Source organism: Daphnia pulex, chromosome 2 (genome assembly GCF_021134715.1).
Source record: "Daphnia pulex isolate KAP4 chromosome 2, ASM2113471v1".
NCBI lineage: Eukaryota > Metazoa > Arthropoda > Branchiopoda > Diplostraca > Daphniidae > Daphnia > Daphnia pulex.
In genome coordinates this window covers 7,657,783-7,798,491 of record NC_060018.1, presented here as the reverse complement: position 1 = coordinate 7,798,491, position 140,709 = coordinate 7,657,783, and the positions used below count along the sequence as shown (strand labels likewise).

The 140,709-nt window shown below is 38.7% G+C and overlaps 12 protein-coding genes and 3 long non-coding RNA genes across 29 annotated transcripts; 8 read left to right on the top strand and 7 right to left on the bottom strand.

Moving 5' to 3' along the window:
* Nucleotides 1-37,544: 37,544 nt before the first annotated feature.
* LOC124189015 lies at nt 37,545-38,279 on the top strand. The gene has a single exon (XM_046581968.1). The coding sequence runs from the start codon at nt 37,545-37,547 to the stop codon at nt 38,277-38,279; it is 735 nt and encodes a 244-aa protein (XP_046437924.1).
* A 3,205-nt stretch (nt 38,280-41,484) lies between these two features.
* On the top strand, nt 41,485-45,888 carry LOC124205827 (DEP domain-containing protein 1B-like). Of its 4 annotated transcripts, none has more exons than XM_046603376.1 (11): nt 41,485-41,757; nt 41,837-42,105; nt 42,178-42,512; nt 42,592-42,687; nt 42,759-43,110; nt 43,281-44,038; nt 44,244-44,413; nt 44,478-44,545; nt 44,619-44,727; nt 45,274-45,399; nt 45,465-45,888. In XM_046603376.1, the coding sequence occupies exons 1-11, from the start codon at nt 41,710-41,712 to the stop codon at nt 45,612-45,614; spliced, it is 2,481 nt and encodes an 826-aa protein (XP_046459332.1). In that variant the 5' UTR covers nt 41,485-41,709; the 3' UTR covers nt 45,615-45,888. The 4 variants fall into 4 exon arrangements, with proteins under 4 accessions (XP_046459332.1, XP_046459324.1, XP_046459307.1 ...); XM_046603368.1 differs by having other exon boundaries at nt 43,281-44,077; XM_046603351.1 differs by having other exon boundaries at nt 43,281-44,077; nt 45,226-45,399.
* Nucleotides 45,864-54,157, bottom strand: LOC124205854 (epidermal growth factor receptor kinase substrate 8-like). Of its 8 annotated transcripts, none has more exons than XM_046603431.1 (15): nt 53,246-54,157; nt 51,938-51,995; nt 50,911-51,413; nt 50,665-50,837; nt 50,220-50,340; nt 49,889-50,124; nt 49,710-49,818; nt 49,559-49,617; nt 49,266-49,485; nt 49,026-49,173; nt 47,020-47,211; nt 46,778-46,946; nt 46,555-46,690; nt 46,246-46,474; nt 45,864-46,154 (listed from the first exon to the last, which is right to left on the bottom strand). In XM_046603431.1, the coding sequence occupies exons 2-15, from the start codon at nt 51,987-51,989 to the stop codon at nt 46,051-46,053; spliced, it is 2,451 nt and encodes an 816-aa protein (XP_046459387.1). In that variant the 5' UTR covers nt 51,990-51,995; nt 53,246-54,157; the 3' UTR covers nt 45,864-46,050. The 8 variants fall into 8 exon arrangements, with proteins under 8 accessions (XP_046459387.1, XP_046459377.1, XP_046459360.1 ...); XM_046603421.1 differs by having other exon boundaries at nt 51,938-52,031; nt 53,246-54,156; XM_046603404.1 differs by having other exon boundaries at nt 50,665-50,840; nt 51,938-52,028; nt 53,246-54,016.
* Nucleotides 54,158-55,031: 874 nt separating this feature from the next.
* On the top strand, nt 55,032-56,721 carry LOC124205769 (aminomethyltransferase, mitochondrial-like). The gene is made up of 3 exons (XM_046603281.1): nt 55,032-55,562; nt 55,626-56,293; nt 56,361-56,721. Exons 1-3 carry the CDS (start codon nt 55,303-55,305, stop codon nt 56,642-56,644), a joined length of 1,212 nt encoding a protein of 403 aa, XP_046459237.1. The 5' UTR covers nt 55,032-55,302; the 3' UTR covers nt 56,645-56,721.
* Nucleotides 56,722-56,972: 251 nt separating this feature from the next.
* Nucleotides 56,973-58,203, bottom strand: LOC124205796. Its single transcript, XM_046603306.1, has 4 exons — nt 57,900-58,203; nt 57,667-57,839; nt 57,366-57,599; nt 56,973-57,282 (listed from the first exon to the last, which is right to left on the bottom strand). The coding sequence occupies exons 1-4, from the start codon at nt 58,028-58,030 to the stop codon at nt 57,017-57,019; spliced, it is 804 nt and encodes a 267-aa protein (XP_046459262.1). The 5' UTR covers nt 58,031-58,203; the 3' UTR covers nt 56,973-57,016.
* A 182-nt stretch (nt 58,204-58,385) lies between these two features.
* On the top strand, nt 58,386-65,354 carry LOC124205747 (ATP-dependent helicase brm-like). The gene is made up of 14 exons (XM_046603240.1): nt 58,386-58,541; nt 58,865-59,542; nt 59,607-60,147; nt 60,213-60,473; nt 60,537-60,914; nt 60,978-61,373; nt 61,442-61,706; nt 61,781-62,199; nt 62,275-62,955; nt 63,056-63,345; nt 63,408-63,510; nt 63,579-64,316; nt 64,404-64,805; nt 64,944-65,354. The coding sequence occupies exons 2-14, from the start codon at nt 58,875-58,877 to the stop codon at nt 65,019-65,021; spliced, it is 5,220 nt and encodes a 1,739-aa protein (XP_046459196.1). The 5' UTR covers nt 58,386-58,541; nt 58,865-58,874; the 3' UTR covers nt 65,022-65,354.
* A 300-nt stretch (nt 65,355-65,654) lies between these two features.
* On the top strand, nt 65,655-73,429 carry LOC124205752. Of its 2 annotated transcripts, XM_046603261.1 has the most exons (14): nt 65,655-66,035; nt 66,213-66,506; nt 67,769-67,877; nt 67,979-68,067; nt 68,299-68,487; nt 68,571-68,640; nt 68,735-68,901; nt 69,422-69,613; nt 69,701-69,895; nt 70,019-70,135; nt 70,253-70,287; nt 70,373-70,482; nt 70,930-71,235; nt 72,385-73,429. In XM_046603261.1, the coding sequence occupies exons 2-14, from the start codon at nt 66,311-66,313 to the stop codon at nt 73,250-73,252; spliced, it is 2,643 nt and encodes an 880-aa protein (XP_046459217.1). In that variant the 5' UTR covers nt 65,655-66,035; nt 66,213-66,310; the 3' UTR covers nt 73,253-73,429. The 2 variants fall into 2 exon arrangements, with proteins under 2 accessions (XP_046459217.1, XP_046459207.1); XM_046603251.1 differs by having other exon boundaries at nt 65,655-66,506.
* LOC124205806 (dnaJ homolog subfamily C member 5-like) lies at nt 73,324-75,713 on the bottom strand. Of its 3 annotated transcripts, none has more exons than XM_046603324.1 (8): nt 75,433-75,705; nt 75,251-75,362; nt 75,142-75,184; nt 74,949-75,082; nt 74,750-74,881; nt 74,495-74,566; nt 74,170-74,311; nt 73,324-73,822 (listed from the first exon to the last, which is right to left on the bottom strand). In XM_046603324.1, the coding sequence occupies exons 1-8, from the start codon at nt 75,450-75,452 to the stop codon at nt 73,743-73,745; spliced, it is 735 nt and encodes a 244-aa protein (XP_046459280.1). In that variant the 5' UTR covers nt 75,453-75,705; the 3' UTR covers nt 73,324-73,742. The 3 variants fall into 3 exon arrangements, with proteins under 3 accessions (XP_046459280.1, XP_046459271.1, XP_046459288.1); XM_046603315.1 differs by having other exon boundaries at nt 74,495-74,587; nt 75,433-75,697; XM_046603332.1 differs by lacking the exon at nt 74,495-74,566 and having other exon boundaries at nt 75,433-75,713.
* Nucleotides 75,714-76,646: 933 nt separating this feature from the next.
* On the bottom strand, nt 76,647-81,985 carry LOC124205760 (adenosine 3'-phospho 5'-phosphosulfate transporter 2-like). The gene is made up of 8 exons (XM_046603272.1): nt 81,658-81,985; nt 81,451-81,572; nt 81,283-81,379; nt 81,010-81,175; nt 80,758-80,948; nt 80,325-80,435; nt 80,153-80,223; nt 76,647-76,937 (listed from the first exon to the last, which is right to left on the bottom strand). The coding sequence occupies exons 1-8, from the start codon at nt 81,862-81,864 to the stop codon at nt 76,763-76,765; spliced, it is 1,140 nt and encodes a 379-aa protein (XP_046459228.1). The 5' UTR covers nt 81,865-81,985; the 3' UTR covers nt 76,647-76,762.
* On the top strand, nt 76,972-78,847 carry LOC124205822. The gene is made up of 4 exons (XR_006879485.1): nt 76,972-77,759; nt 77,825-78,075; nt 78,140-78,506; nt 78,571-78,847. It is a non-coding gene; the product is annotated as an uncharacterized LOC124205822 (long non-coding RNA).
* Nucleotides 81,986-83,470: 1,485 nt separating the features above from the next.
* Nucleotides 83,471-85,552, bottom strand: LOC124205779 (D-aspartate oxidase-like). Of its 2 annotated transcripts, none has more exons than XM_046603296.1 (7): nt 85,292-85,552; nt 84,860-85,063; nt 84,658-84,781; nt 84,437-84,582; nt 84,167-84,320; nt 83,795-84,076; nt 83,471-83,726 (listed from the first exon to the last, which is right to left on the bottom strand). In XM_046603296.1, the coding sequence occupies exons 2-7, from the start codon at nt 85,057-85,059 to the stop codon at nt 83,601-83,603; spliced, it is 1,032 nt and encodes a 343-aa protein (XP_046459252.1). In that variant the 5' UTR covers nt 85,060-85,063; nt 85,292-85,552; the 3' UTR covers nt 83,471-83,600. The 2 variants fall into 2 exon arrangements, with proteins under 2 accessions (XP_046459252.1, XP_046459247.1); XM_046603291.1 differs by having other exon boundaries at nt 85,199-85,540.
* Nucleotides 85,553-89,563: 4,011 nt separating this feature from the next.
* Nucleotides 89,564-92,691, top strand: LOC124209609. Its single transcript, XR_006880999.1, has 4 exons — nt 89,564-89,610; nt 89,670-91,777; nt 91,843-92,513; nt 92,576-92,691. It is a non-coding gene; the product is annotated as an uncharacterized LOC124209609 (long non-coding RNA).
* A 221-nt stretch (nt 92,692-92,912) lies between these two features.
* LOC124209604 (protein ALP1-like) lies at nt 92,913-94,382 on the bottom strand. Its single transcript, XM_046607662.1, has 5 exons — nt 94,081-94,382; nt 93,859-94,012; nt 93,659-93,787; nt 93,283-93,587; nt 92,913-93,221 (listed from the first exon to the last, which is right to left on the bottom strand). Exons 1-5 carry the CDS (start codon nt 94,324-94,326, stop codon nt 92,913-92,915), a joined length of 1,143 nt encoding a protein of 380 aa, XP_046463618.1. The 5' UTR covers nt 94,327-94,382.
* Nucleotides 94,383-104,056: 9,674 nt separating this feature from the next.
* Nucleotides 104,057-104,918, top strand: LOC124203057. Its single transcript, XR_006878419.1, has 3 exons — nt 104,057-104,220; nt 104,291-104,606; nt 104,668-104,918. It is a non-coding gene; the product is annotated as an uncharacterized LOC124203057 (long non-coding RNA).
* Nucleotides 104,919-119,254: 14,336 nt separating this feature from the next.
* LOC124189013 (feline leukemia virus subgroup C receptor-related protein 2-like) lies at nt 119,255-120,881 on the bottom strand. Its single transcript, XM_046581963.1, has 8 exons — nt 120,835-120,881; nt 120,653-120,772; nt 120,462-120,591; nt 120,060-120,294; nt 119,798-120,000; nt 119,561-119,664; nt 119,382-119,492; nt 119,255-119,312 (listed from the first exon to the last, which is right to left on the bottom strand). Exons 1-8 carry the CDS (start codon nt 120,879-120,881, stop codon nt 119,255-119,257), a joined length of 1,008 nt encoding a protein of 335 aa, XP_046437919.1.
* Nucleotides 120,882-140,709: the final 19,828 nt, after the last annotated feature.

Sequence of the window (140,709 nt, the reverse complement as noted above, 5' to 3'; positions counted from 1 at the left end):
GGACACCGTCAGTCTCAACGATTGCCTTGAGACCACTTCAGAATGACAGAGCGACATACTGGAGATCTATGAAAAAAAACCTTCCTGGTTTTTCTGATATAGAAAGATTTTTTTGTTGGCGTTCCGGAGAAAACTATAGTCGTGGTAACATTTTAATCTAAATGTATTTATTTAAATTACTATATAATTTTTATAGTGAAGGCGCTTCGTTTGGTAAACATCATCTCAACGTTAGCAAAGACCAATGATAAATTAAACGTGATCTAAAAATCAATTAAGCCAGTAAGTAACGGCGAAGCTGGGGAAATTCCTGATGACATCGATTCTCTTCAGCAATTACATTCTTTTGAAGAAGTATTAAAAGCAGATAAGAACATTCTGAAGAAGCTTGTAAGAGTAATAAGATTACTAAAAAATTAATACATTTTATCAAATGTCGAAGCTTAATTTTTTAACAACTCAGTTATCCCGCATTCGTCTTTTGGGTAAGAAGAATTCCAAAAACAAGCGAGACTGACTACGTCAGAAGAGCCTGGAACATTTTTGTGTGCTGATTCACTGTCAAAGCTGGTAAATAGGTGTGGTAGACGAGATAAAAGAGTCAACAATGGATCAGGAAAAATAGTAATTCGTCTGTGCACTATCAAGAAGGCAGTTTATGGTAAAATTTATAGCATTTAAGAATTTGAACTTGTAATCCTTTAAAATACTTAGATGGCTATGATAGTTTCTACATTTTTGCCATTAGAGTGTGCTGATTACTGAATCCAAGAAAACAGCGTGTCGAAACAAAACCAGTTGTCACCGCTGTGTTTATTTTGAAATTTTGATTAACATCAGCTTTACCACAATGGCAAACTTTTCTCGCACTTTAAGAGCTGCCCAAGGAAAAAAATTGAAGTTCTTTAATGATCTTTGTGACACATTTGGATTTGGGATACCAATTTTTACTTACTTTGAGAAAACACCGTACAGCACACCTTTTCAGATCGGTGTAGCTGTCGAAGAATTGGGTATTTCTGGTAACACAAAGTTTTCAATTCAATTTGTTTAGTCAATTTTACAAACTTTTTTGTATTACAATCATCGTTAACAATAATTTGAAATAATTGAATTCTTTGTTACACCAGTTAAAGGTTTTGACCAATTAAGAAAGTAAGCGAAGAACAATGCTTTACTTCAAATGATGTTTCAGATCAAGAAAACTGCCCGTGAAGGTGGATCACTGAACGGTGTAACAACTGATAAACTTGTGGACTGCTGTGCATGGTTTGTACAATTCTCACTATTTTTAACTGATAAATTTAATTGATTTTTATTTCAACAGGATGGAACGTTACAGCACCATTCTGATTGAAGACATGATGGTGATTGATCCCCAGCCACGAGAAAACGTAGGATATAATTATTGTGAGGTCCTTTATCGCTTGCTTCGGAAGAAACATCTTGCCCCAATCTATTACTGCCTACAAGTTGAGGGTACAGGTCCATCTTTGACATTTGCAATGAGCTGTCATCACCCAACAGTTTTCAGTATAGGTAGGGTTTAAAATTCTTTATTAGAACAGTTGTTGGAAAATGTCTTACTTTGTTTAATCAGGTGAGGGAAGAACAATCCAAATGGCAAAGAACGTCGCCACCCAAGAAATGTTGATAAAGTTACAAGTGCAACAAGAGCAAGAATAATCCAAAATGGCGTGGTTATCTCACGAGTCACGAGCTGTCGTTCGCCGACAATGCAGAGTTTAAATGTTTAATCTTGCAATACTGTACTTTTCTTTTCTCCCGCGTCCCGCCCTTTTCACACTTCCCCAAGCACAACTTATGTAAAGAGGTTGACAACCTTGATTAATATGAAACACTTGATTGAGAGAAGCCAATACATCTGGCCCCTCGTCAAATTCCTTGATTTTAGCATGTATTCACTATTCACCCTGGAGAACTAATGTCATCGTTTTACAGACGTTTAATCCTCACTTTTGTTAAGTGATACATTTTATTAATTAAATTTTGACAGGAAGGAACAGAACAGCAGACATCTGATTGAAGGCATGATGTCAATTGATCCCCAGCCAGCAGAACACATAGGATATAATTATTGTAAGGTCTTTGATCGCTTTCTTCGGAAGAAAGGTCTGGTCCCTATATATTAGTGCCTACAAGCTGAGGGTACAGGCCCATCCTTGTCATTGGCAATGAGCTGGCATCACCCTAAATTTTTTAGTAGCTATAGGTAGGGTTCATAATTATTTATTAGAAGAGTTGTTGGATAATGGCTTACTTTTTTTTGGTGAGGGAGTGAGGGAGCATTAAAAAAATTTATAGAATGGAATACGAATCCTTTGTTAAATAAACAAAAGAGCATATACGCAATGAAAAGTCTCATTTCTGTACTGCATTATTAAATGTCTCAGCTGTCAATAACAAAGTCAAAAACATAGCGTGGTATTAGTGAATAACAGATAGAAGGACAGCTAAAGTTTAAAGCGTTTATAGTGAGACAATGAGACACTCGTTTTAGCTTCAATCAAGAAAAGACAATGTAATTTGTTAATATTGTAACACTGCCGAGCCTTAATTATCAGTTAAGTGAGTTGTTATACATATTTATTCACAACACCACATTGAAACCCATATGTGAGAGCACAACTGTTATAAAAATACCTTTTTAAGGGGATGTTTGATGTTTCTATAGATATAGAGGCACCTGTGTCTTAGTATCATCAGATGAAAAACAGTTGGGAAATATCTCCTTGATAGATTAGCCACAGAGAACCACTATGGAATGTGGTAGATGTTTGACAAGCTTTAGTTAATTATCGACAGAGATTGGGACTGTGGTGAATGCGGTGGCAGCAATTTTGAATGGCGTACTCGCTTTTTTCATTGTCCTGCCAATCGCCAGAACAGTCGTCTAAACCAATCGCCAAATTTGGGTATGGAACCCATGGACTGGCAGGATAGTTTCTCCCGTACGATCAAATTTTAATTTTATTTATATTTTTAAGTTTTTAACTCAAAAAATCTTTTCAGACACCATAACTTGTTATGCCTGCGGCCGCCCTTTCGAACATTCTGAAGTTGCGTTGTGCCCAATAATCAGGCTTCTTCAGGAAATTGGACTAAAACGCTACATCGGTAAAACAGTTTTTTTTCATTGCATTATCCCATTCACTAACCCATTCCCTAATTTTCAGAACTCTTTCGTTTTAATGATGTCGACATAGCTGTCTTCAAAACCCTGACAAACGAAAATCTACTCGAAATTGGAGTGCGTTCATTTGGCGCGAGGAAGAAATTGTTGGACGCTATCCAAGGTACATCAATTTTACCTTCATCAGTTAATAAACTAATTTATTTTTTTATTATTATTAGAAATATGCAGCTAATCGCTGGCTTTTTTTTCGACGTCGATGCCCTTGATGGGTCTTACCAACAAATGTCGCAATCTGTTCGGTCGGCAAGCGGATTCGACCGGGCAGGTTGAATTAATTACTCTCATGAACCAATAAATAACTAACAAATTAACTGAGGTTCTTACGGGAAATATATTGGCGCAGACATAGTCACACAATACACGCGGAGGAGCCAGGTATTCACCAAAGCCCTCCTTTAAATCAGCTTACGAACGTAAGACTTGCCACGCGAGACACGCTCGTCTCGACCGCCAACAGAGAAGTGCCCGCCGTCTTCATACGCCGGCCGGCTTACAGACAGTCACGCCCTCTACGGGGGCATCATAACACAGTACCAAGAAGGGCACACACAGATGGGGTAAGGATATAGACACAAACTGGGGGGACACAGACTGTCTGCAACACAACCAATGCTGCATTTCTTAATCATTGGGATGGATGACGATAAGGTCTGTGTTTTGAACACACACATACACATTTATATTGTCCGTGTGTTTTAGGCCAGCAAGTTTATTTTTTTCTGTCGTCTTTTTTGACAGTCCACCTCTTTTTGTTTTCTTTTTGGGAAAAGTTTCGGTTGGTCTCGGGATGTTTTATTTTTTGTACCGGTATCAAGGGATGACTCCCCTATAAGGCCAGATTGGGCAGGTCTTTTGACTTTATTCCGTTGGAATCGCCTTGCAACTCTGAGCAGAATAGACCTAGTCCGGATTTTTAGATTCCCTTTCCGGATTACGATCCGAAACGACCTCCGGAAAAAAGGGGGCATTTCTATCCGGTTGAGTGGGAGATCGCTGTTACATTGGAACTTTCCCCAACAAAAAGGGAAAAATTGAAAATGGGGAGTTTTTGTTAAAAAAAAGGTAAATTTACTCTAGGCTTTTGGAAGTATTGTCACTTCCCGGTTGATCGTGTTTATTAATTATCTATTTATTTCAAAAAGCTTTGGGGGGTGGCAACAAAGGAAAGTTTCGCTAGACTTTTCTATGGTGCGCCGTTTGTAGCAGCGAAATAGACACTTTTTTCTATCCCTTGTCTGCTACAGTCGTCTGCATAGCAACATTGCCAGATATTCTTTTGTCACGTATCTTTTTTTAATCAATGGCCTTTGCCACATTAAATTTTAAAATAAATCATCTACAATTAATTACAACTATTATTTCGTACATTTTACCTTTTTCAATTAATTATTTAATTGTATTTACCCGGCCCATTCAGCTGACTGTCAGCCACCTGTCGGTTAAGAACCGAATATTCATTTAATTCTTAAGCTTTCTGAGGTGCGATTGAATTTGATTAATTCAATTAATGCACACACAAACTAACTCATTATATTCATGACGAAAAAAAGAAGTTCACGAGAAATGAAAGTTGACACGCATCGGATCATAATCGGATCATTGGCACACATCAGCTCTAATGATCCTAAGTCACTTTACCGCTCTTTTTTGGCATCTAACAGCGGTGAAAGATTTATAGAAATAGTCCTGAAAATGGGAAAAAGGGGGTTTCATAAAGTATTTCATGGGACAAAGGGGAGGATTCTCGAACAAAGGATTTCCTCCCCCTTCGCTACCCTCATATCCTAAGGCCATGCCGTGGGTAGGGACAGGCCATGCGACAAATTTTTAGGGTGATCCAATATCTTAAAACGATACAATAAAATACAAAACCCAAACACTTTTTCGAAATTAAAAATCAGAAAGATGAAGATGAGTAGTCTCTCATCTTTCTGAGGAAAAAAATAAGTTCCTATGTGCAATTTAAGTCTACTAAAAAAATTTCCGCGCGAGACACCGTTAGGCCTATCTCGCGCGGGTTAAAACGCAAATTTTGGACCAGGGTGATCCAATACCTGGCGTGGGTACTGTAATTCAAAACCATATCTAATTCATGCCTTTTCTTCAATCACCTCTTCCAGGGAAGCTTTTTCTGCGATAATCCAGTCTCGCTCGAACTCTACTTGGATGAGTCTGTTTTGAAGCCACAATATATCCAATAAATCTTCTTTTCTCTCTTGGTTCCGGCCATCTGTTAAGGCTTGGCGGATTTTTATCATCGGGATTGGTTTGCTCATTCTCAATCCTTGGGTAGATACTGCAAACAATTCTGTCACGTTAGTGTTGCGAATGTTGTATTTTCTGGTCAGTCTGGCAACGTTGCCCCACCTCCTCCGTGAGAAAAACGCAGTCTGGTTACGGCGAAGCTCGAGTGCGAGCGTCGATTCGATTTGTTCTCAATACAAACGCGGTTTAGAGTCAATTCGTGGTCCGAATTCGTCGATTTATTTAGCAGAAACGTTCGTTCACGTCAGCCGAATTTCGCAAACCCAACATTAGGGTTCTACGGACATTCCAAAGCAAGAATCCGCGGTTGCAACGATGGGATTTTGCTTCCAATTTCTTCCTTCGTCTCGGACGGTCTTCGAACAGCAGCCTACTTCCTCATTGCAACCGCTCCAACGGCAGCTAGGGCACCGGCTCCAATGGCCAGGCCAGCTATTTGACCAAATGAATGCTCTCCACTCACAAACACAGTGCTCAACACTACGCTTTTGTGACTCTTCACTTCTCTTCACCTTTCTCTTCACACTTTTCAACTGTTTCAAAACGTAATGCAGGCAAGCTCTCTTTACTGTAACACTCTGGAGTTTGACAACAAACAGCTGGGGAAAATATCTCTGATATGACAATTATAACAGCGGATACCACGCGGTGCTAGGCCGCGCGTGACTGTTTATCCTTGAGAAGGTTCATTATGCAATCCGCTCCGAATCGCTAAACCCTTGCCCGTGCAGTCTGTACACCATCCGGCGGCCCCTTTATTTTTTGCTCGTGGTCACCTTGACTCGGCTCTCCCGCCACTCGATTTCCCGTCTATACCAGGGTGGGGCAGCCCGCTTGTGAGCTAGCAGGCAGTCATTTGGCAATTTACACTCAAGAATTTCCAGACCAGGTTATTATTTTCGTAAAACCTGTTTTGGGGACATGCAGCTTATAGTCACCTGAAGCGCACAGGTTTGGGAAAGAGACTGACCCCATGCCACAGCAATTAGCATTCCTGTGGATTTAGTATAGGATATTACTACTTCCCCAATTATTGTTTGAATCCACCTTGGGCTTACTAAACCTGCCTAAACGTTGATCATATCCCCTAGTGGCTTAGAGATGAGGGATAAATGTTCGCTATTTCCTTGCCAGAGAAGTTATTTGTTTTGAAAATGATGTCTAATATTCTGTAATGCAAATAAAATCAAGATTTTAATATATTAACACTAATTTAATAATCAGCTTAACTGGAAATACATAAAATCATCGAAGGCACAACAAGTCATCACAGCATCAAGTTAGCTGTCAGCTGTCTAGTATAGTCACCTTTCATGGCACGAACACAACATCACATGAAACTATCAAAATGGAGCATGAATGCTATCCCCTTCCAAAACTACATCAAAAATCATTTCACCCGCAATAATTTCACAGCACTTACACAAAAAAATGGTCAACAGCAACACAGAACAATCTAAAACAATGTGACAAACAAAAAAGGCTAGGCATAAAAAGTTAGATATCCAAAACCAGGCTAGGCATGAGTCCGAGTAAATGTTCGAGTAAATGTTATGGCAGACATTCTGCAAGAAGAAATGCCGTAACTGTTTTTCTCCCTCTTCTCTAGGATGACTGTTTTGCAGTCGATGAAATTGGGTATTGACGTGAATCGACAAAAGGAAATCTTAGTACAAGCCGTAGCTGCCATCATGTTGCTTCTTCTGAAACACTTGAAAATTAATCATGTTTAACAGTTCGAGTTCATGTCACAACAATTGGTATTTGCAAACTGCATCCCAGTCGTACTCAAATTTTTCAATTAGAACATTATGACCTACATTGGCGCCAAAACAAGTACGTAGTAGACGATGACTCATCGGTGTGTCGATATTCTTTACTGGCTGCTAAAAAGTTAACGTGATTGTGATTGCAGCCAAAAATAATTAATGAATTTGAATTAATTCGCAAAAAGAAACACCGAAAGAGAGAAAGAGCTGGGTCTGATTGCGCAATATTTTGATATACTGGTACTTTTGATGACTAGACTGTGGTCTTGCGACGCTTTATATCTTGAATGACATACGAAGATAATTCCTCAAAGCAAGAGCTGGCAAATCTTTTTAATTTCGAAGAGGTGTGATTAATAGGATCCATTGTGATGACCGAAATTTTTGTGCTTTCCAGGACAACGTCGAATTCTTCATAACGAATTCGGACATGACTAATCTGAATGACGTTTAAATTATGTAATTAAGATTAGTTAATGCAAATCAAAATAATATTTATATTTACCGGTTTTACACTCTTTATATGCATTTGCAAACAAGATTTCATGCACATTGTGTAATCGACATCTAATGTGCATGATGCTTTTTTCATTTGATGAAATTTAATCAACGAGGAATAAATCTCTATAATCTAAGCCAGATGAACTTTTCTCAATAGCACCTATCTTAAAAATAATTAATATATTTACAAAATAAATTAAAACATATTGTAATAAATAGTAATAATAATATAAACCTTCAAAACCAGTTCAACAATGGATACAAATTTTTCTGGCGTTGTTCTGTTGGTAATTTTGTTGATTTGTTTACAATCCATGCTCGTTGCTGTAGTTTTAAAAGACTGCTGTAACTCTTCTTTTTTGTCGGTATAACCTTTCTTCATTCTTGGATCTTCAATTATCAGTTGATATTTACTAAACAAACAAATATATTGTTAAAAATTGGATGTTATAAATAAGTTATTCTAATTTGTTACGAGGAATTAGTTGGCAAACTCTCTGTGTTGTTCTTCAGGTGAATTGTAGGTGACGTTATTTCAATCAGAGCACCAATATAACACCCAGATATTTTCAAAATGTCCGACCAGTCCAAAACCAGGCAGGAGTGTTACCACCACCAGCACAGGTCCATGCACACAACACTACGACATCTCAGATCTGGCCACAACAGATTAACCTTCATCAACAAGCTTGACATGAACACAGAATCAAACTTTCGACATGTCTGCCAATAACTAGAGAACTTGCATGCACCATCTGTGAAAAGAACGTAATAGTATAATTAGTAAACTCTGAGGAATGGATTCAATGGAATACGATTTTAAAAGATTATGGCAATTTTTTTGGGAGAAGCCTTTTGGAGAAGCGAGAATCCCCTTAGATAGTAGTTGATTGGTTACATTTGATGTTGATTAGGTCTACGTCGTAAAATGTGGTTGGTCGCCGTGTTTGATTTGTGCATGTCACTGTTTGTGTACAATATTTGAATTCTTAAAATGGAAAACGTCTCTCAGCAGTCAATTTTGAACTCGGAAGCATCCGAAACCCAGAACAAAGTGCAAAAAGGGCTAGCTTATAATTCACGGAAACGCCATGCGATTGATCTGAGTCTCTCCAGTTCAAATTCTTCTGTCCAGGTAAAAGTTATAGTTTTCATTGTGTTTTAAACATTGAAAGGTGGTTATTGTCTACATATATGTTAGTATTTTACTCAAAAAGTTTTATTCTCTTTAGACAAGAAGAGTGAAGTTGTGTTCTGATGTGGATGGAAAGTCACCAATAGGATCCACTCCGATCCCATCTGCAAATATTTCAAAAGTTCTTTTTACGTGTGAAGCTACTCAACAAAAGGATGGAGAGAACCCAGAAATCCTTCGAGCTCAACAGCCTCTTGATCTTCTTGTATCCCAAAATAAGAAAAAGCTAGTGGCAGATTCTTCGCAAACTGAATGATTTCAATGTGTCACCTCTATTGGAAGATCATTCTTCTCCAGTGAAATTTGTTTTTTGATTTGGACTGTGTGCTTTCACGGCTTCAGAAGATAGGTCAGTGCATGGCTACGACTTGGTGTCCAAATCGTTAGTGACGAAGATGATTCATCAAAATCCGGTTACGTGGTTGCATGCCACCGTAAAGAACACACAAAAAGGTGCACTTAAGAATGCTAAAACTGGACGACAGTACATGAAGCATTTGAGGCTCATTACGGGTTGTGAAGATACCTACGCAAGGCAATTTTTATTTGAAACTGAAACCGAAATTTCTTTGAATGACAAGGTATTGCAGACAAGCCATGAAAATGTATGAGAGGAAATGCAGCCACGTCTCGACCTGTGTAGCTGCTAATAAAGCTGTCGCAAAACTTTATGTCGGGACCAAAGAAGGAGCCATTTTCACATACAACCCCTCCTTCAATTCTATTCAAAAGACCAAAATTCAGGTAACTTTGTTCTTTAAAATCATGTAAATTTTTGTCTAAAAAAAAAAATTTTATCACAGAGTACGCGGGAAGTTGTGTTTCTCAAAATTTGCCATTTCCGAGAAAAAACTTGTATCGTTGTTGCAGCGAAAAGAATTTTTCATGTTTTTTACGACTGTGAAACGGAGAATGCTCTTTTGGAACTAACTCCTAGGCTTCCGAAAACAACTTATAGTTGAATGACATTCACTTTAAATGTCTTCTATTTTTGCGACGTCGACAAAAATGTCGTCAAGTACGATTTAAATAAGGAAAAGTTCTGGTATTATTCCCGTAAGTACATATCTAACTCTCTGTAAATATTCTGCATTGATGACGATGCTTCTATTCAAACGATGGGCTTTCCGAAGTTACTTGTGGAATCAAAATATGTAATTATCATTTCTGTGTATATAACTAAACAAATTTCTGAGCGCCATGACCAGGGTAGGTTTTCATCAACTATAAACTTAACATCTTTTGAGATATGATAAAGTCAACCCCTAAACTTTCTGCCCGTTGCTTTCCCAATCGCGAGGATGTTTATTATTTGTTTGACATAAAAATTCACCATATTTCGTTTTTTGTTTCTTCTCAACATATAAAGGCAAAGGTAAACTGCAAAGACACCGACAATTAAACAAAATACTTGATACAACTTCGGTAACACGACCAGCATCAGAATTAAGCCAAAGTATAACGTGATGCAAAATATCTTCACCGGCATAGGCTGCAAAGTGCAAACTTAAACCTGTAACCAAAATTTAATTAATTTTCAGCAAAAATTGAAGTGCTGCATGAACAAGAAAAACCAATAATAATAATGATATACCTTATTACATTATTCAAGTTGAGTTATAAATATTCAGAAAAGACAATGGAAGCAAACCTTTGTTGTGATCAACGATATGACTATCTTTTTACAAAAACTGTTATCTAGAAGAAAGATCTGTCACTAATTTTCTACATCAGATCACAGTTCTGATGTAGAGTGACATGAACACAAATTTGCGAAACCACAAGGCTTCACAGGTTATAGCCAATAATCACAACACAATTACCACTTCAAGAAGTCTTCTTGCAGTTACACTTCAGGACTACACCAGTTCAGCAGCTCAACTTGAAATCTTGAATCAATCACCATGGGCATGATATCACAGCGATGAAGCTCACACTTTAAGGTGTTCTCAAATTCTGGCAACGGTTAAGCAAAGGGGTCTCCTCCCTGAATAACAACTAATAAAATCTATTGCCTTATTGCAGGGAAATTAATCAACAAAATTACTTAAATTGCTCTGGGACACGAGACGTACAGTCAGCCTGTACAGGTAACAAATAGACATTTCACCAAATAGACAGCTCACAGCAGTGCAGGTGATAAGATTACTTTGCCAAGTGAAAATTACGAGATACACCTGTAAACTCACACATACATATATGAAATTCAATAAATTAGGAATTGTTTATTTTACCGTCTATTTATCATAAGTAAATAAATTATTTCCGGAAATGGAAATGCCAAAACCGATGACTGGGCCATATCTTGCCACACGCCTTGTAAGTTTTTCTTCTACTTGTGTTTTCCAATTTTCCTTAATGAATTTTTTATATGGAAAAAAATTCCTTGTTTTCAGTGGAATGAAGCTTTACGTATATTCAACAATGGTGTACCTCAAAAGAGACATTGGCGACAGCTAAGGAAGTATGAAAACTGTTTCACATCTGCAGAAGCTACTAATTGGCTACATTCTCAGCACAAAGAAAATCCTCAATTTGGACCTGCTGTTTCCAATGAGCAAATTCAACAGCTTTTGTTCAAATTTTTAAAGGCAGGTGTTTTTGAAGATTTTCGTGACATTGGTACAAAGACAGATAATAGAATAGAAACAAATGGACTGTACAGGTGATTGTCAAGTGATTGTGATTTGAAGCCCACGACCTAGCCCACGAGCCGGCCTTCCTGCTCGTCTTCCTGCTCGTCCTCCTGCTCTTTCTCGCCCTCGCCCTCGTACTCGATCATGTAAAGCAAACTTAAAGCTTCGGAAATAATTACATTTATTTTTAAATGGTACCTATTTGCCATAATCTCTATTTATGTCTACTCGAGCAGCCAGGGTAAGTAACAAATGTCGATTAGGACCCCAGACAGGTGATCTGATGACATCTTCTGCTAAGTTCCAAGAAATATTCGTCCTTTTTCCCTCTTTGAATATGTGTCCGTTGCTGAAATATCTTCTCTTATTAAAGAATGTCCCTCCAAGTCTTCTTACCGTGACCCGATTCCCACCTCCCTTCTTAATAAATTTTCTGATGTTCTTGCTATTACTATCACTTCTATAGTGAATCTCTCGTTGTCGTCTGGCGTCTTTCCTGATGAAATGCAGCTTGCCTTTCTTCCCTCTCTTCTGAAGAAACCAGATCTGTGCGTTGACGACCTGAACAACTATCGTCCCGTGTCTCGTCTCTCCTTCTTATCCACACTAATCGAGGGTGTGGGAGCCAAACAACTTTCAAAGCACCTTTACAGCCTGTTACCTCTACGTTGCAATTCAGTCAGCTTACAGGCCTAATCATTTAACGGAAACGGCACTGCTCAAGGTTGGTAAAGATCTGCTATTGGTGGTTGACAGTGGCGATGCTGTCGTCCTGGCCCTTCTTGATCAAAGCGCTACTTTTGATACCATCCACCACGTAATCTTACTCAACCTGCTTATGTGCTGCTTTGGCCTGTCGGGCTCTGTCTGCTCCTGGTTTGAATCTTATCTCTCTGGTTGTTGCCAATCTGTTTCTATATATGACATAAACTCCGTTGCTGTCCTCCTTCCTTTTGGTGTGCCGCAGGGATCGGTTCTTGGTCCCATTCTGTTCACTTTGTACAACAGTCCAATCCACTATATAACTGAAAAGCACGCCGTCAGTGACCATTTCTATGCTGATGATGAGCAGATTTACACGTCCTTCCCTCTTCAGCCCGACCATTCTGGTCAACGCACGGCCTTCACCAGGATATCTAATTGTGCGGGTGAGACGAAGGGGTGGATGGCTGACAACAAGATCAAATTTAACGACTCAAAAACTGCTACATTGGACGTCTGCAAAAAAGGCCAGTCTCCGCAATCTAGAGGACCTCCTCCTGGTGATTGGAGACGCCTCAATCTCTCCATCGGCCTCCATCCACAATCTCGGTGTTACCATCGATCGCAACATCACTATGCAGCAGCAAATCAACACGCATGCAGAAATGCCTTTTATTAACTACGGAGGATTTCAAGATTCGAAAATTCTTCTCGCGCTCTGCGTGTATTCAGCTGGTGTCCTTTCTCAGATTGACTATGGGAACTCTCTTCTTGCTGGCCTTGAAGCTGCTCAATTGGAGCCTCTCAAGATACGTTTTTTTTTTAAATTTTATGTATAACCCTTGCAGTAATTTAAATGAAAAAAGCCGCATAAAATTCATGAAAAGCGCGAAACTTTAACATTCTATTGAAGGTGAACTGCTCACTATCCTTTGGCATATGAATTCTTCATGAAACGAAGAATATGCGATAAAAATTTTAAACAAATCAAATTTTTTTTCGCAACGAAAAAATAAAACAAACTCGGTGGAATGACAGGTTCGGTATGCTGCTGCTCGTGTAATCACCGGTGCTCGTCATCGTGATCCCATGACTCATCATCTGCGTGATCTTCACTGGCTACCCATTTCTTACCACATCGATTTCAAGATTGCAGTCCTCACGTACCGCTGTCTCAGCGGTTGTGCTCCATCCTACCTATCTACGACTCATCTCTTCTCGTACATCCAACAGTCAATCTGACCACATCCTAAGATCCTCCGTTTTTCCATCAACTCTTAACGACCTTGTTCCTCCTTCTGCACGTTTCGAAACATACGGCAGGGAAGGGCGTTCACCAACTATGCTCCCCTTGTATGGAATAAGCTCCCGGTGCATGTTCGCTCCTTCTTTTCTCTCTCCAGCTTTCGCACTGCATTTAAAACTCACTATTTTCGTATCGCATATTAATCTGATTTCTCTATGTCAGTCTTTAGCCAAGAAGCGCCTTTGATCACCTGTGCTTTGTAAAAGCGCGCCTTGTACAAACGAAATAGATTATTATTATTATTATCACACTGAAATGGTAAGCACGATATAATAGGAAAGGTACACTTTCGGCTATCCTCAAGACCGGTGGGTGTTAAGTAAAGGGTCCAAAGATCCCCGACAGGTCCACTAGGTTAGTAGGCCCCTCGCCTTTCAGAGGAATAGTAAAAATATGGGTTTTTCGTTCCTAATATATAAAATTATTAATCAATAATGGTATATATTGTAACGTGTGTTGGTCGTTCGACGTTCGCCTCCCAAAAGACCTTTTCTCTTTTCTCCGAACTCTTTCCTCTTAGTCAAGTGTACTCCTTCTCTCTCTCTTTCCCGGAACAGTCCGTCGTCGCATACTTAACACCGATCGACAAGACAACGTCTTCGGCTATTTACTCTGTCTTCCCTTTCTCGTTCTTTTTGGTCTTTCTCTCTACTTCTGTCTACCCGACCGCATCTGTCTTTTGGCCTCTTTCCTTGTGGATTTCAGTAGGACGAAGTCTACGTCTACTTAACTAAGTATACCCTGTTTCCCGTCTTTTCTATTGAATGTGTTTGTATTGTTGTTTTGCCGGAGCTGGAATGCCACAAAGCATGGACAGTGTAAATGTGTGTATTTTGTATAGAGCTGGAATGCCTCAAAACATGGCCAGTGGAATCGTGTACGAACGGTCGTGGTATCGGCCAGGTCGTGTTTTGCCGTGGCCACCGACGTCGGAGGCCGTATTTGCTAATACGGACCAGACCGGAGATTTATGTGTTTAGATTGTGTCAGGAAATAGACCAAGTAATAACACCTAACTCTTACTCCTAGTGATATGTTCTTAACATGGTGTCATAAGTGTGATAGGGCTGCTGAATAGTTGGATTTTGTTTGACCGCCCGAGAAAACCAATTCACCAATTTCTCCAGCTTAAACTGAATATTTTTGTGTGTTTCTTTCTCGAGTCTGTATTGATTGATCGTTTGTTTCTTATTTGACCTAATCATTGACTCGTTTTTCAGCAGAGAATTTCTGAATTCATCTCTTATAGCTTAAACATGGCGGAAGAACATTTTGCGCAACTGATCAAGATTATTCGCGCTCAAAACGAGTTCCAACAACAAATTATTGTGCAGAATCAACTACGAAACCTCAAAAACGGCCAGGCTCTCCCAACTTATAGTGGAAAACAAGAAAAGGATGTGCTCGACTTTGTGGAGACAGTAAATCCTGAGGCGAACGCTAGTGATTGGAACGAAGAACAGAAAATCCACCTGGCCTAAGGTGCGTTACGATAAACTGCTGCAGAATGGCGTTGATTGCATGAGGCTGAGGTCCTGCGGGATTGCGCATGGTGGTCAACCGCACTCTGCGCAGCGTTTCATAAACGTTATACGTTTGCAGAGTGGGAAAACATGGTGACAAGGCGGGTGCAAAGTGATAACGAGACAGGGCCGCAATATGCATTGATGAAAGCGAAACTTTGCCGACACTACCCGTTTCCAATGACAGAGACAGAATTCATCCCGTATCTCATCCAGGTCATTCGACACCGACAGATCCACGCGGTTCTGTTACAGAACCCACCCCTTACCGTCACCACGTTCATTCAAAACTACGGACTCCTGGAACAAAACAGCGACCAAGCTCCCGATCAAGTATTGACCCAGCTTGAAGCCCGCATTGAAAAACAATCGCAAGAACTGGCCGAACTGAAAAAAGAAATGGGAAAGAGCCGACGATTTCAGCCGTATGACCAGCCACGCCCTCAACGTTCGTTAGCTCCACCGAGTCGGCCATTGTTATCGTTGTGATAAAGAGGGCCATCTACAGCGGGATTGTCAACTAGAAAAAAGGGTAACCGGACGGAAAACGACAAGACCGGAACCATGGGCCAGTCCCGGCAGTAAATTCTCTTAAAGTCCCAACGCAACGAGTTATATAAGTTGATGTAAGACATGGGAGGGGCCTGAATTTCGTGTGGAGAGAAATATCCCCCTTTTTTTCTTTCCGCTTCCCATTTCCCTTCCGTCCAAGCAGAGCAACTGACGAATAGCTTCCTTGTTCATGTCGCCTAGCAGAATGATCCCTATAGTCGCTTTTCGATTTCAACCTGCTTAAAGTAACATTTTCCATTGTCAACATTTGTTTTAACAAACTCCACATAGATTGGTTTTGAATATCTAGACAATATTTTTCTTCAACTCCATATGAATGGTAACAATATATAATGTGTCAATCAGCGACTGATTGATTGATTCGACATATACACCTTACTTTTTAGTTTTATTTTTGGAATTCAAACCTTGGGTTGAAGCTTGGTAAAGCTGAGCAGCCCAGCGTTAAACCGTGCTGCTTCAAACAGATATGCCACTATGACTATATAAACTTATAAATTAATGACAAAACCTTGCACGATGAAATTTCCAGACATGCTCAGATGCTCACGTTTCTGAGGAATAAAGCTGTAGAGAAAGTTATATCAATTAGATTTGCTCTTGGATAACGCACAAACAGTCAGCAGTGACTGTGTATATACTGTATGCATAAATAGTATATTGCGGGGTAATGCCAAACTAATAGAACCTAGGAACGCAATATTAGAGAACAACTCGTTTGACGAAGATTATTTAAAGTATTTAGAATTCATTTCGGAAGGTAGTAATTAGAAATGGAAAATGATAGGAACTTATGATCAACTCCAAGTAATACTTACATAAAAAATAAAGGCAATGACAATTTTCTACGCGCAAAAAGGCAATTAAACGAAGCGCTGGCGTCATGACGATAGAGCATAAAAGTGTAATTAAATTTTAATTTTTTGTTCAGTGTGCCTGATAACGTCGAGGGTTTCGAATGCGTATAACGCTGAGCAAGTGAACATAGTCTGGAAACTGGAGCCAATAAATGAACATTCGTAGTGTTTTTCAAACATTCCATGTTTTTTCAATAAAAATCAAACAAAGAAAAGATACGAGAAAAAGTTATCCAGACAAAACAAGACATTTATAAATAGAAGGCGAGCCATACATAGTAAATCATGTCTTAGAACCAGCAGAAGAAATTGAAAAGGTTTCCAGATTATGGGAATTGTGTAGATTACCAAGAGTGCCAGTTTTCCGTGTAGTTGAAGAGTTGAAAAATTCTGTTTCCATGACGATGATCGTGTCGTCTGTTCAACATGTCGTGTTGTTGTGGCCGGCGTAAAAAAACTGTCATTACAACCGACTACAAAACAGAAGTCCCCTGACTGTTACTTTTTAAAAAGTGGCAACATCTTTAAGGTACTAGAGTTTCTTCAAACTGGCAACATTTTAGAAGGGGATGACGCTGGTCATTTTTTTAACACGGCGATATCTCTCCTTCATCTCTTCCTCCGTGTTAATGACCAAGTCATATTCATCCCAGATTCTTCAGAAAATGATGCCACCATTTTCTGATGCTGAAGAGGTGACGGTGGGTGTTGGGTTATCGTGCACTTGTATTCGTGACCGCTAGATGTCGTGCGGGCCACGTAACGACGTCACATCTGGCATCACTGCTCCCAGCCAGACGAGAAAAGGAAACTGGGCCAATTTACTCCACACTGGGCGGGCGGCACCTCCGCAAGCTGAGGGCTTTGATTTTTTAGTCTACCCGGCTTGGTTGAACCTTCAAGACCGACGGCTGCCGGTACAGCCTCAGACCATCACGGAGAGCGGAGGGCGCAGATGCAGTGGGTAAACTTTGAATAGCTGAGGAGGGGAGATCGAAAAAAAGTGAGATTTTGGAAACAAAGTTTCTCAAACCCTGCACGCCGCTTACGAGTGTGGAAGGAGAGAAATATGACTCCAAGCTGCGTTGAGAGCTGCTGCCATTTCTATCTGGCCAAATAAAATAGGGTAAACATGACATCTGAACTGGTTTCGCAAACTTTAACCTTTGCGTCCACTTTCCTGGATGACATTGGAAAAGACGTGTGAATAGGGAAGAAAAAGCGGTTTTAATGATTAATTTACCTGTACTCATTGCAAGGTCCGTGCCTAATGAGGCTTTCAGCTGTAACCATCTTTCCATCATAAAAATACTTCGTGGGCCACTCGCATATAGCTTTTGCCATTCGATATTGCGTCTTTAACACCGTGACACCTTCTTTATTCTCCTCATCTGGTGACATTCTAATTGAACACAGACGATTGAACAGTGACTGTTCAAACAGTTGTTTCTTTGGCAACCTAAAAAAGGGAAAAAGTAAAAAAAGGAGGTTATTCGAGTGTTCAGTGTAAATGTGTGTTAATGTCTTCATGAAAGTTACCTGAGAAAGAAAAGTTGCTGGAAGTTGGTTTGGGTCACCAATCATTACCAGCTTACTAATGCCAAAAACGAGTGTTGGTAGCGACTCCGGCTCGGTACACTAAATATTGTGTCATCAGCTCAACCTCAAACACTTTTTCGTGCGTTTCAATTGCAGGAGAAAAAGTATACACTTGCAGTGAAAACAACAGCGCAGTTGCAGGATAATTCGAAGACAGCCATCAAACCTTTTGCAGTAACAAATGTATAGTGAGCAAAACAAGAATTAAAAGTACAAAAGTGAAAGATCTATATTCATTATTGTTTCAATCTTTCACATGATGGAACGTGTTTTTTTTTCTTTTTACCTAACTTGGAAGATTTCATGTGAAGCCCCACAGGCAATGCATATGACTGCCTGGGCATTGAACGAAAGACCGTAATAGACATGAGCAATCTTTTGCTGACATAATTGTTTGCAAGTGTTTAACCAATTTTCATTGAATGAACTCTATTACTGATGGAAATGTGTCTCTACAAACAGCATCGGTGTGCTGCATACTTGTCTACGTGTAATATTACTGTACGTTTGAATAGTGAACTTGACACCCATCTAGTTGGTAACTCTTTTTTTCTTTTTTAAGGCATTACTTTACATTTCATTTGGTTAAAGTGATGTGGACTAATTCCTGTCAATGTTCTGGATGAGGAAACACTGAACATCAATGTATCTCCAATGACGTGGAGATTCCTTTCTTTCCTTTTACTCAGAACATGGCATTGGAAAAACGCACACTCACCACCGCAATTAAACTGGAGTTGGAACCAGAATATAAATATTAGTACACGTCCTGATAAGAGTGGCTAAAAAATAATTGGTTAAAGCTAAATGCTCCATTACCGCTATGACCCAGGTCCGATTGTAAACTATAACCCGACAGACAACAAATTCTGTTTGTGTGGTTGTCGGTCTGGATGGACGCACGCTTTGATTGGTCGAGTTACCGCCGGAGGCAATCCGTCACCAGCAATTATTTCCTAAAAAATTTACCGTCAGTGGAAAAGGCCGCTGAACCCTGCGAATTTACCGCCAGAGGCCGTTCGATATATCTCCAACATGCAAATTTTACCGCCGGAAGCATATGAACTCTTGCAACAGCTATTTCATCGCAGTAGGTGATGGTGTAGTGGCTATGACTTTGGCTTCGTGAGGCAAACGAAGGGTGGTTAAAGCCCACCTCCCACCACCATCGTTTATTTCAAGTATCGGCGTGACAGAGGATGGGCACGTGTAGCCAAGGATCGGTAGCGACTAAATATCGTAATGTAAAATTTTTCACGCAAGAAAAAACACGACATTGACGCACAACAATAATATTTATTTGAAAAATTGTAAAAAAATTCTATGAAACAGCAATGGTGTAGTGGTTATAGCAAAAGAAATGAATGATTGAAACAAATTCAAAGTTACCAATGTCGCAGAATTCGCCTTTGAAGCCGCGTCCGCAGAGGCATTTGCCGCCGGAACATTTGCGGTGGCCGGAGCAATCCGGCACTTCGCATTCGTCGTGTTTCAAACTACATTCGCGGCCTTTCCAGCCTGGATTGCACTGGCATTGGCCGTTTATGTAGTCGCCCCGTCCGCTGCACAGTACCGGGCACACACCTTGAAAAAAACACAATCAAGTCGATTTTAGATATAAATCAAATTAGCCGAATCCAAAAAGAAAGCAAAAGGACTCACTCTCGCTGCAATCATCTCCGCCGAAACCGGATTTGCACTGGCATCGGCCCAAAATGCATTCGCCGTTGCCGTTGCATCCGCGCGTGGTAGAACTGCATGTTCCAGTAGCTGTACGGCGGTATGACGTTGGAAATCTTTTCGCCCAGCGTCACCTGGGCAAACGTCGTCCCGTCCGGTGGGAAACTTCGAGCCGGAAACGTGTTGCTACCTACAATTGCCACGAAGCCATAGAAAATCACACAGAAAACAAAAAGGAAACAAATTTAAATTACATTTACATTTCGTTTTCTTTTTCGCGCCGTTGGTTTGGTGTTTTTGTTTGTTTTGGACAAGGAGTGCCAAAAGAAGGAGCCCACTCCTCTCCCCCCATCACACACTCACACAATGGAAAAATGAAAAAAACATAAGAGAAAAAAAGAGAAAGCAGCTAACAAGTAAAAATAAATGCAAACAAAAAAGCAAATTTGAAGAATTTGAAAGAATTCAAATGAATTTAGGAAGAAAGATGAGCTTTTAGCTATAAAGTTTGAACTCTAAGATTAAAAGTGAAGAATTAATTAAATAAACAATCGTTAATGTCAATTTCTTCCATGGTCTTCGATCGTCCTCCTTTTGGTGCTGGATATAGCCCTCTATGTGTTCTTGATAAAGATTCTATTTAAAAAAAAATACTAAATGAACCATTAGTTAAAAAATCAAAAGAAAAAATTATAATTACCATTTAACATGGTGGTTAGGTAGCCATGTACTGTTGGCGTTACTTGTTGAATTAATTCTTTCTCCCTAGTTTCTTCTATTGCCATTACAAATTCTTCACCAGTAAAAAATGTATTACATGGTACTGTTGCAATACCAGTAGATTGTAAACCATAACAAAAAAAAACAATGGAATTCCTTGGAATTCCAAATTTTTCAGCATCAAGAATGAAATTAGCCTAAATAATTAATAAAACAATAAAAATAACATTTCTTAATTGCAATAAATAGATTACGTACAAAGTGGAATGGACTAACACAAAAGTTGGCCGGATGTATCAATAAAATTGTTAATCGAGAGCCAGGATAATACTTAGATATCATGACATCTAGTAGGTTGGCAATTGGCTGATTTGGCGATTTATTGCAGCACTTATGCATTTCGGATATAGCACTTCGCGCATCGGCATGGGCATCAAATGTTGTGACAAATTTTTGTCGAAATTCAAAATTGATCAGTTGTTGGTTATCCAAACTAAAGAAAAATCAAATGAAAACGTCGATAATGCGAATTAAATAACCTACTCAGGAAAAACTTGAAAAAACTTACTATTTATAGTAGAACCCCTCAGCTCTGAAGCGATGGAAAGTATCCAATGTTTTCCCGTTCGTGTGTCTTCCAACGACGAATAAGTATTCGTGTGGGATTACACTAATCGGATCCATGTTGCTGAATTTAATTTCCTTCATCGGTTTTCCGAGATGTTTTCGAATTGTTTTACCACCACACTTAGGACATTTCCCAATATAAATATTTGTACAATTGGCAAAACATAAAGAACACGTCATAACCGAAGGTGGATACATCAAATCAAAGTTAGTTTTTGATGCAACTTGTTCAAGTAATTTTTTCTTTGATTGATTTTGTTGCAGAGAATAGTGTTGTTCTATCAAAGAAGTGGCGACCTCACCTTTTGATAACATTTGAGGAATTATTATTGAACTGAAATTGTTGTCCAGCCATGTCACAAAATTAGTAAAACACTCATTGTCATCTAAATTCACCGCCATTTTTAGTTAAATGAAACTACTGACACGTTGCAAAAGTGACGAAACTAGAACACACACTAGTCCTTGGTCAACTGCTCAGTAAAGGCATGGCCTACTCCAGTAACGGCCTAGAGGCTGGCTATCCCTGGATTGCCGAATAGATCCAGCTTAATGTAACTATCACTTATTAAAACCCCCTGGACGTTGCAAACACACACTAAACACACTTGAACCGATGAACGAATAGAGTTTCCAAAATGCGTTTGCTGTAGTGAAACACCCAGCAAATGGCTGCAATGCTGTTAACAGAAACAGAGAAATAGAGGGGGAAAAATAACAGCAATAACTAAGTAAATGAAACCTACTGGCTAACTTGACTCATGGGCGGGCTGGCTGCACGTAGAATGTCTTTCAAACCAAGTGCTGCAACTGTTTTGCTCTCATCCAGTCCTTTGCCACGAGGTTCTTAACGAAACTCTTGCCTGTCAGGGTAGAGATGAGATTTCAAGTGGTGAATTTGGGTCTTCAGCTCCTATAGTGTTATATTTGGGTCAACCTAAAAGAAGAAATACATTTGTTCAATGGTCATTCTAGTGGCAGAGTGCCATACATGTCTGCCACCTAACTAAACTTACCGTTAAAGTTGCAAGCTGTTTTCCCCCTGAAGTACTTAAAATGCCAATCTAAAAGTGAACCCAAAATGAAATGTTATTAGTACATTTTTAGGTTAATTCAAAATACAAAGCTAGTATTGATAACCAAACTAAATCGACGAGTTATATGATACACACCTCCATTTTGATTTTCGTTTAGTCGAATATCTCTTCTCACGATTCAGAACGAAGCCGACAGAAGATATATAGCAAGTTTTACAACTGAAATTAACTCGACACTTGGCTGGCCAACGCCTTATGGGCTTTGGAACTGGTACAAGACGAGGACTACGTCATTGATCAAGATCGAACAACACAAGCCCAGATCTGAACCCCTTTTACATTCCTTTCCTTTCTCCTTTGGTTTCCCATCCTCCTTTCCCCGTTTCCTCCGTTCTTATTGGTCAGACGGCAGCCATTATGGATTCCAGATGTGAAGGGATAGGTAAAGGGTTTCTGCAACCCTTTTAAAATTTGGAATACGCCGGAATAAGCGGATGACTATAGAATAATCACAATGAAATAAGTATTAGTGATTAAGTGAACTACAACTGCGAAAAAATTTATCACATCTAAAAATATGTAGAAAAAGCAAAAAGTTTTGGATGTTGGGAAATTTTTCCCCCAGCCGACGACGACGCGATCCGCGACGGATTCGTTCACCAGTCGCATAGACTGGTGAAATTAAAGTTGTCAAGCGAGTGAAGCCTGTTGGCAATTTCAGCTTTTTTAACTAAAAACATATTTTTAATATTTTAAATCTAAAAACATAATGTTTTTCATTATGTTTTTTAAATTAATGCCGGCTAGAAAAAAAAGCTAGAAATACTAGTCTGTAATATAACAACATTGAGGCTACTGCTGCTGCTGTATCTTATTCAAATGATTAAGAATCAAGAAAAAGTAAAACCGGTTGTTTTAGATGCGAATAGGCTACTGACTTCTCCCCCTTTTTGGATCTTCCCTTTCACCTTTTCCCACTTATTATGGCGTCACGTGTTGCCGAATCCTAAAAGTTTATTCGACGGATCAGTTGGCCTTGGCCACTTCCGTTCAGTCATTCGCCTCCTTTCGCTGCATGAGGGTTCGACTACACCGCCGTAGCCGTTTTCTTGTCTTCCCTCCCCCTCTTTTTTCGGTTTAATGTTTGAGACTTAGAGAAAAATATAAATTTTCCAATATTTGTCACCATCGAGAATAGGAGATCCACTGGTGAGATTTGAACCTAATAGACTCGTGTTAATGAGATTATTTTATTAAAAGTTACTGGCCATCTTTTTGTTTTGAGCCGTTCTGTTTTTTTTTACCGATCAATCAAATTGGAAATGGCTTTCGGGGAAAGATATGATCGTCTTGCTCTGGAATTTACCTCGTGGCAGAGAGAACTGCGCAAGCTACGACGGAACCATAGGCTGGCTGTGGTCAGATACCAATACCAATTGCAACCGCAAACTCTTCTTCATTTGCCAACACCGTAAGATTTTATTCTATCCCAATTATCTCAACTTGTCGTCGTAAATTGGGGGCTATTTAATTGAACCCCAATAATGTGTAGGGGTCGACATTTCTATGACAGACATTCAGATCGATGACATAACCATCGTGACATAACTTTTAAATCTTGATAGGGAAATACATTATTTTCTAACAGGGGAAAACTATACGTGCAGTAGTGTTGTAGATTTGTTTTCAAAATAGCAAATCATATTTGTTATTGTATGAAAATATTGAAAAATTCCTAGACAACACAGAAACTAAACACCGAAGAAACGAACAAAAACGTAATATACGAAACACCCCAGCAAGTAATATGTGTGGTGCGGTTCAAAACCAAAGGTGTTGATAAACGACACCTATTGTCGCCCAAAAAAAGGGCGCCACCCAGAACTAAAATGGCCGCCAAAAAGGCGACCACTCCCACACTACTTCAATTGCCTCTCGCCTTTGTTCACTAGTGTGCTTCGGTCACGCGTCTAGTATACAACGTTATTTCTTCTACGAAAATTTCGCTTATTTCTCGTAAAGAATATAAAATAATAATATAGTGTTTACAGTTAACCACATATTGTTGAATTTCTCCTTCTTGCAATACGGTAAATAAACAACTTCGACCCTTCTTTTCATATTGTTCTCTGTTTGTTTGTTGTTTTCGTTTAAAGAAAAAGACTTTTGGTCCAATAATAGCAACCGGTTTTACTCGCATCTAATGTTGAAATGAATCAATGTCGTGATGCTGTACCTTCGTTTAGTTGTTTCCTGGGATTTTCAGGTGGAATTCTTGTCCGACGTGTTGGATTCTGTCTTGGAAACGTATCACGACATTTTTCAATTTTGTTTTTGTTTTTTTGTGTGGGTGGGATTGCGAATTTTTTATTTGCGCGTCAAACGAAGACACAACACGAACTCAAATTTCCACTTTTAAAATTTTCTATAATTACTTATGTAACTATTTTTATTTTAGCCTTAGATTTTAGTTTTAATCTATGTTATTGTAATTTTGAATTCATCGTACTCTATAGCGGAGGGTATGTTTTAGCGCCAAAATTAAGGGGGGGGGGGGTAGATAAAACAAAGAAAACCATGATGGCCGCCGTTTTTTACTCTTACCCTTCTTTCCTCATTCCGCCAAAATTTATGCAGGCTGAACTTGCTCCTTGAAATCCCTATCCTCTCCCCCCCAATCTGTCTATGCGCAGCTATCGCATGAAAAAAGGAAAAAAGTAGTAGCTAACTAAGTAGTATTCTCGAGTTATTTCGTGAAAAATATTGGTTAGAAAAGCCAATGACCGAGACCGTGGAGCATTTTATGCGCTTCATTAAATGAATCATGACACAGCCTGTTTACTTGTTGTGATTCGGGGAGAAGTGAATTTGATTGAGAATTGAGATGAATTGAATATTCATCTCAATTCATAAATTGAGTAATTGAATCATTGAGTAATTGAGTAATTGAGTAATGAGTATTGAGTAATGATGAGTATTGAGTAATGATTATTGTGTAATTGAGTAATTGAGTAATTGAATCATAATCTCAATTCATAAATTGTGTAATTGAGTAATTAAATTCATCTCAATTCATAAATTGATATTCATCATCATATTATTATCATCCACGGCGAAGCCGTGAATATCATTATGGATCATAAAGGGTGTTATTGTTGATCTGTTACTAACGAGACGTTGTCTTTGTACCACAACCTACTACTATATCACTATCCCTTTCCACATGAAATTACTGATTATGAAAATTAAGCGACTTTTTAATACTTCGATTCCGTCATAGTGATACGCACCCATAAGAAACTAAGAAATATAATTACCAGCCAAATCTTCTCTACATCTGTGTTCATGTAATGGCGAAATTGTTGCCCGGTTTCTCGCTCAAATTTAGACTTCATACATTGAAGAAATACACCAAAAGGGGAAATTCTGGGAATATTAATTCTGTTGATGATATTTTCCGATACTGATTTACTGTTACGCCCTGCCATTTACAATTATTTACTATTTCTCAAATTCAAACAGTCAAACGAGAAGACTAGAGCCTAGAGGAGAGAATCAGGGAGAGAAATGATGAAATACTCAACACAAGACCACATATCAGAAATTCAGAGATAGGCTCAGAGCGGCTCAGGCTTTTCATGTTCAAATTATTAGTGCCATCTATGACCTACGAATTGATAAGCAATTCGTTTAAGAGGACGCCAAGAAAATTCTTCTGCTCAGTTTGTGTTGTTTATTTTTATCCTAGTGTCGGTAGCTGAATCGCTGTAGTTATTTAGTGTAGTGTATGTAGACACTGTAGTGTTTTGTGTGACAAATATTGTTATCTGTGTGAAAATGATGCTGTTGCCCCTGGCAATCACTCTTGTATTTCTATCGTTAGTTCAAGTCAATTTTGCTTGATTGGTTAAATCAAATCATGTTGATTCATTTTGTGATGTCGTGGTGGTGCCTTTCAAAGACACTAGTTGTAGGCTTTATATTATGGCGTTAATATACCAAATAAATATACCAAAAATTAATTCCTTAGTCTTTTTCCGTTCATTTAACATCAAGTAAAAGCATATTTTTTCACTAAAAAAGAAAAACACCTAAATTGAGACATTTACATAAGTTTTCTATTACTTTAATTGCAACAATTTTATTATTACACATACAAAAGGATATATACAAATTTTTAAGATTTATTGCTGTCCTAACTTTTATCTTTAGGAGTATGACGACGTATGACGAAGTATGACGACGCCAAGATTGATCTGATAGTCTATGTTGCCAGATGGCAGATGCTAGTTGCCCACATTGCCTTTAACAAAATTATTTAGAAATGTAAATGTAAATGTAAATGTAAATTTTATATTTGAATTTAATTTAAAAAAAATAAGAAACAAATTTTATTTTGCTTTGAATAAAAAAGTCATTATAAGAGTCACTAAAACAAATAATGAAACAGAACATTTAGGAATGTGTTTAGGGATAGACCATATATCTGGTAGTCCTGTTCAGATTCATTTGTTCATAATTTTTGGAATTGGTTTTTTCGTGAGTCGGTTGATCGTTTAGATTACGTAGTTAGATTAGCGGTGACATTATTTCGTATCATTTTCTCTTCAATTCGTTCATTTTCTTCTTAAAGACTACAAGCAATTAGAACATAAATTGACGATAATTGGAGTGGTTTATGTTGACGAGCTAATTTTAACTCGCAGAGAACGCTGTTAAGCAACGCCAGCGACTGAACTAAGTGATGCTGCATTGGGTAACATTTCATCGTGTACTAATTAATTTTTTGAAATTTTAAGTACGAACGGAATGGAGGCAGATTGCAGGACAACCCAATCATTATTTGGAAAGACTCTGTACCTATGATAACCCTGGTAGAACTTTAACACAAAAACGAGTGAATGTGGAATTCAAAATGTGAGTTAATTATTTTTTCTATTTAATATAATTATTTATTATTTAATCTAATTATAATTTTAATTCATCTGGCTTGGTAAGGTTGGAATCGATGGTTACCCCATTAAGGAATAACTTTTTTTATGGACAAAATAATGTTTTAACCCGTAAAATTTAAAAAAAAAAAAAAAACTTTACGTAACGCGACGGAACGGGCAACATGACAATGCCGGGCATGGTGTTAACTGACAACCAATGAATAGAGAAATCGTTGAAAGTCAACAATAACATTTTCAGCATAGGCGTCGGCGTAACTAAAACGCCGCTTAAAAGGTCTAACAAAAAGAAATCTCCCGTGGGCGAATGATTCACGGGCAAGGCAAATGGAACAGGCAAGGACATTTTTGAAACGTGCCTAATTCAAACACAAGGCACCCTGATGACCGGCCGTGGACGGGCTAAAATGTACTAGTTCTTTGGTCTATAAAGCGCTTTAAAAAAAAGCTGCATGTGGGAACGACTTTGTTTGTCCGTCTGTTTGCCGACTGTTGACCAAGATGAGCAACTGTCACGAAAGTGGCTTTGTCGAAAAAAAATTTTAAAACCACCCCACCCCTTCCTTTTTGGAAAACTTTGTCACAGTGACCGAGGTTAGGGAGCAGGCCAATGATGACTGGAGAGCGACGAACATCTCTGCCCCAACCGAAATTGGCCTCGGTCCCCTAGCCACTTCTGGCAAGCCACTATCGCGTAATGGACTTTTCAGTCGTAATGCACTCAACGTCAACTTCACCACTAACAAATAACCTATTGAAAAAATAAGAATAAATATTTAACAAAAAATGAAACGAGGAAAAAATTGAATGTCACACGGGTGAATGACTCGAGAAAGTTTTGTACATTTGGGTTGGAAACTACTTCTCAATAAAATGAAATCTCTATCTTAGGAAAAAAAGGCCCAATTTTGAAGGACAAGTCAGTTAAAACAAGAATAAAACCATAATTTAATAAAAAAATCATTAATAAAATGAAATTTTTTTTTTCAAAAATCAACTATAAAATATACTTTTTCTGTTACTAGAGGGGGTTTCAAGATGGGGTAAAAAAAAGCCACCAACACTACACAATACACTACATTGTACGACTTTCTCAATTCTCCAATGAGAACTACGACATTTGTTGACGTAACATACGTACATCGCCAGAGAAAAAGAATACAGATATTCAAATCGACAGTGACATCGTAAAGTCTGTGGGATTTACAAGCTTCAGATGACTGTCAAAAATTGGCGCAAAAATCATAACCGCAAAAGAAAAAGCAACCGAAATGTATGAAGAATCCCAATACTTGGATTCTAGTGGATTCGCAAAAGCTTTTGGCCGACTGGCTCTGTATAGTTTAATTTGCTTTTCACACAAAGTTCATTAGTATTCTGTATAATATTCATGCGCCCAATAATAATCAAATCAAAATTAATCATGTCCCGACACCAATCTTTCAACCACCGAGATATTCGCCAAAAAGTCTTTTTTTGGATGGAGAAAATCAAGGAAAACTTAATATTTCACTTATTAACCAACGAAAACTCACTCTTTAATTAGGTAACAACGAAAAATTAATGTTTATTTGGAAATTTGAACGTGTTTTTTTTAAATAAGGAAATACAAAAAAATAACATGGATTGGAAAAACAATAAAAATCATTAAAAAAACAAAAAAATTTTGTCTGCATCCCAAACACTTGGCGAAGGAGTGTAACCCCTCGTGAATCAAACGACAAGAGATGTAACAAATCGATTTACATGTCTTTGGTGGAAGAAAGCCTACATGTCATGAATCTCCCAATGAAAAACAAAAAAAAATTGTTTTTCAAGATTAAAAAAACACTGATCATCAAGAGTGTTCATCTACCTACGACCAAACTTATTGTTTTAATAAAAAAACCAAAAAAAGGAAGCGACCGGGATTTACTGTATCTCCGTGATAAGACTAATAATTACTATTGTATGAGATAGAGAGAATTGATTTGAACCCTGTTGACCAACTGTTTTTTAGCACTGTAAAGGGATGGGTTAGAAAAATATCCCCCATCAGCTCGACATCACGCCCCTCTTTAGACCATTTAAATGAAGAATACAACGGATGGGTTTTATTTCATCCTCAATAGTTTCCACGACCACAAATTCCTCTGCCTCCTCTACCGCATGAAAAGTCATTTGCGTATATGCGAGAAGAGCAAAGATTGAAAACAAGGACATAGCGTTTGAGCTTGACGGATGGAAAACCGTTGGTGAAATTTGACTGGTGGCAGAAAACCTCAAAAAATGTAAATACCAACAGGTTCGTTTGACTGTAACGGGAGGGCGTGAGGAAATTACAGTTAAAATCGGTTCTACTGGTGGGAACTCTCATTTGACTTCAAGTTCATTCAGGTACTTGTTTTGCCGCAAACTGGGCCCAACCCGTTAAATGATGAGTCGGCGAAAATTGTTAAGGCTGGGTCGGCTTCAAAAATGTTCTTGGTAGTCCTTGGTCATCTTTCCTGGTAGATAGACCAATTTATCCATCCACCAGGCAAGGTCCATTTCGGATATCCGTGAGAGGAATCTCTGCTCACAAATCTCCCCAACATAAAATAGAATGCTCGATGAACACGGCTTGGACGGCCCTCTAATGTGCCATAGCTAAAGGAATCGTTGATTCCGCCCAATTAAAGGTGGAAAAAGGTTAAAGGTTAAAGCCCAGTGGAAGCTCTAATTGTTCATTTCATTTTAATGTTTTATGCTTGATGCTTGAGCATGATGCTTGATAGTTGATGCACAATTTGGCACAATGTTGACTTCTGTACAACGTGCCCTTACTGAAGTGTACCCTATTAGTTACCCATTTGGTAATACCCGAAGTAAAAATGTGTTGCAAGACTTCTGTTGCGAAGAAGGTCCATGCACTTCATCCTTGAAGGTAACCAACAGAAGACTAATCTGTTGGACTGAAAACTAATTTCTGATTTGGACCATTTGCATTTAGGTTCTTTTTCTGGGCAGTCTTGACCTGAGTAACACTTTTCAGGTAGCAAGAAATGAAAGGTTCGATGGCATGCAAATCCATCTTACTAACCTAAATTCATCAGTGGTAGCTCGGAACATCACTATTTTGGGAATAATATCAGAGCCTGATTTTAACGCTGAGGATGATGAAGACTTAGCATTCCTATGGGATGTTTGGTATACTCTTGAATGGTCAGAAGTCACCCGAAAGCGATTTCAAGGAAGAACCTGTTGAATTGGTTGGTCCCAGAAAATGTCTCAGTCCCAGAAACTCATCAGTCCAAAATGAAAAAAGTTTGGAGTGCTTGGCTTTCCTTTTTGTCAAAAACTGAACCTGAAGCTAGTTTTTTAATGAAAAAAGTAGGCTCGGAAAGGTAAATTTGTTGTTCAAGCTTATAACTAGATTGATGTGCTAAACCATCTTCTTTCCAGGAAACTGAATGTCTGTAAACACTGGGGTCACATCTTTGAAGGGAAAATAGAAAACGGGAAAAACGTTGATTTTTTGACGATCATTGATGTAAGCAGAGACTCAAGTGTTTGGCGTTCAGCCATCCGACGCCCGTCATCCATTGGCGAATCAACAACAACGAGAGTCTTCTCCACCAGCAGGTTGGTTTTCCTACCCCCCTCCCCACTCCAGTTGTGATATTGTGACGCCGCCCATTACTTGTCCCAAAAAAAAAATTTGACGACGTTGGTGACAGTCAAGGATTTTGTCGACACCGACGATGATGAGACGGGAAAGGGAAAAAGAAAAAGGGAAAAAAGGAAAGTCAATGGACCTTCTTTCTAGTTCGCTGGAGCGAGACGGAATCAAGAGGCGACGGCAGCGACGTGGGCAAAAAAATCTTTTTCTCTCTTCTTCTTCATTTCCTTCATCATCCTCCACGCACACGAAAATAACAAAGGATCCTCCACATTTTTTTCCCCTTTTTTCTTTTAGATTTTGATTATTTCCTTATTTCCGGAAGGAAGAGGGTAATGGGGGTAAAGTTGATGCAGTCTAGAGTAGACGTGCAGGATGTAAGGGTATCTGATCTTCTCCCGATGTATAGACCCAAGAATGGAGACGTATTGATTAGCATTGTGTGTGTTTGCTGTGAGCTGTGTCTGTGTCTGTCGATTCGCTCAAGCCATCAGCTTTATTTCGGGAAAATGACGACGAGTTGGGCTGGCCGTTCGGTTCTGGGCTGCCTAGCTCTTCTCGTTGTTAACTTCTAACTTTGCCTCTCTCTTCCATCCGGAAACCAATTAGAAAGGGAAGCAGCTAGAGAATGCCATGCCCCAAAGGTAGATAACACACACGCACACTTTGAGAGGAAGAAGGAAGGGGGAAAAAATGATTCCGAGCGGAAGAGGAGCAAATGTTCCAAACACGTATTTAACATGGAGCCGTAACGTGTTTTCTACCTTTTTGTTTTCAACTAAATAAATTCAAGATAATTCACAAATGCTTTGTAAAAAAAACAGTCTGACAAATTAGCAAATTTTCGTCTGCTGCCGATTCATCGTAAACTTCGTGTTGCTTATCAGTAATCACGTATATATCTAACCTGTCATAACCAATTCTAGGTTAATGACTAATAATTATGGCAAACCAGAGAGCTCTCTGGAGCCAATTCATCCTCCCCCATTATTGAACTCGATCATGAGTCAAGTTTGTCTGCCGGTACAGATTATGCGGCCCGTTACTATCTTCCTAAGTCCATAAAAGAGTCACCTTGACAACAGAACACTCGTGTCCGTGTGTATGACCTTTGAACAGACTTTTGTCAGCAAAATGGCGTAATAGAGTTTGGAGACGATCACAAACAGTTGGCCGCCTGTCTCTTTATCGTGATACTGGAACATGAATCATATTCGAAAGTCGAGTGCAGCAATCGCACACGAATACCACATCCGTATGGTACAATCAACGACCACTCACGAGACTATATCATTGCTCTTTCGTGAATTTTTAATGAGCATTCCCAATCAAGTGTCTGGAGAATTTCGTTGGAGTATCAAACTCTCGGGTGGTTTAGTGACATAACCAAGTTGCGGAGAAAAGACGTCGTCTACAAATCAACCCCGTCCCCACATCTCAAGATTTTATTCAAAGGCGGAAAAATTTATCAGTATTCGGAGGGAAGTGAGATGTTTGTTGCTTCAAAACCTAACGAAAAGATTTGCCCTGTCAAACTTACCATCAATTATTATCAGTTTTTGGGACCCACATATTCTGGTTGTATGGTCTCTTCTTGTACCCCAAAGAACACATCAAGCCCGAACAAAGCTGTACCATTGAAGCAAAGCGCTTTGCGACATGAAAAAACTGATATCTACGTTGGGATATGACGCAAAACTTTACGTTGAACAATCCAGGAAGAGAGGAGGAGCGGCTACAGCCGCGGCCAACGGAGCAACTGATAAGCAACTAAAATGTCTTGGGGTTGAAAGTTTACCCTGCTAGCAATTTTACGTCGCCAGGACGGACTGTGTGTGTCCTTTCCGGACGATGGGATATCCCATCGGTCCGTCCTGAGTCCGTACGCGGGACATCCAAATGTCGCGCCCAAGGATGTCCCACCGTGGACAGTCAATGGACGTCACCAAAGGACATAGTAGGGAAAGAAAATTTTGGGGATTGAAGAAAAGAAATTGGCGCGGGTGAGTCGGGTCACCCATCCAACTACTTCTTTCACCGATGCTGCTGCATTTTTATTTCTTTGCCACGTCTTCATCTGATGTGGCATATTTCCTTATTTTAATTGTACAATGAATAGAATAATAACCTAGTTCTTATATTTGCACTTAGTAATAAAGTTTTAGATTGAATTATTGCAACAATATTTTAAGGGGGAGAGAATATTAAATATGGAATAAAGCGAAGATTTTATTTCAATTTCATATTTACAAAAATTAATGTATTTTTTATAATTACAAAGAAATCATATCGTAGATTTACAGATAATTAATTTAAAATAATGTTTTATTACACCGCTCATCTCCAATATGATATTTATAGACTTTATCATGTATGGATTATATACGGTGGGAACTGGGAAGGTAGATGGATGTCAACAGGACATTCAATATTTATTGTCCTAAATGCGTCCAACTTTTCCATCCTTCGGACGTAAAAATTTGACGTCTATTTGACGACCAAAAAAAATTATCCTATGGATATCCCTAGTTGTTCCCAAAAGGGCGAGACGTCCCTTGGATGAAGGGACTAACATAGGATATCCTATGGATATCTTGTGCTAGCAGGGTAAGACTATGACCACTAAATATGTCGATCTCTCAATTAACAATCGGATTTCAATGTCACAAATGCTACTTAACTAATACTGCCGATTGAACTCTTGAAATAAGTTCCATAACTGGCCGGGACGTGAACCACCCGATTGGAACCTCCTATTTATCTGACAGAGGAATTTTTACAATGCGTGATTATAAAGAACTTTTAATCACTTTATTACGTTAGTGAACGTAATAGAAAATTATACTTTTCATAAGGTATAACCATTGAAAAGTGAACAGTCTGAAGGGTGCACGATGCTACATTTCCTTCAGAGATGACTTTAGTGGATTTTGAGTCGTCCATTTCATCTAAGAGAAAACCGAAGTGCCAGAAAGCTGCAGAAACTTTATTGCCCTTATGCACACACAGAACTAGTCAATCGTTCGTCTTATTCTGTACAGATGGAGGAACCGAATACCTGCCGCTCGATCCCTGGCTGGATAAATAGGAGATTCGGCACAAAACAACCGTTCGCTTTTCTCCGCAGCAAACGGAAAGGCAGAGCGAGATGATACCACGATAGTCGAAGGTGCACCGTGCACGTATACTTCAAAAGTCAGCAAAAAAATTTCAAATACGTCAAAGTCACCGTAAACGTCAAAAAATGGGAAAAATGACGTAACGTACGACGTAACGTCAAAATTTGACGTAAGTCAGTAAATTACGTTCGCACCACTGGGTGCACGCACGCTTCTCTGGGTGGAGGGGTCATCAACTGTATAGTATATGTTCTTAATCGTCCTCTTTCAACTGTCTTCCAATATAAAACCCCATTCGAAACCTGGTATGGCAGTAAACCGGATATCTCCAATCTTCGAATTTTTGGATACGAATTTTTCGTCTTAATTCCCAAAGAGTTGAGACGTAAACTCGATGCTAAGGGTCGGCTATGTTTCTTCGTCGGCAACAACGATAATCAAAAGGGCGATCGGTACTGGGACCAAAAAAAGCGGAAAGATCAACATCAGTAGAGATGTTTAACCCATCAGGCATCACTACGTGCTTCGTATCCCTCGACCCGATTTACAAAGAGGCATCGATGTATTTCTTCCAAACGACATGCTACCAGAGACTCCTGCTGCAGAGAGACACACGATTCATCCAGCAATTATGGTACCTCAGTCGTTCCGTGAGTCAGACGATGTCACCATGCAACCAGAAAACTTGGAAGATAGCTCTCAATCAGGCCAGCAAAAACTAACTAATCTCACCATAATTTGCCACACTACCAACAACTCGGCTCACCACTTCCACCTAGTCGCGTACTTCTTCGAACATCCGCTTGTATTTAAGAACGTAAAGCTTTAGGAAGTGCACATCCTGCTCTGGATCGCCAACCCGGCCGTTCGAGAAAATGAAAGGAATGTATGACCATGTCTGAATCTCTCCTCTCCGAGAAACTTGAACCAAATCAATAGAGAGATGCAATGGCGTCTAAACAAGCTCCCGAGTAGATGACTACGGCCAACAAGAAATTCGATTCCCTTATAAAAAACGGTAGTTGGGTTCTTGTACCACTTCATTACAATCGCTCTCTCACGATAGTAGGTGGACATTCAAAATCAAGCCCGATGCCAGAATAGAGAAAAAAATCTACAAAGCTCGCTTTGTAGCTAAAGAGTTCTCTTAGACCCCGCTCTTAGAGTAGCGGGCATCGACTACAACGAGACCAAGATCTATGCACCGGTAGAAAAACTTACTCTCTTCCCCATTCACCCTGTCTTAATTTTTACTCCAATCAATTTGATTGAGGGGAAGTTTTAAACTAAGGAATGCTCTTTTTCCCTCAACCGAACAAAAACGTCGGCTTATCTCCTCATGACGTTGAAGTTTTTTTGTTCGTTAGTTTTTTGGAAAAAAGAGTATAATAATTCTCATTGAAATAAATGAATGTAAACCTGATTCCTCGTTTATATCTAACAGGTTATGGGCCCAGCTCACGTTTTATTGAAATTAACGAGATGACCGATCCTTTAGCTCAAGAGGGCATTCGTAATAATGTACGCTCTGTAATATTTGATGGAACCAATTTTGTGAATTGGAATCTAAGCGTTTAGTTTCCCATTCAAAGAAATGAATTGCAAGAGATAGTCCTAGGAGCGGACAGGATTCCAGATAAGGTGAATTTTATTGTTCGTTATATCCATTCTGAGGCAAAGTCTTACAAAAAAATATGGGTTTCCACCAAAATTTTAGGTGACGGTGTTGTGGAGGCCGAGCGGTTGAATGCAACCACAACGAATAAATAAACTTAAATAAATGGGATTTCAGTGACTTACAGTTTGTATTGGGAAACCAAGGAAATTACACTCAGATGAAAGAAGGTTTCTTCGCGAGAGGTAGCCAGTGGGTGAACAGGGCTCTCTCTTAATTGCTGTAACCAGGATCACACGCTCGACTCAAACCGACTGTCCTCCCTGGCTTGGGAGACAGACGAACTTGCCGGTGTCACTCTGACGGTCGATATGCTTGCTCCTTGCGGCCAATCCGCAACAACGGAAGGAACAGCAAATGTACTTACTGCAAATGTTTTAACCAGAATAACTTGGCTTAAAAGAGATAACCTTGCTCGCAGTTTCCTGTATCACTCTTGTGATAAAAGTCAGGAAGAAGCTTTAGTTACATGCAAGACTGCATTTTCTATTTGGACTTCGTTAACTACACGATAAATGCAAAGTACCGAGGAGAGACAACAAAGTGTTCAGACTCTTTATCAGAATTACAAGTTCAAGCCTGAACATGATGTCAAGAATCATATTGAGGCAATAAGCTTCTGGCTCAGCATATGGGAGGATGCTAAAGCTCCTGTTACCGAATCAAATCTGATTATCAGTATAAATATCTCTTCCTCCAAGCTTCCATAACTTTCTCTCAGCTTGGGAATGTGTGCCAGCTGTGGATCGCAAGATTGATTCGCTCACAAGACGTCTTATTCAAGAAGAGTCCAGAACTAAAGAAAGAAATGGTGGTGATAGAAGTAAAGACGACAAAGCGTTATTCGGAATTGTTGACGATCCACCAAATACTCGAGGAGTTTATGCAGGCAACAGATATTCACCATATCCTAGAGGACAAGGTGGTTACGTAAATCGTGGAACTCGAAGTTTGGGAAATCGCAGTCTCCGAGGTAATCGAGGTGGAGGACAGAACAATCAAACTTGACAAGGACAAAGCAATCAAACTGAAATTGACAGACAATATTATATTGATTTCTAAACCGGAGCTTGTTACAACTGTCACAACCCCAGGTCATGTAAGTCGAAACCTATCGTATTGGAAAGATAGAAGCTCAACCTCAAGGAAAAATCACTGAAGGTGCTACTCCTTTCTGACATCAGGCTATTGCCCTTGCAGCTCGAACCAACTTGTACTGGTTTGCCAACTCCAGTGCTACAGTAAACATGTGCAGTCAACGTTGAATGTTCAAACCTTTTGCCCCTATTAAACCCGGATCTCAGTTGATTTGTGAAATTAACGGAGTTAGTGCTTGGAGAAGGAGACTTAGTTTTTGTTACTACACTAAATAGCTCAAAATCATCATTGAACTTTATCCAGCACGTCCTTTTCGCCCCAGATCTGGGAATCAATCTGTTTTCAATAGCTGCTGTTACGAAATATCTAACATAAAGTACTTTAAGGAGAAGCCTCTTAGTTACTGTCTCACTTACTTCACTTAATAACTGACCATTATTTGTACCAACTTCATCTTGATCTTGAGTAAACCGTAAATGACCGTCCAGGATTCCTAGCTGGGTGGAACGGTGGAGCAATCCAAAATCTGCTGCAGCTGGTGGCACTTGGTAACCATTCGGCCAACGACCGATCATCGAAGTAATTATCTCCGGAATAGGAGTGGTAAGGGCGATGGTCGATTCCGGGGCCTCCGTTAGTGTTGTTAAACACTCTGCAGTGAAACCAATAAAAACTCTAATTAAACCAACGACATCAACTCTCAAATTGGTGGACGGGCGCTTCAAAGAGACGATCGGGGAAGTGGACGTGACCGTCGGGTGGAATACGAACAGCGGAAAACTAAAATTATCCGTGTTGGAAGAATTATCGTCGTACCTCATCCTAGGGGTCAACTGGATCAGGTGGGGTCTCCATGTGTCCATCAAAGTCTCAACTGGAGAAAAAACCAATAACGGTTAATCCTCCCCCTTCTTCAAATGTTTATTCAACCGACGGTTCCACTCATGTTCCAGCTAAGTCGCTGGCATTTCTCCCAATGCGCAACCCTACTGTGTCAGGAGACCACTGTCGTTCAAAAAGTTTAATTGTCAGTCGAACTTATTCCGCTGAACCAGGGAATGAATGGGTGATCCCCAATCGTATCATCACAGAAAAGAATGGAAAGTCCTACGTCCCTATTCTTAATCCTTCGGTACAATCTGTTGTTTTTCCAGCAGGAAAGGAAATACCTGGAGTTGAGGCAATCGAGTCGACTGAGTGGGTAACAGTGAGGGAAGAAGTTAAAGGCAACTTCTCATCAGAAACTTCACCCCCAAGGTCAATCCCAGAATTCCTCCGTGAGTCTCTTGAAAAAGTTCCCGCAGAATATCGCCAAGAAATGGAGACTCTTCTCACACGATACCAAGATCTTTTCCACGATACCCCTCTCAAGAGTACGAACGCCGCCGAACACGAAACCGACGCAGGTGATCACCAGCCTATCAGGTCAGCTCCTTATCAAGTCAGTGAACTAGAACGGGAGGCTATCAACACCCAAGTAGAAGCAATGCTTCAGGCCGTAATCGTCAAGCCGTCCTCCGTCCTCCCGTCGTCATGGTACCCAAGAAAAACGGTAAGCTCCGTTTTTGCCCTGATTACCACCGGTTAAATGCCATAACGATTCGTGACTTTTATCCTTTACCACGAATTGATGACTTCCTTGATCATCTGCGAGGGGCAATAGTATTTACCTGTCTAGATTTAAAAAGTGTGTATTGGCAGATTCCAGTGGACAAGTCCAGCAAGTCTAAAAAAGCATTCGTTACTACGGAGGGGCTCTCCGAAAGCACGCGTCTCCCCTTCGGTCTTTTTAATGGGCCCAATTTATTTCAGCGAAAAATGGACCAAGTAATGTCGGGCCTAAAATGGAACATCTGCTTGGTGTACCTGGATGACGTGGTCGTTTGCGGCAAAACGTTTAAAGAACATCAGGAGATAGGTTGGAAAGTGTTTTTTTAGCCCTGAAAAAAGCCCAATTGACTCTGAACGTGAAGAAATGTGCCTTTGCCCAAAGACAAATCCTATGTTTAGGACATCAGGTGACAGTTGACGGAATTTATCCAAATCCGTCTAAAATCTCCATCTTCGACTTTCCTTCCCCCAAAAGCAGTCCAACCGGACTCAGATTGACAAACCTTCGGAGCTTCCTGGGTGTCATCTCCTTTTATCGCCGATTCGGGAACCACTTCGCCTCTTTAGTTATACCTCTGTACGATTTATTTAAAAAGAATACTAATTGGAGATGGGAGAGAGACCAAGAACTCGCCTTTCAGACAATCAAAATGTTATTAGTGAGTGCTCCAATTCTGAAACATCCCACGGCTGAGGGGAAATTTGAAGTTCATGTAGAGCCAGCGGAGTAGGAGTCGGAGCTGTGTTAATATATATACAGTCTGATGAATATCATCCTGTTTCCTACATAAGCCGACGATTGACGTCCGGCAGAATCGAATTATCACTCCAACGAATTAGAGTGTCTAGCTCTTGTATGGGCCCTCACGAAACTCCGCCATTACCTGTACGGTCAGACGTTCCGGGTAAAAACGGACAACAAAGTAGTCGCTGATTGTCCAAGAAAAGGACATTCGGGGAAAGTTAGCCCGCTGGGTGCTTATCCTGCAAGAGTTTGACTTCTCCATAGACCACCTGAAAGAAGCGGAAAACAAAGTCGCCGACGCTTTGTCCCGACAGCCTGTATCTCAGTGCAGCTCGTCTCAACCAGGAGGGTTCATGGAAATTTGCAGTATGCAACGATAATCAAAAACAGACCTGGCAATCTGGCAGCAAGGTGACGAAACCATTCGCAAGATACTTCTACAACTAAGAGAAAAAAAGGAAGCTAGTCACAGCTGTTTGCAATTAAAGACGGGTTACTCTATAAAAAGGGAAAGGATGGTGAACGTGAGTTTAAACTTGTCGTCCCCTCTCTTCTACGACGAGAAATTATCCGAAGCTTACACGATGACCCAGATGCTGGGCACTTCGGTGTGTTCAAAACTAAAGCAAAAATCGACAAAATCTATTGGTGGCCGGGATTGTACATTAGTGTACGGACGTACGTAGCGTCTTGCCCCTTCTGTCAACAAAACAAAATAGCCACTACACCGCACCAGTAGGGTATTTACAGCCCATGGTTCCGCCTGAAAAAGTCTTCTCTCTCATCGGAATTGATCATCTGGGTCCCTTTGCCTGTACCAAAGCAGGTAACAGGTACATACTGGTGGCCATTCACTACCTATCAAAATGGGTAATAGCCCGACCAGTAGCCATCAAAGCGGCTGGGTCTATCTGTGGCTTTATCAAGAATGAAACTAAAGCGCAACACAGTTACCCGCAGCGGATAATCACTGATCATGGTTCGAGTTCCACCTCAAAAATGCTACAACTCAAACTCCAAAAGTGGGGAATTGAACAGTCCCTCACCTTCACAGATCACCACCAGTCGAACGGACAGGTAGAACGAATAAACCAAACGTTGGTCCTGGCCTTTAAGGCCTGTGTAAATTCCAGTCACTCTAATTGGGACACCAAGGTCTCTAATGCTACACTAGCAATTAACACGACTAAACAAGCTAGTACCGAAGTCACGCCTTTCGAAGTAGTGTATGGGAGGCAACCGGAATTTCCGAATGAGCGACAGTTTCCTTGGCCGTCTACCAGAAGTGAAAGTTTCCGACTTCCAAAACCGTGTGTCCAGTTTTCGAAGGGAAGTTCATGGAAAGCTAATTTACAAACAAAAAAACATTAAGAAAAACTACGATCAAAAAAGAAAACGGCCGCCAACCTTCGCAGTCGGTGATTTGGTCCTCGTCGCTCGCGTGTTCGCTCTCCCCATTTAACTCAAAAGTTGCTCCCTTAGTTTTTTGGCCCCTTCCAAATTGCAAAACGGTGCTCACCCCTCACTTTTCTAGTGGAGTCTCTTCCGGTCACCCGTAAAAGAATGTGGCGCCGTTTTCCCGCTCACGTTTCCCAGCTGAAACACTACAAGACATCCCAGGAGTTCAATTGGAAAGCCATGGAACCGAATATTGAATAAATAAAAATAATTGTAATCCATCCAATGCCCCTAAGTTAATCTCTTCTTGTTTGTTTCGGTTTTTTAGAGGAAAAACTCGAGTCAGGAGAGGCCGTGTAACATGTGTCGGTATTTTACGCCTTTTTCTATTTTTCTTTCCTAGGTAAAGGAAGAGAAGAATAGAAAAAAAGAGAAAGGGCGTAAAATACTGGGGGTACGGTAGGCACCGTAGTATCCCTTCCGTCAAATTTAACTTAATGCAGAGAGAGCCATTTGCCTGTTAAAGAAACTTTCACGGATGACTGTATATAAAATTATGAATCAATGGGTCCAGAAATTGATCTAATTTAAGCTATATTTCATTCTCTATCCTTAAATACCTAATTCACCTAGATTAGGCAATTTTTTATATGTTTATTTTGTGATTGAAATTCAAAAAATTTTATAATTTGCGCCAAAAAATCAAATCAAATGTATTTTTTATTACTTATTTTTGTTTATTCTATTTTAATGAATTTTCAAATTCATTTTTAATAGTTTTAAATTCATATTTAATATTTTAAAATAGAATAAACAATTGATTTGTTTGATGAGTTGAGTTGTTTGAGTTGATCATATTCCCATAATAAGGCCGATTTGGAAACTTTAAAAAGCGCCTCTAGTGAGTGTGTCAGCTACTACGCTCAGCTACTACTACACCATGCCCGTGAAGCGACCTCGCAGAATGTCAAAATTCCAAAATTCAGAAATTTAGATTTTTAAATCTGGCAATACCCCTAAGAATGACATGGCAACGCAGTATTTTTCAAGAATTTTGAAATTACGGAACGTCGGTTATGGTGGCTGTGTTGTGTGTTTGGCCTTCTAAAACCACCTCAATGTAATGATGTATAGTGACATTTAAACAGGTGGTGAAAATTTAAGCAGCTTCGAATGTGTTACAATCTGCCTCCTGCAATGAAGTAAATTAGGAGCTACTTGTTTTGCCGTCTATTTATCATAAGTGAATAAATTATATCCGGAAATGGAAACGCCAAAACCGATGACTGGACCATATCGTGCCACACGGCTTGTAAGTTTAACTTATACATTTTGTTTTTCCAATTTTATTTAAATTATTTCATATGAAAAACTAAATTACCTGTTTGCAGTGGAATGAAGCTTTACGTATATTCAACAATGGTGTACCTCAAAAGAGACATTGGAGACAACTAAGGCAGTATGAAAACTGTTTCACATCTGCTGAAGCTACTAATTGGCTACATTCTCAGCTAAAAGAAAATCCTCATTTCGGACCTACTGTTTCCAAAGATCAAATTCAACAGCTTTTGTGCAAATTTTTAAAGGCAGGTGTTTTTGAAGATGTCCGTGGCATTGGCACAAAGACAGATAATAGAATAGAAACAAATGGACTGTACAGGTGGGTAAACAAATGTGTGGAATGTTAAATAACGATTATTTTAAAATGTTTATTGGCTTTAAAAAAATATAGATTGACAAATCGGTCACCATTCAGAAATCCAAGAACTCCAGGGCGTAGAACACCATTGAGTACACTTGCTAATCGTGGGAATTGTACTGAAAATCATAGTTCTCCTAAGCTGGCACCAAATAAAAAGGAAGTGCCAGTGGATGTTGGTATCCCTTCAATAAACAAGCCTCAAACTACAACCTATGCAAAATCTTTGGTACAGTGCCAATTAACAGCCAGACAACTCAGCCAACAAGAGGTGGAAGAATTATGGAAAAACACTACATTAAGGCAGATTTCAAAGCTTCTTAATCTTTTAAATCTTAATGAACTTCTTGATTCTACAGAGATAAAAGGTGAGATGACAGGCAATTATTTGTAACAATATTTAAAATTTACATGACATTCTTTTTTTTGTTGTCTCTGTGATTCTAGGAAAATCGGTTCTTTGGAATGTTACTCACATTGGAGTAAGGGGAGTTGTTCAGCCAATGGAGGAACTTGATTCACCTCCTTCCTGGGTTCTTTATGGTACAAACAGTTAAAATCTAAATTATTTCAAATAAATGAAATTACTACTGCTTCACCTTCTGTATTTACAGGTATGAAATCATTAGTAAATTGGCCATCGAATGAAAAACACAAACTACCTGAATACCACGGTTCAGAAAAGGATGTTTTCAAGGTCATTTGCGATTATTTCACAAACGCTTCGAGTCCACTCTCCACATTCTCTCTATACAATATTTTGGTTGAGGCTTTCATTCGATCGGAAGCGGCAGATCTCAATTTTCGAAAATCTATTGAGTCAACCGGTAATGAAGATGAGGATGCGTTTAGTCTTCACTCTCGGGATTCAGCACGTAACTTAGTTCTGGAAATGGCGTCCCCCATCCATCACAAAACGTCAACTCCAATTGGCTCATTCTGGCAAGAAAAACAACAACAATCTAGGTATTTGGCGTTCTCACAAGAGCTTGTTTCCCCCTATAATTGTGTTGACATCTAGAATAACTTATATATTATTTATTGATTTATCTCTGGTGCTCTGTTAGCGTTCATTAGTTGGTTAGGTCCATTTTTTTTTGTTGTTGTTGGATAACTCATTACTTTTCTGTGTGTAGGCAAGGGAACTATCAATCATTCCCCGTTGCGAAGAGCCCTTTAGTCGGCAGCCGTACCCGAAGTTGGCAAGTCGGCAATGGGGCTCAACGAGATCCACAAATGTTAAATATTCGACGTTTTCTGGATGATGAAGTCGTGTCGACAAATCAAAAAGGAGGCCGAGAACCGCAACATGCGACTATAGCCGGTCGTCGTCTTCATCGGGTTAATTCCAACGCTTGTTACGAAACAGCCTTTACGACTGCCGAACCCAAGACTCGGATCGTTTCTCAGAGTCACGCAACTATGCCTCGCAGAAGCCAATCTTCTGATCGTACCCTAGACAATGATTCTGATTCCGTATTAGGCTCGCAGGGATTTCGCCGTGAAAAGAACCATGAAAGCTCATATATGTACCATAGTCTTGATCGTCTTCGCAGCAAATCTGGTGGTTATGTCAACGTAGCCGCATTTGGCTCGGTGGATTGTCTTGATCGATCAGACCCTGATAGATACTCAGAAAGTGGAGCTGATTTGTGGATGTCGTCTAATAATGCTACTGTAGTGCACAGTCGGAGCATTTCCAGTCTTAGCTGCCATCATGGAGTTACGGGACTCAGCCCTTCGTTCTCCGATTCATCCGTCGCAACGGCAGCTACTCAACACAATTACGAAAATCTCCCTCACCTTTCGGAAGAGGACAGCCCTCATGGATTAGATGGGCAGCTTCGCGTCTACCGGAATTCACCAAGCAAACGACTTATTGGTCGTCGGAAAGGTCTTGAATTCTACTATGGAGCTAAAGCTTGCAGACCCGGTAACCCGCTTAGACCAACCTGCTTTAACCCCAAAATGTCCAACAAAAGCAAAACTTCTTTGTATTAGTCGTCGTAACTTATTGCTATGTTTGCACAACAGCTTGGGCTTTATTTCGTTTGTTTGTTTTCTGTTAAACTGAAATACGTCTTCCAATTCCAATTAAGGACTAGTGACACAGGCTGGGAAGACTATGGCTATCGAGCTGCTCCAATTACTTACCTTACTTTTGCCACCCGATCGACGTCGAAAACTTCATCTGCTTCTCCGCTTTATGACCAAAGTATCAGCAAACGATAGACTTGTGCTTGACCCAATAATCCCGATGAAAACTTTGGTAAGAATCAGTTGTAATCATTACTGAAATATCGATGGACGGATATTGACTAAATCTTTTCTAGATGGTGAACACTTTTTACCGGTGCATTGTTTGTTCGCCCGAAGAAGCAGATTACGACGAATTAATAGCGTAATTATTTAACGAAAACTTTTTAAAGATATTTTCTTTTTAATTTTTTTTTTAAATCATTGTAAATGTGTAGTGTGCGTCTCGTGAGTTTCATGATGGAAAATGCAGAGGCTATTATGACTGTGCCATACCGACTGTGTTCTCAAGTTCGCGATCTGCTAGGCGACATTCAACGTGAGAAGGTATGTTACAAGTTTCAATCATTCATTGGATATAGGTCGTAGATAGTGTATAGATGTAGGACTTACCACCTATGAGTTTGTATTAGTTTTATTATTTATGTATCATAGCTTCGTTTTTATATTTTTTAATTTGTATTCTTTGTGGTAGTAGAGTTATAATTATTTCTTTCGACAAAAGTTATTTAAGTATTTAGAACGTCGTATTGACGTCCTTTTTTCGATCATAATGGAGTTGTTTATACGTACGATAATTTTAATTAGAATTAAGCTAGTGCCCTCTTTTTTAGTGTTTTTCGTAAGCCGTGATAATCGTACTTGCATGGTATCATCGTTCGGTATTAGTTACTTATTTCAATGTTTTTTTTTGTCTCCGTTTTCGTTGTGCACGTGGATCGTCTTCTTGTTCGTCCGGTATTATTTCTTCATTTTTCCTTTGCTTCGTTGTTTCCGTTTCTTCTCTCGCGATTGGGCAATTCTTCTTAAATACAACAAAAAAAGATCCGCTTTCAACTTGATGATGTCGTACCGCTGACGTACTGTGTTCAGGTTTCACCACGCCGTTTCGAGGAACAGCGGAAAGAGGATTCTAAACGAGAAATTCATCAACTGCTGGAGCACATAGTCAATAATCAAAATATGCCGCTCAAGGAGAAACGAAAGAGGCTTAAGCAGGTAGATCAACATTTCGATATTTATAGAATCGAAAATAATTAACTCCGTTGTTTTGCCATTTCTAGTTTCAAGCTGCCTATCCAGAAATTTACCGAAGCAAGTTTCCCACGGAAGCGGATATATTTAAGGAAGAGCGACATCAATTGCAGGGTCAAAAGCGTTCAAGCAACCAGTCCACCGTGTTTTCCCGGATCCGCAACCTACGTCTTACATGATTTTAATGATATTATGACGATCGTATATTTTTTTAACTATTTTTAGATTTCCCTTGCTAATTTGACTAACTTTCAATGCTGTTAACGTGTATTGTCAGTTTAAATACTGTACTATGGTATCCAAACCCATTGGGGCTTGCTCAAGGAGCTCAGTAGGCCTACTAATTTGAAATCCACATATTCAGGATGGGGATTAATCAAAAATATTTCATTTGATATGAATATTCTTAATAAGCATAATACTGGAAATACATTTGTCCGTCTATTTCTAAAATTTAAGATTGCTTCATCAATTTTAACAACTTTGATCCATGTAATTATATAGTACTAAATATTCGATGAATTTCGTACAGTAAAGATAATATAGTAAAGCATAATTCTCAAGGAAACTTATTATACTCTGTTAGAAATATTTAAAAAAAATAATCTAGGTTTTCTAGTCGTCGTTGCTACTAGTGCTTTGCATCTTCTTTTTCTGTTTGCGAATAATGTCACGTAGCGTCCCGGTTGGGATGACGATGTCGTCATCGGAATCATAGTCTGCATATTTCAAAAGAAGAAAGTTCGTGAAAATGTATGGATTATTTGGCCGCTTAAATTTTCATTTCACAAATGGAATAAAATTTATTACCGCTGTCTAAGTTCAGGGGTGCTTTGGCTTTGGTTTGTTTCTTCGGTGCTTTCTGGACCGTCGGAGAGGAGTCACGATCATTCTTGTTGTGCGATCCACCTGTTTCAGAGGAGCGCGATCGTTCCTCTTCTTTTTTGGTAGGATTCTTTGGTTGATCGTTCTTGGTTTCTGTTTTCATTCGGGCTCTCTTTAATGCTTCTTGAAGTTCAGATGAACGCATTGTTTGATACTAAAAAATAAAATAACAAAATTTCATTATCGTTGCAACAAAGGTTAATTAATGGGAAACTAATGAAAAACTGTAAATACCCCTGATGCTCTGCGCTGAAGAGTTAACTGTGAATCCAGTCGATGACCTTCTTCTTTGCCACAGTACTTTTCCAAATCTGCCTTTTTCAGCTTAAACAACTCTTCACCGCTCATGCCATTCAAACGCTTCTGAATCCTATTTTTTAAATGTGTGTTTTAAAACATGGCTTAGATTTCTAATGTTTTGTTGGATAATGTCTATCATATTGAATGAATTACGTACACAATATCGAATTCCTTGGCTTTGAGCCAATCGCGAACTTCGTCGGGAGTTGATTTGAGTGTAATGTACATTTCGGGAGTTTTACGAATATCCAATTTATTTTTTTCCGGTTGGTAAATGTCTAATAGGTTCTTCAGTTCTTCGACCATCATGTCTTGACTGCTGAGGCCTGGAGAAGAATAAATCAGTTTCAACATTTTCTCTTTTTAAATATTTAACAAGATATTAGCATTTTTTAATACTTCTTGTCATAGGTTTCGGTTTAATGGCTTCCTCCTTTTTGATTGGTTTTTTTATGATTTCAACCTCCTTGGGCGGTAGAGGTGGAGGTGGTGGCGGAATAGAAATCACCGACTCGGCTCTACGTCTCTGTCGGCGGCTCTTGGCCGGCAGGCCGTCACTGTCCTCGCTGTAGCTATCGCTGGTGTCAGCACCTTTCATCAAATAGCCATCTCGTAATTAGGAAAACGATCGTAGGTCTGAGGGTGCATATTTCCATCCTTTCATCCGTCTGAGTTACATCTGACCACCATCGACACGGCAACTTTGTGGCCAATTAAGATCCGAAACCAACTTTCAGCCAAAACGCTAACAGCTAAACTTTCAGACATTCTACTCCTAACAATTTTGGCTACTTAACTAACTGCGATGCTTGCTGCCTACTTTCCCTTTTTGTTTTTTGAGAAAAGAGAAAGCCACGTCTGGGGTTAGAATTATTCATCACATGTAAGACGTATCATGGATGTATAGGCAGCGGCACTTTGCAGTTGGTCACAGCTGGACCGTGGCGAAGTGGCTGTGAAATACACGTACGAGTTCGTCTTTTGGCTGCCATATCTTTACGTAAATAATCAAAAGGAGCGTCGCTGATAATTCACGCGAGACTCGAAACTCCGTCAATGTACGACGTAGAAAGTGCGAGAGGATTACCGAAGCGGGAAGGAGAGAGAGAGAGCGGCGGGCAGCGGTTACACGTAGCGCATGGACAAACAGACGCAAAAGACATATATACGCACGCTGACGGGCACACAAACGTATAATATGAATAATATGGACGGTATATTTTCCATCACGAGAACAGCATTCAACATTTTTCTTTTTTTACGGTCAGCCTCGTCAACCACACACTCAGCACAACGGCACAAATTTCGTTGGGCGTCATCAACCGAGAGACACACATAAACGATTAGCACCTATATAGCAAGTATTCGTACACAAGTCAAATGTAAATGGTGGAGAAAAAAAAATCGTAAAGATACAAAACTCTAAGAGAGAGGAGAAGAATGGAGATTATGCAAGGGTCATCGACCGTCTTTGGGAGTGTCCTCAATCAAGCGTAATAAAAATTCAAAATATGGGAAAACAAACAAATTGGATGTTGAGACTCTACTATGTAAAGGGAATGCACATAAGAACAAAAACCTAAACGAGTAATTGAAACTGACATAAGACAAAAGAACGGAAGGCAAAAAGAGATGGACACCGATCTGGAATCGTATTTTATAGCGAGAATTCTGATCACTGACTACTCGAACGAGACTTAACATATTATAATCAACATCTGTTTTGTTTTTTCACTTATCGTGTGTTAGTGTGCTCCTTTAAATGTGGATGAATGCTTATGTCGGTGCCTTGTGGTTCTTTAGCGTGAGCAAATAGTGCGTGCACGTAATTAACATTTTTGGGGCCATCAGTCGGTGGGCAAAACCGACCACCCTTAATCACTATAGCAACTGCGAGAACAGTTGAAAAAAGAGAGAGTCAGGTGGAACGAACGCTAAACCCATCGACGTTGGCCTATTCGTCTTTAACCGTGTCAATAATTCCGTTCTGAGAAAGGGGTAAGGGGGTTTTACAACATCAGCAACACGAGCGTACGTACAGATACAATCAAAAGAAAATCATCATGGATGGATGGGACGTACGTACAAATACACACACAACACAAAAGAAGAAAATGAGACAAAGGAGAAAGAGAGCGAGAGAGAGAGAATATGTATAAAACAAAGTTGAAAGCTGATGATATGATGAATGGACGTACGAGAGTGAAACGAGAAAAGAAAATACAAGCAAGCACAAGCCGATTCATTTTCTTTTTTCACAAAAAAGTGGGACGGTGAATGGCATTTCATTCTCATTCATTCCGCGGCAAGAGGCGCCTTTGGACGTTGGTGCATGAATTTTCAATATTTTTTAATAAACCTTCTGCAAACGTTATTGGGCGCTCATTAAAAATAGCGCAAATCACCTTTTTTGCCTTTGTGCCAACCAGCCGACGAGGGTGGAGTGAAAACATCGTCGTCCTGGACCAACATGGTGACGATCGTGTGTGGAACGTGGGCGGTTACGCCGTGCATATTGCGAGCCTTCCACCACTTGCGACTATTGTCCAATACCTATGCCATTTCAAATTACCATTGTGTTATGATTTCATCAAACAGAAAAACAAAAGCCGACAAGAAAAAACGAGCATTTAAAGTCTAGTTACCTCAAGATATTCGCCACGGACGACAGTCAGCTCCTTGTCGTTGTTGGCCGTTCGTGGATATGTAACCTGGACGATCTTGGCATTGCGGGCCTTCAGTTCGGCCAGCCAACGACGTTGCTGGTGTTCGAAACGAGCTGCTGGGTCGCCATTCTTCTCGATCGAATCATTGGAAATATCACTGCGCGGACCAAAGTCACGGTCTGAAGGCGGGGAATGTGATCTGTCAAAATGAAAAGAAAGTCGTTAATTTTATTTGACAATGAATGTTATTGTTGGAAAAGTATTCAAACCACCTTCGATCTCCACGGTCGCTGTCGTAGAAAAATTCGTTGCTGTATCGCGTCATTTCCGTCTGTAATAAAGATAATTTTTTTTTACGTTTTGCTCAATGCACATTATTTAAGAATCAACACTAAAGAATTCGTAAAATTTAAAATTCATTACGTTTGAGCGTTTATTCTCCTCCTTTTCATCTGGGAAGAAGGAGGCATCCGGCGTCCAGCCGTCCATGAAAGTCGGTACGTAAGGGACAACATAGCTGTTCCACTTGTCCCTATTCATTTGAAATGCAAAAACTTGAAAAATTTGTAAAAGAAAACAACAAAAAACAAAAACAAGCATACTTGGGTGTGTGCCAAGCGTCTCCAAGCGAGTGCCATAGCTCAGTTTCTTTGCTAGACAAGCAATTGGAAAGTAGCTCGATGGCGTCGTATGTGAGTAGTGGTGCGACGACACGAGCCGGAAGATTGGGTACGGTGTTGGACTCGTGTGACGCCTCCACGATCAATGTTAGCGGTGAAAACAGGAAGTGAACCAACTCTGGAGCGTTAGGGTCGTGGATGTGCGATTTCAATTTGGCCTGTTAAACAAAACAGTAAGTGCGTTCAAGTACAGTTATTCAAAATATTTGTAAAACTACAAAAAGAGTCAACTGGAAAAAAAAATAAAACATACCAATAAGTTAAAAGATAGTTTGAATTTCTGGAAAATGTCGATGTATTCTGCCTCGCTGGGCGGTCGAGCTCTCATGGATAACATGCCATCTCCTTGTTCCTTCTTTTTCGATTTTCGTGACCTATTAAGTCAAAAAAGAAAACAATAATTAGTTGGGCTTGGCCCATTGATTTCGAGTACTAGCGGAAATGCTAAGTCACACTATGTGGTAAACTGGTAACGGCAGCTGAAAGATAAAATTCTTTTGGTGTTAGTCAGTGAACAGGAATATGTTTGATATCATTCAGTTGATACCGCTATCAGTTGACAGGCACTGTTTTTATAAAACAATTTGACCATTGGAATGAAACCAACAACGAATTTTCACCTGGCCCACCCCAGAAAGAGAAAAACGATGGGGAAAGAAGTGTACGTATGAAACATAGATAACTGATAGGCGACATACTTTCTACGTCGTTCGAGCTCGCGGCGAGCTGCGGCCGCATGCTGTAAACGGGCGATGAAGCGCTCGATGTCGTCGAAGCAGCGGTTCAGAACCGTCACGTCCTTTTCATAGCGCTCGCTTGAGGTTGAACTGGCGTCATCGTTAATGTGACGCATGAAAACTGCGTGGTTTGCCTGTTTCGCCAAATTATTATTACGCATGAAATAACCAAATTTGAATGATATAACTAAAAGGAAAATAACATACGCCGTTTAGGGGCGGCTCCGGTGGAGGTTTGTTCGGTGGGGGTGGAATTCGCGACGGATTGCTCGGTCGGTAGTTACCGGCCATGTACATCTTCATGTCCTCGGTAACTAGTTCGGAAGAGACCCCGACGCACTGGAAGATGTGCATTTCAGGTGGGTCACGGTTGAGGGGATCTTCGCCAACCACGAAGATGAAAATATTATTGTACAAATCCTTGGGGTCCAAGCTGGTGAAAGCTGTCGGTTCTAGAATGAGGTTGAGCGGGAAGCGTTCAACCACTTCGCCGTTTTCGAAATCCTGTATGGTGACCCATTCGCGGTCAAGACGTAAAATCATCTTTTGTGTCCAAATGCCAGACGTCTTTTCCATGTGCAAAAGGCGGCGCATTCCGTCTGCTGGATACATGACTTCATTCTGTTGGGAAACAGTGAAGGTGGCTAAATGTTCAACCACAAAGCTTGGGCCATCCTCAATATCTGTTTGAGATCCCCCACTTCCTCCACCTGAAAAGAAATACAAACATTTTAATATAAAACTAATTCGTGTGCTAATCCTGATGGAAATTGTCTGACTTTATCAGTGTTATGAAAAGTTAGTAGACTCCAATATAAAATGTAACTACTGTTTTTTTTAATGAGTTTTCATGTTAAATATTTTAACTATTTAATTTCACACAAAATTGAAACAAGAACTGTTTCTTTAATTTTTATCTCTGCATTGAAAGAAAATTGGAAAATATAAAGCTGTTTTTACAACTTTATCTACAGTAATAATTCGAACTTCTAACTATAATTTGCATTAAAGTTTTGCTCAAAATTAACATTACACCCATAAAAATAGGAAACTTTTTCCCCCATAACAGACCCCAATGATTTTGAAGAAGTAAAAAAGCTGTTGTCATAAACAGATGTCGAAATAAATTCAAAATGCTTAATCCTAGTTCAATCTTATCTCACTATCGTCTCGGAACGGCAAGTACCCGTAAGCTTATTTTAAAAAAAATAATAAAAATCACATGATTTCATACCTGGAGTGTAGCCATTGGTAGTGCCGGGCAGACGATTTTCTCGGTAAGCCATGATGGGCTAATAACAGAGCAATTCAATCAACAAGTGGAACTACTAAAAAGGAAACAATGCAATTGATTGAACGACTGATTTTCGGATTGTAGTTTAAGTGTTGAAAATAAAATTTAAACTGCGACTGTATCCGTAAACCTTTGCAATCAAGAGATAAACGATGAATCATGCGCATGTACGTGCGTATTCCCAACTGCACAATGTTTTACGGATGATGCCGATAACGCGTGTGATTTCACTTTGTTTTCTTCTATTTGCGCTAATTGTAACACACAAAAGCCGAACAGCTGATGCCAATCCCTTCGCTTACTTTGACGATTTCTCCTGACGTGCTAATGTTTGGGCATACACGTAGTTTTATCCGTCTTTATCGAAGAAAAATGCCCTTTCATCAGGCACACTTGATAAATATTATCGTAGATAAAATACACCTAGAATTATCGTCGATAAAATACACCTAGATTGGCAGCTGGATAATCCATCTAGGTTTAGCGATGGAGACTAACTGACTAACAACGACACCTACACCTCGAACGGGAAAGAAATAATAGTAATAATGTCACCACGAAAATTGTGATCGCCGAGTAGTTGCGGGCAAAATTTTGGCGTTTTAATGCCCGGCCGCAGCCAAACGCAGTTCCCTTTAAGTCACGATCGTACCTACTTTCTCTGCGTGAAAGACCCCAATAAAAGCCAATCCTAGTTTTTAAAAAAAAGGAAAGAAAAAATGGAAACACACAGGGCTGATTTCGTTTCAGCTTACATTCGAACATGTTTTCTGGACAGACCGCTCTCACATCGAAGAGGTCGAGAAATGTAAGTGGAATGCTCTGGAAATGTTCACACCCTCTTTGCACCTTTGCAGTGTGCCGCCATTTCCCATCATATAACCTCTCTCAAACTTTCAACTTTGATTCCCAAATAATTCCATAAACGATTGTTATCTTCTGCCTTTGACCTTTTGGTAGCGTTCTCGATTCACATTACGATTTCACCATGAGAAAAGCGTTGAAAAATTCAATAATTCCAGCCAGGCCAGGTATTCGATTATTCGTATAGCCATTTTGTATATACGAAGGCCAGTGTTGACGGATCGGTACAAACATATGGTGCCTTTCACCTTGCGCGCCGAAGGCTCAACGAAGAGTAATAAATGACCAGACAGACTACCTCTCTCTCTTTCTATCTCCCAAAGGAAAATCTTATTCACAATTCCTATACACTTTTGGCAAACAAATGGAGGTGATGGCACGTACCTTTTGTTACTTGGTGTTTTTACTTGATGGGTTGAATCGATGAGGTCAGTTCAGGTGTGTCAAAATGTAGAACACGACGACGACAAGATGCACATCAACAGGTGTGTTTTAACGACGCCTGTAGTGAACTTCACATGGGCCTCGTCTGAGACTAACAGCCAGAAAAAAGCATCTACGCCGTCGAATCCTGTGTTGTCTCAGTGTGACCTCGCCTTTTGCCCGATATCTCTATTTTAAGGCGATAGACCAGAGCCTGCCAACTTGGCTGCTGCAGGTTGGTCGCTTATCTGTTTGTTGTTTTCCTCTCACGTCTCCTTCGCCTTTACTTTTATGCACCGTTCAATGATGGCGACGACGACGACTTTCGGAACGCGAACACACAAGAATGAATACACCGAAGGTTGTCTACCGAGAACAAAAATCCCAAAATGGATTCTCTATCTGTTGCACTGAAACAAAAATCCACTGGTGGTTATATGTGTCTAATTTCACTTCAATGGCGTCCAACTGGTGTTAACGAGTTGGTTTCTTCAATGTTTCATTCGAGAACTGGAGAGAGAAGCGTGTGTTGAGACAGAGACGGAAGAACTTTCTGATGTGAGGTTGGAGAATCCACACTTTTTTTTAGTGGCGTAGAAAGCCAAAGTACAGTATATGCTGCGTTGTTATATTCGAGCCTCTGCCGGTGCGAGTAAAACCAGCCTGTGCATCGCTGCTTTGGTGTTGTTCGGGGTATGGCTGGCTGACTGGCTGGCCCTCTCCTTCCTTTCTTCCATTATCCATTCTTTCTCTTCTTCCCCTGTCGACATTCTTGAGAAGCAAGAATTTCGAAAGAGGGGTTTAGAAAGCCAGAAAAGAACGAAACAGGTAGGACAGGACAGGTAACAATCCACACCAGCGCCATAGGCTTCGTAGCGGACGAATAAATACTCACGTCCACAACATTCCACAATTCATGCACTCAAAGTGGAATAATTAGCTAAATATTAACATTCTCATGTTTTCCCGTCGATTTTCATCTTTGTGTCCATCGGTAGCAAAACTAGTTGATTTTTTTTTTTTTAATCTAAGGAAGTAGTAATAAAGACAGGTTCACTTGACCTGAACAAAAGAGAATTTTCTTGTGAATGGTTTCGGCAACTTAATATAACTAGGCGTCTTGCTACTTGGCGTGCGGGGGAAAAATTCGGGAAATGAAAACGGGAAAAATAAAGTGCCTCAACCGAAAAGAACCACCCGTCTTCCTGTTTTGATTGCCCAAAGGCTATATGCCTGAAATCTTATTCAAGGACACTTATTCATTTGACTTATAGCTATTCGTGTTTTTCTCTAGTTTGTATCGACTGAATAAAAAAGATAATGCTCCTATCACTTTTACTTGCGCACCTGTCTTTTATCGGACCATTCCATACCAACACACACACGAAAAGGAAGATTGAGGAGAGGATACATAAAAAAAAAATTGACATATTTCTCAAAATATTTTAAAAGCCATTTAAGTTCTAAAGTGAACACTGCAATTCAATACCGGCTGCCCTGCCCTTCCTAGGATTGTATGAATCGACATTATTCAGGACCATGTCTGAATATCATGAAAACGGACGTGTTGAATAATAAATATTCCGTACATTTAAAAATATAACTTATAGCAGCTTATACCTTTGTAAGTCGGTATGTTCGTTATTTGTTACTGCCTTATCAGAGTAATAGAATAATTCTTCTATTATTATCCATTATTATTCTAGTCTTTTTATACTGGACCAGGAATGTGAATACACTTTAGATTTGACTGAACTGGCAACTCCTTTGGATTAGTGCGCTGTAGCAGTCGCATGTCAAACTGTCATACAAATATCAGCTGTTGCATTTGTTGATTTGTTCTGTTGTTATAGATTATAGCCCTATACCTTATATACTACGTGACGTCATTATATATACTCAAGCTAACTTACTATTGCTGGCAACCTGATAAGCTGAATTATTTGTGCAGCAAGTGTTCTTTAATCATTCGAGTGGTTAAGGCCAGTTTTTATTGTTAAGAATCCCACAGTGAAACCATGTTGAAAATCGCTAGGCAGTATAATAATACTTTAAAATTTACACCGCTCATTTGTCGCTCGTTTTCCAGCGAAAATGCGCCAAAGAAAACGTGTCTTTATGATTTAAATGTAAAATATCAAGGTAAAATGGTTGATTTTGCTGGATACCTGATGCCTGTACAATATGGCGCTGAAGGAATCCAAGCATCCCATAAGCATACTCGTTCACACTGCAGTTTATTTGATGTGTCCCACATGCTGCAATCCAATATTCATGGGTAAAATTTATTTTTTAAATTCACTATAAATCATCCATGTTCAATGTGTTTTTGTTTTTTTAGGAAAGACAATGTAAAATTTTTGGAAAGTTTGATGGTGGGTGATATTCAAAGCCTTCCAAATAACCATGGAACACTTTCTGTCTTTACAACAGATAGTGGAGGAATTATTGATGATTTCATTGTTAATAAAACCTCATTAGGTTATCTTTATGTAGTTTCCAATGCTGGATGTCGTGATCAAGATTTGGCCCTACTGAACTCAAAATTGGCATTAGCCAAAAAAGAAGGTCTTGATGTTGATATTGAAGTTCTGGAAGAAAGAGGATTGCTGGCCATACAGGGTCCTTTAATGATGTCCATCTTACAACCCCATGTTGATATTCCTCTCGACCAGTTATATTTTATGACAACTTCCGTTGCCACTGTTTGTGGAGTACAAAATTGCCGAATAACTCGCTGTGGCTACACCGGAGAAGACGGCGTAGAAGTATCCGTTCCACCCAGTGCGGCAGCAGATATAGTCGATAAACTTTTGGAGTCCTCAAAAGGAGCTTTGAAGTTGGCTGGATTAGGTGCTCGCGACTCTTTGAGACTGGAAGCTGGCCTGTGCCTGTATGGAAACGACATGGACGAAACGATTAATCCAATTGAAGCTTCCCTGGCTTGGCTTGTTGCTAAACGCCGTAGGACTGCTGCTGATTTTCCAGGCGCAGCTAACATTCTTGCAGGTACTTTATTCACTTCGCTTAAAGAATATATAAATCTAGTAGAACTCACGCATCTTCCTTATTTTAGAACTTAAATCAACAACTGGTAGGCGACGAGTAGGTTTTGTGTCACGCGGACCACCCGCCCGTGGACATACGCCTATTTATTCAAAAGATGGTAATCTCATTGGAGAAATTACATCAGGATGCCCGTCACCCAGCTTACCGGGCGTAAATGTGTCAATGGGACATCTGGATCGCCAATATGTTAAAAGTGGAACCCAAGTGCAATTTGAGATTCGCAAAAAAATGGTTGATGCTCAAGTAACCAAAATGCCATTTGTGCCTACCAAATATTACATAAAAAAGTAATTATCTATTGACTGTTAACATGTTAGTACAAAAGATTATCTGGTTGAATATTCATTATATCTTTTTATAAATGCAAACCTGGTTATCTGTTTTGATTAATTTAAACTCAGTTGTTTTCCGACAATAATGTAAAAGCTGTTAGCTAAAACAACACTTAGTTACGGTACTGTAGAAACGAAGTTTTGACCAATGCTATGCTACTAAAACTTCCTTCATAAAATTCTGTAGCTTATATTTTTTGGGACATCAATCGACTTACCGAATGAGGGGGTTGATTTTTCCGCATTTTGATATTGTGAGATTGCAAAGGAATAAAAAAGACTTTCTCTCAAACGAAAAAAGAATTTGTATTTATCAAGTATGTCTTAAAGATTATTTGAAAAAAGTTCTGTGGGGTTTCTTTTTCTGTTGACGTTCGATTTCCTCTTGCTGACCAAAATATTGGAATGAAGACTCGTCTGTCCCATCTGCAAGTGGTCGCTTTTTCTGCGACTGTTGTGCAGTTCCTGCTACCCACATTGCATTACGTCGCATCTTGTTACGATAATATTGTTTGAGTTTTTCTCGCTGCTCAAACCACTTATTTCGGTCACGGTACGCTTCTTCCTTTGCTGGCTGGTAGATAAAATCTGTAACCTCTATGAACAGACAAAATGTATGCACTATTATTGAGTTCACAATAGTTGTCAAATCTAACAATAAGTTTTAAATTTATAAAAACCTTTTAAACGGTTGTCTCCAGCGTGGAAAAAAAGTGGTTCCGTCCACATACCGGCATTTTTCCAATAGCCTTGATGCTCAACATTGCTCACTGTTTCTGGCTTAAACAAAAGTTTAGGGTCTTTCTGGGCAAATAGTTTTGGTGGCAAACTAATTGGTTCTTCTTCTGGTTCTACTGCAAGATTGCTCTCCTGAAAGAGGGTTCGTAGAGAGAACTCACTACCTTTGCCAATATCTAGATTACAATGAATTAGTGTAAACATATGCATTATACCAATAAATCATAAATACATTTCATATACCTAGAGCTTCTGTTGTCTGGTAATAACGTTCAGAAGATACTTCTGGTAGAGACTGTTGCTCAAAATCCATCTTGCCTTTTTTAAATGGCTTATCTGTGTTGCTCTTTGTTACTTTCTGAAACTTATTATCATGGCTCGAGAGATTTGAATCAAATTGGATGAATGCTTTGTTTCTAAAAAATATGAAAATTTTTAAAAACAATAATATGAATGGCAATGCTTATTTTTCATACCTGAGCAGGGGTTTTGCTGACTCTGACTGCTGTTCATTGCTAAGAGACAAATCAACCATGGTATCACTTTCTTCAACATGTTCGTCGAAGATAATTTTTTTATTCAATGGCTTTTCAGATATAAACGACATTGTCGATTGTATCACGCTACTAAGCTGCGGTTTTAAGTACTGTACTTCAGTTCGTTGTTAATTATAATATAACGTTTTATTATCATCAATCTTTCCGGAAAATTTGTTGAACTGAACGTCTTAACACGTGAGTCGTGAGAAATTGAAAATAATGATTTTCGTCTGCTAGAATGCAAACAAATGACACGAGTACACCAATGCCACTAACGTTTGGCTTGTCTGTAAATGAATTTTTTGGAATCTAATTTTAGGTAAATTTATTGAGAAGACGGATTTCACTAAAAATAAGAAATTATATTTAAATAAACGTTAAATTTATTGTGGCTTGTCATCCCATGTGGCAACTGTTTCCAGAAAAATCTTCAAGGTTCGTACTACATAGTTCACCACACCCCCACGGAGGGCGAACCAAGCAACGCCAAGCAACGCAACGCCATAATTTTCTATATTATTCGTTCTGAAAGGGAATTCCCAAACATAAACTAATAAAGGGCAAAGCAATTATTGAAACGTGAGTTAACAACCATAATGGTGTAATTGATTATACACTTTATATTTTTAAACTTTCATTATCTGAAGATATATTCGTAAAATTACTTGTCACGAACTTCACCGGCAATGAATCTAAAGAACAATTCCTTTCATCCCCTTGCAAACATTTTTTTCATTTTTATTTGATGCTTCAACATATTTTAAGTAAACTCTTGGAAGTAAATGAAAGTTTATAAATTCAGTAGATGTTTATCTCTTCTATATTATTAGTGCATGTGAAATCTTTTTTGTGTTGAATTTTGTGTTAGTAAAATTTTTTCCGTTGTTTACTTTGTGTCTTAGGCTGTGAAATATGTCATCTGGAGAACCACCTTCTTCGATGATGACTTCACCTGGGCCAGGGCCTGGAACACCTCAGCCATCACCTTTGTCTCATCCTGCTGCATCTCCAGCACCACATTCACATCCAAATTCAAATGCTGGAAATCAACAACAGCAAGTTGCTTCTCCTATGGCACCTCCGCAACCACCTTCTCCAATGAACCATCCTCAACCATCTCCATCACCCATGGGTCCACCAATGCAGCAACACCCTCCCCAGTTTCAACAACAACCTCAGCAGCAAACTTATCCACCACCCATGTCAGGAGCAGTTTCGATGGGGCCTCCTCATCAACCTATGCAGCAACCAATAAGGCAGCATCATGGTGGAGTTCCACAGCCTCATTATATGGGAGCAAGTGGTGGCTATCCTCCAGGTTCACACCACCAACCTCCACAGCAACCAAATTATCCATCACAGCCTGGTGGACCAATGCCTCAACAATCCCAACAGCAACCAGGAGCACCACCTTATCCACCTGACAGTATCAATGCTTTGCAAAGAGCTATATCTACAATGGAAGACCGCGGCTTGCAGAATGATCCTCGCTATGCTACTCTTCTTGCCATGAGAGGAAAACAAGAGGGAATGGCTCCTACTAGCCACAGTCCTGGTCCACCACTTATGGATCCTAACAGGTAACTTGAATTGCGATCAAAATATATCTGAACAATGTGTAACTGATCCATTACCAATATTTAGACAACCTGGTGTGCCATCGCAGTATGGGCCGCCCAATCCAGCGACCCTTAATGGCAATTCTTCTGGACCGGAAGGGGCCAATTCTATGAAATCGTCATTCCTATCACCTACACAAGTCCACCAGCTACGAGCGCAAATTATGGCTTACCGGTTGTTGGCTCGAAACCAACCTGTGCCAACAAATATTGGAATGGCTGCCCAAGGGAAACGGACGGACCTTCCGACACTTCAGTCGCAGCCTAATACTGTATCACAGCTGGATCAACAACAACAGCAAATATATGTTCCGTCTCCGTCTCAGCCTGGACAGTCTTTCCAGAGACCTACAGCTCCTTCGGCTCCTACTCCGATGCAACCTTCTAGCGTACGGCCTATTGGGCCTCCATACTCTTCTCAGCAACCTGTGGCACCATCACCGAGCGGACAGCAGTCTCAGCTACCTTCTATGGGGCCACCACCATCGGCAGGAACTCCAACTCCGGGAACTACTGCAAGTCCAGTTCCTGGTACCATACCGACTCCTCGTCCCCCTCAGCCACAGGTAGATTTTCTAAAATGTCATTTGTTTTAGAATGGTTATAAATGCTACTTGTACTTAAATTGTAGGTCCCTGTACATCCGATGCAACCATCCCAAGGGGCTACTGCCCCTACTGCAATTCAAATGGGTAATGCTGCATTGCAGCCCATCATAGCACCACCAGCTGTGCCCACTTCTAATGCCTCACTCATGCAACAACAACCCGTGATGCCACATTCACAGCAGATACAACCACAGCAACTGCAGCAACAAACACTTGTGTCTAAACAAAACAAAGTTACCCCAATTGCCAAACCAGCAGGATTAGATCCAGTTGTAATTTTGCAGGTATGTGTAATCTATTCGAAGTAATATAACCTTAACATTATATATATTTATTTATTTTAACAGGAAAGAGAAAATCGCATGGCTACGCGCGTTGCCTACCGTATTGAAGAACTTAGTAATCTACCTACTACAATGGGAGAGGATTTGCGAATTAAGGCGCAAATTGAATTACGTGCTCTGCGATTACTTAATTTCCAACGGCAGTTGCGTTCAGAAGTGTTAGCTTGTACGAGAAGAGACACCACGTTAGAAACAGCTGTCAACGTTAAAGCTTATAAGCGGACAAAGAAACAAGGACTACGAGAAGCTCGAGCAACTGAGAAGCTTGAGAAACAACAGAAAATGGAAGCTGAGCGCCGACGCCGTCAGAAGCACCAAGAATATCTTACTGCGGTCCTTCAACACGGCAAAGATCTTAAAGAGTTTCATCGTAACAACCTGGTAAATAATTATACCAGATACTTTGGTGATAAGAAAGCTTATTTTAAAATTTTAACTTTTTAGGCGAAAATTGTGCGCATCAACAAAGCTGTCCTACTACATCATGCTAATGCAGAACGTGAACAGAAGAAGGAACAGGAGCGTATTGAAAAAGAGCGTATGCGTCGCTTGATGGCGGAAGATGAAGAAGGTTACCGTAAGCTTATCGATCAGAAAAAAGACAAACGTCTTGCATTCCTTCTTCAACAAACGGACGAATACATTGCCAATTTGACGGAGATGGTGAAGCTGCATAAAACTGAGCAACGGCGAAAAATGAAAGAGCAGCAGATGATCAAAAGACGTGTGCAGCGGAATGATGATGGAACAGTTGTGGAGGATTTCCATGTGAGCGTTATTGAAACGGCTTCTGGGAACACGCTTACCGGCGAGGAAGCGCCACTTGCTTCAGTTCTCCAAGTAATTATTACTATTCCAAAGAATTTTCATTGTGACGTTTTTGTGATAATTTTATTTTCATTATTAAGACCTGGTTGGAAGCTCATCCTGGCTGGGAAGAATTAATTGAGGATGAAGAGCAACATATTGAAGAAGAACGACCGGAAGAGGCAAAGAAAGCTGTAACCGACGAATCCAAAACTGCCGACGAAGCAACTGTTGTGGTCGTAAAAACGGCGCTAGATGACGAATACAAGACCGATGACGGAGAAAAGAATTACTATTCGATTGCCCATACCGTACACGAAAAAGTTCACGGACAGGCTAGCATTTTGATCAATGGCAAATTGAAAGGTGACTATGCGACATTTGTCTGTAACAAGTGTGATGCAATATGTTTAATGCTTTTTGTTTCTTCTATTTTACAGAGTATCAGGTGAAAGGTTTGGAATGGCTTGTTTCTCTTTACAACAACAACCTGAACGGAATTCTCGCTGATGAAATGGGTCTTGGTAAAACCATTCAAACTATTGGTTTAATCACATACTTGATGGAAGTCAAGAAAAATCCAGGCCCATATTTGATCATTGTGCCCTTGTCAACACTTTCGAATTGGTCTTTGGAGTTCGAAAAATGGGCCCCTTCAGTCAATGTAGTATGCTATAAGGGTTCCCCAACGGTGCGCCGTATTGTCCAAAACCAAATGAGAGCCGTCAAATTCAACGTGCTTCTGACTACTTATGAATATATCATTAAGGATAAATCAATCCTGGCCAAATTGCCCTTCAAGTACATGATTATCGATGAAGGTCATCGCATGAAGAACCATCATTGTAAATTAACCCAGGTATGCATTGTGTGATGTACACAATTATATTGAACGGATCGATTTGAGTAATCATTATTTATTTTTGAAATTTAGGTTTTGAACACGCACTATTTAGCACCCCATCGTTTGCTATTGACGGGTACGCCACTTCAGAATAAGCTCCCTGAATTGTGGGCTTTACTGAACTTCTTGCTGCCATCCATCTTCAAGTCAGTCTCTACTTTTGAGCAATGGTTTAACGCTCCTTTTGCCACTACTGGTGAGAAGGTGGAACTCAACGAGGAAGAGACCATTTTGATCATTCGTCGTCTTCACAAAGTATTACGTCCTTTCCTTCTCCGCCGTCTGAAGAAAGAAGTGGAGTCGCAACTGCCCGACAAGGTTGAATACATCGTGAAGTGCGACATGTCTGGCTTGCAGAAAGTCCTCTACCGACACATGCAGAGCAAGGGTGTCATGCTCACTGATGGATCTGAAAAAGATAAGAAGGGCAAGGGTGGCGCCAAGGCTTTGATGAACACTATCATGCAGTTGAGAAAGCTTTGCAATCATCCGTTCATGTTCCAGCACATAGAGGAAGCCTATTGTGAGCATATGAATGTCCCAGGTGGACTCGTATCTGGTCCTGATTTGTATCGTACTTCTGGCAAATTTGAACTCCTTGATCGGATTCTCCCGAAACTGAAACATTTGAACCATCGTGTTCTTCTCTTTTGTCAAATGACCCAGCTGATGACCATCATGGAGGATTATCTCAATTGGAAGAGCTTCAAAGTATGTTGTAATCGTTTTAAAGTTTTTAGCTTCATTTAATGTCTTAGACATTTTTCTTAGAATTCATATCTAAACTAATATTTTTTTATTTATTAATCAGTATCTTCGTTTGGACGGTACCACGAAAGCCGATGATCGTGGCGACTTGCTGAAGCGGTTTAATGACAAGTCTTCGGATTATTTCCTTTTCTTGCTCTCAACTCGTGCTGGTGGTTTGGGTCTCAATCTCCAAGCAGCTGACACTGTCATCATCTTCGATTCTGATTGGAATCCTCACCAAGATTTGCAAGCCCAAGATCGTGCTCATCGTATCGGACAAACTAACGAAGTGCGTGTTTTACGACTAATGACAGTCGGATCTGTGGAAGAGCGTATTCTCGCCGCTGCAAGGTATTTGATAATATTAGCGTCTCGTTAGGATTAAATCTAAATTCATTGAAACCAATTCATAGGTACAAGTTAAACATGGACCAGAAAGTTATTCAGGCTGGTAAGTTCGATCAAAAGTCGACTGGAGCCGATCGTCGCCAATTCCTGCAAACTATTTTACATGCGGTAAGATAACAGTAAAAAAATCCCTTATTAAACAATACATTACATTCGTTTACTGAATCTTTTTCCAGGATGAAATGGAGGACGAGGAAGAGAACGAAGTTCCCGATGACGAAACAGTCAACCAAATGTTAGCTCGTAGTGAAGGCGAGTTTGAGCTTTATCAGCGAATGGATATCGAGCGCCGACGAGAAGAGGCTCGCCAAGGAGCCGCTCGCAAACCGCGTCTGATGGAAGAAACTGAGTTGCCCGAATGGATGTCCAAAGATGAAGAGGAGGTGGAACGTTTAACCTGCGAAGAAGAAGAAGAACGTGTCTTCGGACGAGGAAATCGTCTAAAGAAGGATGTCGACTATGGTGAAAGTCTGACGGAGAAAGAGTGGCTCAAAGCTATTGGTGCCATGGAGGAAGAAGGCAACGTTCAAGATGACGATGAAGAAGAAGAGCCCGGACCAAGTGGACGTGGATCTAAGCGATCCCGCTCGACAGGAGGAAGTTCGCGACGAAAACGCCAAAGAGGCGACGGCGATGGAGGGGACGAAGACGATGAGCCGACAAACAAAAAACGTCGAGGTGGGGGCCGTTCGCTGAACTTCGATAAAGAAAGCGGCGTCAATCCACAACTTAAACGCAAGATGAAGAAAATATTGGAGATCGTCATGAAATACACCGATGCTGAGGGCCGAATCCTTAGCCAACCCTTTATGAAGCTTCCGACTCGGAAAGAGTTGCCCGATTATTACGAAGTCATTAAAAAACCGATTGACATAAACAAAATCCTTCAGCGATTGCAAGCCGACAAATACATGGTAAATCTAATACGATTTCCTACTATTTTGAATTGGGATTTGTAATAACATTTTTTGTTTTTGTTTTTCTTTGTGTGTGTTTTGTAGGATTTCGATGACTTGGAGCGGGATTTCATGTTGCTCTGTAAAAATGCACAAAACTACAATGAGGAGTCGTCTCTCATTTACGAGGACTCGGTCGTCCTTCAGTCGGTATTCACGAGTGCAAGGCAGCGCACGGAGGAAGAACCCGAGGAGGTCCAACAGCCGCCTCCGCCGCAGCAAACGGATGGTGAACCCAATGACGAGGAAGACGCTCAGCCCAGTGAATCCGATGACAACTCGAACGCGGCGTCCTCAGTTAAAGTCAAAATCAAGCTCGGCAAAGGCCGCAGCGGCAAGAGCAGTGACGGTGGCGCGCACGCCTCCGCCTCTGGTGGGCGGGGCAAGCGTAAGCGTACCAGCCGCAAATACGTTAGCGACGAAGAAGACGATTTCGGTGAAGAAGAGGCAAGTTACCAGTAGGTGTTGGATGATTTGTGGTTCACAAACCATCCCACCTGTCTTGTAATTGTTTGGATGTCTTATCTCCGAATGAGCCAGTCGTCCAGATGATTTAATGGTCTTCTTTTTTTCTTTTTCTTGTAGGAAGGTGCTAGTGAACGAACTTCTTCTCGTAGTTCATCACGCGTAGCCTCGCCTGCACCTTCTCGTCGTAACCGTTAAATCATGTTCTAATTTTATCTTTTCTTGCCTTCCTATTTCTTCACTCCCCCCTCATTATTCATCTATATAGAGCCGTTACAGTGGAAAACGTACTGACGACCCAACATCCAAAAGTCGAATGATTAATTTAAGCTCATCCATCTGTATGTTTACGTCCCTTTTCCACTTTTCACACCATGTCTGTCGAGTTTTATCTTCGCTATTCAATGAAGAAGCATCTCCATTCTTACGATTTTTGTTGTTTGGAACGAGTTCTTTTTTTAATGGCTTCGTTCACTTGGACTCAAGTATAACATTTTTGATTGGATAATAAACGTAACCATGCGATATAAACAGTTGGAGTTTTCGTCTAATTTTTTTCTATTATTGCTTCGTATGTTATCATAATTTAAAAAGTGACAGGTAAATGGAGTAAGTATAAAAAACAACTAAATTTGCGGATGCAGCGCTATTATATTGTACTAGACGTCTTTGAAAAGCTGATTTACCGACATTGCATTACAACAATGTTTCCTTTCGTATGACCTACATTCGTTACGACTTACGACACGGTGGTAGCGCTAGCGCGGACTGACGGAAAAGAAATGGGAGAGCTCTCTTGCAGCTAGTGTTTTAAAAGTTGCAACAACCCATACGGATTGTCAGTTGTGGCCAGGTAGCGGCGACGAGTGGACGTAACCGCTACCGAAATCGTTGTCGCAAGTTCAAGCAGAACGTGTTAGCTTTCGTTATTTGTTTTCAAATCCAATATTACCTTCTCTAGTTTTTCACGCGCCGGCTATCGGATGAGGGTAGCGTAGTGTACTCGTAGGAAAAAAATCCTGTGGAAGAAAAATCATCGAACAGCATTTTTCCAGCCAAAAAGTGCTGGTTTGAGTGAATTTTCTACTAGACGAGAGAATATTTGAGAAGCATGGATTCGAAAATTGTGGGATATTAACTATTGCGGTTTGCTAGTAGTGAAAGTCGTTTTTCAAAGTTCTTGGCTATTTTTGGTATACTGGTTACGGATAGGTATGTATTGAAATACTAAAAGGACATTAGTCTAACGGTGTCTGCGTCAGTCTTACCGGCCAACCAGTTTGAAAGAAAAAAATAGCCTGTCATGTACTTTGGAGAGAAACAATAGGATTTATTTCTCACATCTTTTGAGCGTCAAAGAAGTCGTACTCAAATATCAAATATCGACAGATTCATCCATCTCTAATCGACAGCCCATTCCAAAACGGGAAGAGAACATTAACGGAAACGCAGGAAAGGAAGTCGTGTCAAACTATTGCGCATTGGCGATGGCTGTTAAAGTTCAACGAGTGCTAGGCAACGCGTTGGTCCGCTCCCCCGCCACGCCAGAAGCGGAGGCTGCCACTAAAATTCCCCGTCGCCAGCACACACGCCGACTATTCTCTTCTAATTGCTTCAGGATTCAGATTCATCGAACCCAAGTGCGGATGCTCTTTGTTTGTCTCCTCCTCATTTCATTGCTGGGTGAGTTTCTCTATATTATTCTTCATCATTTGTTATGTGCGTATAGATTGGCACTAGCGTAGAATTTAAACCGGAAAAAATCCCACATTTTCATCTTCGTTTTGAGTAGGACAAAAACAAATGTAAACGTTTGGTTTGTCGTTCGTCACTTTTGAGAGCACTTTTGTGCACAAGCTGAAACAGGGAGAGATACAGATGCCGTCCACGTCGGTACCACTGGAAAAGGAGTTGTTTTCAACTTGTTAAGTTTTATCTTCAAGAAACGTCTTCAAGCAACTCTTCAAGCTCTTCAAAAAGGGAGCGAATGAATAAGCCGCTTTGGATATGATTCGTCATTGGGTCAAGTGCCTTTTTTCAACAGCTCTGCATTATTCTGCCTACATGTCCTAGATATGTAACTCGCTGCCGGAGATCGAGATCAGCCCACTTCAAGTGATGACTCCGTCATTTCATGATCCCAAGTCGCTTTTTTTATGGCCTTAGGCAACGAAAATTAATTTGAACAGCATCTCACAGCCCAGATACCGTTGTATACAGTCTACCACACTTTAGTGTTGTCGCTACTACGTATACGTGCACTGCAAAGTACCACTTGACTGTTGAAGTCTAAACTAGCCTGCCTTCTCTTTTGTAATGTTCACAAAATTCCCCTTACACTGTCGCCATCTTTGCGCAGAATACAGTTAGAACCATCGTTCTCCGCCGCGCTATCAAATTTTATGTTATGCTAGTTTATCAATATCAAGTCACCTGTTGAGGGAGAGATCTAGTAGATAAAACTAACACAAAAGAATGTCAGAGTATAAAACCGCAATATAAAAAATATAATTTAAAGATTTGCTTAAGAAAAGTCACGAGCACTCAGACCACTGACCGACAACCCGAGGGACTGCCCTTTGGACTGGAGAGTTCTTCCTTGGTGAAATGAAATTGAATCAGTAAATTGTGTTGCATAAAATTAAGCGATCCAGTCACTGTCGAATTGACCACCACTAAACAAAACAAGGTTTTGTGAATTTCATGAGTTTATTGAGAGCTCTACTAAAATACCTGACGAATTTAAAAATAAAATTAAAAAAAGTGTATGTGCAGGATAACACCATTGTGACACATTTATACATTAAAGATGCCTGACACACTCAAACAGAAAAATTTCATTAATTTGTTTTCTATTATTTTTGTTCCATTAGGCTATAATGTTTTTTTTTAACCAAATGGCAAATATGCAAATAATTAATTGGTGTTGGTTGTTCTATGTTCAGAAACGGAAGGAATGCCAATGTGTGGAGTTCCTGGTCGTGCTGAGAACGGGACACAAATATCATTGTACTCTGCGGAACTTTACAACCCTGGACAGAAGACGGAGTATAGGTACGTATACATTATCCTAGTTTATGGCCAGAACAGACTTTTCAGTATTCGGTTTTACTTACTTATGTTTTCTTTATTTTAAAAATTAAATGCCATTGCAGTTGTCAGCCTGGACTTGCTTTGCATGGGGGAAATTCGATCCGCACTTGCCAGAATGACGGATCATGGTCAGGCAGTCGGCCCCGCTGTGGTGAGTTTCCTTTCTCTGAGTCACGATTTACGTTTTCTTTTCATAATCAGAGCTGTTATAATGTGAGATATGAAGACTTTTGTGATTATGCCTTCCTCATAGTCGTCATTTCCAAGAATTTCCCTGTCCACGCTTCCGCTTCTCGTTTCTAAATTTGTGCAGCCTACCAGTGTCTACCTCTATGACAAAGAGGTCTTCCACTGAAGAAAATCTCTTTTTGCCTGTACACAGTTGATAACTTGGCCTATAAAAAAGCCGTTGCCTCTTCACGCGTCGTTAATCACTACCGGCCAGATCTCATAGTGGACGGCAATACAAGGTCGTGCATCTACCTGGACACGCGAGTCGACGACCGATTCATTCAGATTGATCTGAAGAAAAATTACCTCATTTCTGGACTCGTCATCCACGTCCCAGACGGTAGGTAGAGCAGCCGACCAGCTCCCGGTTTCTATTTAATCTTATATGCAAATGACCAATAATTTACCTGTGGCATTCTGCAGGCTACGTCCAGCAATTGACGGTATTCATAGCCGAGAAGTTGGAGTCGGCTCCTGGCATTCAGTACCGCAGGTAAAATATACATAACCATTGATCAATGCTTTAGAAATTCCAAAATAGCCCACTTCGATTTGTCTGAGTGTGACAATTACTTATGCTGTCTCAGGTGCACCCCGGGGATATCGCATATCAACGCCCCCAAACTCCAAATTGATTGCCGAGGAGAGCACGGTTCGGTAGCAGTTCCCGGCCGTTTCCTCCACATCCGTGACGAACGACAAGTCCACGATTTCTACTTTGCCTTGTGCGAAATCGAAATCTACGGCCTGCCAGGTACCTGTTTTTCAACCAATACATTTGTGGCTTATTGTTCGTCTGCAGCCAAAAGGATGCGGTGAACGGTCATATACTCAAACTGTTCGTTAAGCAACTCGTCGTAAGTTTTGTTATAACCAATGGAAAGTTGCCACCGCATCCAAGGCGTTCGATATACTCCACTTTACCTACTCTTGATCGCCGCGCTTTTTACGTTCTAAATTCCAGCAATCAGTTCTTGAGTTCTTTTCTTTCCCGGCGACTTCAAAATTTGTTTTTTAAAATACGTGCGTCGATAGCACATACAACATCCCATAGAGAGAGAAAATCATATGAAACGAGCTCTGGTAATGTGAAAGGAAATTATAAGCCTTCATGCCCACATGGTTCACAGTTTTCTCAGTCCTGTATTAGCTTTGTGTGTGAAAGTTACAAAGCAAAATCCGAAAGACATACGTTATCCACATTCTTGGCTTCATTTAGGGAAATTTTGTTAACTTTGGACATTAATCTCCTTTTACTTCTGTCGCCTCTATAGCCTCACCGTTGAGCTGCGGGTTACCAGATCTTCCAGCTTTTGCTACATCGGTCAATCAAACGCAGATGCTGGAAGAAAAACATCGAAACACTTTCGAATTAACTTGTCAAACGGGATTCATTCTGCAAGGAACGAAAGTATTGCGCTGCGTAGACGGCAACTGGATTGGGAGCGAGGCCGCCCAGTGTACAGGTATTATAAGTTGTCCGGTTTGACGTACAAACGTGTTCAATGGCATGTAGACACTCTGATTTACATAACTATTTCACATATTTACAGCCGTGGAATGTGATCCGTTAGATCCTTTGATCAATGGACAAATCGAATTATTTCCCACTCGCGGTTTGAACAACAATAGTTTTAACAGCGTTGCTCGACATATTTGCTCGGAGGGCTTCATGATATTCGGTGGCGACGTCACGAGAACCTGTGGTCTCGATGGTCGATGGACTGGTACCCCACCTTTTTGTCGAGGTGAGAAAAATAAAACGAAATTTATTATAAATCGTAAAAGAAAAAAAAATTAAATGAAATTGCGGCAAGCTACCTATATACTTCGTCACGGCAGACTGATCTTTTTGTATTGGTTATGCGCAGCTACTGATTGCCAATTACCTCGGCCTATTTTGAACGCTGTCTACAAATTGGTCGACAACCATACGAAACCAGGAGCCATCGCTCAGTACACCTGTTCCAACGGATATGTCCCACAAAGTAAACCAAAGCTTACATGGTTGAGCACTACATATCAAGTCATCCCGCTGAGAACACTTGATTCAAGTCAAATATAATTTTATTTGTTTATTATTATGTATTATTATCTGACTGCAGGAATTTTGGCAGACAAGCCTCTCCAAACAGCAATCGTAAGTTGTTACATTTTTTTTAAAGATTTTAAAATTAGTCTCGTTGTATAATAGCAATACATTTCTTTTTTTCTCGATTTCACAGGTGTGTCAGCAGAGTGGCGTCTGGAAGGAGGGGAATTTTTACTGCGCCTTGAGAACGACATATTATCCGCCGGTCTCCATCTCGTTTTCCTCGACAACAGAAATACCAAGGTAGGCTGCGCCGTGTGACATAAGAATTCTATTGGTTGTTTCAACTCCATTGCGGATCCAATCGTTCGAGAGCAGATCCTAAAATTAGCTGTTACGCATGTTACGTTCTATGTTGTTTTGGTAGTTTGTTTTGAATTGACCCATAAAAGTAAGGGTCGTCTCATTCTTTTCTTGTTTCGTTCCATCAGCGAACTCTTTATATTCCTGATACTATAGCAATAGCAGGCAAACGTATGTATTTCCACAAAATTTCATCGATTTTTCTTAGAAGATGACATTTTGAACAAAATAATCTATGTCGGATAACAAGTATCCATGTATAAAATGAACCCTGTCGGTTGAGTTTTCCTCGTCATTTGTTTCTTATGCGAAACGCGCCGATCTACATATCGAGTCGTTGCATTATGATGAGGATGACTTAACGTTTCTTCTTGTTATGACGAGCAGTGAACCGACGGAAGAGCTGGTGCCTCCTGGTACTTTGATCAGCACGACTGCTCCCGAGCAGACGTCATTGATTCAAGAAATTGAATTTTTCCAGCCCGTAACGATATCAAACGTTGATCTGGAAACGACGAATGTCAGCGTGGGCACCGGCAACACCAATTCGAGCAGCAGTATCGTCTTCGGTGAGGAGGAGGCCTCAGAAACTACGCGGTCAATCGGAACAGCGGTCGCGGCAACGGGATTTATCGTTGTCTTCATCGCTGTCTTTCTGATGGTCGCTATTGGCATCACTTTCAACGTCTGCAGGTATGATTCTTTTTTGAATGATTGGAACTTGAGAAATCGGGAATATTGTTTCTCAATTAAGAGTAAATAAGTGGGAGGTGGCAAACTGTTATTCGGATTGATGTCTAGTTTTTCTCTTTTTAAAAAAATGTCTACGTGATGGATCGGGCTGTCGAGAACGCGCCGATTCACAGTTTCTTCTTCCTTGCTGACATACTGCACTGCTTTTCCCCGTCAAATCTGTCACTGAAAACGGATAGCACCTAAAAATTTCATGCTATCTTCCTCTAAGTAGCGACGTTCGCTGACAGTTATTTCCCAGATTTGCTTCGTGGGAGAAAAACAAAGGAAATCAGGAAGCAAATCCATTTGAGAAAAAAAAAAATTTCTCCAGTTCCACTTGTTGGTTGTTAGCACTAGATTCAGGCCTTAGGTCACTCATTCACTCATATCACCAAATGGTTATTTCCTCGTTAAGTCGGTCAGATTTTGGAAGACGTTTTCTTCGTGCCTTCAATTCAGCAATCAAGGTACACACGTCTTTGAGCAATGTGATCATTATTTCCTACCGACCGGTTTCTGCGCGTACTCCCGTGTTCTAGTTTTGATGTAGGAAAGTTTATGATTGCCCTCTACCCTCAAGACCCGAACTTTCCAAGAGCGCATCACAGCGTATGGTATTAGCTATATTCGGTCTGTCTTTGTTTGGAAAAGGATAAGTCACTGTTGCTGAGCTGTCAGTTGAATTACGAATCAAACGTCGCCGAGAGCCCTGTAATTTCACTGCGGGAAAAAACCCTACCGCAATGTACGAAAGCTACCAGATAGCTACAATGATACTCTATAAATCGGCGCTATGGGCTTGAACTTTCTCTCACGTCGTCGAATATGAGTGACATTAACTGGGCCGTTTGACCGAAATCTAGTTTCTGAAGGATGACTCGCATATGTGCTATCAGTGATAATTTCCACAAAACAAAAATCTTTGCCAAATGAATATACCTTGTTTCCCAAACTGTCTACATATAAATTTACCATCACGCTTCGGTTGCTGCTGCACCGCATCTTCACCGTGAGAAACGACAATGTGTGTAGTCCATTTAGCTCGTTGTTTAGGAACAAAATATCCAACAGCAGATGTCACTAATAGTAAATCTTGTGATTTTCTAGGATGCGAACAGCTTTCGAAAAAGCCAAAAAACGTTTCTTAGTGGCATCCACCAACCTGCTGCTGATCAACACATCGGATTCTTCGACAAAAGAAGGCGTTTCCAACGCCGACCATGAAAGCGGAGAAAGAAACAAAAAACACCAAGTGGTGGCCAAATTGGAATCGGAACCGGTTTACAACGAATTAGACGATCCCCTCCGCAAATCAAATTTCCACGTTCAGTCGTCACCCTCAACACTCAGCTCAGAGGAGGAAAGCACTTATTTGGATATCGACATTGACAAGGACGTCAAACCGGAACGCGATTCTTTCCAATTCTGCTCTGAAAATTTCAGCTTACAATGCGACTCGTACCAAAATGAATCTTCTTTTATCGACTCGACCCGACCGTCACTCACTCCGGATGAAATTCTGCTTCTCTACGCCAAGGTGGATAAATCCAAGAAGAAGAAAAATCGAATCTACAGCAACGGAATCACGACAGAGCCTCCTACGCTCGAGTCGAACGGCAAAGTGGAGTGCAACGAAGGAATCGAAAACGTCGCACACGAAATCGACGATTCACAAAAAGGTCACCTCAATAAATCGTTTTCTAAATTTCGTGATTTTCATCCTAAAAAAGTTAATGACCTGCAAATGCCGAAAACGGTTGTCGACGTTTCGCTGAACGAATATTTTATCGAACACTCACGCATTCGTTACAAAGAAACAAGTAAGACGCATTTCCAGGAAGGTAGACCATTACCAGCTTTGCCCATCCGGGAAGCGAAACGTAAAAGTCAAGAGAACGAGAGTACTCCGGATCATAATGAGGAAACCAACAGTCAAAACATCTATGCCACTCTGCCCTTACCCAAGTCAACGTAAATCCCCCTCCCCTCCTGTTTTTCCCTTAACATATTTCTATCGTCTATAGATTGTCTATTAATCATATTATGTTTTACTGTACCACATACACACGACTATATTTTGTATACCATTTGGGCGAATAATTGTACAAAACTGAGAGAAATAGAAAAGAAATACAACAAGTAATCATCCATATGTCAATGACCAAAGAGACAAATGAAAATGTCTGCTAAAAAGACGGGAAAATACATTAATCAAAATTCGAAAGCAGAGAGAAAATGACAGGCGTTTTACTCTAAGCATAATCGAATAATGCACACTGAAATTGTAATACCAAAATGATTCCAGAAAATGAACCGTTATTCAAAATTTTATGAAAAGTAAATAAACGGACAATCTAGTTAATTTATCGGTCATCCAAATGTAGTAGGGTAGTGGAACTATTATTTTAAAATAATTGAAAAGTTTTACGGCCGTTTCCTATAGTGGCCAATCGAGACGAACGTATTCATGGATCATGATGGCTTTGAATAGGTATGGCTGCCTTTGCTGTTGAACCATGTTGCGGTGTTCCGCTCTGCGATGTTGCTAACATTCGACAAAGGGGAAAACACGTACGTTATTTTACATGAAAATGATGGTGGATAAAGAAACAAAGGCAAAACTATGGTTACACTGTCAAACTAAGTAATAATATGATTATTAATTTCTATATTGAACAGAAAAATTAGATTAAATTCATTATAAAAACAGATCAGTAAGAAATCTCTTACTTCCTTCGAAAGGAATCTAATTTATAACAACAGTGTTGTGTAGGTGGTAAAGAATAAACACAGACGCTGTAGTTGTGCAAGACATTTGTGGCACCTTAACTTACTAAGCTATTCAAAAATTATAGTTTAAAGACACATAAGTTTAAAATATTGATCCGGTACCTGCAGCGTAAGTTGGCGGCTTGTCCGATGGATTAAGGCCTGTTGTTTCGGTGACATTCCGTGATTCAGGTTGAACAGATATCGCTTCTCTTGCCGCACTTCTGACTTCCTCTGCTTCATCCTCGTCACTGCTGTCGTCATTCTTTAAGCAAAACAGAAACACGTTCGTTATGACTATACGTACATTTTCTTGCAAAGGGAATGAGGAGAGGTTGTGAAGTGGAACTCAAACAAGCTGATAAGAGAAAAGCTAAATTCATTAAGACAAAAATTGAACGAGAAAACAATGTGTACTAAACGCACCACACTCTTAAATTGAACTAACCTCTTTCTGGCTCCGCGGTTGTTCAACTATAATGGGCTGCTGACTAGCAGCAGCACCTTCTTGATGTCCGTCCTGTGTGGGATATTGAATCAACTATTATGTTTCCCCAGGGAAAAGGTGGAAAGATCAAGCATAAATATTTTAACATGCTGCAACCTTTATAGCATAACAAACTAAAATAAAATCAAGAGAAAAGTAGCAACCAAAATGGAAAGGCATTTGGTAATGGAAGAGGTGGGATATTTCACTACTTGCCTGAAAGTTATGATAATCTCCTGTCTCATCAGGGGCTTTAGGTTTGCATTTTCCACAGCAGAAGTTGAAACAACAGCAACAGCAGCAGCAGAAGTAGCATCCAGTTATTATTCCGCAACCAATAAACAAAGCCTGTAAATGAATGTGTAACAAATATTATGATGGAATCAAATTCATATTTCTTATGTGAGTCCCTTACTTTGCACCACCCTGACGTGACTAGGAAGTATGTGTTGACATTTTCCTCACCAAATTGTTCAGCAATGTAGAGCCCGAGTGAACCATAGTTATCATAAATGTTTCTTTTGGTTGAATCACTCAATATTGAATTAGCTGAAAATAAAAATAATGGATAAAAAATTAAAAAAAAATGACATAAACTTTATTCTCACCATGGTTAACTTCTTTGAATTTCTCAGCTGCTTCTGGGCTTGGCTGCATATTACAAAATTGAGACATTAATTGATAATTATTGGATGACGGGAAAGGAATAGGACTTACATTTTTATCAGGGTGGTACCTGAGAGCTAATCTACGATATGCTTTTTTGATGTCATCACTTGTAGCCTGCTTGGTTAAGTCCATGCAAATATACAAAGAGTCACCCGTAGTTCTAACAAACGCAAAGAAAATGCCTAGTTAGTATTATCTTTTTATATCCATATAAATATCAAATCACTTACGAATAGCGGCGTTTGTCCATGTCTTTTTAGGTCTGTTTTATTGGATACCGACCACAATTGCAAAATACGCCTTGCGAGTCACTGGGCGTGTTCAAATTCAAACAGATTTTTTAAGAATGGAACTTACACCAACGACAGTTGTATAATGATATAAATGCCGCTGATTTTTTACGTTCAGCCTTTGACAGTTCAGTTATCGGCAGCATTCATGCTCGGCAATCGGATCAATGCGCAGACTAGAATCGCGGTGTGAGTGGGAGAGAACTGGAGATAAGAATGAAAGTTTGTGCCACCTAACGATAATTTTAGTTACTAACAATTTGTGCTGAAGTCACAAGTCAGAAGTGGTGAACAAAAAAAAAATGCATTTTGTAAGCCAAGATAGATTATATAGACAACTTTGAAGTTATAACATCCAGTAAGGTTTCAAATATATTTTTCATCGATCCCTAATCGCTATAAATTATCAAGATTTTCGTGGGATATTTTTTCTCAATATAAATAGCAAAACAAGCATTTTAGCAAATTAGCTTGATTAGCTAGCCTAATTCTAAAATTTTTTGAATTCCAAAAATAATAATCTATAAATACTAGTTCTGGATAAGGAAAAAAATTCAGCAACCCTATTTTAAGATTGGACCCATTTCGAAGAAAATAAGGGAAAACTCTACAATAATAGAAAAGAAAAAATTTTATTGAGAAATGTTATATTGATGCATTGTAACAGAATCCGCCGAAATCGGATGAAAGCACGCATGAGAATAGGAAGATTGCTGGATCCGGTTGCACCTTACGCAAACGAGCAACTTCGTATTTCGTTACGAACTCGCAATGCGTCATCAGAAGAGTCTCTTATCCAAAATAGTTTCGTGGAGTCCTTTTGAATCAAAAACAGTAGCAAACTTTGAAGAGGGAAATCCGAAATCCAATCATTCATGAGTTTTAGCACAACAGCAGCAATAGTTAGGCCTGCACTAACCTAAAACAGCTCCTTTGGTTCAGAACTCTTTTGACGGTTTTGTATTCATTGAAAACTTTTGGATTTTCTTCCTTTATCGAAAATAAGGATAAAAACTACTGCGTCGAACGTTACTCGTGTACATTTTACAGCTGTACCTCCCGGTAAATGAAATTTTCATCATGTTAGTTTAAGGTGAAACATCTTTTAAAATTCGCACAGAAGGACCTATATATGGGATAGCGGGAATAGATAATTAATTTAAATGTTTATTTCATTCGACGCCAGTAGATAATGTTGATTAACCAAAACAGCCACCAAATAAATTATTAAATTTGTAACATTTGAATCAAAACAATGTAAAAAAAATATTTAGACACTAATTGCAGCTTTTGCCAATTTTTTCCTAGTGACTAGTCTTTTAACATAATTGATTGCAGTGTTGATAAAGTTGTTTTTAATGAATATCAAATGCGATTGCTGCCGCTGGGAGCTAAGGACATTTAAATACACACCCAAGACGACGAGGCATCCTGACCAAACATATCTATAAGTAACAACAATTTAAAAAATCGCAATGCGATATCCCTGAGAGATTTTTAAAATTCTTATTTTAAAAAGCCGAAGGCTTACCGCCTTTTAAGAGTGAGAGATTTGAAGAAACAAAAGTTCCGACAGCGCTCCAAATACTATTAACCCTGAGAGGTCCCTGGGGAATTGGGCGGGGGGCGACGAAAACGGTTTTCGGGACTTTGACGCTCTCGTGATCCACCGATCACGACGCGACTTACCTCATTCGACGTAGAATGAGTTTTTACATATGAAATGACTAAATTTTACAACAATTAACATAATGAACGAGAGATTGGGAGCAAAAAGGGGGAAAAAGAGGGGAAACTTCTAAAATATAGGAAAAAAATGTCTTCTAAATTTAGAAGATGCAACCACCTCTAAATGAAAGAAGAACTTTCCGTTTAACCAAAAAGACTGAAATTGCATTTCTTATTTTGTGGTTCGCGAGATATCTGCGAAAGAAAAAGACACCCAGATTGACTTTGAGTTGATTGTGTGTTGACTAGCAGACGACGGTAATTTGCAACAGTCAGTCTGCTTGTTGTGGGCTATGGCATGGCCTACTGTGGGTATTTAAATTTGATCGTATGAATGTTTGTGATTGATTTCATCTTGTGAAGCACTGTGTTTATCTTTCAAATTTTAACTATTGCAGGATTAAAATAAGGAAAGAAAAACATGCATCTTGTGTCACAACTGATGGTTCATTTACCTATCAAATCGGTACCAGATTGGCAGATGGTTCACATGTAGGTGCTGAATCAACTGGAAAATGTTCAAAAAAATGGAATTGAAAGTATGTGTTTATTTTTTCACTAATCTTTCTGTGTGATGAACACTAATCAACACAATTATTTGTAGATTACATTTATCATCAGACATACCTCCATTTCAGAAAATTTTGTCGTAAAGATGACGACAAGTTGCCAGTTGATTTACATGTCACCCTTAGTGATATGATGATGAGGACACTATACTTTATTCGGCATCCAAAAAAGCTTTCCCTTCTGACTTTTCCTCATTTACAAGACCTTGATGATGTAATGGTGCTAGGCGAACATTTTATCAACACAGAGTAACTAAAGCTGCAACTGTGGAAAATGGAATTGACAGTATGTATTCCTTATTCCGTAATATCTCTTTCTGATTAAAACTAAACCAAAAAATTATTTTCAGATTATATTCATCCTCACACTTTTCAGTTTTAGAAAGTTTTGTCTTGAAGATGACAAAAGTTGCCAGTCGATTTACATGTCACCATAAGTGATATCATAGCAGCCAACAAATTATTTGCAGATTACATTTATCATCAGACATCGCTCTCTTTCAGTAAATTATGTCTTGAAGATGACGACAAGTTGCCAGTTGATTTACATGTCACCCTTACTGATATCCTACCACACTATACTTTATTGGGCATCCAAAAAAACTTTCCCTTCTGGCTTTCCTTCATTTAAAAGGCCTTGATGATGTAATGGTGCTAGGCGAAAACTTTATCAACAGAGAGAAATTAAAGCTGCAACTGTTGAAAATGGAATTGACAGTATGTATTTCTTATTCAGTAATCTTTCTTTATAATAAAAACTAAACCATAAAATTATTTACAGATTACATTCATCATCAGACACATTTCAGTTTCAGAAAGTTTTGTTTTGAAGATGACAAAAGTTGCCAGTCGATTTACATAACACCCTAAGTGATATCATAACAGGAGCTTGTCATTTAGATCATTTGTTTCAATAATCCAAATCACCCCTGTAAAGTTCTGATTGCTACTGATGCTATTAACATAAAATTGAATCTGAATATTGGCCGCGTTATGTTTAATTCTCTCATCAAACCTACGATTAATAAAAAAGGGAAGAAAGAGCTGGTGAAAATGATAAACAGAAATGGATTATTTTTCCACACGACTCTTGGGTTACATTTGAATTCATTTATTTAATTACAAAATTGAATAAATAAATCGAAAATTATGTAACATTACACAATGTAAAATTCTCACTAAAAAAACAACAACAATGACGCCAAGACGGACAATTGACAGAATACAGTGTCAAAACACACACTAGAGGGCAGGGCAAAGCAGAATCCCGCCAAAGTGCATTATTTCAAATAGTTTCACTACCCAACACTCTTTTCCTTCCGACATTTTCACACAATGAGTGGGACTAAATGATGATTTAAAAAAAAATCAACCATGAGAAATAAGACTGATTAGAGAACTAACTATTTTAATTGTTGACTATTTAATAAGATTACAAACAGAGAAAACAATACGAAAACTAAATTTTTAAATTTCCTAATCAAGAAAAAAAAAAACGAAAGGAGACTTTTAAAATCTCGAAGGTGCCACAGAGGGGCTTGATCCCTGAGAGATTTTTAAAATTCTTATTTTAAAAAGCCGAAGGCTTACCGCCTTTTAAGGGTGAGAGATTTGAAGAAACAAAAGTTCAGACAGCGCTCCAAATAGTGTTAACCCTGAGAGGTCCCTGGGGAATTGGGCGGGGGGAGACGAAAACGGTTTTTCATACTTTCACGCTCTCGTGATCCACCGATCATGAAGCGACCTATCTCATTCAACGTAGAATGACTTTTTACATCTGATACGACTAATTTTTACAAGTGTTAACGAAATTAACGGGGTGATAATCGGGGAAAAGAACAAAAAAAAGGGAAAACTTGTAAATGATGAGAAAAAGTTCGCTTCTAATATTTGAGAATCTAACCACCTCTAATTGAAAGAAGAACTTTCCCTTTAACGAAACAAACTAAAATTGCGATATCTTATTTGTTTTTCGCGAGATATCTGTAAAAGAAAAAGACACACAGATTGACTTTTAAGTTTTAGTGGGATTTCCCAGCAGACGACATTTTCTTTAGCATGTAGAGATAAAATGAACACTAGAGGGCAGGTCGAACAGAATGACGCCAAAGTGCTACGTTTCAAACAGTTTTATAACGGAATCAATCTTTTGGAGTTTAAATTCGTTTCAAGAGGTGCGGCAGTAAGATTAAAACATGACAAACGAAGAGAACACTGCGAAAACTAAATTTTTAAAGTTCCTAATCAAGAAAAAAAACGAAAAGAGATTATTAAAATCTCGAAGGTGCCACAAAGGGGCTTGATAATTAACAGTTTTTAGAAATTTTTCGTTAGTGTTTGAATGGTAAATTATTTGAACTTACTGTAGCGTAAAAGGTTTTGTAAAAAAAATGAACGAGACCACGATAGAGAGGGCTTTCCGACACGTCGTAACCTAATATCAAGTAATATTTAATTTAATTAGAAAATAATCCTGAAAGTAGTCGTGTGACAACATGTGTCAAATTTCAAGTAAATTAGAAAAATAGTCATTACTGTTACAGCAGCAAAAGCTCCGGCAACTCGGACAAGCGTAAGAACCAGATTTACTCCCATATAACCAGTAATGGATAGTAAAAATCCTAAACCATACATTGAAACTGGGAACTTGGGTTGTATTATAAACCAAAGTTCATAAAAAAAAGTATTATAAACATTTTGAATGATATTTCATCCCGTAGACCATAAAAATAATATATTAAGGAAATGCATCCGATTTGGCGGTTTCAAATTACCTCAGTCAATAGGGTCAGAACTCAGAATGTAAATAAGAAAAATCATTACGGGAAAAATTATGATACAAGACTAGCAAAAGCAAAAACCCAAATTAGTCCTAAATCTGTTTAGTCGCTGAATCGGATGGGTTTCGGAAATATCTTGGTGTTTGAAATTATGTATAATTTTATCTATATAAATATGTTTGTCAAACCTGATTAGCCGTAGTAATCGCAGGAATCAAGCGACCACTAAGAATCAAAGCCACTAATAGGTAAATGATTCCAAATGAGTAGGAGTAGAGAACAACTTCACTATTTGAAGCTCCATATTTTTTCATTGCCTTTTCTTGTACATTCCCTATAACAGCATCCGCAACTAGGGCTAAGTTAATCATTAACACACCTTTAAAAAAACTAAAATTATTAGCTTTAGTTTAAAAAACAAATTAAGAACAGTAATATACCAGCAGGATGAAAGTTAAGTGAAATGGTTACATCAATAAGAGTAAACCAAATCAACCCAATGCACATCACAGCAGCTGCTAAAAAATCTCTTGTTCCGTATTTTTTCCCTTGAATAATTATCCCACCAACTAACACTGGAATAAGTTTACATGATTTAAAGATAACCTATTATGATAAATAAATAAAATAAATAAAACATACAAAATCTATCAGAACAAGATTTTTAAATGACTGAGATATGAAAACAGATACATATTTAATTGATAACTAACTTGGGTTGGGTAATTTAAATATTCCAAAGATAAATTAGACATTGTCATTGTTGCTACTGTGAGAAATGAAATTAGGATATACGTTGGCACAGGTATTCTACAATCCAGAAAGCAATAAAATATTATATTTTAATAATTAACTGTGGAAACATTTAAATGAATTTTTACCTTCTTTCTGTGTCTTTTTTTAACTGTGATTCTATTATTGCAAACAAACTGTATAACACAAACTGAATGAATGTCACATACAGCCCATGAGACTTGAGATTTGGCTGAACAAATATAGCTTCCTAGAAATAAATTTATGTAATTGCTTTGATTAGTGAAATAAAAAACAAAACAAGAACGATCATTTCTACATCATGTCTCACTTACCAAAAAGTATCCATATAGAACGAAGAAAATAAACACCCCTGATGAGACCAAAACAAACTGGGTAGTTTGGGTGAGATGTGATATATTAACCCCTAATATTGTAACTGAAACAGGTTCTTGATACACATTGGAAGATTTGTTAGAATGACCAAAACCGGACAATTTATTTGATTCAACCAAAATTGCCGGATCATTAACAGACTTCATTTTATGGAAATAAAAAAAAAAATCAAAACTAAAATCGGCTTCAGGGTTCGTAGTCGAGAGGTAAACAACTGATCCCGCCGACCGAATTGGCCGAAGTGTTAGTGATGGCAGCACTTGTTAGTTGTTAGAGCCAGGCGAGTTAAACATTTTCTTTTGGTTTTTACATCTACAAAATCGTTTTTTCCCCCACTAAAACTGATCCCTTTAAAAAAAAATTAATTATTCGAAGATTAAATTTTAAATCTATTGACGATCCCATGAAAGGGTGTCGTGCCGCGAGATCCCGAGATGACAATTCATTTGTCTAGTTAGCAACGTTACCGCTAGATGCGTTTCTGTAAGTATCAAAGAGATTTCTGTACAACCAAATTATTTTCACTTCAACTTTTCAAAATTATAAATTTTCTAAAATTTTAGGAGTCTTTCTATGTATACAAAAGAATCAAGACATATAACCTCAAATTATACGAAATTACAGTGGGCCATATTACAGTGGCCCATATCATCCCATAATCTCTTTTGGACGGAACATGGACGGAATAGGGAGAAATAGAAAGGGTAAAGATTTTGGGATATGGCAACACTGGTGAAGGGGAATCGAGGCATGGACTACTCTACTTAAGGATGGGACTCTTCGGCATTTCCTATGTCGGCCGTGTAAATTTGTTTCCCGGAGAATCGGAATCAGAATAAAAAAATAAGCATTTAATTACCTAATGTTCTTATACCTAAAATTTATCTTCGTGGAGATATTTCAATATTTTTTACTGAAAATTTTAAATAGTGGGACTGGGAAACACCGGTGCCATCTAGGAACCAAACCTCATAAGCTCTTGTAAGTTTACAAGCAGATACCCATTGCGTGCAAGAGAGACCACTCTCTTATCTCTATTCCTCTGACATAGCTGCCTAACTCTCCTTTACCTTGTAGGTTATATTGGCAAGAGCTTAGGGTGCTTTGTTGCTAGAGGGCACCGGTGTTTCCCACTTTTACCCTTACTGCTGAAAGTAAAATTACAATATCTTATTGATTAGTTAATTTTACTTAGATTTATCTACATAGTTAGAATCAGCGAAAAAACTGAATATGTTTGATATTTTTCATTAATTTTTTCATGAAAATAGCCCACCCGACTAGTATTTACACGGCGAGATAGGCTAAGAGTCTCGTCCTTTATTAGAGTAGTCCATGATCGAGAGAAAAAACGGAAAACTTATGAATTCGTGTTTTCATTTTAAATTTCATTGCTATAAATGATACTTAAAAAATGTGATCTTATGACCACACATAGAGCTAATCCAGCTCTTTTTTTAAGAACTTTCCCACCCTATAATATTGCGTTGTTACCAAATAACAGGCCTCCAAAAGTAAGCCCATTCCCTACTAGGCCTCTCGGCCCTTTTTGTCAAAACTTCAGTTAGAAAAATCTACTACGGATACTTAGGCAACGCGATAAAAACACATATCGCGTTGTTGAAAAATTCCAAAAAAATATCACATGAAACCCCACCCTATTATAAACCTTCGGAAAAAATTTCATTGAATTCCACCGAGAATTCTTTTAATGGAAACGTTAAGAAAAACGCGTTTTCCCTACTGATCCTCTCAGCCGTACGGATACTTTCGGTACCCACTGTATATTAAACACATCTAACCATTGAATATTAGACAATTCTAACAATTGAACAATAAAAGATTCATAGCACCTTAAAATTAAGATTTACTATGCAGTTCTTTAAAGCTTGGAATGGATATTGGATCTAATGCCACTCAGAACTTCTTCCGCCAATTGAACAGCGTATTTAGCCGTGCCAGGTGCCGTTGTAACTCCATATCCGCCATGTCCATAGTGATGAACGATCTACGTTAATTTCAGAAAATATAATTCAATAGAAAGAAAACCTTACAAGTAAACACAAAAAAAATTACATCAAGACGCTTCCCACTAGAGGTGATAAATACGTCTTTTTCAACTCGTACTGGTGTCCTATGTGGCCTAAGTCCTGCAACCTCTCTTATAACTTCAGCGCTCTTTAGATTGGGTAAAAGCTCTGTACAGCGTTCCCATATAGAGGCAGAATCGTACTTGTCAACTTCTTCCTTAAAGCTATCGAATTGACGGCAACCTCCCAATGTAACGTACTCAATACCAGGAATTATGTATGTATCATAGTCTCCGTAGAAAAACATCTTCACCCATGGAGCTTTTACCTGGTTTTATTTAAAGATGTCATTTTTATTTCATATTTAGTATAACTGAAAGTAAAACTGCCACATATATATTATTTAAAACTGTCTTACTTTGAAAACCTGTCCTCGTATCGGTACCAGATCGTGGTCTACACATAATTTTTTAGCTCCGAATCCAGTGCAATTTATTACTAGGTCATAGTCTTCGACATCCTGGAAACTATTGATGGTTTTTTTAACGATTTTTCCACCAAGCCTCTCAAACCTGATAATAACAACGGTATTAGAAAAAGATAAATATATTGACAACGAAAAATTTGGGGATGGGAAGAAAATAGAAAACATGTTAGCATTGTTTCCTTTAATGTTAATTAACCGTACTTATTTCTAAGCCAAGGCAAATGATAACGACTTTCAATCACAAGGGTGGTAAAGAATGCTCCATATTTCCAGTCTCCTGGACAGATTTTAAGTTCAAGCTCATTGGCACGACGGTACACAGGTAGAAGGTCTTCCAAAAATTGATTCTGTATGTAAATACAAAGAAAATTAATAATGTTGTACAACAAACTAAGACTAAGAATGTGTTTTACGGTGTTCACCTTTGTTACTTCAGGGAACTTTGAAGAGAGTACATAACCAGACACTTCTTGTACACCAGCTTCAGCAGTTTCTTTGGTGATTTGTATTTTTTTATAATGATGGTAGGCATCCACAAGCCATTGCCTGTCAAATCATAATAATCATATTATAATTAGACAGTTAAATATTTAGACAATTAAGTCAGCACAGTGATTTTTTTACTTTGTTATTTCTGATGTGGGTCCTTTAAAACTTGTTGATGGTCTGAATATGCCTGCAGCAATGTCACTTAAAGTGTCTTGTTCAAATTTATCTGCTATGATCGTGACATCCCATTTGGTATGCTTCTCTTTCATCATAAAAGCAGTGGTCATCCCTACGATTCCAGCTCCCAGTACACATATCTGTTTTTTTTCTTCCATTATTCTTGGGAAAAATGAAAAAAATTATGATTAAATTAACAATATCTTATTGTGTAAACAACATGCAAAGAAATAAAGTTAAATTCAATTATTTATTTGATACTAATTATTGCTGAATGTGTTATTTTGCTTATATTACCTAAGTGAATATTCTCAATCCAACAGAGGAAAATTAATTCTTTCCTTGTTATCTTATTTACAAAAAACTAAAATCAAAGGGTCAAAGTCTCACCAGTTTTCGATAAGGATTCGAACAACATCAAAAAGAAAAACTTGTCGACTTGCCCTATTAGCAATTCAATTTGTTATCTAAACATATGATTGACTTTATTCCATAGGATTAGGAGGATTCTATACAGAATTCCCCAGTTTGATTACATTAGCGAAATGTAAATTTTAAATGTTACAAATTTTAAATTGATCTCCGGTAGTCCGCTTCGGCCGTGATTCTGATTCAATAATCAACAGCCGAACTTTCATGAATAACTGGAAAGCACTGTTGCCATGTACGAAGTTCGACGCTACCTAATTATAAAATGCCTTAAGAAAATGTGAAATATTTTTGTTGAATGAATTTGTTCCTATTTTATAATATTGCCGTGAAATGATAAACGATTTTTTACTTCCACTTTTTCTGTTAAGTTACCCGAAGGTTTTTTTCTCTAATCACGCTTTTTTTGCTGGTATGGAATGGATTAGTTTTAAATTGTCTCACTAGATTACCTTTACAACTATAGCCATCTAGCGCTAATTGGCCATTCAAGCAAAAATAAAATAAAACAAAATGTTATCTTTAATGTGTTAAAGTACAGTATCCAATAGAAGAATCTAGAATGCTAAGCATAAGCAGAGTCATCCAAGTCGCCATACACAATAGTGCACCGCGAATGGGTCATACAGTGACGGCCGAAAAAGTCCATTGTATTGAGTGGATTTAAAAACTTGAAACACTAGCACTCGTCATTATTGATTAATATGTTGGTTTTGTCTATTTTTATTACCATGCACTTTTCTCTCCGATTTTAATAATAACGACCGGACGGCACGCAGTAGGCTATATACCACAGGTATGTCGCCCTCCTCATCTCTCCCTCAACAGCCAAAAGAGAAGATATATAGGGGGAAAACGGGGCTATATTAGACCTGTAAGTTGTTGCTCTTTTGTGTCCGAGATATACAGTACCCACCAAATTATTAGGTACACCCCCCTATTTTCAGTGCATTCTTATGGCACTACGTGTCCTAGAAAAAATGCAATAACTCTTGAACCACTTGGGCTAGATTTTTTTCCTTTTGGCCCTGAGTAGATCTAATGATGATCTACATTTTTTCTACGCATGAAGTTGTCGTAGGATTAACCCCCACGGCGCTACGGTATCGTTCAGTTTATTAGGTACACCCGTTTTCCCCCATATGCGCCGTGTTAAATACGGCGTTTTCAAAAATTTACAAAAAATACTAAAAGTAAAGCTAAAAATTTTTTCTTTGTGCCAAAAGAAGCACAATTTTTCACTCTATACGAATATAAAGAATGATTTACAATAAAATCAACTCAGAGAACCCTTCCCTAAACCCTAAAGTTTTCCACTTCAAAATTTGTCGAATGTTTCGACAGTGCAAGTGTGGAGTAAAAAGTACAAAAGTTTTTTTAAAAATATGAGTGCAATCCATTGTTAGTAGTTGGAGTGAGTAAGTAATTATTAGTTAATAAAATTAGTAGTTGGATTTAGTAATTAGAAGTTAATAGTATTAGTAGTTACATTGTTATCCTGGTTGCAGCAGGAGATAGGTCTTATAGTCAATTTTTTTAAAATCACTAACAGCCCTTCGAGTAGCTTGCTAACGCAGGGTAGGTAGCTGACAATCTTGACAATCTTGTATTTAGAAAAGCCCGCTAGATGACTCTAAAAGAGTAAAAGTCGAATAATAACAAATGTAAATAAAATAAATTTCACTCATAGTTAAAAGCTAATGGAAAACAAGATAATAAAAGTTTGAATTTAGCTTTGGGTATTGTGTTACTTCACACAATATTGGTGTTATCGACTATCGTTGGTATACAAACAGCATACAAGATAGGGAGGAAGAGTAATAGTATATAGAGAGAGGGTCTGCTATTTGCTATGCCTATGACTACTATTGCATTATCGTTCCTACGGAAAATGGAAAAAGTCCATCAAAACATAAACGTTTTTTAATAATTTTATAAAATAAATACATTTTGCTGTATATTAATTATTAACGTTAATTAATATATTATCGACAATATTCTAGGGGAGAGGGGGCTAGTTGACAGGGTCACTTCTTGTGAATTTATTTGAATTTTTTTACCACACGTTCTGCAAATTGAATGAATGAATCAGATTCAGATTTCAATTCTCTATGAATTGATCGTATTTGTTTACAATGTTCATTTACACAAAATTGTGAAATTGAGAAAAACTGCAAAAAAAAAAATTGCCAACTTGCCCCACCTACGGGTAAGTTGGCAGCGGACGATTCTCTATTGCTCCAAAATTTCTAGGTGGAATTTTGAAAAATTGCAACTCAGCATCTCGTGAGAAATATGTATGCCAACATGCCCCACCATATTTCTGCCAACTAACCCCACAGGGTGCATTTCGAACAAATAAATTGATAACTAAATAACTTTTTAATGAAGAAATGTGGGGTTTCTTTTAAAAATAAGACAAACATTAATAACATTTTTTGCTTGTGTTTTCTGACACTCTTAGAGTTTTATGCTATGAGAAAAATGAAATCTGCTGATAGGCAAAAAAAAACTTTTTGCCGTTTTTTTTCCTTTTGGGGAAGTCGTATACTTTTGAAATTTTGTATGAGCAATCTGGGTGTTGTCAATCATATTTGGTGTAGAGTAATGTAGAGCAATCGTATTTCGAGCAAAATGCCAACTTACCCTACCTGCCAACTAGCCCCCTCTCCCCTACATTGGTTTAATCCAAATATTGTTTGCCATGCATGTACCGATAGTACACTGTGTAACCTACCGTTTTCCATAACAAATAGTTTATAAGTTCGATTCCGTGATTCCGTGGATGTCCAGTAATGTGCCTCACGTATAATTGAAATGTGCCCTAGTTCATCTTAATCAATCTTTTAATGGAAAACAGAAAAAAACCGACAGTACTTCGATTGCCATGACAAGATGCGCATCTAATCGCTCAGCAACGGACCTGATTCTGATCACCTTCGCATATCACCAAAGTGACAGTGCCCCATGGGCCGTTACAGCTTCATCAAGGCCAATTATGAAACATTACATAATGAACATAATTAGATGTTTTCCCAAGTCAGAGATGCCATTTAAAAAATACCTAAAATAACTGATTAGCTTTTCATTGGACTTTGCTGAATTTTGCGATCCAGAGTAGGGGAGAGCGGGGTTGGATGGGACAGGGGTTGGATGGGACAGAGTGGTTATATGTTAGTTCCTGTAATGACAGAAACCTTTCTTTTAGCCGATTTAGAAATATTAAATAGATGCCTTTAAAGTTCATTTGAAACATTTTCTTAATTCTATATATTTAAAAAGATATAGGAAGTTACACTCGGTGTTATTTTTATTTTTTTGTCCCATACAACCCCGCTCTCCCCTATTCAATCGAAAATGTTTAAATTACGTTGTTAAAACCTAAGTGAATTAGAAATTATCGAAGCGCACATTATATTTTGTAGTTTATCTATGATTATATCTGTACTTAATGATCAGGTTTTCGATTTTTTTTTACAGCGAACCAGCGATTCTTGGCATCTAACGGTGATTTCCTCAACCTGAAATTGCATTCGGAGAAAAATTAGCAGACATCACTTCAAAAATTTTGCAAGTCTTCCAAAACAGTTGTGATTTTTTCGAAAAAATGGTTTTAATTCATTTCGAAATTAGGCATGCCCTGTATTTTAGAGGGCATAGTCTCGTTGAGCTTCGACTTCGGGATGCTATCAATCGAAGCCGAATTTGGACAAAGTTTCAAATTTTTTTAATGAAACGCTGATTTTTGCCGATTTTTTAATAAATTTTTATTTTTCTTCTCACGTCGCGTGGAGCGTATCCTGCCCTGAGGGAAGAATAGAAGAGGGAAAACCTTCGAACCCCTTTGTTCTCTCCTTTTTCTCTGGCATTTTTTCTTTAAAAAATCGGCAAAAATCAGCTTTTCATTAAAAAAATTTGAAACTTTTTCCAAATGTACACGACTATGTCGTCTACCGTTTGTGCAAGTTTCAAGTAAAAATTGACATATTTGAATGTTTTAGAATTTTTAAAGTAACATACACTTTAGCATGGAAACATATGGCGAGCGCGCCGATGTTTCCAAACTTTATATCTAGCTCGTAGGGGATAAACTTCAATTCACTAAAATCTACAAAAAATCATGGTGAAAGGAAATTATTTCCTCACCAAGAAGATTTTTTTAAATTTGCTTTGCAATTACTCAAACGTGAGTTATCGCGTAAAAAAGGGAGACACTTTGGCCCGTAAGCCGCCGTGTTAGAAGCGCTGAAACACTCGCCGTGTTTCCAAACTTTGTGTAGGTACTGTATACATACATTTCATACATGTATCACTTGTTTACCTTTACTTTCAATTTCAGTTTGAGGTGATTGGGTTTTTTGGAGGGGAACCGCAAAGATTCACCACGGTCTACCAAGAGAGGTAGCCAAACGCCCTATCCGGCTATCCCTTACGTCAGCCAGAATAATCAAGGGACTTAGAAGCTTCCTTAAAATGCCGCTTGGATCGCGGGCGTAGCTTGGCCACCAGCTGTTGTGTGTAGCACAGTCTCCCTCTCCCCCCTCCTTCTATATATTCGGGGATTCCCACCCCAAGCCGCCAGCGGCAATTGGTGGCAATGGCAGTATTGAAGAGTTGTGACCAAGCTATAATAGCATTTACATTCATTGAATTAACGTCTGTTATCCTCATTTAAGAAAACGGCGCAATTTTGAACAAATTATCACACAAAAAAATGAATACAAGATTGTTGATGCCGGAATCTTGGAAGAAGTAAACGTCATCACTCAAGAACAAGGAGTCCATCACACAAACCCAGGACATCAGTGTTCTGTTTCTACAGCTAAAATGGAAAACTTTTTCTGTGATACCCACATCGCTAATACAACAAGATCCCAACGCTAATGTTGGATTTTCACGAGGTGGTGACGATAAAATAAATGACTTCCTTTGACGGTCGCCTGAGCAAGCTGCATTGCCTTACTACCTTGTGGATGGTAACGGAAAAATCCATTGCCACTGCAAAGGAAATCCTGGCCGTTTCAGTCCAAGAGAAATCTTATTGGCGATGCGCCAAAAAATATCGTCGCGATGGGAAATGTTGTTTATTCTTTCCAATAAAAATTAATCATTTTTCCCTAGGGCTCGACAACCTTATCGCTCGACGTGTGCCTTCTTTTCCGTGTGTGCTTTTTTGCCCAGTTTATTCCATCCCACCTCACGTAATTATATTCCAAAGCTCGCATCTATAACTAAAATCCACGCAAGACCTATTGGCTGCTCCCTTTAGAATGTTCTCGCTTTTTTTTTACTTTGTGCGACTTTTGGAGAGCGTGAAACATTAGTTTTCGATATTTTTTTTTCTCCTTTTCGGTCCTGGAAAACTACTTATGCCAAGGGCAGTCCAGTCAAGCTTGACTCCGGATCAGTGTCATGACGGACTGGTTTCCATGTTAAATGTTTTTTTTTACAAACTCCGACCTAAGAACCAGCATTGCCAGTTCTAGAAAAAAACATCAGAAAACTTTTGTTGATTTGGGTCCCTGGTGGTCGAAGCTGGAAGGGGATCAAGACAGCAGACGACTGTCGTCATGGAAACATAATTTTATGGCACTTTCACCAAAACGTCGTTTCTTAGAACTGACAATGCTGGTCTTTAGGTTAAGTTCCCGAAATCTGGCAACTTTTAGTAGGGGTACACTGGGGTGCGTCCAAAGTCCAAAAAAAGTTAGCTGGGCTATCTAAGTTGAACGTTTAGACAGCCTGGCTAGCTACATGCTAGCTTGCCCCTTGATAGCCATAGCGACTGCCATTGGCTGGCTCAAAAGAATATTTCTCTTTAAAATTCTGATAGTTTGGCAACAGTGGATAATGGTAGAAAAAAAGAAAGAAAATTATTTAAATTCGCCTGCCGTTTTTCTTTTTTTCCTAGGTTTTCATTTTTTCTCGAGTATCTTACCTACCCTTCTATTTTTTTCTTCCTTTGTCGTTAGAGCTGATACCCCTTGCAAAATGTGAAACTGTTGCCACTCAGTTCAAAAGAAAGCTTCCTAGAGCAAACATGTCGGAGACCGAAATTGCAGCCATTGCTATTGATGGTGTTATTCGGAAATTTAGGCTAACATCGAGTCAAAAGGAACGATTGTTAAAGGGTGAGATTTATTTTCAAAATTTGTTAATTAATTGTAAATTTCTTAGCTTGTTATTGCCTTGACATTGTTGGCATGTGCGCTCTGAAATCCTATTAGAAGCTCTATGTGTAATTATAATTCTATGTAATATATGTATTAACCATGTTTTTTATGGTTTTAGAAAAAAGAATTTGCACGACGGCTTGTAGAAAAATTTAAATAAAGTCCGGAAATTTCTCCCTGTGATAAAGATCACCCTGGGTCCCCTATTAAAGATACTGCCGGACCTTCCACTAGCGTTTCTCTGCCGGACATTGCAGCCACCAATAAATCTCACGTAACTATTTATATATATGAATTTAAAACCTTTATTTTAACAAAATTATTATTGATGTTCATCAGACTACCAGGAAGACTACTGCTACAATTGCTGATCGTAGCGGAAATGTCGCAGGTCGTGGCCGCAGTCGTGCTGGAGTCAATGCTGTGATTCGACGTGGTGAAACTGAACGTGGACGTGGACGTGCCAGGGGAGGAATTAGAATCAATGGAGGACGTGGCCGTGGTAAATCCAATAGCCCAACCACTACACTCCCTTCCAATAATCAAGACGAAGTAGAAGAAACAGATTGGCTCGCTTGGCCTGGTGAAGATCCAGCGCAGTATGCAAACAATGAGGAAAATGCTGAAAGTAGTGAAGGTGATGAAGATGGAAAAGGTCTTTATTGGTTTACGGAAGCAAGAACAAATCTCCTTCTTGCAACATACAAACCACTTGAAAAGAAATTTGCTGGACATCGTCAACCAATCCAACTGTGGGAAAAATAGCTGGCACACTACAAGAAAAAGGTGCAAAAGGTGTTACTGCTCGAATGTGTCGGGACAAATTCAAAAACCTTAAAGCCCGCTACAAACAGATTCAATCCCGCCAATAAAGCACTGGTGCAGCTGGGGAAACTAAATGGCCTTTTTGGAACGCAATGGATGACTTACTTCGCAAGGATGTTGCTGTCAACCCTGACAATATTATCGAAGCGGGGGCGGCTGGATACCGGGCTATTAAACGGCGATGGGTATGAAACATTTTCTTTCTTACCTTGTCATTGGTAATGATTTTTGTTTTTTTTTCAATTAGGACCATGACGACGAGGAAGACGTAGAGGAAACGCGTAATCCTAAAAGGAAGCGAGTAGCAACAAGTGACATCATCAAAATTCTTGCTGATAACGAAGCTGAACGTGACAAATCGAATACAACTTTTTTGGAGATCATGGCGGATTTGCGTCAACAGGGTCAACAAAAAAACAATTTACTAGAAAGACTAGTGGTTCTTCAAGAATCTAAATAACATTCATTCTTATGTATGGGAAATGAAACAGATTTCTTGAAAGTGTGTATTGAGTCGTTATTTTTTGCTTACTTTATTAGACGTGTGTTAATTTTAAAACGCGACCACAATATCACAAAACCAATTATAAAGATGCCGCAATTCTATTTCGTAATGCTGTAGCGCCATCTTCCTCATCTTCATCAGACTCGTTTGCATTAAATTGAAATTCGTCGTCACTGTTATTATCAAAATCGTCATCGTACCATTCATCGCCTTCAACATCCACCACATAATTGTGCAATACACAAGCGGCAACAAGAATATGGGGAATAATAGACAAATTGGTAACGTCTAAATATTTAAGTTTCCGCCATTTCCCCTTAAGCAACGCGAACGTACATTCAATTGTAGATCGTTGTTGGCTATGTTGGTGATTGTAGTTGATCTGTGCCTGTCCAATAACAAAATATTAGCGCTTTCGCTTCTCAAATATCTTTTTCATACTTATATACCTGGTTTAGGAAACCACCATTTCTGTATGGTTTCATCAGTCGTGCACTCAGGGGATATGCAGAGTCTCCTAGCATGTAGAAATTTGTGCCAGCTAACTTTTCATTTATAGCACCAGAAAGTGATGACATGCCATAAATCCTGGCATCGTGCATAGAACCAGGCCAGCCTGCACTTATGTCCAAGAAACATTTCCTAGAGTCACATACACCCTGTATTTTTACTGATGTCGTGGATTTCCGATTGGTATAGGCTGCCAAATGCCTTAAAGGTTGTTTTATTAATATATCCGTTGTGTCAATCATCCCTAAAATCAGTAAAGAAGCAGTGAAAACAAAGAACAAATAAGATTGGGTACAGAGCAGATTTTGCAAGTACCTATTGTGTTCGGGAAAGTATGTTTTGATACCACTTCCTCCATCTCTGCTCCAGTTGGCCATTTAATGTAATCAACAGCTCGTTCTCCAATAACTATTAGAGTTGTTTTTACAATGTGATGGGCGTTCCCTGGAATAAGGTGAAGGGACTAGTAAACATCTAACTTTGTCAGCAACAATTTCAATCTGAAGTAAAGTTACCTCTGGTAGTTCCAAACCTATCGGCAATTTGGCGGAAAGTTTCTTGATTCCCTAGCCACCATATGGTTACTAAGAATTTGAGAGAAAAGGGAACTTCGTTGTGTTCTCCACGATGTCTAACATCTACACTTTCCCCAAATTCTGTCAAAATATCCTGTTAATAATAAGATAAACATTGATTATTATGTGAGACATATAGCGTAAAACATTACATGTAAGTACCTGGAAAGTAGTTCGTGACATTCTAAAGTTTTCAAAAAACTGTATGTCGGGATATCTAGGCAGCGTTTGTTGGATGAAATTCAACATACCGATTCGAGTGTTTCTCAAAATGCGTTGCAGAGTTCTTCTTTTTTCTTTTAACCACACTTGTAATGGAGATTTTCTGCGAAGCCACAATTGAATAACCAACGAAGCAACATCAGCGTCGTTGTCATCAAATGCAAGAAAATTCAGGAGGCCGTCCATTTTCACTGTGTCTTTCTTTCAAAATGACGGGTGACGGGGTGAACTCAAACAAAGCAACAGCTGACTTTCACTGCTACATATTCTGATGTTTGGCAACCTAGACGAAAATATTGGATGCTAAGTTAAAAAACCACAAATAATCGATTTTTTACGTTGGACCAATAGCAATTCAAGAAATCAGGATATCAAGGCTGTCTAAACGTTCACCTTAGATAGCCCAGCTAACTTTTCTGGACTTTGGACGTACCCCTGGTGTCTTCACTTCTTGCTGTAGGGGCTTATGGAGCGATGTCCTTCCTTTTTTTCATCCTCCGTGGCCTTGCCAAGGAGACGAAATCAGTGTAGCTCTTACTTTCACATTTTAGGCGCTCGACAGCTTCCGATGTCCCGCACTACCGAACAAAGGATAAAACGAAAGAATTGTACATAGTAACAAACAGTGAAAACAACAAATCAGAATAGAACTATATCAAGGGTGTCAACTTATGACGACGTAATATATGAGGAAAGCGCCGCAGTTCTGAGAATCTACGATTTCGACGCTTTTGACAATAGCTGCTGCCCGAACATGCTTTGTCAAAAATCTGAACATGTCGTATTGCACTCCTATATGACGTGTTAGAATAGGAGGACTACAACCGACTGGAGGTGGAAGAACTGCTCCAACAGCAGGAACAATTTCGACTGGACCGACTGGAGGTGGAAGAACTGCTCCAACAGCAGGAAGAGTTTCGACTGGACCAACTGGAGGTGGAAGAACTGCTCCAACAGCAGGAAGAATTTCAACTGGACCGACTGGAGGTGGAAGAACTGCTCCAACAGCAGGAAGAATTTCAACTGGACCGACTGGAGGTGGTAAGAACTGCTCCAACAGCAGGAAGAATTTCAACTGGACCGACTGGAGGTGGAAGAACTGCTCTAACAGAAGGAAGTGGTCGACTGCGACCGACTGGAGGTGGTGGAACTCCTCCGACAGCAGGAAGAGGTCGACTGCGACCGACTGGAGGTGGTAGAACTGCTCCAACAGCAGGAAGAGGTCAACTGCGACCGACTGGAGGTGGAAGAACTGCTGCAGCAGCAGCAATTCTAGCTGCAACGCTAAGATGTCGACCACGACCAGCATTAGGAGTCGATTCTTCCTCGATGTTCCCTCCAAGGTAACCAATTGAAGATGCTCGACCTTTCAGTTATGGTGGAACGACCATACGCTTTTGGCACCAACCAGGACCATGCAGGGTTCCATCCAATTTTTCCTGTACGTGGAGAAGGGAAGGGGTGGAAAAAAGGGAAACAATGAAATTATCAGTTCAAACAGAGTCACACTCCCACATGTAAATAAAACTGACATACCTTTCTAATTTGGTGATAAAAAAAGCCGAGCAGATGAAAGGATTTGGAAGACATATAGGAAAAATAAGAATAGTCAACCAGGCTAAAAACGACCCAAAAAATGAAAGATACACAAACAGAATCATATTCCGTTGAACGAACCAAAGGCAACTGAGAAAAATTACCTGTCGTTGAACGGGTTGTCCGCTGCCAACAATTGAATGTCGGACAGCAATAACCGAATGTTGACTGTACAGTCTATGTCAATGTCGGCGACCAGATGTGGACTCGTTGCTTCCAGTTTGCCCTCATCCATATTGTAGCAATCTTTTAATGGTGGATGCTCTTCCGCAAACAAGCAAACTTCCTTGGAAACGCGAGTGTTGTCCGGTTAGTAAGATAATGTCGAGGCAGCCCCTTCGTCTAGCACGTAAGCTGAAATTCCTGCTGAGGGCATCCAGGTTCAGCGGCGTCGCTTGCCCAATAATCAATGTCATAATCTAGATAACAAAGAAATATTTAATGAAAGGGGTTACTTTTTGTTTCTCACTAATAAAAATTTACCACTATGACCCGCATGTGCAACGTCAGTGTTTACTTTCCCATCAGTGTACACTTCCTAAGTTGGTGAGCATGTTGACAAGTCTAACTTCTCTTGCACTGCAGTGTATTCTGTCTTACACGTGCACTCGGGCTTGTGGGCGAAACGCTCCCACTGTGATATACACAGGTTGATAGCCTCGTCGCAATTGGGACCCGCGTTGACAACCATATGAAACGCACTGGGGTAGATCAAAACTAAATGACCCGGTTCCTGTTTGATGCAGTGAAAAAGGTATAGGAGGTCGGCCACCATAAGCACATGTGGCATGACACACGCAGTTCTTGTGAATAGCCAGATAAAAGTGGAAAAAAGAAAATAACTAGAATCAAAAAGCAAAAAGTATTTCATGTAGAAGACTCAGGTCACTCACTATTGAAAGTTGGAGAATTTCTTAAACTCGATTGGGTACAGCTTTTTTAGCAGTTGCAGAAGACGTGTGGCGTGCCGTTCAGGAACACCTGTATTCCAAACATAGAAATGAATAACACAATTAGGTGAAATAATGGGGAATTTCTGCATATAATTTTTTTTAATACTTACAACTTACACGATCCAATACTTTGGTAAGCCACTGTGAAGATAGTTAGCGCTGGTCAAGTTCAAATTTTCAACGTGTATCTCGGGCTAACAATTGACAGACATTTATTTCATGTATTTTTGTTCTAGGGTTTTTGTGGTATGGAAGAAATGTCGCACTCAAGTTTGGAAGACTTCTAGTAAATGGGTTTGGGGATTACCATGGGGAAACCCCCAAACATTAAACAACAAAAAAAAACGATGGCCATGGGAAAAACCCAAAACATTAAGCAAAAAAACACACAAAAGGATAAGAAAAAAGACAAACGTCGAACAATTGGAAATTTTCCGGCCAAAAGGAATTGGAACCACAAGTGGCAAATCCTGCTTTATTCAGCGAAGGCTTAACGCGTCTCCTAATGAATTGATCAAGCGACACATGAGAGATCTTCTTTGTGGAATTTTATCTCGCTTTTTTTCGTACTCTTGCCAATGTGGCATTACTGATGGCTTCACAATGTGTTTTAAGAGATAAAAAGTGTTCCGTTGTCGGGGGGTAGAATGTTCAGTATTCCACCGCTGTAATGCGAGTGGGTATCATACGCCTTACTCACAAATTCACAGAAAATTCCGAGTTTGGAAACAGTTGGCCTGTAGGTCATGATCGCTCAAAGCTAGTCAGACCAAAATAAAAAAATAAGGTTGACTTTTATTTACAATGTAAGGCATTGACAAACAAAAATAAACAATTTACTCACGGACACTTGCTTGTCGGTCGCCCTCGCTTTTACGCCTTCTGGTTTCCAACCACTACTTGTGAATGGGACAGTTCCTGTACCTGTGGCCTTCAACGTAACAGAATATACACTACCGCTTCTTGGCCGAAGGGAATCTTTGGCGTGATTTCACCTGACTTCTTTGGGTAGTTGTACGCCTTTTACGGTGATTTCGTTTAGCACTAGGCCTGCGTTGATAAGCTTTACGATAAGTTTTAGTCGATGATTTCGCAGCCTTCTTAGCTCATATAAAAAACGTGAACGAAATAACCAAAAGGTAAGGATTAAGTAAAGATTGAGAGGGGCTTTATTGTATTTTTTTTTTTGTTTTATAGTTACCCTTGGTCGTAGGGGATCTGTGACTTTGACACGTTGTCGATCTAGCAGCAACTTAAACGACATCAGCCAAGGAGTGGTAAGTTAGTAGTGATAATGAGACGTGCTAGAGCGACTGGTGACCGAAAATTAATGTGTAACATGAAAAAGGGGAAAAAAATTAAACGGCAACCGATAACCACTTAACTATCCGCCAGTTGTTTTAGGTCAGCAAGTAGGTACCCAACAATTTGGGGTCTTGGCGGGTGAGGTTTAAACATTCAACACAGAAATTTAACCCAATGTTGTCTGTAAGCTAATCAACACAGGGGCCCAATCGTTCGTCGTAAACACACACACACACACATATATAGACACAAAAATAAGAACAAATATTCGAGGGTTATTCAAAGCATTCTGTCTTGGAACTCGACGATGGGAGCTTTGGACCATCCATCATTTGCGATAGACTGGATGGGTACTCAAGCCATCAAGCGAAGCTCATCCTTCACCATGGTATCTCGTCTGCCCCACGTCCACCCTCGAATTCTGGCACTTTGCAACTATTTCAGACTTGATGGTCAATAGGCCTGGCTCGAGTAGACAGCAAGTTGATGGGGTCAGGGAAGCCTCGGTATTGCTGCGTCAACTGATGCTAAACTAAGGAATGCTCCTTATTCCTCACTAGAACAAAAAAGTCGGCTTATCGCCTCATGACGTTAAAAGTTTTTTTGTTCGTTAGCTTTTTGGAACAAAGAGTTCCAAAAAAACTAAAAGAATTGCTCCAACAGCAGGAAGTCTGTATTTTGGAGACATTGCAGAGGGTCTTCTTATCTATCGAACATGAAAATCAACATTGATCTTGCTTGAAAAATCTTAAGAAAAGAAAAGAATTGAGCTAGAAGCAGGATGGGACAAAGCTGAGTTGGTAAAAACTCTTCTAAAGTAAGTAGAGTTTTTATCAAAAATGGATTTGATTTCTTGGGAAAATCTAGGGGTTTAACAAGTTCGGTTCTCATTTTTTCAAATAGGTACAACAAATCTAAAAGTGACCTCATTTAAGCCGAGCAAAAGGTCCAGCAGCTAGAAACCCGATATAATCAGCTCAAAGTGTGTCAAAGTGACAAGAAGTTTTTAGGACTCAGTAAGCTGGTTGCAGGCGAAGAAACCCGGTAGGTTAATCATTCCACGAGATACTTTTAACTCGTTTTAATGAATGAATGTACTCATGACCATTGTGAAATTCCAAAAACAGATTGGAAGTGACGTCATCGCCCCGGAATCACGCAGAATGCTCATCTCTCGAAGAGGTTTAAATGTTTTCTTTAGATAATTTGTAATTTATCCTGAAAATTTGTCGTTAATTTGCAGAAGGAGGTATCTTTGAATGCATGGGGTTTTGTTCAGGAGACCCTGAAAGACCGAACTGTTTACCAATTTCATCGGGCAATCAAAGTGGCTCCTGGAGGGACTGTGTCTATTTGGTCCTCATGTATGCAGCTGTTATTAGTCAGCATTGGTTTGGCACAAAACGTGCAAAATTGAGACGTTGTTTTGCTGGTTTTTGTTTTATTATAACAATGCTGTTCCACCAGTGGTTACAAACAAAGCACTGATTTACAAATGATATCAGGATGATAATCTGGCAATGCATTTCTTCGCAAGTTGTAATCAAGAACAGCAACATTTTTACTTACTCGCCAAACTACCCGCAAAATTTGGATTTTACTGACTAGCAGATACCAACAGAATTCCACAGAAAGGAAACTGTATCTTGTACAAGAGTTTCTAAACTACATGCTAAAGCCTGAACTCTGCATAAGAGCTCACATTGAGTCTATCAAGCTTATTGCCCAACAAATTCGAGCAGTTGGTATTGCCATGGATGATGAGAAATCTGTAGAAAGATTCTCACCACTTTTCCAGGAAGTCTTCATTATTTTAGATGTTCATTTGAGAGCTGTCCGATTGCTGATTGAACTTTAGAAAACTTAACCTCAAGACTCGTAAGAGAAGAGGAACGACTAAATCTTACAAATGGGGGACTCAGCTCTGCTGACCAGGCTTTCTTTGGCGAACACGAAACTTAATCCATTAATTAGAGGCTAAGTCAAGGACGACTGACAAATCAAGCCAATGCCCACTGAGGCTCATCGCATTTGGTGGTTTGTCCAATTTGAAAAACAACAGAATTTATCACTTAGGCGAAGTCCCAATCCTCAAAGAGGTCGAGGGGCATCACTCAATGCACCCGAAATGAACCCGGGCTGCTGAAAAATAAACCCTCTCGCGATTTTTGACGCTGCAGCCACTGCAACAGTTTTGGTCATGAAGTACAGAACTGTGATTTCAAGAACACTGAAGCAGTACACTGTGGGTACTGTGATAAATATGGCCACGAAGAGAAAGAATGCTTCATAAAACAGAGAGATGAGCTGAACACAACTCGCCCTAGAAGACTGCCGGATTGATGGCCTCACAGCATGCTTCTCAACAGAAAATCGTTCCAGAACCGACATCTTTCGAGATTCTGGTGCATCCAGTCATATTACTGATCAACAATGGATGCTGCGTAACTTCACACCATTCGAAACTGACTCAAGGTGGATCAACGGGATTGGTAGACCTCGAACTGCTGTCCTTGGAAAAGAAAATATATACATCGTAACATTAGTCAATGGTGTCAGTAAGAAATCCACTATCAGCGACGTTCTCTATACTCCCTCTATCGGCATCAATCTATTCGCTGTTGGGGTCTTTACTGCAGAATGAAGGGAGGTGCACTTTACCAAGTCACGTGCATTCATTGAAAGAAATGGAGCACTTGAAATGACGGCCACCTGAATTGACAACAAGCTCTATGTACCGTCTCGATATCACTGTTTCTCGAGACAATGAAGCATTTATTGCTCGTCCATTTCAGAGATCTCCTCAGGACTGGTATTAATCCATTGGTCAAATCAGCTACAGAAAAATCATGGCCAAAAGATGGCCAATAAAAAGGCTGTGTCCGTCAACTCCCAACTGGATCTCAACCCCCAACCACCTTGTCATGACTGCGCCACGGGCACCTATCTAGCGTAACTTACAACACCAAATCTCACCGCTGGCTACATGAGAGCCATAAGTCTTTTATTCACTAGTCAGCCACAAAGCAATCAATCAGTTGCACGTATATAGTCAGGAATGAAATGCCCAATAAGGGCTGGTTTGTTGACAACTCTTTCTTAATTGTTTCTTCCAGGTTTCACATGATATACCATCCATCACTGGATGGGTAAGTATTTTCAAATAAAGTTATAATTTTTAATCCTAGGTTGAAGTTGAACCCCACGTCGTTGGAAAATTGTTATCTGCATTTCTATAGTCATGAGCTAAGGTGCATGTTGGAAATCATGAGTTAATAAACAGTTTTTACCTGTTGATAGTCAGGAACTGAGCTGCATGTGGGAAGTCATGAGCTCCATATTACGTATATAGTCAGGAATGAAATGCCCAATGAGGGCTGGTTTGTTGACAATTCTTTCTTAATTGTTTCTTCCAGGTTTCACATGATATATCATCCATCACTGGATGGGTAAGTATTGTCAAATAAAGTTATAATTTTTAATCCTAGGTTGAAGTTTAACCCCACGTCGTTGGCAAATTGTTAGCTGCATTTTTATAGTCATAAGCTAAGGTGCATGTTGGAAATCATGAGTTCATAAACAGTTTTTACCTGTTGATAGTCAGGAACTGAGCTGCATGTTGGAAGTCATGAGCTCCATTACAATTGCCTGTTCACAGTCAGGAATTGAGCTGCATGTTATAGTCATGAGACAAGATGTGGATTGACAGCCATGGGTCCAAACACAGCTGCCTGTTGACAACCAGGTCGCAAAAAAGACGAATTCTATCATATGAATGTCACGAATCATTAAATTGACACACACACGAATAATAATAACAAATATATTGTTTAAAAATATTATGTTATCCAGAAAGAACTTGTAATTAATAGTTCTTCTTTCATTTGATTTATTATAGCAACTGGAAGCATTGGGGAAAACTATGATTCCTTTACAAAACGGAATACTCGCATCAGCGGCAGTGATCGCAACCGTGGAGGCAGGAAATATTAAGACTGCATCCGAGAATGCACTAGCAGAGCTGAGAAAGTCGGACGAAGAATCACGCAAACAAATTTTCTTACTCCAAGTCTGGATGAAGCATGGCCGGTCGATAGCTGTTACAGCAGGAAGGAAGTAGAGAAGATATAATATACAGGAAGAAGGTTGGATATTTGGAAAATGACCTGGCCAAAGTATTGGAAGACCAGGAAAAGATCGACTAAAAACGCGAAAGTGACCGTGAATCGGCCAAGGAACGCTCAATTTCAGGTATTTTTGGCAAAATTAACCAATGATCCGACTTACATCAGTTCCATCAGAACATTCTGTGATTCCTGTGTCAATCAACACAAGACACCCAAGGGACTTTTGTTTATCAGTCGATGGGGATCACTGTGCCATACATCCAATATTGCTTAAATTTGCCTACAGGTGAAATTCAAGCATATTTTCCTTTTTTTAAGCGGCACCTAATTTTTTGTGGTTTTCATTTGTTGGTTTCTAATATAGGCAGCTGACCTCAACATCAATTCGTTAACTTATCACAAATTTGCTCAGCAACAGATCCATTACGCCTTTGGGACACCGGGAACACTGGTCGGAGCTTTGTCTGTGGTTTTGGAACCAATCCTCCCTTTAGAGCACATCACCGTTCCAGGTTTGTTATGGCATAGCCTACTGGAACTTTCCTAAAGGACTACCATTAGTCATAATTGATCTGATAATATTGAATTCACATGATGTGATTGGGTAATTTTATTTGTATTAGTGCTGAGCCTCCTCAACCAGCTAAACGTGTACGCCCAGTAAGTTTTTTTTTAAATTGTAAAGTAGTAATTGCTATTTATAAGGGTCTCATATTATTAAATTAAATATGTAAACTACTTAACTATGTGCTTATCGTTAAACCATCCAACCCGGTCGACCCGGGTTAGAACCCAGTCTAAATTTGGTAATCTTTAAATTCTTATGGTAGATGATGGATCTCGATTGAATGCGTCAAATGTTAAATGAAGAATTGGTGACGCAAGTGTATTTGTGTACTTTTATCTCATTTAATCGAATTTTTTTCTAGTGACGTTTACTACCACTCCCGTTGGAGAAGCTAGTAGCCGATTAGAAGTTACCGTTCCAGTTGCGGAAGACGCTGTCGAACTGCTACACTACCAGCCAATAGCCATCCAGGATGTCGATAATTAAAGATGATGATCTCAAGTCATCCGAAGATGATGAGCCTGTCTGGCACATCACAGAGAAAGCGATGAAAAAGTATGCAAATTATTTCGTTTATGTTATATTTCCCAAATAATGTGTTTTATTTTTCAGCGAGCGCAATACGTTATTCGATGGGGTTGGTCACAGCTACCACGAGAAGCGGACCAACAAGCGATCGGTAGCGTGGCGCTGTAATAAGCACACAAACCCGAATTTCTGCCGTTCTCGGGTGTCGCAATGTGATGCCAACTTCACCCTCAGAGTACCTCATACCTGCTCAACCAACCTGGACATCTCTAGGGATGCTTCAGTTCTCATGAAAGCGAAGGCACAGGCTATCAGCAATCCGCTAGCCTCAGGTAGGGGAGTAGTAGAGAAAAAATGATGGTGGAGTTCGCAAAAGATCCATCGCGCAATCTCCCAGTGAAGGACAACATTATTAGGGCGTTGCAACGAAAGAAGCAACCGAAGTTTCCCAAAAACCCGACGGATCTTCAATTTGATTGGGGTAAGTGTAAATTTTATCGTTTTCATCATTTGCAATAATAAATATTTGTTTTAATGATAACAAATCAATATGGCAGCTGCATTCCGGTTGGATCTTGAATGAATTGAATTTGGAATCACTCTACGTCTTCAGCTGTTTTTATATCATTAACTTTTCAGGTATGCCAAACACCATATCACAATATGTGAGCATGAAGCCCAACTTAAAAAATTGGTTTCTTCTCAGGCTGTACTTCCTATTTGGAAGTTGGACTCATTATTTGAAAATTATCTTGACAAACTTTGAGATAAAACTTATCGGCCTACTTATCCAAACGGTTGGAGCAGGGCCTGTGGTAATGGCACGTCTTCAACGACAACTGAAAACAGTGTTAGATAGCAAACCACTCTGTTGTCAAGCTACACACTGCCAGGAAATTGTTGTATGTTGTACATTCTTAGAAAGTTTTGCAAAAGCTACATTAAAAGTGAAACTTGGCACATAAACTGCATGATAATCTTTAATGCTGATTATTTACAAAATGTAAGACAAAACACAATTAAATGGCAATAGTAAATCTAACACCAATGATTGTTTTGCTTGTTTTTTTCAGATGAAGCCACTATTTCTTGGTGAGTGGCCTCAAAAGAGAGGTAGATTTATTATGAAAGTTGCTTCGGTTATCACTCTTGAAGACGCTATGAAAATGGACAAGCTACCTAAAATTTTGGAAGAGAGAAATGTCAAGAAACAAAATGGCAAAGTTCAAAAGAATGGAGGAGGGAAATTCAAGAAGAATCAACGAGGGAAATTCAAGAAGAATAAATGAGGGAAAGTCAAGAAGAAAAAACGAGGGAAAGTCAAAAATAATCTACGAGGGAATGTCCAAAAGAAGCGTAGGAAGCAGCAAAAGAAGAGAAGCGGTTAAAGTATAAGAAAAATCGTAGAGCTTAAAAAATTGTCTACAACTTATGTTTTTACTTACAACAGGAAAGGAGGGAATCTAAATCACTACTACTGGAAAGTATTGTATTTCTTTAGTCATTTAACGTAAGACGATAACTAATTATTTAACGTTAAAACTTAAAAGTAAAAATTTGAATTTCTTTTGGAATAACTTTTGAATGTTTTAAATTATATTTGCTTTAATGTTAAACTTGTTTCGGACTTGAAAATTGAATATCTGTACATAGTATGTCACATTTCTTCATACGGTTTACATAAACACATTTTCAATATGTTATCGAAGTCATCTTGTCAAGAGAATTTTTCTGAACGTATATAGTTAAGAGTGTATAGATGTTATTCCAATAAAAAAGTAGATGACATGCCAAAAAGTCGTGCGCAGTTTACGCCGATGCGCACCACAGCGGCCGATAGCAGAACTAAGATTGTTATTACAAATGGTGTCAAGCGTAATAACAATCTTAGTTCTGCTATCGGCCGCTGTGGTGCGCATCGGCGTAAACTGCGCACGACTTTTTGGCATGTCTTCATAAGCAGATATGATGGTGAGAGGCAAAATTATAAAAACAAGAGGGAAATAATACGATAAATGAAACCCTAAATAGTCTGTGCAAAAAATAAAAAGAGCCTTTGAAAAAGTCATTAGTAAAAAAAAAAAACAACAGCAAGCCACCATCCAAGTCAGATGAAAATAATTCTTGATGCTACAAAGAGCTAAAAAACAAATCATTGGTGTCAAAAGGGGTCTCAAAAGATACCAGTATAAAGTGGGAGAAAAAGGTGAAATAGGATTTCCCCACATTCCAGGAAAAAGAAACATCACAAAAGTGCGTAAAATATTTTTAAGGTCACCCAGGGGAGGAAAATTACACCTAAGAAACGCAACATCGTGTTTCAATCGAGCAGACACAGAAACAATTTCCAAAAACTAAAGGTTCGCTGGAAGAGAAAGTAATGCTCCTAAAATAATACGCCTGTAACCGAGTGGCTGATTCTGGTTTGGGTACCACGGTTTTAGTATGCGAAAGAAATTTGATGTGGCACAAGAACAGGGGAAATGCATTTAAATATCTGAACTTCATTACCGTGGTGTTTATTCTGATGAGTATAGGCCTAGTTAATATTCAGAAACTTAAGGTCACTTTAGTGGCTGTTGAAAACGAAAATTGGCGACAGTTGTTGTTAATTGCTGCTAAAGGACAATTAGCGGGGTTTGTATTGGTGTTATAGCTTTTCCATGTAATAGTAGGTCTACTGGTATTTTGTATTTAGCTCTGGCAAATGTATGACGATAAGGTTCTTAGAGTTTGTTAGTTAAATTTCACAAAATCAAGACCTTTGGAAATACCCCATTTCACTATTCTTTTAGCTATTTCTAGTAAAGAACTAGCTAAAAGTTTCGTACGGTTACAATGTGCCATTTTCTTACTTAAGGTATGGGAAAGTAGAGAAATTGGGGTTTTTCTCTACTTTTCCCCACTTATGATAGTAAAATGAAAGAATCTACCATGAATAGTAGGGAACAAAAAGTGAGAGTGCACTCTCACTTTTAGCAGCGCTATTAATCAAATATACATAAAACATAATTAAATTGAAATTAACTTACTGCATAGGCAGCAACGTGGATTTAAAAAGCTGCGCAAAAAGAAATGGAAGATTACCAAAATTTGCGTCGCAGGCTATCTCTTCCTAAGATCGCAAAATCGGTATAATTTCTAGATATGAAAACAAGTGTTGTTCCTGTTTCAGTATGAACCCTCCCATGATAAAAGAGGGAATTTCTATCTTTAGTCCTACTATTGGGATAAAAACGCCATAACGTAATAGTATCCAACAAAAATTTACTCTCTCTTTTTTCATACATTTGACATCGCACGAAAAGTTAGGAAAAAGTTCGGTCGGGGTTTCCCTAATAAATGTAATGAAATAAATGAATCGCTGGAACATTAAATACTTGTAATGTGGATTATTAATTAAAGCTTCCCCTGCTTCGTCGATAGAGTGTGGACGGCATTTAATTCTTCTTTCGCGCTCCATTGACCGTTGAAGTTTGCTGTCAAATGCAATGGCAACATTAGGATGTCTATGTAATAATAAGAGGACTTATTTGAGGTGTAACGCTGCAATGGTTCCTACAGTTTCCTGACTTCTTCAAAAATCTCCCGCATCAGTTGTCTTGTTTCCCGAGCTCTGATCCACATTTCGTTTTTAGTATAGGGTAATTAATTGTTAACCTCGAACAAAATGTATCCAGAAATTTTTAAATGAGCTTCGTTAATGTAGTGTTTAAAGTGTTACATCCAAAACCCCCCCCGTGAAAATATTAAAAATTATGTAAAAAAAAATCAATTTTAAATTAAATTTTTTTTATTTTCGAAAAAATATAGTACTTTTAATTATAAATAAATTATTAATAAATTCCCTCGTTTTTTACGTCTTTTATTTTATAAATTATCAAATTTTCAGAAAAACAACGTGTAAAATAGCTTATTTATGAAATTAATAGTGACAGACCGTCAAATTATTTTCAGCCGCGCGGCAGCCGTGGTTTACACGGCGCCTTATGGCCAAGCACCATTGACGAAATTAAGTTTTCCATTAAACTATAATACTTAAAAATTAGCGGCTTTCGCCAAAAAATTAACAAGATAATGCCCGATTGATTGTAAAAAGGCCAATCAAAAGCAATTTATAGCTTTATAATTATTGATTGGCAAAAAAATACATGCTTCTTGACGATGACATTTTATTCCTTTACAAGAATTGTCCTTTTGGAAAACATCTTATGGCAACTTCTCCATGCAGCATACAAGACACAAGGGTGAGTTTCCATTTTAGAACTCATCACCGGATTCTAAAGTCATTAAAAATAGCATGTCAGTGGAATTAAACAAGAATTAAGTGAAATAGAAAATGTGATTCCCCAACAACATATCAGTTTTTAGATTTTAATCGTCCGAAAGAAATTCTGATAGCTCTGTAAAATAAGACATTTCAACTAACCATAATTCCATAATAATATTAAGTACATTTTAGAAGAATAACTGTAGTAAACTAATGATACTGAAATAAACTAACACTTTAAATATTATTATGCAGTTTTGCTGTGACTCCACTACCAATAATTTTATGTTTGAGAATCAATCTAAATATAGCCGATGATTGCTATTGCAACACGAACGATATGGTCCAAAGTCAAGAAACCTCTTTCCCTTCTTGTCTTCGCTCTCATCTTGTAAACTTAAATGGCATAACTAGTGATTTCAACAGCATGTTAGTATTTTATTTTCATATGTTTGTAGAGAAATTACAGTATGAAAGAAATTTTATGTGATGTGACGATGTGCCTATGAATGGTTAATTTTTAAACCATTTTAATAACAGTATCAAATGAATCCCTAAGATAAATGTTTAGCTTCTTTGAAATGCTTCACTAACAAATTGTCAACACAAGAAATGATTTGGGGCCACCTTATTCAGGCCACCTTTATCTTTGGGAATTTTTAGGTTGTATGTGTATTCAGAATCTTTTGGGAGATCTTCACTCGTGAGTAATGCCATTTCCATGCACTACTCCCACAAATAATTTAATAATACTAAATTTAAATTCTTTTTCGTCTGAAAGAAACCAGAACTGACAGAGGAAAAAGTAACTAGGTGACAATTACAAATGAAATTGTCATTTAAAATTTAATTTGACAATGTTTTGAAAATTACAAATTTTATTGTTATAGAGATACTCAAAGCTTCTAGAGTTGCTTGGGAGTTAAACGTAAAAAAACCAGTTGAATCATGTGCCATCTACATTTCTCATACGTTTCCCAGACGATTTGGAGGTTATCCACAATACGGTGATTTCGGAGCTGGACCGTCTGGCACTCTGGCGGCTATCAGGAAGGATATACGCCAAGAGGGCGTGGAGGCTATTCCTGAGGAGGGAGACAAACGACGTTCAAAGAAGAAAGGAAATGTTATTTGTGCGGAGCAACGGATCATTTTATCAGAAACTGTCCCAAAAACACCCACAAGGAGTAATTAATTTTGACTGATTCAATACAATGGCCTTTACACTTTTTCATTGCGCGATCTCAAATCAAGTTTTATTTGTCATTAGCCACAAACAAATACAATTTGTTTTTTACAGGAATTCAGATGAGATTATTGAATCAGAGGACGGGAAGAGACGGTTCGAATAAGAAGAGACTTTGCTGGGACGGGTAAAGAAGTGTAAATCTGAGCATCAAGGAACAAAAGGTTACTCTCTCAGCGAGCACTTCCAGCGATTATTGTAATTGACACGAGACCAAGACTACCAGATAACTTATGATCTAAAGGTGGCCTATCAGCATATAAAAATCCACCCTGTCAAACAAAATATCTCGGCGCAGCCATACCAAAGCCGAACGGCGAGATTCAATATCTCATCTTCCTCAATCTTCCCTTTGGACTCTCCTCTGCTGTCCACAGTATCACAAAGATCCTTAAGCCGGTCAACGCTGTTTTACACGAGAAAGCAATGCGCCATTTAATCTATTTGGACGACGGCAGAGTAATAGCAGTTTCACAACGCCAAGCAGAAGAGCATATCGTATTTGTTTACGATGTTTTGCAATAGTAAGAATTCATTATTGAAACAAAGAAATCTGATTAAAAAGGTGACGCAAGTCAATCGAAAGAGAACTTTGGCTTGATCATTGACACCGGCAGCGTGGCGGTACGACTTGCAGTAACAAAAAAACAAAACAGCTCAGCTTACAACAAGTAAACAAAACGATTAACCATGGGTCAAAGTTTATTTCAGACAGGGATCTCGCTGAAATCGCTAAAATAGCTGAATGTCGCCAGCACACTTGGAAAAATTGTAGCCATGGAACCGGCTATAGGACCAGTTGTTGTCATGGCTGCAAGAGCAGTCATGGCAGCGTATATTGATTTGGACAAGGCCGTCGAGTAAACAGGATGGGGCACACGCTTAGTTATGAGTGAAGTGTTCATCAACGGGATGAAATTCTTTGTCGAGAATTGCTACAAATTTGAAAATTAACCGATCGGCAGCCAACGAAATATCAGTTGTGTAAATCATCGGTCCTCAAAACTCTTTCACGAAGCAAAGCTTCGTTGCCAACCATGCTCGAACAAATGAAGAAAATTTTTTGGCCAGTGACGCCTCCGGTTTTGCTACTTGCGTTTCTCTATCAAAGGTAAACATCTCTATTTCCGGGGCGTGCTGAGTGAGTTAGAACGAGAATCGTCATGTGGACATAGGGAACTACTAGCAGTCACGAGGACTCTAGAATACTACGAACGGATCGGCGTGTCTACTAACAAAGCATTAACTATCTACTGGCTCACCGACGGCCAAAACATAGTCACTTTCCAGACAAAAGGATCAGGAAAAAGACATATCTAAAGTGAAATGTTTAGGATAATTATTTGTGCCAACGACTCAACATTACAAACATTCCAATTCACCGGTCACACTATGAAATACGGTGAAAAAAATCATCACCAACTTTTTTTTGGATTTCTTTCAAAGTACGCCGGTACATCCTTTGACTAGACACAGTCAAGGTGAAGAATCTCCATCAGGCACGTTTGACCGTCTACGGAGATCCATTACTTTCAATCATTCAGTATAATGGAGCAATCAAAAACAATTCGTCTTGCTCATACATATAATATAAACAATCTTTGTGTGGACAAGTTTATGACTTAGTAAGTTAATATATTCAAATTTTTTTAATATTATTCAAATCATAATTTTTTATTTGAATAATTAATAGGGCGTTCCTGCCAGGAACTTCGTTTGATGTCTACAAAAAATGGATAGAAAAAGAAATGAGGATCAATGGCTACTACCATCCTCAGATTGTTTTTGCGGGTCTTGGATGATTTGTTACCAACCATGAGATGTGACATCACCCCGAAAAGTAAACTTTTTCGGGGTGAGATACATTTGCACGAGATACATTTGCCGACTTAAATTTTTCATCAAAGGAAGCTGTAAGTTTCATGTTGTGTTCTTTGAGAAGATATCGCATTATTAATTTATATAAATTTCTGTTCTAGTGTACCAAGAGATGGAGGAGTCGAAAACGAAACAGCTGGCGAAAGTTAAAGCATACATGAAGATGGCCTCCAAATTGTACAATTTAAAAGTCAATGGACCATACATGCCTCTGTCAAAACAAGAAAAAAAATGTTGTGAAATGGCTGAGCGATCAAAACCGTCAAGTCCGTCTGGGGGCGGCAAGTCGTCTGAGTCAACTAGTATTTGGTCAAGAGCGCGTCGATCCACTGTTTTCCTAGATCTAAACAAAAATCAAGAAAACAGAAAACTCGTCATTCAGGTAGACGTCGCTGCATGCCCTCAGAGCCGATATCACTCAGGCCGGCGACAACATGAGTGAGCCCATCCGCAAGTCCATCTTGGCCAGTCTGCAGTCGATGCTATCGCATCCGGAAGAAAAAACGCGATCGGCCGCCGCCGGATGTCTTGGCGCCCTCTTCCGTCAACTGCCCGCCGACGAACTGGTAACCCTGTTTAACAACTACATGATTCAAGACGATCCGTCGCTGGACTGGACTCTGTGTCACGGAAAGAGCGCCTGTCTCTCGGTGACCTCAAGGAAGCGGCCGAGAAAGTCTACACGCCGGAATGGCGCGATAAGTTGCACCGTGTCCTCCTCAGTTACCTGGCGGACGACCGGTTCCCATCCTGTCCAACAACATCCGGGCCATCGGCTTCCACTTAAATCACCTGATGACGAGCGGCTGCACTAGCGGCAGCCCAGTCTCGTTCCCACCATCGTTATGCCTGGCGTTCGCCAAGACTCGGAATCACACCAGCAACGAAGTGAAGAAGCTGGTGGCGCAGACGAATCACTATTTGGGCCGTCATCCAAAAAAGTTCCTCCCCCCTAAATTTATTGAAGTTTTGACGCCGCATCTGGTCAACGCACTCCTGGAAGAGAAAACGGCAGTCCAGTCGGCCTGCAAGGTGGCCCTGATGACCCTGATGACCCCCCCCCCCCCACCCCACAAGACACCAGTGGAGGAACTTAATTGACGCTACGCTGGTGTCATAAAAAAAAGAAAGGAATAAAAAGCAGGAGCGGAACCATGTTAAAGAAGTAATCGTGTCTCCAAATGCTGATTAAAAGCTTTTCCTTGTTCTCCCCGACTCTGTATCAGATTACCTTCTCTTCGCTCATCTTTTTTTTTTATTAGAAGAGAGAGATAATCACAACCCAAACACAGAATTTTTTGTTGGACATTTTCTGGAAATTTGGATTATTTTTTTAAGACCATAGCTACAGACTCCTAGTCTCTAGCTCTGGTTAGAATCAGATTTTTTTAATGTGTACTACTTGTTCCGCCCGACTCTGAATCACATTGTCTTCTCTTCGCTCATCGCATTTTTTTAGTGGAAGAGAAAGATACTCACAACCCCAATACAGCATTTTTTGTTGAAAAACCACAAAAATACACAGAAGTTTCAATTTCAATCAGCTATACGAATGGAATTTAACTTTATTTTGCAACGTAGCGTTGATAGCATCACTTTATGGCCAGTGTGTGTGTCAATTTAAATGTTGTGGGTCGTCTCAATCACTGAACAGAAAAGTAAACAAATAGGACAAATCAAGAAAGTCCGAGGCTTGTTGACAACTATTGAACACTTGTGAAAAAAATTACAAGAATTTGGATTCTCTTGAAATCTTCGATTAATTTAATCTTCATTTGTCAAATTTGTAATTAGCACTTCGACGAATAATTACAAAATGAATTGATTACCAAATTTGATGGTTTGCATGTAATCGACGACATTTTTTATGCCACGGGTGTGACCTTGTCATACCCGTTTCGGATGACTGCTGTCAACATGTACATGATGCTACTAATTGGGGAATAATTGGGGAATAATTTAATTAGGGTTACGAAAAAACATTGACAGAAAGAAAAACAAGTTAGGAAAGATTATAAAAAGACAGTGTTTAAAAATTAGTTTAAATTGAAAATAAACAAGTGAATTTCAGTTTTCCATGTAATGAACGGGATTGATGCAAGTCATGCATCATTCATACATATCAAACAGGACATAGGAATAAAAATAACAAAAATTATTATCTAAGTAATGGCACTGAAATTGTTGCTGGTGTCAAGACAATACGAACACAAGCAACACTTGTAATATCATGCTCTTACGGTGGCTTGCTCAGTCCTCAAATATGCATGAAGGACATTGGCAATGATATTTGTTTTATGTAAATAGCATTTCACTAATTTTGAATAGGTTACACTCTTCTTCTTAAGCGTCAATAAGCATTTTACTGCATTCATAGTTTAGTTTACCTTCCCAAACAGCATGGAACTGAGAGCTTGGAGAGCGATCTGCGACTCAATAGTTGATACCACTTCACATTTATGTCATTTTTTGTTTCATTTATCTTTGTGCTGCCATGTAAGTTTGAAAATAGTGATTGGTCGGTTCTTCTTCGAAATTTTGTTGAACTTACAACTTACTTAAACTAGGTCTTTACTTCCAAACTTGTTATTCCAATGGAAGCAGCAGACGACACATTTTTTCCAACAACTGTATTAGCGCAATCTATAAGAAATCGATAAAATCCAATAACAATTAGACATTCATAAAAAATATAGCCAAGGCCTTTGCACGGATAGCCAAAGTCATTGCATGGATCGCCAAAGCTTTTACTAATGAAAATAAATGATAGCTGTCAAATAAAAAAAATGTGGTCTCAAGTCTAAGTGCCATGGTTGTCGGTTAGCAGCCTGTTTAATGTATAGATGTATCACTTGAATCTAAATAAAAAATTTTTGTGATTAAATTTCTATTGAAATAATCAATAATTGAAATTTTTAAATCAAAAACTATTGTGGCTGTATTGAAAAAAAAATTTCAAAGAAAAGATTAAAGTTTTTTAAACAGATTTTAAAAAAAGGACAAAATCTTTCGAAAAGCCCAGTAATATTGGGAACATGTATTAGTCTTTTGGAAACTGTGTAAAACACGAGTATTAGACAAAACGTTACTTTAGCATTAAAGAAAGAAGATCTCAATCCTCTTTTTCTTCTTCTTCTATAATTGACATTCGGTTTTGAATGCCAATTATTTCTTCATCCGTAAGATTTTTGTTTACATTGTTAAGATTTTTTCTCCCTACGTCCAATCCATTAATAAATAGTCTGGCATAGCAATTTAGCCATAGCTCAACAGTCCATGGTAAACTATAAAATCAACAAAATTTGTTTGTAATTATAATTTAAAAAGAAATTATAATTACTTTAGGAATACCTGCTTCTCATTGAAGATTTTTAGCATATCTGAGACATTTAGAGTAAATGGATTACGGTATATGCACCTGCAACAGTCTCTTGGCCAACAAGGAAAAAGTGAACATTTGATTTTGGAATTCCGAAATCCTCAAAGTCGTTCAACATTTCAATCTGAAGACAATTATTTAGAATTAATTCTGTAAATGTAATTTCTAATAAATCATATTTACTAAATTCGATGGTTTACAGAAAATTGAAGACATTTTGGATGCTACCAAAGTTACAGAATCCATCGTAGAACGAACGACGCATTTTGACTGGTATACGATATCAGCAATCGGCATGTAAGTTACCTTTTTTCATCTTTTAATGGATGAATTGTAACGAGCAAAACTACTTCTACTTGAACCAATTGGTGGCATTGATACTTGTACGTGAGTTGCGATAGTTGGCATCATCCTGTAATGAATGTTGAATATTAGTACTGATGCCAGTAGTAATATTTTTTTTCGCCATTTACATGTTGGTAGTGTAAAAGTTTTTCAATTCGTTGTAAACGCTGCTGTCGATGACATTTTTTCGTGATTGTCTAGCAATGGCGAAAACAAAATTTATTGCTTTCGAAGTCAATGGTGGCAAGATGAAGTTGCTCAATGTTTTTTTTCTGTATCAATTTGTTAGTAGAAAGATGACCGGTATGACATGAAGTGCACAAATGTTAGTTTATGAATTTAAAAGTGCGATCAACTTTTTCAAGACAACGGGAACAAGTTAGACCCGATGGCAAATCATTCACGTGGCAATCCAAAAAAATTTCAATATTGTAACAAACACTAGTTGCAATATTTAATTCACTAGCCAGGTGAGCAAATTTATCTGAAACAATAATTCGTTGTCATTAACATCATGAACTAAGAATAGTATTTGTGATTTAAATTACCTTTAATAATCATTTAAAATTCTTCAAAACAACCATCTCTTTTAATTCTCTGTTTTACTAGTTCCAATTTTTCTAGTGCTAGATCTTTGTTCGGCGCCATCTTTTGCAGCTGAAATGTGAGCTAAAATATTCGACATGTGGATAAGACACGACCTTTATGGTACGACCAATAATCCATTATTTATAATCGATTTTAACTATCGATTAATTACTACACGTCCCAGACAGCACCATTCCGTCTTTTAGACGTCTTTTGTCCCAGTGATCGGGACCGATGGTACCGTTTAAAAGGCGTCTTTCTGGGTGGTTTTAAGAGGACCAAACTGGGAAACATGTCCGTTTTTTCGGGGTTTAAATACGGCCAAAGCCGGTTTTTTAAACGGCCAAAGCCGGCTTTTTAAACTTCAAACAAAATTAATCAAATTTTTGTTTATTTCAAATATAAAATATCTCTTCGCTCTGCGGTTAGAACGCAACAGTTTCTCACATTCGAATTACTAATCCGACACTTTAACCACTCGCCCATTTCCTGTTATAACAAAATAGAAGTTTGAAAACGGGATTGTTAAGATAGCATTTGGCCTTAGAATTTTCGCGCATTTCGTGTCTTTGTGTCATTGTTCACAAACCTAAAACAAAGAAACGAAACCAGTTTTAGACTGCTTTGGGCCAAACGATTTGTGCCCATAAAAAAACCAATTTGGGACCACACGAATTGGAAGGACAAAAGCCGTCTTTTTTCCGTCCTTTTTTTCCCGGCAGGATAGGGGCGTCAGACGGAACCCTTTAATTTTTAAGAGTCAATTAGACGGATAAAAACCTTCTTTTTTCCGGATTGTTTGTACGGTACGGAAGGGACGGTTTTTATACCGCTTAAAAACCAGGGATGTTGTCTGGGGTATGTTGTGAACCAGTTGAGGTCAGATAAAATTTGTTTGTGAAATAAAGTGTGCTGGCTTTGTGTACTTGTTTGGTTCTTAAAATGGATTTAAAGGTCAACAATACAACTTTTCTGGATGTGGAGGTATGTAATCCTTTTTTTACATGTGTATGTTGTAATGAAATAAGTGCGTATTATTTAAATTAAATCCCACAGAAATTTGAAAGTTTGCTTCGTTTAAAAATATTTGAAGATTAACACTATAAACCAACAAATGCAATCGATAGATCACACGTGTGAGACTGGAATTGGTTGTTTTCGCACAGAGTTAATGCTTATTGTCAATGTGGAAAAGTCGTGTGCCAAAGAGATGAATGAATAATCAAAAGTGTGTTGTAGGGTTTTTTGTTGCAACGTACCAATTTTAATCGGTGAATAACAGAACGAAACATGAGAATCGTGTACATATCACTCCAAAAATATTTTGTGATTGTTCATGGTTTCTCGGAAGCAAAATACTGCTGGAACAACACTACTCTCACTTCCATTACATTCCTGGTAGTCATGTTGAACGTAGTAATTCTGTAACACATCGTGACTGGTACTGTTCTTTTACTCTTTCTCATGTCCACTTTAATAAATATTTCAAATTATAAATACTAATTATATTTTGAATAGTGATGTAGCAACAAACGACGTTGGTCGGGTTTTTTTCCAAAGATCCAAAAGAAGACGATCAACTTGTAGATGAAACTTATCAGAACAAACGTCAAACAGTATATTTTATAAATATTTGTTATTTAATTTTAAATAACAAATATTTCCTAAACAAAGACAACGAGTGGGATTATAAATGGAATAATCTGGACTTAAACATTGAATCTTCTGCAGGATGACTCGTAATTCAAATATTATTTAAGTTATTGTTAAAATTATGAACAGGAAATAATTTAGAATTTTAGAATTGCAAATGATGATGTCTCAACGGTGGCTGATGTTCAGTATCAGGAATATGTCTTAGATATTTCTATGTGTGATCGTGGAAATATCGCACTAGGGGAAGATTATGATTGGTTGCTATCGTTCATATTAAAAGAAAGTGGTGGTTTGTATAAAACAGAAGATGTTGTTGGTGTTAATGGAATACTAGTTGGCCGAAATTATTGTCCTGAAAATTTTGTGATGGGATTATTGCAAGAAGGGCCAAACCCTGAAATTTTTTTTATATGCAAAATACAGAATAATTAATTTTTATATATCTTTAATTTAGACCACATTTAAGTGTAAGAGTGATGTGTCAAAAAGTGTAAAGGTTTTGCCGAGTGAAAATATTGACGCATCTTTACCTTCTACGTCTTTTAAGAAACCATCAATACCTTTTGTGAGAGGCTGTGCAAAAGTTTCTGAACCACAAATTCCGGCAATCGTTAATTAAATTTAAAAATTACAATTATTTTTTTGTGTTTAATTGTAATTTTTTCTTTCCCTTAGAAATCTGCCAAACGAAAGCATTTCTTGATTCGCATCAACAACTTGAGCCCAAATGTTACCTTTAATATGCTTGCCGACTTTTGTTCCCAGTGTGGCAGAGTCGTATTTATTAAAAAAGTTGATGAGACATTGCTTGTTGAAATTGACGTTGAAGCTGCAACTGCAGCCGCCTTCGTTACAAAGTTCGGAAAATATTGCCGCATTTATAACACTACGAGTGTTCTCCAGACGTCATATGGCAATGTCATCACCAATAAATCTGAAAAATGGAAGGTTTTACAATCAAATAATGTTTATGTTATGGAATAAAAAAGTAATTGTTATTTCATTTCTTGTAGGCGTTGATTGAAAGTTATAACCGTTCCAAGCTAGTTGATTTGTGATTTGAATATCAAAGTAAGCGAATTGAAAAAGAACAATTTCCAAATCTGGTTTAGCAGTTTAAAGTGCTAATTGAATGTGAGAATTGTAACTTGAACTCGATGCCATGGCATCGGCGACAACCGGCGGCGGAAGTGAATTATAGAAAAGGTACGGCCTGGATCGTTTTTGTAGAACGTGAATCTATTCTTTGGGGCCGGTCGTGTAGCCACCGGCCGCTCCACCAAGGCTTTGCCTAGAGTTGAATTAATTATGTCAACTCGGTTGGAAAGACCAAATTACACCTCCGTTCCTCTACATAACAAGTTATGTATGCAATTTTTGACACTATCCACAAAATCGGCGGTTATTTGAATTACCTGCCGATGGCGCCAATTGGTTATTTTGTTTTCGTTCATCCTTGGGAGAGAGAACAAAAAACGACGTTTTGGTGGAAGTCCCGAAGCGAGCAATACCCAGCCCTTGATTCCAACTTTGACCACCAGGGACCCAAATCAAAACAACAATTTTCTGCTGTTTTTTCTTAGAACTGGCAATGTGGGGTCTCAGGTCCAGTTCCCGAAATCTGGCAATTTTTCAGAAATGTACACTGGGGTAGTCACTTTTTCCTGTAGATGCTTATGGAGCGATGTTTCTCCTTCTTCTCATCCTCCTAGAAGCAAATTACCAAGAGAATTTTCAGCACAAATTATCAAAGTGCTTAATCTCCCGTTATGGCTTATCAAAGACGTCAGGAGGGATATTTGCCTTCACCCAAATCAACCAAAAATCAGTACATAAGATACAAGAAAAAAAAATAATTCTTGTTAAAGTAAAATAATTTTTAAAAATCACCAGAAGTTTGCTCTGCTTCTTGCCAAAGCATTCAATTTAAAAGCTGGTCGTCTTACGGGCGCCTTTGAAGTTCCATTTTCAATGCAGAAATCTGCAAATTGATTAGACAATATCTTTCCACGGGTTTCTTTTCAACCAACGACTTTCTCTATTTAGGTGGAAGAACTGAAACAGAACGGATCCAACATTCCCGTCACATCTTCAAATCGTATCGAATACATTCATTTGGTTGCGGACTACAAATTAAACAAGCAAATCCGTTTGCAATGCAACGCATTCCGCCAGGTATAATGTGTGATTTTTCACTGTTTCATTTGCCAGTCATTCACTGTTCTATTGCGTCGCAGGGATTGGCGAATGTCATCGATATCGAGTGGTTGCAAACTTTTAGCTACCGAGAGTTGCAGGTTTTGGTGTCAGGTGCATACACACCGGTTGATTTAGAGGACCTAAAATAACACACGCACTACTCCGGTGGCTACTTTTCAACGCATCCAGTCATCCAAGGATTTTGGAATGGAAGAAGTTCCGTCAGCGGAAAGCCCTCAAGGGCCTCTTGTACTATTAGGGCTGCCGTCTGTATTTTTTTTCTGGTTCTATCGCATAAGAACTCTTTACCTTTGAAAAAATAAAAAATAAAAAGTACTTGAAGGAGGAAATAGAAACGTATTGGGAGTCAAGGTTGAAGTGAAAAATACCATCTCACAGCCTATGAGACGGGCAGACAAATGAACCGCGAACTTGAGCGAGAAGCCAAAAAAGGGATAGCAACAACACCCAAATGTTCATTGTTGGCTACTCGTTTCCGTCCAGGTAAATGGCAGATATCCAGTCATAAAGAACCTTATCCAAAATACAAATATTTAAAAGCCTTGAAGAACGCATAAGTAATATTTAAAAAAAGCGGATTACCCTACAGCTCCGGCCGTGACGAACGTAATGACGATATATTGAAGTTCGAACTTAAAGGTGTAGGCGACCATTCCGGCCACTGCTAATCCATACACCACAAGAGTTGTTTCCCTAAATAAAGCAGAACGCTAAAGTCAGCTATCTAGCAAAAATAGAGTATCACGAATTTTCTTTTTTACCTGAATTTGTGCGTTTTGTCAAGAATAATACCACACACTACCGAGCCGAACATGCCGCAAACGACGATCGTCAAGCCAATTCGACCCGCATTTTCTTCTTCACCCTGAAATTTAAAAAAAAAACGATTATTTTTACGTGCATTTCTTTGACATAAAATAATGATAATAACTCAATAATGTTGTCATTTTAAACTTCACATAATGCAGTGAGGTATAGCCTATATAAATTTAAAATACCGGAAAATGTCGAAGCACAGTTTGGTTGAGCAGGGTTGACATAGCGTAAAAAACAACCGCATTGATTCCGTACGTAATCAAAAGCAAAATGTAATTCTTGTTAGTGACAATCGTTTTGACTGACTGGTAGTAGGTCACCGGCTGTGACGATTGAGGTGCAATGCGTGCCGCATTCGGAGGAAGAGGCGGTTTAGCTTGAAAGCCTGTATCGAATACCTTTTTGAAGTTATTGAAAATATCTTTGGAAAATAATGGTCTTTACCGATCACTACTACAATGAATAAGGCCGTGCAGACGCCCGCCACAATGTAGAACATGAGTTTCAAATCGGCTCCAATATCGTCGATATTTTCGTGGTCCTTTACCAAAATAGGGGGCAGAAAAAAGCCGAGGGCCACGCCTAACTGATGTAAAACAAGTCTGGTTAGTTCAGTTTTTGGAAATATTTCAAACTCGCCATTCGGTCTGTCGTGCACATGTGATGAAGCACGACCAAACTTTCATCACATTCGGGCTCATCTTCTGTAACTTCATTTTCAATGGCTGGATTTGGTGATCTACAAATAAGATCATTACAATTAAATATGCAATACATAAATTTAAAAGAGGCACAAAAAAATCACAGTTACCTATTTCGTTGCCTTTCGTCTCCTCTATCTGCTACTTCAGGGGTATCTTCTTCCAGTCCCTGTTTTCCCAGTCCCATTTCACGTCTCCTCCTTTCCTCCACTCTCTGTCTCTGCTCCACGGAAAATGGTTTGGTTACCCTAAGTGGCACGGGTTCCCCTTTAAACCTGTAAAATTAAACTATGAATTAAACTAACAAATTTCTACATGATTACAAAGCTAACTTACCCTTCCAAAAACTCTCTGATGCGATTGGGACAGCCATCGCAATCACCATCATATACCCAGGTTGTTTTTTTGTAATTCTCCCACTTTACTAAATACCATGTATCCCCGAATTGACTTTTTCTAAAACATAAAAATAAAGAATTATATTATATAAAAAAATACATAACTTAAAACAAAGTTACCCAATGCCAATAATTTTATCAACCGCATATCTCTTTCGTTTATCCATGGTCGGCGAAACTTGGTCATAAAAGGGAACGAAACGATCAAACTGTTCCGAAAACGGCCAAAAAGAGAAACGGCAAATAAATAAAAATGAAAATTACATTTAAAGAAGGAAAAAAAACCAGGAAGGAGAGAAAATTTATAACTGCGTAATAAAAGTAGCGCTCCGATCAATCGAATAATACAACAAAAAGAAAAATTCACGAAAAAAGACAAGAGCCCATTTGTTTGTCCCATCTCTTTTCCGTCCAGACCGTCGAAAAGGGCCAGGCAAGGCCAGCCCCTCCGACTCCCTTTAACACACACACGCAACACACACGCTCACGATAGATAGCGATGACGTCACGAACCTGACAACACGTCAGATGTCCCACCAGCTACCACCATCCCACTTGAACATTTTATCCGGCCCCCAAGTTGTCACCCGATCTTTCATTTTACGTTTTTGACTGACTTCAGTGACTTGGCAGCAGCAGCTCCGGGTTCTTTTTCTCCTATTATAATTGAATTTATAACTTGACTAGTCTTTTCTATAGCCATTGACAGAACGTTTGACTAACTAGACCGGACAATGTCTGTTCGTTCCCAAGCCGCAAAAGAGAAAGAAAAAGAGAAAAAAAAGAAAAAAACTAATTTTCATTTTTCTAACGAAAAACAGAACTGTCCAGCGGCCGGCCGGCTGTCAGGTCTTTGGAAAAATAAACGCTTGATAAGTGTCATCCACATATCTACAGTCCTCCATCTCGATTCAAGTGACTGGCCCATGGCAGTAGCAGCAGCAGCCGAGAAGCAGCCCGCATTACATTATTATGCGCAACTCCGGTTTCTCGCCCAGCTTAACCACTGGTTAATATCTGTGTTTGTCCAGCGTGTATGTATGTGTGTGTACATATCCAGCAACTCCCTTTCAAATAATAAAAAATCCCCCTTCCCCCCCCCCCCCTGGAAGAAAAAAAAAGTAATAATAATAAAAAATCATCAAAAAAGAAAAAGTAGTGGCAATAAGTAAGTGTACGATTAAAAATCGTGATGCAATAATTCCGGTTTGAAATTGCGTGAAACGAAGTTAAACGAACAAAACGAAATTTTCAAAAAAGTTTTAAACAGCAATTGCAACGGAAGATGAAGAGAAGAAGAAGTTTCATTTTCCTCAGGCGCTGGCGAATGGCCGTGATGAGACTTTGCAGTGCACGAACGAGACAGCTGGAAAAGTTTAGTTTCTGTTTAGAATTACGCATCACAAAACTTCGTGTTACGTTTCACCTTCAGTTCATACCGTCACATCTTCATCTGTTCTTCATCGAAGCACATCGAGAGATCCGAGTTCTGTTTCAAAGGTAGTAAAAATGGAACAAAAATAAATTCAATTATTAAAAAAATCATTATTGTTCTATCAATACATTGTCGTTATGTTATTTCGTAAATTTTAAATTTACAGATGGGAATTTGGTTGTCATGGAAACTGATAGTTGCGTCGATTCTTTGTCTGACATCTTTGCTGCCACCACAGTACCGCACAGTGAGGGCGAAAACAAATATCTAGATATCTTTTATGACCGCCAACACGTCACCCGATATCGATCGGTAATTTTATCTCTATATATCGTTGGAAATGAAATCAGAGCAGAGATTGATCATGCCACCCACAACTCTATCGCACCTTCGGGCGGAAGGAAAGTCGACAGATACACTAAAAGGTAAAAGGAAAAAAAAATTATTATGACGCACGTACCGTAAAAAAAAGTTGGTAAAAAAAAAAGAAACTAGATACTAAATTGATTGGAAATTGCCGAAGGATAGACACATCCAATCTTTTACCTACAATAACTGGGTGCCGTGCGCCGTATGCCGGCTGGGCAGGCCTTGCTCATTCAGTCACCCCACTGAAACCAAACAAAAGGGGGGAACACAAAAACCAACAGAGGAGCGACGGTGGTCCCGACGCTTCATCACTTTTATTGCGGCTAATCAAAAACAAATGACGTCGCTTCTTTTCCTTCGTGCTTCAGGCAGAAAGGAAGAAACGATAGAAAATAACAGCAATGGGTTCGCCCTAGCTCTTTCTCTCTCCTCCTGTATAACCCACTGAGTACCACCAGTACCACCAGCAGCAGCACCCACCCCGCATCCGGCTATTACGTGTCCTCCTCGTCGTCGCCAAGGCGCACGCACCCATTACATATGACCTTCTATGATGTTTCTATGTTGTCGCCGTCGCCCTTATATATCCCCCACCATCGATGTCTATAAATGTTTTAAATCATTGGGACAAGAATAAGGAGAGCGTGACGCCAAAAAGAGCAACTTAACTCACCAATGGGACAAATTAAAACGGGTAATAACTTGATTCCGTGATCTGGAAAACCATCGCTTCAGTTTGAAGCAACTGTCTAAATTTAAAAAGTTTGGGGATTTTAAAACCTCGTAAATTTTTAACGAACGCCAGAAAAGTGGCTGTTGGTATTTTTCGTGATGTTGAAAGACCTATATTTTTTTTAAATTGCATACAAAATACAGGATTTGGTAAGCGCAAGTGACGTCACCTTTGTATTTAAACTTCTCAAAGGAGAACACCTATTTTCTGAAAAAGAATATCAACAGTTTCTTTTAAAAGCCATAGGGCTAAATCAAGAAAAAGCGTCTGTGAACAACGCAGAATGGATTGCAGCAAAAAGTTGGGCTGACTGGTGGATGAAGCAAGGATGAACTCTTTAAATTTTCTCAAAAATCTACCTTTCCTCTCTTCGAATACAGCACAAACACAAACACAACAAAAAAAAGTGCTCTGACAACGCAATTTTTTTAAATTTTCTAGCCGGGGTGTCACATACAACACAATTTAAATGAACCATAAGAAATATCTTCCGTCTGCTTTCAACGTCGTTTCTCGTTCTCTCCTCGTCTTCTCGGTGATTGACACATTGGTTTTAGAAGACCAACAAACTAGAACTTGTTGATGTCAATGACCATCTGTTTTTGGTGATGTATTTCATGGTCCCCCTATATCATGACTTACACCATGTCTATTTTTAAAACTCGATGTAATTGCACCTGTGATTGGAAAAGTTTCGTTAGTAACTATGTTGAAGAATTAATTAATAACTATAATTACCTTTCTAAGTAATACTGTTCGTTCAATGTTATAATTCACCGCTGCTCTTATAACTGATTCACCATTTCTATTACTTCGCTCCTTTAGAGCTTGTTTCACAGATTCCTCCTTTGACAAATTGTTTTTAGAAAACACTTTCAGCCTACGGAACTTTTAACTATCAATGAAAAAAAAATTCAATTGTGTTACATCAATCTTCTTCAAATGTTGTATTTGAATATTACCTCAGTATCTAACGCTATTTGTTCCAAATGGAAGATCTGGCAACGGGGAGAGCAGACGAGGGACGGTGGAACACACACGTTTTTCTCGCTGATGTATCCTAACGTTTTTTCCCTCGCTGATTACGTGTAATAAGGAAAAATATTGCCAGTGTAAAAGGCAGAAAAATACAACTGTTGTGATCCGCCAGCTCTCAGGTACAATTGTTATGTTTATTGCTCAACGTGTTCTTAAAGGTTCAGACAATATTGAACACTATTGCTGAAATTCTGAACAAATCAGTAGCTTCAGTAGCTTTCTTTCCTTCTTTAACGGCATTGACTCCTTTCAATAAATTAGTGTGATAATCAGGATCCTTAACGTTTCTCTCTCGAATTAGATTCACCTTTCAAAAGTAAAATTTCATGCACTACACTAGAACCTAATTACGAATAAATTTAGCGAACAAAACATTTTTTTTTAAATTTGAACTTACAATCGTTAGTAATGTGATTATCCGATGCAACTTCAGTTGTAAAACATGCACAAAAAGTACATTCAAATGTCAAGTCCAATACATTCTCTTCGACCCTTGGTAAGTGACGTAAGGATTTTGGAACAAAATTTCTGTTGATTCCAACACTTCCCACTCTCGCTTTATAGCCAAAATTTCACATTTTAAAATTTTCCTTTTCTGTTGGAAATATTTGATTAAACTACAACGTAAAATCTGCTTACTTTTTGCAAGAATCAGTAAGAATTTGTGTAGTACAGTGTCTCCTTCATAGGGATTAATTTTACTAGAAATTGCTGCAGAAAGTTGATTACCGTCAAAGTTGTAATTAAACTTGGGATCTTTTAGTTCAATTCTTAGGAAAATAATTTTTTTCAAATCAACCCCAATCTTCTTGAGAAAATTTAATAGAAATGTCTTTAGAAAAAAGTAATTCTTTGTTTAATTTTTAACAAAAAAGAAACTTACTAAATCCACGGGTTTGCATGGTAATTGATCTTCGTGATTGAATACCAAAAAGAAAATCGATTTTTGTCTTCTTCCTGTGCTCCAATTATTTGGAGCTTCAACAACATTGAAGCATAGGACATGTGTGGTTTTACTTTTGTTCCTTTAAACTGAAAAGCTGGTGTTGTAGCATCTTGGAATCCAACCAATTGAGAGCAACCAGATTGAAATAAACCCTAATTTTTCATGTTGAATGTCATCTTTAAAGTATTTCTTTTTTTTTAAAGAAGAAAATTAAGAAAATTAATTATTAAATATCTATATTTTATCATTCTTAACATACTCAATTTCGATTATAGCTTTTTCATGTAGTGCTGGACCCAAAGCATGTTCTATTAAACTCCAAGGGTTGCTTATTCTTGTGATGTAGAATAACTTTAATGTCTGTAGGTTGAGTTTTATTGGGAGTACATAATATGGTGAATCCAGTTTGAAAAGGTAACTAGGAAATATGTCTTCTTCTAGACGTTTTTTCCATTTCTTCCATCAATCAACCCAAAATGTTCGAAATTAGAGTAACTTTCCTGCCTTATAATTTCGAATTTTGTTGGAGTAAAGTTTTAGGCAACTATGTTGTATGCAGGTAACAAATTATATTGGATGACATACCTGTCAGTACAAATCTCTTTCACCAAGAATTTCGAATTTTACACATCGTGTCCCAATGATAACAGCAATAAGCAGAAAATATTGTCACGTTCCGACTGTCCACTAATGCTTTTGTTCCTTAAGTGAGCGCTGGATGGCTTCCGATCAACCTGAGTTCCTATTTTTAACCTTTTTCCCATAGCAGATCTTGACCACCATTACCGGCAAGGTATTTTTGTTCCCCGTTACTTAGACAGTTGGAGCATTCAATTTAACTAAAGACTGGAACAAGAACGTCTAATAATAAAGCGTAACTATCAAAATATTCAAAGACACTTCTGTAAATAACATGCATACTTTTTTTCAAAAATGTTATCGTCGGCATCCAAGATTTAGTTTTAGCGGAAAAGACATAGTAAATTTTAAAACATGATCTATTGTGGAAATGCATAGTTTTGTAATAGTTTAAATCAAAATCTATGCACAAAACTTATTTGCAAGTTGAACATCGTATACAACTTAAGACTGCCTTTTGGCATTGATAAAACCTTTGTGAAAAATTTGGAGCTTCATGCATTATAAATGCGGCCATTAATTCTTCCCTCCTCACATCCCAAGAATTGTCAATATCCTGTCTTTCCGACCACTTTTCGTGGTTTTCATTTTTTTTTGTTGTTCTGCTTGTTATGCAATTACATTTCCTCGCAAATCTTTCTCAGTCTTTGTTGATGAATATAAATCCCTACAGAGATATTGTTATTAGTACACAAATAACAACTGTTTTTTTCTTTGCATTATAAGAAAAACAGCTAAAGGATCTGCATTGAGGCAATCAACTAGAAATAGAAAAAAGAAGGATTTTGACGATTGAGAATTTGAAGGAGTGTCGGCAAAATCAAGAACTGAAACTGTAAAAATTAGCTGATGAGTAGTAGTTTTAACATTGCCAGCACGTATTTCTCACCTCATGCTTTTGCCTTTTAAATAATGTTCAGTTGTTTTAATACGAAATTTTGAAGAATTGACATGTGCCGATGTAGTTAACATTCTGGGTTATCCATTATAAACAAGTGGGTACAAAGAATATCCCAAATGATGATGAATATGAAGAAAATGCCCAGTTCGTTGCTGAAACGGGCACTGATAATGAGCAAAGCACCAAAGATTCACAGTCATCTTCTAATTTGGACGAGAATACATGCAACGGAAACAACTTAGATCGTAAAATTGTAGTTACAATAATTTTAACTTGAACAATACATTTTTCTGCTGATATATTATTGGCCACTTTAAGTAACTTTACTTCAGCTTCTGATTACAACTTAACCTTAATCATTTATAATTCTATTGTTTAAAAATTTGTATTTGGCCAAGATACTCATTATTTAATAATGAATAATTGTTTTTGCACTAGTGAAGAATCGGAGGATGAAGACCAAACTGAAGCTGAAGTTCATAAACATGAAAAGAGAATCCAGTTGCTGAAGTCCATGAGAAAAGAGATAAGAAGAAACAACAGCAAATAGACAACGGCAATGAAGCAAAAACACACGATGAAGAAAAATGATGACTACTCAAAAGAAAGTAATAACGTTGCCCTATGAAACATTGTCTTTAAGAAACATCAATTTTCAGGGATACGTGTGGCAAAAAACAGCCATCCAATGTGTCTACTAATGACATACAATAGTTGCGTTAATGGCAAGTCAAATTCGTCTACTGCTTCTTCACGTTCACTTGATTTACTGTAAAAATAATATGTCAGAATAAATTTTTTAAATCCAAATGTCGAGTTTAACAAATTTGTCTTTGTACATTTAGAAAATCAGCTGCAGTCCAGAGAAAAATATTTGAAAAGGGCATCAAATAGGATTTAATATTACAAGGAAAATCTAGCAAAATGAATTGAAATATATATTACAACACTTACAACACAAATCAAAACCTTTTCCTCTTAGTTAGAGATGAACAAGTTGATTTGTATTTAACAATGTTATGTTTAAGTATTGTTAATCCAACAATCGTTAGCAAATTCAAAGGACTGGGCATTTAGAAATGTATAGAAAGTAAGAAAAACAGCGTTTTATTTATTTTCGAAGGAAATTTATTAACATTTCTTCTGTTATTTTTAGATTCTATTCTTGATCGATTTCCAAATGAAACGGTGGCCAGGATTCATTAAAAATATATAGAAGTTTTTACAAAAACAAGAAGTTCCATAAAGTCCAAGTCTGCAAAGAAAAACGAATAACTTAATATCATTTGTCACATTATATGTATTTATATGTAATCCACGTTTCATTGCGCGTCAGTTGAAATAAATAAAATTCAGGTAAATTAATAATTATCAAGCTCATGTCAAATTGCTTCTATAATTTTCATATTTACATTTTCAAATCACAAATATATCTGAACAATAATTAGAAAACGATCTCTATTTTACATCCCTTCGTAGGATATATCCAATAAATGTTATATATGAGAATCATTTTGTATTTTGTTATCTCGTGAATGACGTCGCTATTTATACAGAATTTCCACATGTCCCAGAAATTATATCGCTTTTTAATATGTTAAAACTAGCCTTGTTAGCGTTCTCACTTAGATGTCATTAGGGAATAGTAATAATAACATCATTTTAAGGTTCTAAAAACGATTTAATTTTTGTAAACGTTCAAACGAGCCTCTTTTGCGTTCCCACTTGGATATCCAAATGACATACATTAAGTATCCATTTTTTATCCGAAAAAACGATAACAACCGACTACAAAAATGATATCAAAACGATTAAACGACATCATTTGTGCTACTTGGGTACTTACTGAAATCTCTCACTACTTCTTTTTCCCTCTGCAATGTTGAAGGCAACGGAAATATTAGCCTGGTTCTTCATTTCAATATCGTCAGACTGACACTGATTACCCTTTACATCCGATACAGACGTTACAGACTTCTTTTTGGGTGTACTAGCACGTTATAAATAGAAAATGATCACTCTTCGACAGAATTCCATTCTTTCTGTTAAAAAGACCATAGAATTAGAAGTCCGATCCAACTAATCCAGTTCCATGTAGTTGGGCCCTTTTTAATCTTTCCCCATTTCTATGACAAGTTTTACTTGATCTTGTTTTCATGATAGAAGAAACAGCATCAAACTCGGAATTCCAGCGGATCGGACAACTGGCGTTTTCAGTTGCCAACCTGTAAATTGCTAGAATATAAAAAATCTGTATAATGAATTTAAACAAATTGTTGTTATACTAGTAATACCATTAAAAGGCACTTATCCTATTCATAGTATGTAATTTCGGATCCTGGAATATACTTCTGTAACAGGAGTTCCACAAATTTAATATAGTTCCAAACGGTTCCTAATGACTAACTTTAAAAACAGCCAAGAATATTTTTAATCAATTGTTGCCATTAAATTCCAGGATTGTGAAACACATGGAATACGCTCGAAAATAAGTTTAGTGACAACAAATTCAAATGGTGCAGATTCAACATTTACTTCTTTAAGAAATTCGGCTGCATATAGCTCTTGGACTTCTATTTCATTTATTTCATCTTCTTATTCAATGTCCAAATCAATATAGACAACATCATCATCTATAGCTCAATGTCAGAATCGGTTATCGCTTTATGAGAAATCATAGTGTTTATTAAAATAAAGATACGAAATACAAGTAAATTAATACGGCTTTTAGTATTTTCTGTACTTTAATGTAATTAGTCTATTTACGAGCGCTCGATTTTTTTATTTTCTTTGCATTTGGCTTGCCACATTTCTCAGGAAATTTTGCTAACTTTTTGTCTTTCCATTTTGCTTTCGCGGCTTCCAAAACTGCTAGACGACGATTCTTCTCTCTTTCTTGGGAGCAATCTTACATATGTACTTTACGGCTTTCCTTATATTTTCTCCGTGGTCTGTGACACCACTTTTCCCACAATGATGAACTATGATCCAATGAGTCCAGAAATAAGTTCAGGGTGTGTGTCCTAATTAAGGAAAAGTTTAGTTTATTCATATATTTTTATACTATTTAGTAGTACTAAATAGTATATTTTAGTAGTACTAAATAGTATATTTTAGTAGTACTAAATAGTATATTTTAGTAGTACTAAATACATATTTAATTCTCTTGCATCACAGCGCAGCAGATTTTATAATAATAGTATTCTCATCCAACCAATGGGCTATTATACCAATCCAGATATGATGAGTCGTTGACCAAATATCAGCAGTGAGACCAGTGTTGGCAACCGAACTCATGTCCGCTTTATATCCTCTTAAAATAGTTTACGTTCCTCCTTTTCAATCATATTTTTATGTCCTTGCTCCCATTACATTATTGGCTTTGGCATTGAAACCTGTAACCATGGCATTGAAAGCGGAATCGTTGACAATGCTTACTTGTCTGGCTTTGCTAATCACGTAATTCATTATAAGGTTGTCATTTATTTTTACAAATTCTGGCAATTTTAACGGTTGCTTACTTGTCTTGAAATCGATCTAGAACTGCTTTTCTCCATATTGTTTCGGTCTGGAGGCAACCGTCTTTGAGGAAACAGGAGTTGCTAATTTCAATTTTTGATTGTCTTTTTCGTTTTAATTATTCAGCCTGAAGCTCATTATGTTTCTAAATAGTCATAAGAAAAATTCATCATAATAGGTTATCAGCAGTGGACTCTATAAAATTTATCTCATAATTGATCTGTTGACAAAGAATATCAATGTAGCTTACTAGCCGAAACATATGAAATGTCCATAAATTTTACTCCTTGGAAAGATTGCCTTTCAACTACGGGTCCACTGTATAATAGAAATAATTTAAACTCGTCCACTTTCCAACCTTCAAAGATCGTCCTTTCTGCTAAAACTTGGAAATCTTTTGCTACACTTTATTGTTCTCTCATTTATATTATCTAACGAGGTTTTCGACTTACGGAAAACACGATCTTTTCCTTTTTGTTTGAACGTGTTGTCTTCCAAGATTAGCATTTGTTGACTTACCTGTCTTACCTCACCAGAGAAATAACATTTTCTTCATGACTCTGAAACGCACCAAGTGTATATAATCCAGCGGGAATCTTGTGTGTTGAAATACCAAATAAATATGAAAAGTTAATTAATTAATATTCTTGTTTTAAAATAATAATTTCACTATATTTAATTTTTTGGACCAAGAAGTCTTAGTTTTTCGGCAACTTTTTGTCAAACACTTCAAAAAATATTTCAATTATGTACTACTTCAGGACTTGCCCAGTAAATGTTGTTGCTTCTAACATATTCTTAAATGTATCTTGCTTTCTGTCTGATATTTATTAATTTGCCCTCAATTTTCTGTGTATACATATTACACAGTATATTTGAATTTACAACAACTTTTTTGAACTTACAACTTACACACAACAAGTTGAATATTGCGTCAAGTGTATGACACTGGTTTGAAACGCAGTAAACAAAATATATTTATTAATCAAGATTTACATGCGTTTAATTTTAGTATGAAACCCATTCATTACGAACTGTATCAACAAAAGAATAAAAAATTCAAATTAAGTTAATTTCAAAAACAACAAAATAATTCAAGTGTGTGACAATAGTATGAAACCCATATTCCCCGAATAAATCCCCAACACTTACAAGATTAACTGATACGGTGCTTGAATCTAATTCTACATACAGTTCATATTGGTTTCAGCCACCCTCCGAAAAATGCAATCAACTAGAGGACAAAATATCATTAACGAGTGGGTTGCACCCGTTAGGAATGCTCTTGAATCTGATTCAAAAAAATAACGTTTGCTCTAAGGAAAAATGAAGTAAATAATTTCGTAACGCAAGGATCAGAAGAGTATCTATAATGCAGCTTTCACATCGTAGAAATGAATGGTTTATAATGAGTGTTTTATGCTACACCAGAATCACACTAAAAAACTCCACTAGGGTTACGAGGAAAACAATGAAACGGGTATACCTGAAAATTTTACTATCTACAAACATATATTCTGGAATATATTGTTGACGCTTTTTTAGCCCATAGATCATCAAATTTAAAACCCTTTAAGTTAAAAAATTATAGGAAAGCTACAATTTCACAGACGTTGAAGAAAAATCAGACTCACCATTATTTGAAACATTGGCGAACTCATCCACATCTTTTTTCTTCTGAGGAATTCCGAACAATTTTTCAATGTTTGTCGGGATCATCTCACATTGAAATCATACAAGGGAGTATTTTTCTTCAACTAGATGCCACAAGTTTCATGAAGTGATATGACATTAGGATAAAAGACAGTTCCGTTTTCTTCAAACAGAACAACATTTCTTATTTTTATTTGCAGCAAGCAAACCTGCTGATTTGGAGGTGGGAGCTTCCGTCAATTTCTTTAACACTGGCTCTAAAATATCAATTTCATGTCAATTTGCTATGCTATTGTCATTTAGACATTATTGTCTAAATATGCAACATGAAATGGACACGACTGTTGTGTGATTTATTTTGATATCCAGAAAATGTGAGTTTTATAGGGATGTTAATTATATGTGTATGTAGGAAGTTACACTTTTTTACATTTAAAAAGGGATGTGAAATAGATGTTTTATTAGGTATCAACATTTAGTTATTCAATTGTCAATATATTAATCACGTACATAACACATTGTGTCTTACATCGTATTGATATGTAATCAAGTAGCGAAAAAATTGTATCTAAATATAGATTGTTAGAGAAAGTTTTTCAATCCATTTTATTACATTATTTTGACGTAAAACTAAAATTTTTTTTAAAAATTTATTTTCCGTTTTAAAACAGTTACAAAAAATATGTGATATAGACGTCGCTGTAACAAGCCGCACTATGACATCTCTAACTGCTATTAGCATCATTTTCTCACTATAAAAAGCTATTGAACGTATTCTCCACTCTCGCTTCAAGTAACTCTCCGAATCCGGCACTAAATCCTAGTTCGAACAATAGCCAGCACGGCTTCCGAGTTGGCCGATTAACCGAGTCAGTCGGATGGAAACTTGCCAACCTCATTAAAGGCAATTTTAAGAAGATGCTGATCACTTGCTGCGTTTTTCTGGTTATTAAAAGCACGTTTGAAGCCGTTTGGCAGCCCACGATACTTAACGGCCGATTAAACGTTCTCTTGAACGTTTTGGTTGACAACCTCTTGGATACCATATTTTAATTCGCCAACAAAATCATAGCCTAAGCTGGCGATCTGGTTCCCTGTACGTGGCACTACAACCCTGAGATAGCTCGCCTGTCAATGATCGACCATACCATTTCGTGGGACGCAACCGTTCAGCTGACGTTCAATGTGGCTAAAACTGGATACATGTTTTTCTCTTGTAAATGGCCGGAATCAATCAGACCCCCTACCTATCCATGTAAAATACACGGAAATAAATCCCTCCAGTAGTTGCACCTACCTTGGGCTCACTATCGACATAAAGCTGAACTGGCATGAGCTCGTAACGCAAAAAAGCACCAGCATCGAACGTCTACTTTTTATCGTAAACAAATGCTGAGGGCTCCCATGGAGCCTATCTCGGGAGAAACTCAACACAATTTACAAATCCCTATTCCTCCCCAAATTACCATGTGGCTGTATCGTCTAGGGTGAAGAATCAAGACTAAAATGGCGTACCAAATTACTCCGGGCCGCTCAGCAACCATTGATAATTACCATTTCCAGGTCCTTTAGAACAAACTCGACAGTGCCACCCCTTATTCTTGCCAACATTTGACCGTTCGACTATATCATCAATGAGCGGATTCGCCTTAAAGTATTGTTGCATGACGATTTTTCGATGGCCCTCTCATTCTGCTGTAGACAACAACATATAGCCAGTGTTGAAAACGGTACTTTGAAAACGTAACGCGGTGGCCTAAGCTGGCGACTGCGGTAATTTTTTTTCTTCAAAAAATGCGGTAGCGATAACGGTAGTGGTAAAAGTACCGCAGTAATACCGCGGTACCGGTACAATTTACGTTACATTTGAAAAAATATGCCTGAACTATTTATGCCTATCCTTACAATATTACCTTCGCATTTTCCAAATGAAGTGAAATTTAGAAAAAAGATTTACATGACAAAGCCAATTTGAAAAATCAAAAACTGAAAGTCTGAAGTCTAACTGACAGTCAGGAAAGTAGAAAATTCCATCTTCTCTAAAAAAAACTCGACTTAAAAGCCTCGAAACTTGGCCACTAGATGGTGATTTTTAAGAAAAAAGTACCGGTACAACAGAGCGAAAGTTTCTGCCACGTTACTGCGGTACGGTACTTAAAAAATAGTAAGACCGCAGTAAAACCCTGCGACAGTACCGCAGTACCGCAGTAATAACGCGGTATTCAATTCACCGAGGTACTTCCACAAGCGCCACGTCTGGCGACTCCGCACCCATCCCCCAGTGTCGTATTCTTGCTGGTTTCTTCTTAGTAGAATTATTTACGTACGAGTTTATGTCATTTGCCTCTGGATGCACAATAGAGCTCCCATCCAATGGCAATCAGGATTTACATACGGTATGACTTTGGCAATGTAATCGCTAGAGTGCAGAAACATTTATATGAGGGAAAAGTGTGACTAAAAATGGACCAAGCCAAAACAACGGGGAGACAACAAAAAAGGGAGGAAGAGGTGAATGCCTGGGAGGGGGGTGAGCTAGCCTTGGTCGATTCGAGACAGAAAAAACGGGGAAAGAGGTTTGCGGATCAAAGTAAAATGAATAATGTAAATTTATGAAATCCAAACGAAAAAGGACACTGGATAAGGAAATTCAAATGATGGCAATGGGTGGTGATAGTGGTTGCCGAACCGCTATAAAAAAAAGAGCTCCTATCCAATGGCCACATCCAATGATGACGAAAAAGGAATGACTCCTGCATGGCCTCAAAAATACATATCTGAAGGGGAGGGGCCTAAACATCGCCCACACCACACTTTCATAAGACACCCGAAGTATTTCGTTGACCTGAAGCAGCGAAAGTTCTTAATGTGTTTGTTTTCGTGAGGGTTACTCTCTAATTTTCTCTAAACCATAACTTGCTAGCCCACCATCTTCCATAACAAGTCGTGAACTAAGCTACTCTTAGTATCCCATTTTTTTTAACTCGAACGTAACACGTGAACTTCTATGTGTGAAATGGCAAGTCAAACAGTTAGTGAACTACTAAGATACCGGTATGCAATTCAACGAAATAACAACCTTTGGAATTTATCTTCACTGCATCACTAATGACTTCGAGAAAGAAAACCAAGGTGAAAACTTCAAAGAATATAACTTCAAGGAGGTAGAGAAGAAGTGGAATGTAAGTAGCGTCATCATTATTTTGTTATCGTTGTTTTTCTGGGGAAGGGTAGGTTGGTTTATGTCGAAAGTGGAATTAAAATTTTAATTTATGAAAATTGGCAAGAGGGTATGTTGCACGCAGTTTCACAACAAGGCACCCTATTGCAAGCTCTATTGCAGAAATGTCCCACAATTTAAGTTTCAACCCTTAGAGAAAACGAAAAGGACACTGGTTAAGACCATATTAATGATGGCAATGGGTGGTGATAGTTGTTGCCGAACCACTTTGAAAAAACAAAGCTCCCATCCAATGGCAATCAGGATTTACATGCGGTATTACTTTGGCAATCAAATCGCCCAAGGACAGAAACATTTATATGACCGAGGGAAAAGGATGACCAAAAAAAGGAATGTCGACGAGGGGGATAACTTTGACCAAGTCAAAACGAAGGGGAGACAATAAAAGAAGGAGGAAAAGGTTAATCCCCGGGGGGGGGGGGAGCTAGGCTAAAGCCTTGGTCGAGTCGAGACAGAAAAAAACGGGGATAGATACTTGAATTGTTTTTTTACAGATTTAGTCATCTCTATCCATCTCGTTTTTCTTCCCCCCCCTGGACAATTTGAAATTCAATGGCATTCAATTAGTGGTTAGTTGGTTAGCTGGTTGTCGAATCGCTATAAAAAAATAGAACTCCCATCCAATGGCAACGAATGATAATCCTGATTGCCATTCTTTGCAGCCAATCGTACTATTTAAAAGTATACACTAGATATGTAAAATAATCCAACGTAAAAGGACACTGGATAAGGAAATTCAAATGATGGCAAAGGGTGGTGATGATGGTTACCGAATCGCTATAAAAAAATAGAGCTCCCATGGATCATGGATATTTTATTTCATAATTATAAAAAAGATTAAGGACTTGAGGGCCCTAATATACGACGGCAACTACTTCAGTCCTAACCTTGATTTTCTTTATGGTCGTCTCCGTAAATCTCTTCAATTGTCTCAACCTTCTCTCCTCTTCGAGACCTTTTCGCCACGTGGGAACGATTCTGACGAGCTGTTTCCTCTCTTTTTTGGCTAATTCTATTCTGTTCCAATTTCTTGTGAATATGGTTACGTATAAACTTCCATACAATTAAGTGTAAGAGTGATGTGTCAAAAAGTGTAAAGGTTTCGCTGAGTGAAAATGTTAACGCATCTTTACCTTCGACGTCTTTTGAGAAACCATCAATACCTTTTGTGAGAGGCAGTGAAAAATTTTCTGAACCACAAATTCCGGCAATTGTTAATTAAATTTAAAAATTACAATTATTTTTTTGTGTTTAATTGTAATTTTTTCTTTCCCCTAGAAATCTGCCAAACAAAAGCATTCCTTGATTCGGATCAACAACTTGAGCCCAAATGTTACCTTTAATATGCTTGCCGACTTTTGTTCCCAGTGTGGCAGAGTCGTATTTATTAAAAAAGTTGATGAGACATTGCTTGTTGAAATTGACGTTGAAGCTGCAACTGCAGCCGCCTTCGTTACAAAGTTCGGAAAATATTGCCGCATTTATAACACTACGAGTGTTCTCCAGACGTCATATGGCAATGTCATCACCAATAAATCTGAAAAATGGAAGGTTTTACCATCAAATAATGTTTATGTTATGGAATAAAAAAGTAATTGTTATTTCATTTCTTGTAGGCGTTGATTGAAAGTTATAACCGTTCCAAGCTAGTTGATTTGTGATTTGAATATCAAAGTAAACGAATTGAAAAAGAACAATTTCCAAATCTGGTTTAGCAGTTTAAAGTGCTAATTGAATGTGCGAATTGTAACTTGAACTCGATGCCATGGCATCGGCGACAACCGGCGGCGGAAGTGAATTATAGAAAAGGTACGGCCTGGATCGTTTTTGTAGAACGTGAATCTATTCTTTGGGGCCGGTCGTGTAGCCACCGGCCGCTCCACCAAGGCTTTGCCCAGAGTTGAATTAATTATGTCAACTCTGTTGGAAAGACCAAATTACACCTCCGTTCCTCTACATAACAAGTTATGTATGCAATTTTTGACACTATCCACAAAATCGGCGGTTATTTGAATTACCTGCCGATGGCGCCAATTGGTTATTTTGTTTTCGTTCATCCTTGGGAGAGAGAACAAAAAACGACGTTTTGGTGAAAGTCCCGAAGTGAGCAATACCCAGCCCATGATTCCAACTTTGACCACCAGGGACCCAAATCAAAACAACAATTTTCTGCTGTTTTTTTCTTAGAACTGGCAATGTGGGGTCTCAGGTCCAGTTCCCGAAATCTGGCAATTTTTCAGAAATTATTTTGAGAGATTATTTTGACAGCGAACCAGTGATTCTTGGCATCTATCGGTTTCATTCTGAGAAAAATTAGCAGACAACACGTAAAAATTCTACAAGTCTTCCAAAATAGTTTGGAACTTTTTCGAAAAAATGATTTTAGTCATTTCGAAATTAGGCATGCCCTGCATTTTAGAGGGCATAGTTTCGCTGAGCTTCGACTTCGGGATGCTATCAACTGAAGCAAAAGAGCTCGAGATTTTTTAACTCAAGTCAGATGCCATCTAGAGGTACAGGGAATGCTTCGCAGACTTGTACCAGGAAACAATACCTGGGCCAGTTTTGCTAGGAAAGGACCGATTAGCCACATCACCGGCGCCGCGGTTTTGATCCAGCTGACGAAGAATGGACGTGCTGGCGTACGTTGAGGCCGAAGGAGCCGTGAAATTACTTTGTCGAGGTACTGTCGTGGTTACCGTCGGCTCTTCTTTGTTGCGATAGGTCTTGTACATAAGTAGGTGCGGATGACATATAAAATTAATTGCGGATACTTATAAAATTTTACTCCAAAATCAATACTTACAATATTTGTAACTTCATCTAAATGAAGTTTAATTTCCCTCTTGTATTCCAAGATTTTGTGTTTGTTGTAGTGTTTTGAAAGAGATCTTGTATTGTTGACAATATATTTGCAATATTGACAAAAATGCAAATTGTTTATCTTTTTTGTTTTAGAGTCCAATTTGGATGTTTTTGATACAAGAAATGGAAAATTACTGATTTGGCCAAAATCAGTTACTATCAATTTATCTACAAATAAAGAGAAATAAATTAGAAATATTTGTGATAGTAGCCTAAAATAATTTAGATTACTACCAATAACATCCTGTCGTTTTTGACGCATATTAGAAATGCTATCCAAAATTTGTTTACGACGTTTTGAAGCAGCAACTTTTGTACAGTTAGCATACACATAACAAAATTTAACAAATTCGTCATCGATATTCTATAACATAAAAAAATTAATCAAATTCAACTTAACCAAAAAATAATTAATTACCGCAAGGTAATCAAAAAATTTGCGGTTCTCATCATCGCTTTCGTTCGGTTCATCAGGAAGGTTTAGTTCAATTACAAAAACCCCAAATGGGGTTAAGTGATGAACAGAAAATAAATGTTGTCTAGAAAGAATAATTTCATAATCTATTTCAAATATTTCTTTGAATAGATTAACAATCTAATATATAAAAAAACATATTAATTTAAACAAATTAAAAAAGACATTTGTATTAAATAAATTACTTTTTTTGGGAGTTGCTCAAAGATTTCCCTATTTTCTTCGAAGGAATCTCCAAGAAATTCTTTTTTTAATTCCGATTGGTATTTCAAAGTCGCCATTTTTGCAGAGGGAATTTCTATTTAACATAACAACACTATTATATATTATATTATTACACTATAATATTATTCTAACATTTAAGGGGGGGAGGTGCGGGTGTATTAATTAAAAAAGACATTTGTATTAAATAAATTACTTTTTTTGGGAGTTGCTCAAAGATTTCCCTATTTTCTTCGAATCAATCTCCAAGAAATTCTTTTTTTAATTCCGATTGGTATTTCAAAGTCGCCATTTTTGCAGAGGGAATTTCTATTTAACATAACAACACTATTATATATTATATTATTACACTATAATATTATTCTAACATTTAAGGGGGGGGAGGTGCGAGTGCCATTTCGTTACGAGGGCAGCGGCTGCTGCCTCTGCTGCAATCAACATCGAGAAGAAGCCGATTCCCAAACAGCAAATCACTTTCATCTTTTTTCTACTTTCTGGCATCGCCTTTGGGGGGCCGCAAGTATTGGTAAAGATTGGATGCAAGCGCTTGATTGCTTTTGAGCAACTTGGGTGAAATAAAAACGTCCAAAGATGAAAGGCGTTGGCTATGGGGTTTGATTGTTGACCGCAGCCAACAGCATTCGCAAGGGGGAGGGCCAGAATTAAGAAAAGAAAAAAAGGAAACCCAAAACAACAGCCAAAGAACCGAGCGCACACACATATACGTATATGTATCCTGGCTGACCTGCTGTGCATTCGCGCCAGTCCCAGATAAAACGCAACGCCGAATCCGCTCAGTTTCACGCACATTGGCTACGCGTTCAACTACGCCAGCGTATAATCCCCCGGGTCGTGCGGAGGGGATAGAAACGTGGATGAACACAACAAACGGGCCGAAAGAAAGAGAGAGAGAGAGAAATCTAAGAGGGGAAAAAACGAGGCCAAAGAAATAGCGTGATATTATTCGAGTGTGAGAGAAATGACGGGAGCGATAGCAGAGGAGGGGAAAAGAGTTTGGATTCGGAAAACTCAAAAAAGGAAAAATTTCCTGTACACACATCGTCAAGCGAGTGATGTAGACCTGGTCGTGACAGCTCCTGTCATCTTTTTACGTACTAACCAGGTTCATTCCGCTCCCATAGTAGCGAGGGATTCCCGAAATTATTCACGACATCGACAAGCTGAAACCGAGAAAACGAAGCTTCCAATTTTCTATTTTTTCTTCTTTTTTCGTAAGTTACGCGCACAAAGAGAAGAGATAACTAGTTGGATGGATTGACGTTCGGAGTCATCTAATAACTTTGACGGACATGTCGACACTTTCGGGAAGATCCCAAGCTCAGACACTCCCTTACGCCATTCAGAGATGACAAGAAAACCAATTTGAAAGATGCCTACGACGATATGGAAACAGCGGATAAAGTATTACGCTCAGCAGCTTTCTATCAATCGATAAGGAAATCAACATTACCGAGAGCCATAACTGTGCACAGCCCACTTGTCGGTCGCGATCGTCTTCGTCTTATTATTATTACTATCTCCCGCAAAAATTTGGTTACCCGATAATATTAAATAATAAGCCAGCCGAAATGTGTGGTTGTGCGCCTGTATGTCGAAAAGTTTATTCGCCCTCCCATATATGAACCCGCAGCGCCGACGCAGCGCGTACAATCCAGTAATAAAGTTCTTTGATTCCCAATCAAAAACGAAAAAAATGTAATGCCCCGCGGAGCCGACTTGCCCCGCGGTGGCTACTAGCCCCGCCCCTCCAGCGATGGCCACCACCTCCGCTTACGTCACAGCCGTGACGTCAACACCGGCAGCTAATGTCACCCCCGTGACTCACACTGGAATGCCATACACCGGAAACGCCGACGCTGCACGCTGACTCGGCGGTCAGCTCGGAATACCGGCCCAGCTCAACCAGCCCGCTGGTCCAGCTCAACCAAGGCGCTGGTC

Coding starts and splice junctions, on each gene's coding strand:
- LOC124205760 (XM_046603272.1), bottom strand. CDS start 81,864: ATGAAGTCTGTTAATGATCCGGCAATTTTGGTTGAATCAAATAAATTG. Junction 81,380..81,450: donor AAAAAAGACACAGAAAGAAG/GTAAAAATTCAT, acceptor TCTGGATTGTAG/AATACCTGTGCCAACGTATA. Junction 81,176..81,282: donor ATTTAAATTACCCAACCCAA/GTTAGTTATCAA, acceptor TTATCATAATAG/GTTATCTTTAAATCATGTAA.
- LOC124205779 (XM_046603296.1), bottom strand. CDS start 85,059: ATGGAAGAAAAAAAACAGATATGTGTACTGGGAGCTGGAATCGTAGGG. Junction 84,782..84,859: donor CCCACATCAGAAATAACAAA/GTAAAAAAATCA, acceptor ATGATTTGACAG/GCAATGGCTTGTGGATGCCT. Junction 84,321..84,436: donor TTGCCTTGGCTTAGAAATAA/GTACGGTTAATT, acceptor TGTTATTATCAG/GTTTGAGAGGCTTGGTGGAA.
- LOC124205806 (XM_046603315.1), bottom strand. CDS start 75,452: ATGGACAAACGCCGCTATTC. Junction 75,185..75,250: donor GGTACCACCCTGATAAAAAT/GTAAGTCCTATT, acceptor TGTAATATGCAG/CCAAGCCCAGAAGCAGCTGA. Junction 75,083..75,141: donor ATTCAAAGAAGTTAACCATG/GTGAGAATAAAG, acceptor TTTTATTTTCAG/CTAATTCAATATTGAGTGAT.
- LOC124205827 (XM_046603351.1), top strand. CDS start 41,710: ATGGAAACGCCAAAACCGATGACTGGACCATATCGTGCCACACGGCTT. Junction 42,513..42,591: donor TGATTCTACAGAGATAAAAG/GTGAGATGACAG, acceptor CTGTGATTCTAG/GAAAATCGGTTCTTTGGAAT. Junction 44,414..44,477: donor TAATCCCGATGAAAACTTTG/GTAAGAATCAGT, acceptor AATCTTTTCTAG/ATGGTGAACACTTTTTACCG.
- LOC124205796 (XM_046603306.1), bottom strand. CDS start 58,030: ATGTCGTTTATATCTGAAAAGCCATTGAATAAAAAAATTATCTTCGAC. Junction 57,840..57,899: donor TCAGCAAAACCCCTGCTCAG/GTATGAAAAATA, acceptor CATATTTTTTAG/AAACAAAGCATTCATCCAAT. Junction 57,283..57,365: donor TGGAGACAACCGTTTAAAAG/GTTTTTATAAAT, acceptor GTCTGTTCATAG/AGGTTACAGATTTTATCTAC.
- LOC124205769 (XM_046603281.1), top strand. CDS start 55,303: ATGTTGAAAATCGCTAGGCAGTATAATAATACTTTAAAATTTACACCG. Junction 55,563..55,625: donor CTGCAATCCAATATTCATGG/GTAAAATTTATT, acceptor TTGTTTTTTTAG/GAAAGACAATGTAAAATTTT. Junction 56,294..56,360: donor CGCAGCTAACATTCTTGCAG/GTACTTTATTCA, acceptor TCCTTATTTTAG/AACTTAAATCAACAACTGGT.
- LOC124205747 (XM_046603240.1), top strand. CDS start 58,875: ATGTCATCTGGAGAACCACCTTCTTCGATGATGACTTCACCTGGGCCA. Junction 60,474..60,536: donor ATCCAGTTGTAATTTTGCAG/GTATGTGTAATC, acceptor TTATTTTAACAG/GAAAGAGAAAATCGCATGGC. Junction 64,317..64,403: donor TGCAAGCCGACAAATACATG/GTAAATCTAATA, acceptor TGTGTTTTGTAG/GATTTCGATGACTTGGAGCG.
- LOC124205752 (XM_046603261.1), top strand. CDS start 66,311: ATGGCTGTTAAAGTTCAACGAGTGCTAGGCAACGCGTTGGTCCGCTCC. Junction 68,641..68,734: donor CCTGGCATTCAGTACCGCAG/GTAAAATATACA, acceptor ATGCTGTCTCAG/GTGCACCCCGGGGATATCGC. Junction 70,483..70,929: donor TCGACAACAGAAATACCAAG/GTAGGCTGCGCC, acceptor TATGACGAGCAG/TGAACCGACGGAAGAGCTGG.
- LOC124205854 (XM_046603404.1), bottom strand. CDS start 51,989: ATGGCTTACCGAGAAAATCGTCTGCCCGGCACTACCAATGGCTACACT. Junction 49,486..49,558: donor AGCGACCGTGGAGATCGAAG/GTGGTTTGAATA, acceptor TCATTTTGACAG/ATCACATTCCCCGCCTTCAG. Junction 46,155..46,245: donor ACCCCTGAACTTAGACAGCG/GTAATAAATTTT, acceptor TGAAATATGCAG/ACTATGATTCCGATGACGAC.
- LOC124189013 (XM_046581963.1), bottom strand. CDS start 120,881: ATGGATAAACGAAAGAGATATGCGGTTGATAAAATTATTGGCATTGG. Junction 120,001..120,059: donor ATTCATTGTAGTAGTGATCG/GTAAAGACCATT, acceptor TATTCGATACAG/GCTTTCAAGCTAAACCGCCT. Junction 119,665..119,797: donor CTGTGCTTCGACATTTTCCG/GTATTTTAAATT, acceptor TTTAAATTTCAG/GGTGAAGAAGAAAATGCGGG.
- LOC124209604 (XM_046607662.1), bottom strand. CDS start 94,326: ATGGACGGCCTCCTGAATTTTCTTGCATTTGATGACAACGACGCTGAT. Junction 94,013..94,080: donor TGTCACGAACTACTTTCCAG/GTACTTACATGT, acceptor TATTATTAACAG/GATATTTTGACAGAATTTGG. Junction 93,788..93,858: donor TAGGTTTGGAACTACCAGAG/GTAACTTTACTT, acceptor ACCTTATTCCAG/GGAACGCCCATCACATTGTA.
- LOC124189015 (XM_046581968.1), top strand. CDS start 37,545: ATGTGTCCATCAAAGTCTCAACTGGAGAAAAAACCAATAACGGTTAAT.